This window comes from Salminus brasiliensis, chromosome 5 (genome assembly GCF_030463535.1).
Source record: "Salminus brasiliensis chromosome 5, fSalBra1.hap2, whole genome shotgun sequence".
NCBI lineage: Eukaryota > Metazoa > Chordata > Actinopteri > Characiformes > Bryconidae > Salminus > Salminus brasiliensis.
Window position 1 is genome coordinate 3,786,879 of NC_132882.1, and position 144,179 is coordinate 3,931,057.

The 144,179-nt window shown below is 43.0% G+C and overlaps 3 protein-coding genes across 5 annotated transcripts in view; 1 reads left to right on the plus strand and 2 right to left on the minus strand.

The window, feature by feature from the left end:
* Positions 1-14,606: 14,606 nt before the first annotated feature.
* On the plus strand, positions 14,607-37,432 carry tecrl2a (trans-2,3-enoyl-CoA reductase-like 2a). Its single transcript, XM_072679145.1, has 13 exons — positions 14,607-14,708; positions 20,331-20,381; positions 22,463-22,514; positions 22,632-22,676; positions 25,827-25,930; positions 27,799-27,914; positions 30,030-30,135; positions 32,714-32,786; positions 33,812-33,855; positions 33,956-34,013; positions 35,658-35,746; positions 36,627-36,672; positions 37,305-37,432. The coding sequence occupies exons 1-13, from the start codon at positions 14,607-14,609 to the stop codon at positions 37,430-37,432; spliced, it is 1,014 nt and encodes a 337-aa protein (XP_072535246.1).
* Positions 37,433-41,123: 3,691 nt separating this feature from the next.
* abca4a (ATP-binding cassette, sub-family A (ABC1), member 4a) lies at positions 41,124-119,993 on the minus strand. The gene is made up of 50 exons (XM_072678677.1): positions 119,916-119,993; positions 118,483-118,576; positions 117,342-117,483; positions 116,888-117,027; positions 112,364-112,491; positions 108,426-108,623; positions 106,375-106,464; positions 103,715-103,955; positions 103,459-103,598; positions 94,963-95,079; positions 94,650-94,847; positions 90,393-90,598; positions 90,109-90,285; positions 89,304-89,526; positions 87,296-87,517; positions 86,194-86,398; positions 85,402-85,482; positions 84,192-84,413; positions 80,136-80,313; positions 79,647-79,778; positions 78,306-78,445; positions 76,400-76,537; positions 74,967-75,157; positions 74,116-74,221; positions 72,715-72,920; positions 71,477-71,531; positions 70,773-70,853; positions 67,854-68,026; positions 67,642-67,766; positions 67,451-67,549; positions 65,117-65,306; positions 63,196-63,290; positions 63,049-63,081; positions 62,819-62,924; positions 60,049-60,123; positions 59,781-59,950; positions 58,333-58,510; positions 56,603-56,718; positions 54,403-54,550; positions 54,016-54,139; positions 50,147-50,276; positions 49,901-50,021; positions 48,474-48,536; positions 48,284-48,390; positions 47,890-48,031; positions 46,362-46,496; positions 45,928-46,031; positions 44,817-44,909; positions 43,014-43,263; positions 41,124-41,237 (listed from the first exon to the last, which is right to left on the minus strand). The coding sequence occupies exons 1-50, from the start codon at positions 119,979-119,981 to the stop codon at positions 41,124-41,126; spliced, it is 7,008 nt and encodes a 2,335-aa protein (XP_072534778.1). The 5' UTR covers positions 119,982-119,993.
* A 7,120-nt stretch (positions 119,994-127,113) lies between these two features.
* Positions 127,114-144,179, minus strand: part of arhgap29a (Rho GTPase activating protein 29a) — an 87,035-nt gene continuing 69,969 nt past the window's right edge. For 2 of the 3 annotated variants that reach the window (XM_072679263.1, XM_072679265.1), the window contains 10 exons: positions 142,839-142,996; positions 138,874-139,002; positions 134,473-134,571; positions 133,013-133,176; positions 132,720-132,908; positions 131,370-131,507; positions 130,326-130,558; positions 129,895-130,210; positions 129,265-129,379; positions 127,114-129,179 (listed from right to left, as the gene is read on the minus strand). In XM_072679263.1, coding sequence (XP_072535364.1) covers positions 128,209-129,179; positions 129,265-129,379; positions 129,895-130,210; positions 130,326-130,558; positions 131,370-131,507; positions 132,720-132,908; positions 133,013-133,176; positions 134,473-134,571; positions 138,874-139,002; positions 142,839-142,996 — 2,512 coding nt within the window. In that variant the 3' untranslated portion in view covers positions 127,114-128,208. The remainder of the gene's footprint in view (positions 129,180-129,264; positions 129,380-129,894; positions 130,211-130,325; positions 130,559-131,369; positions 131,508-132,719; positions 132,909-133,012; positions 133,177-134,472; positions 134,572-138,873; positions 139,003-142,838; positions 142,997-144,179) is intronic. The other variant, XM_072679264.1, reaches the window with a different exon arrangement.

A 144,179-nucleotide genomic window follows, 5' to 3' on the forward strand; every position in this document is an offset into this window, starting at 1 on the left:
GCTGTAGATTAAAATGTCATGCTGGGCAATGGGCATGTGGAAATAAAAAAAATGTCAAAACATATTATATGAAACAATTAGAAGCTAAGTAAAGAACACTACCCTGCAATATTTAGCACTTGAGAAAATACAGAGCCATAAGGGACAGCGCTGAAACAGCGTGGAGGCAAGAAAAAAATATTCATTCTGGAAAGAAACATATGAAATTTTTATAATTATTCATTAAATTATTACAAATATTTTTATTGTATTATTATTAATTATTATATATTTATTATCATTTTAAATTTATTTGATTAAAATGTCATGCTGGTCAATACGGGCATGTGGAAATAAAAAAATGTCAAAAAAATATTATATAAAAATAAACAATTATTACAAATACCATGTTTCCCTTTAAGAAATAGCATTTTTTCATATGTCATGTTTAAAGGAACGCTTGAACTAATAGCTTTAAGCTTTGGCTTAAATACTTAAATAAATAAAATAACTCAGCTCTAGTCCAGTCTGAGCTTTGACCGCATCTCTCCGCAACTTGGCCACAGCAGCTGTTTGAGGAGAATGCTGATAGTCCTGTGTTTCCACATCACACAGATCTGAGACGTCAGTCCAATCAGAGGGCAGCTGGAAAAGCAGAGCAGTTGCCACATCACAACGACGAGGTGAAAAAAACAGCACCAACAGCACACAGAGGCACCAGACGGCCCCATCTGAGAGCACCACTGCAATAACTACAACACATCCCATCATAAACAATAATGTCCAGCCAGACGTTACAGCAGCCAACTGTCAGCAGCAATCACTCACGCCTGTGGTCCCTTCACTCAGCCATTCAGCCTGCGTCTCAATCATGTGACTTGTAGTGCCCTACGCAGGGAGGAACAGCCAGCCGCTCGTGTCATATTTCGTGCACTAGGTAGGGAGTAGGGAGCTTCCCTGTGCTGCAAACCTTTCCTTAATAAACCACTGATGAGTAGTTTATAAAAATATATAAATATAAAAAATATATAAAAAAAACACTGCCATAATATTAGTACCACCTCACCTCCTTCTTCATGCACTCTTAGTCCATCCTATACTATAGCTCGGTTAGCAATTATGCAAATTATTTGGACACATTTTGGAACAATTATGCTTATTATTTGGATAATAATTCAAAAGAAAGCATCCTGGTGGATAAAGTATCCTGTATCCTGATTGGATGAAGATCGGATCTGTACTGACCAGTCCCTCCAGTTACACATTTGCAATATTCTCACCAGGGCCTTGTCAAGGCCGGGTTTAGAACCCACAACCTTGTCATCAATAGTTCTGTGATCTAACCTCTGGGCCACCACTTACTTTGGGTTCTACTTGTGAGTCTTGGTTCCTCTCAAGGTTCTTCCTCTCGTTCTGAGGGAGTTTTCCTTGCCCCTGTCGCCTCTGGCTTGCTCGAAAGAGGCTCAGACCTGGATCAGGTGGAAATCCACCACGTCCTAGAACCCCAACAGTTCCTCTAAACTGTTGAGGACCTCCCGAGCTGTAAATCTAGACTGTGTGATGGTCTGGGCTGAAGGTGATTTTCATGCAAAGTCCATGACGGTGAATTCCACCTTTTGATGACCCACATCTTTCAATCTGCTGGAGTGAAGCGAAACGGGCAAAAAGCAATCCACACCCGCTCCACATGCGAGCCTGCACTTCACACGGTTTCAATCCACAGCAGGTTAAGAGGTGACAAATCTCACGACGCAGACTATCACAAGCTTCTGAGTGGAGCACAATTACGTCACCCCCCCCCTCAACTTTACTGCTCTAACTTTACTGTTGAAGGTTTGATGAGCGTCTTGGGTAGTCCTAGCAGTAGTACGCTATATGGACAAAAGTATTTGGACACCTGCTCATTCATTGTTTCTTCTGACATCGAGGATTGAGCATCAAGATGTTGGAGTAACTGTCTTGACTAGCTTTCTACTACTTTGGAAGGGCATTGCTGTGAGGATTTGATTGCAATCAACATTAGTGAGGTCAGAATGATGGGATGTTAGATGATCACCCACCCTCCTTATCTTCTTCCCAAACGTTTTAGATGGAGCTCCACCATCCATCATTCCAGAGAACACAGTTCTTCCACTGCTCCACAGCTCCTTAATGCTGCTGGGGGCTTTATAACCCTCTATAGCCCACGCCTGGCTTCATTAGGCAGCATGATGCCATGTATATCTGCTCCTGCAGAGAATCCTATTCTATTGGCAGTACTTCTCTACAAGGATTAGACAAGTGTCAGTGTCAAAAGGTGCAGCTCAAAGTAGCCAAATGCTTTCATTAGAAGGGGTGTCCACAAACATTTGGACACATAGTGGATTTGTATCGCATGACTTTTTACAACTTGCAGGTGTTTACTTTTATGGCTTGTGTTGTTACGGGCCAGTCTAAGGACATGGTCAGAACAGAAAATGAGAGTGGGCTCCCTCCCTGGACCCTCTGACGGACCAAACGACGGACACTGCATAACTGCATATGAACCAGTATTCATTTTTAATCAGTGGAGGAAACACTGCTTCAGGGGTGAGCAAATACAGCAAACTCAGCTGACTCAACCTGAAATGAAGACCCTGAAATACACAAAAACACCATAACTCCATAATAAACACCATAACACCAAGGGTAAGAAGCTAACGAGCTAACAGTGCTTAAGTGTGGAGTCCCAGAATGGTCTGAACTGGTTACGGGGTGGTTTGTGACAGGGTGGTAAATATCCTAGGACCCATGTCTGTCAATTGCCTGATTTCCCTCTTTATTTTGTGTGACGGGGTGGTTGGGCTGAGTTTGCAGACCCCATCTAACTAAAGTAACTAATTTAAAAAATATATATATATTTTCTGTTCCTGGCTGTTCCAAGGTCTCGAATGATGTCACTTCCTCTTATGTGATGTCATTTAAAGCAGATTTACATTATTTATAGACAAAGCAAGTTTGCGTGACGGGGTGGTTGAGCTGAGCTTGACAGACCCCACCTCACAGAAAAACAACAACAAAAAATTTTTTAATGTAAAATAACTAAAATAACTTAAGTTTTTTTGTTTGTGTTCCTGGTCGTTCCAAATTCTCAAATGATGTCACTTCCTCTTTGTGATGTTATTTAAAAAGGCAACAGTGCATTATTTATAGATGAAACAATTAAGTGTGACGGGGTGGTACGTCAAGCTCATGAGCAAACAGAGCTAAAGTGTGTGAGTGCTGTAAGGGGCTCAACAAGATGCTCTTCCCTAAACGTCCCGCTCCTGAGCCATGCTTTTTCAGGGTAATTCTAACTGAGAGCGCCTCCCTGGTGGCAACTCACAGGATTACACACTGCAACACAGACATCCGAAAACACAGAAAAGCACAGGAGTATTATGAGGGAGGTTGAACGATGCTAGACATATTTTGCTTAGCTTTGCTGACACCAGACCAAGTGTAGGCAGGAAAGTGTGTGCAACGCCCTTGAAAGTTGAAACGGGTGAGAGAAGGCTGGCAGCAGCCTTGCAAAGCCATTTTCCCCCTGAAGTGTCCAGATTGCCTTCAGCGAAAGACAGGATCACTTCATCTGAATTCCGCCCCTCCGCTCTTACTGGACGACTCTGAGGTGTTGTAAGGACTTGACTCGCGTGGCGCAAAGCCGACGGATCTTTTCAGTGGCAGCCTCAGAGCAACGAGGGATGATTCCATCTGATAGGAAAGTCGATAGAAACTCTTCTGACCTTGAGGGAACTCTCCCGGCTGTCTCCATGAGTCAGACACCGGATTGTCTCAGAGAGCTCTTTCATGAGGGAAGTCAGTGGAGAAGAAATATGATTGATCCTGCAGGACTGATGTTATTCAAATGCAAATGCAGAGGTTTTGTGTGTTAATCAGTTCCTCTCCAGCTCTTTCAGTTTGGATGAAAAGAGTTTCAGCCAGCTGTGGTTCACCCAGGTGTGACCTCACTGTCCTCCGGCTAGCAGCATGAGTGGCTGGATGTTTAGATACACTCATCATGGACATGGATTCATTTAATGGATTTGGGCTTTCAATGATTTCTCTGAACTGATCGTTTCTGAGGCAGAATGACTGACAACACATTTAATAACACTTTAATAGAACAAAACCTACTAGACCTAAACCTAATTCTAACCTTAATCTAACTTAACCTAACCTTACCCTAACCTAAACTCTACCTAAACCTAATTCTAACCTTAATCTAACTTAACCTAACCTTACCCTAACCTAACCTTACCCTAACCTAAACTCAACCTAAACCTAATTTTAACCTTAATCTAACTTAACCTAACATTACCTTAACCTAAACTCAACATAAACCTAATTCTAACCTTAATCTAACTTAACCTAACATTACCCTAACTTAAACTAGACCTAAACCTAATTTTAACCTTAATCTAACTTAACCTAACATTACCCTAACTTAACCTAACCTTACCCTAACCTAACCTTACCCTAACCTAACCTAACCTTACCCTAACTGAAACTAGACCTAAACCTAATTCTTACCTTAACCTAACTTCACCTAACCTTAACCTAACCTAAACTCAACCTAAACCTAATTCTAACCTTAATCTAACTTAACCTAACCTTACCCTAACCTAAACTCAACCTAAACCTAATTCTAACCTTAACCTAACCTAAACTCAACCTAAACCTAATTCTAACCTTAACCTAACCTAACCTTACCCTAACCTAAACTCAATCTAAACCTAATTCTAACCTTAACCTAACCTAAACTCAACCTAAACCTAATTCTAACCTTAATCTAACTTAACCTAACCTTACCCTAACCTAAACTCAATCTAAACCTAATTCTAACCTTAACCTGACCTAACCTAACCTTACCCTAACCTAACCTTACCCTAACTTAAACTCAATCTAAACCTAATTATAACCTTAATCTAACTTAACCTAACCTTACCCTAACCTAAACTCAACCTAAACCTAATTCTAACCTTAACCTAACCTAACCTTACCCTAACCTTACCTTACCCTAACCTAAACTCAATCTAAACCTAGCCTACTACATCTAAACCTAATTCTAAATGTAACCTAACCTAAACATAACCTAACCCAAATTTCAACCTAAACCTAACATATTACACCTAAACCTAAACTTAATGATCTACACTTAAAAGTATTTTTTCTTACCATAACCTAAACGTAACCTAGTACACCTAAACCTAATTCTAATATAAAAAGAACATAAACTTAACCTAACCCACACCTCAGCCTAATCATAAATGTAACCTAACCTAAACTTTACCTACTACATCTAAACCTAATTCTAACATAACCTAACCTAATTGTAACTTAACCTACTACACCTAAACCTAATTATAACCTTACCCTAACCAACACCTCAACCTAAACCTAACCTACTACATCTAAACCTAAATCTAAATTCTAACCAAAACATAACATAAATTTAACCTAATCTACACCGCAACCTAATCCTAAACCTAACCTAACATCACCAAACATCACGTAGCCTAAACTTTACCTGCTATACCTAAACCTAAACATAATGATCTTAAAACAAATTCTTACCTAAACCTAACCTACTACACCTAAACCTAATTCTAACCTAAAAATAACATAAACTTAACCTCAACCTGAACCTAAACCTAACCTTAACTTTACCTACTACATCTAAACCTAAACTTTACCTACAACATCTAAACTTAAAATTAACCTACTACACCTAAACCTAATTCTAACATTAACTTTAACCCAAAACAGCACCACCAGTGGACGAGAGCTCCTTTTGTGAATATGTACAAAAAATCTTTGTGAAAATGTATTGGGTTACATTTATAGTCATAAATGTACAGACTTTATGAGATCCTGCTAATCCAGTTATTGGGATGTTTAGTACCTTTGCGGTTGGCGTGACGCATCGGATAACACCAGTACTGGCCAGGGAGTTACCACACCATGTGGGAGACTGGGGTTGGATTTCCAAACTGGGTGACTATCCTGTGCTACACCAATTAGTGCCAACACTACACTGGCCCACCTCTGTAATACGAGCAACCTTGTAAGTCACTTTGGATAAGAAGGAGACCCAAACAGCTAGCTCTGATGGTCAAGAACAACAGAAAAAGCACCAAGACGCAAGCCTGCCATGAAGTGGACGCTGCTGGAACACCAGTCCCACTGTCTGCAGTCAAGCCAGTTTTACATCACCCTGGACTCAACGTCACACAGGGCCTGGACCTCAAATCTGATTTACTGTCAATTTCGTATGCGGCCCTAGATCAGATACATATCTGATACTTGGGCATGTGACATGAATGTGAACATTCATATATAACCTTACCCTAAACTCAACCTAAACCTAATTCTAGCCTTAACCTAACCTAACCTTAACCTAACCTAAACTCAACCTAAACCTACTTCTAACCTTAACCTAACTTAACCTAACCTTAACCTAACCTAAACTCAACCTAAACCTACTTCTAACCTTAACCTAACTTAACCTAACCTTAACCTAACCTAAACTCAACCTAAACCTAATTCTAACCTTAACCTAACCTAAACCCAACCTAAACCTAATTCTAACCTTAACCTAACCTAACCTTAACCTAACCTAAACTCAATCTAAACCTAATTCTAACCTTAACCTAACCTAAACTCAACCTAAACCTAATTCTAACCTTAACCTAACCTAAACCCAACCTAAACCTAATTCTAACCTTAACCTAACCTAACCTTACCCTAACCTAAACTCAATCTAAACCTAATTCTAACCTTAACCTAACTTAACCTAACCTTAACCTAACCTAAACTCAACCTAAACCTAATTCTAACCTTACCCTAACCTAAACTCAACCTAAACCTAATTATAACCTTAACCTAACCTATCCGATACTTGGGCATGTGACATGAATGTGAACATTCATATATATATATATATATACAGTATGGAGGCCATAGTCTTTATAGGAAAGTCTGTTTGCTTTCCAGTATATATGCACTTAGTTGGTGATGCTGGTGATGGAGGCCAGAGTCCTTCTAGGAAAGTTTGTTTACTTGGTGGCCATCTTTGCCACCAAAGCCACCAGGTAGTTGGTTAAGTGCACCTAAACTCTTGAATAAGCTTTGTTTTCTTTAGACCAGCTCACAAGATCTCACTACTTTCTTTCTTCAGAATGAGAAGCTCCTATTTATTTAGTTTCTCCTTTTTACTGGATTTATGTTCACCTGTTTTATTTGTTCTGAGGAGATCTGGAGCTTCTACTGTAAAACTTCCCTCACTGCTGAGAGGCAGGATTTAGGATAATAAGATTAAAACCTAAAACCTCTGTACAGTACTCTCTCTCTCTCTCTCTCTCTCTCTATATATATATATATATATAGTATGTGTGCACTTAGTGCTGCTGGTGATGGAGGCCATAGTCTTTATAGGAAAGTCTGTTTGCTTGGTGGTCATCTTTGCAAGGCCACCAGGCAGTTTTTTCTAGTCACACGAGACCAGGCCCTGATCTCTATAAATAGTGAGAGACCATAAGGTCAACTTATCATTATAAACAGCTTTTACATCACTGATAACATCTGATAAAAATGCACATCTGGCTAATGTTCTTGCTAAGATCTTCACATATAAGGAGGGCTTCCCTACAAGAACATCGACCAACAAGGGCTTTACTCATAACAGACATCATCTTGAGCATTACCAGAACTCCATATTTAATACCCCCCCATCCCCAGGTGAATAATTTCACTATATAGCCTGGGTCAGCTAGTCCAAATATACAATGTTCAGTCATCCCAATGAGTCGCAGTGCCAAATAGGTCTCTGTAAAACTCGTTAGCACTATTAGCTGTAGTGTGCTACTCTGGGCAGGGCTAATGATATGATGATATGTGGGTACTGTGGAATGGTCAGCTCTCCAGACGGCCCACCAGTTCTGCAGCTGCTACCCCAGCTCCTCTGCGGCCTCAACGCCGGGTTAGTCTGGGTCCTGCTAATATGATATGTGGGCACTTGAGAATGCTGCCACTCGTCGGAAGGCCCGCCACACTCTCTGCACTCGCTGGACTGAGACGAAGTGCCTCTCTTGTCCTCCCCTTTGCAGTGTATACGAATAAACAAGGGGCAGAGCCCGGCTCGTGTTCACAGTTCAGTCGCTCAAGGAGGCGATAAGCACCAGTGGCTTCAAAAAGGACAAAGAGAAGAGGCTCTTGTCCATACTGTGAGAAGAGCTCTCCGCAGTTTCTCTCACCGGTTACGCTCTTACACACGCATTCAGAGTGCTGGATAGCGCAGCAGACAGAGCACACTCTGAAGCACTGTTTGAATGGGATTAGTTGTACATGTGTGGGCAGGGTAATGTAACTGTTATCAGAGGCCTATCCAAATCCACCATGTCTGATTGTTGTTTTGTGGACTGTGTTTTCCCTCTACAAGGGATGGCTTCTACAAGATAACACAGCTTCGAAATCCACAGGAACAACCTGAAGAGACACAAACTGAGGCTTTTGGATGGCCCTCAGAGCCCCCAACCTAAGCATTATTGAACATTCGTGAATGGGCTTTAAACAAGCTGTGCAGCAAGATGACCGAAGAACATCTCAGAACTAGAGGCCCACACTCTTGCTTTGAGCGATGCCTTAGAAGAACCACTTCTAGTTTCATGAGGAACCTTTTGTGAGATCTGACAGACACGGTTCCTCATAAACATAAAAGTGGTTCTTATCTCCGAGTAAATGGCCACCCAGCCCGACCGGACTCGTGGCTGTCTGCCACTATTACTATCACCACTATTAACTTTCTAATGTATCTGGTTTGGTCATTTTTTTATCATTAATGTTTAAATAGTTCTGATCAGAGGAGGACGGGTCGGTCCCCCTTGTGAGTCTTGGTTCCTCCCAAGGTTTCTTCCTCCAGCTCTGAGGGAGTTTTTCCTTGCCACTGTTGCCGTTGGCTTGCTCACAGGGGGTCTTTGATCCTTCATGTTATTTCTTCTTTCTTCTCTGTCTCGGTCCTTTATTAAGTACTAATTATGTAAAGCTGCTTTGGGACAATAACAGTTGTAAAAAGCTATACAAATAAATCAGACTTGACTTGACTTGACTTCTTCTATGGCATCACTCAAAGAACCCTTTGTAGCACCTTTATGTTTTAGAGTGTAAAGGAAGAACCCCACTACAACAACTGAAAGACTTCTACATCCAAGAGTCCTGATTCTGTGAGGTCTCCTGACCTTTGCACGGTCACAAGCTGTGCTATTTGGTCAAGTGCGCCCAAACTGTTGCATAAGCTGTGTTCTTCAGACTAGCTCACAAGATCTCACCTACTTTCTTCAGGATGTAGAATAATGCTATTAGGTGCCTAAACCTCTGTACAGTACTATATATATATATATATATAAGCTCACTGAGCAAAGAATGAATCGCCTTACATGTTTAAGGTGGTAGTAACTTCAGGCTCCTGCAGATGGCGCTGCACAAGGATGATAGAGCTATAAATACCAGCAGGGATTCCAACAGTAAAAAAAGGCTTGTTTTGACAGTGTATATATATATATATATATATATATATATATATATATATATATATGATACACAGTGATAAACAGTGTAGTATTATGTTAGTATGTTAGTATTTCATATTTTGCTGTGCCCAAACTCTTCTGCAGTACCCTGTCAGCAAGTGATTCACAACACATTCCTGAGCAGCAGAGTGGACTTCTATTTATACACCTCCGGACAGCAGAGGGCTTCCCCAGGACAGAGAGAGAGAGAGACAGAGAGAGAGAAAGAGGGAGAGAGAGAGAGAGAGAGAGAGAGAGAGAGAGAGAGAGATGGGGAATGATCAGTAACACTGTATAAAGAAAAGCAGGAGACTGTAGAGGAGGAGAGAAGAGAAAATCATCTTCAACATGAGCAGAACTTCATTTTTTGAGGTAAGATATTCTGTTCATTCTAATCAAACAGCGAAGTGCTTTCCAGTTTCCATGGGTTCAGTTTCAGAAGTTAAAAGCAGCAGGAAGTTCAGAGATTGATATTAGCTCTGCTCTCTAAAGGAGGCTTTTTTCAATGTGCTCTTTTAATCATGAACTGTCCTAAAATTCAGACCTGCATACTGCTTAAGCCCTAACTGCTTAAGCCCTAACTGCAGCATTAACCAGTTCTTACCCTTAAAACACAGTATTCAGCACTATTCATAATTCAGCATCTAGTGTGTATTATTTAGTACTTACATGTAATTATTCAGTATCTACTATAAATTATTCTATAAATACTATGAAATATTTAGTATCTACTATGAATGATTCAGTATCCACTATGAATGATTCAGTATCTACTATGAATGATTCAGTATCCATTATGAATTATTCAGAATCCACTATGAATGATTCACTGTCCACTATGATTTATTCAGTATCTACTATGAACTATTCAGTATCTACTATGAATTATTTAGTATCCACTATGAATGATTCTGTATCCAGTATGAATTATTCAGTATCCACTATGAATGATTCACTGTCCACTATGATTTATTCAGTATCTACTATGAATGATTCCGTATCCATTATGAATTATTCAGTATCCACTGTGAATGATTCACTGTCCACTATGATTTATTCAGTATCTACTATGAATGATTCAGTATCCACTATGAATGATTCAGTATCTACTATGAATGATTCAGTATCCATTATGAATTATTCAGTATCCACTATGAATGATTCACTGTCCACTATGATTTATTCAGTATCTATTATGATTTATTCAGTATCTACTATGAATGATTCAGTATCCATTATGAATGATTCAGTATCTACTATGAATGATTCAGTATCCATTATGAATTATTCAGTATCCACTATGAATGATTCACTGTCCACTATGATTTATTCAGTATCTATTATGATTTATTCAGTATCTACTATGAATAATTCAGTATCCACTATGAATGATTCAGTATCTACTATGAATGATTCAGTATCCATTATGAATTATTCAGAATCCACTATGAATGATTCACTGTCCACTATGATTTATTCAGCATCTACTATGAATGATTCAGTATCTACTATGAATTATTTAGTACCCACTATGAATTATTCATTATCTACTATGAATTATTCAGTATCCACTATGAATGATTCTGTATCCATTATGAATTATTCAGAATCCACTATGAATGATTCACTGTCCACTATGATTTATTCAGCATCTACTATGAATGATTCAGTATCTACTATGAATTATTTAGTACCCACTATGAATTATTCATTATCTACTATGAATTATTTAGTATCCACTATGAATTATTAAGTATCTACTATGAATTATTTAGTATCTACTATGAATGATTCCGTATCCACTATGAATGATTCAGTATCTACTATGAACGATTCAGTCTCTATTATGAATGATTCAGTATCTGTTATTAAGTATTCAGTATCTACTATGAATTATTATATCAGCAGCTGTGTGTAGAATAGAGGGAGGACTGTTGGAGATGCTGTTCTGATGTGTTGAGGTAAATGCTATGGATCAGGTCAGTGGGAGTGTTACTGGCAGGATCTCAGGTCACATCCGTCAGAGAAATGAAGAAGAGCCAGCTAAAATAAACCAGTCTCTCCTCCTGAGCAGGGATATACTGCAGTATCTCGCACGGCTTTGCTGGTGTAAAACACTGCAGCACAGGGAGTACAGGGAAATAACGGCGGGTCATGCTGTCACAGTAAAGTGAGGCCTGCGCCGGTACCACAGGAGAAGTTGCCTTTGCTAAACGTTTCAGTATTATTTATGAAATGCTGTGACTTCCTTCTCAGCAGAAGCGCTGTTGGCTTTACGCACTGAACTTTCACGCCTAAATCAGCACACCCTCTCCTTAAACCATGTGGAGGTGTTCAGTAATCTGTAATAGTGGTGATAATGTGGTTCCTGACACTGTGTAGCTCACTGCTATCTACAAACATGGGCTAATACACAGCTGAGGATTTCTGCTGCCGCTGTTATCCATGTTTACCAACAGACAGATGAACAGGTTACAGGCCTTTAATTACTGATTCATTTATTAAAGTATTTCATCATTTATAGTATATTTATAGTATTATTTATAGTATTTAGGTATTTAGGCTGGGCCCTAATGCATCAAACCAATCAGCGTGTCTCTCGCCATTCCGTTTAAGAGCCTGGTGCGGTCTGACTTTGGCGGGTTGCTATTTCAGTGGTGTAAAGCGGGGGGGGGGGTTTGGGGGTTTGGGAGACAGAGGTACTGTTAAACATGGTGGTGGTAGTGTGATAGTGGCCTGGAGGACTTACCATAATTGACAATATCATGAAGGCTGCTCTTTCTCTCTCTCTCTCTCTCTCTTTCTATATAAATATTGATATATGTTATATAAATAGTCTGGTGGGTGGGCAGCTGGTCTGACGTGGGTAGCAGGAGATCCCGACGGTCAGTCTGGCAGTCTGGTTGGTGGGCAGCTGGTCGGACATGGGTAGCAGGAGAGCCCGATGGTCAGTCTGGTTGGTGGGAAGCTGGTCTGACGTGGGTAGCAGGAGAGTGGGTAGCAGTCAGTCTGGTTGGTGGGAAGCTGGTCGGACATGGGTAGCAGGAGAGCCCAACGGTCAGTCTGGTGGGTGGGCAGCTGGTCTGACGTGGGTAACAGGAAAGCTTGACTATCAGTCTGGTTGGTGGGCAGCTGGTCTGACGTGGGTAGCAGGAGAGCCTGACGGTCAGTTTGGTGGGTGGGCAGCTGGTCGGACATGGGTAGCAGGAGAGCCCGACGGTCAGTCTGGTGGGTGGCCAGCTGGTCTGACGTGAGTAGCAGGAGAGCCTGACGGTCAGTCTGGTGGGTGGGCAGCTGGTCGGACATGGGTAGCAGGAGAGCCCGACGGTCAGTCTGGTTGGTGGGCAGCTGGTCTGATGTGGGTAGCAGGAGAGCCCAATGGTCAGTCTGGTGGGTGGGCAGCTGGTCGGACATGGGTAGCAGGAGAGCCCAGCTGTCAGTCTGGTTGGTGGGCAGCTGGTCTGACGTGGGTAGCAGGAGATCCCGGCGGTCAGTCTGGTTGGTGGGCAGCTGGTCTGGTGTGGGTAGCAGAGGAGCCTGATGGTCAGTCTGGTTGGTGGTTATTATATAATTATTGATTACATATATCAGTATAATCTGTGTATATTACAGAGCTATAGGGACTTTGGTGTCCCAGTATTTATGTAGGATATTGCCATGTGTTATCTTTACTATCCATAAACCAGAAGATTAACGTCTGGATCCCACTTTATATGAAGTGTCTCTAATAACGATGTAATTCAACATTAACAATGCATGCAGTAAATCTTTCTCCTATGGTCTTCTTTAGAATTATTATTATTATTATAAACTGAGCCTTAAAGGAATAAATGTTTTTTTGGTTGAATATAATGTTTACATTCATTTACATGAAAAGAAATTGTCTTTCTTTTAAAAATAAATAAATAAATGAGTAAGGTGGAGCTCTTTTCAATTATTTTGTTTCCGGCCAATGATTATTATCATTTCAGCAGATTAATAAATTAGTTTCATTAATTTTCTCAATTAATTGATTGTTTTTGTCTCTGAAAATAGCAAAGAATTAGTGGGATTCTTGGTTTGGCTGCACTTATTTAATACTGGTATTAAGCAATATTCAACTTATGATAACCAGCAGTTAAATCATTACTGCAACCACTGCAACCCTGTTAGACATGTAATATGAAGCGCAACCAAAGTGAGAAATGCCAGCTTAAACCAGCTGATAAACATACATTGTCATGTAGTGCAAAAAATCTAAAGGTAATTTTACATAACTTTGTAACTAAATCTGCAAAATTCCATTTCAATAATCATGCAATCAAATGAACTGCAAATCTACAATAACAGCTCCAGACCTCTAAGAGTGAAGCGTATCCCCCATCAGAAGCCGAACAGGCGTTTACGACAGAGCTAATAAACTTTACTTTATTGGAGGAAAATTTATGGCCAGTGGAAATACGGCCCGCTGTGCGCTGGGGGGAGGGATCTGGATGCTGGCAGCATTCCCACAAAGCCGGACGCTGGTGACGGCTCCATTCCTGCTCATTACTCCTGCGCGCACTCAGCCGGAGGGAAGACAGGACAGATTTAGCACCGCGCTCCAAAATCAGCACCGAGCTTTCATCGATTACTCTGCCTGATTGAAAATCGGGCCCGTTTTACAGCCCAGGGCCTTAGTGTGGATGTATGTGTGTGTGTGTGTGTGTGTGTGTGGAGGCTTTTGATAGATGTCAGGTCAGGTGACTGTTGAATTCTGTGTCTGAAAAAATGTCTCCATTTATGGGGACTGTTGCTTTTGATTTGTGAGCAGAAACAAGAGCATGGACATGTTCCTCTTCCTGGGGACGTCTCCACTCGTGCAGACCTTTACGACCCCCCTCGATCTTCAAAATTAGAGTTTGTAGGTCTACATTTGAGATGAGTTATATTTCACGGCACATGGACAAACGTATATTTCAATATTAGCAATTATAAGCAGCTGGATTTGATAAATGATCGATTTGACTGACCTGCAAAACAACTGGCCGTGCTCTCTCTGGTTGGGTAGATGGCGCTTACTTTCTTCATCACTCTCAAGCGATGATGGCCGACACAGGTGTCTGTTATCTGGTGCAGTGGAGCCGGGGACCCGTCAATCTCCTTAAAGTGTGTCAGCTGTCCGGCAATAATGCTGCACCGCCAGCAGTTTGAAAAGAGACAACCCTCCTTGTGTCGTTAGCCAGCATTGCTAATGCTAGGGGTTTAGCTTAATTTAGAAGTGTGGCTAGTTTCTTGAAATGGGACCACAACCAAAACAAACCAGTGGAGCCTCTCTCAAAAGCCACCGGATGCTATCAAGAAAGCTTTTGGGTAGAAAGATGCCTTGAGTGGAGTGGAGTGACAGTCTAACTGCCTGCTTGTGAGGAGACTCAGGATCCCATCAAAACCACCAGCAGCCCTCCATGGTCAGGAGCCTGAGAATAGGAAGGCCTCCCCTCATGTGGTAGAGGGGGGTTCTAACCTGTGGATGGGATTGTGTCCGACAGTCAGTCTCCGTCAGTTTGACCAATGGCTGCATGTAGAGACATGTCCATGTAGACCAGCTACGTTGGCGAGAAGGCAGGGCTCAATGAGACTGTGTGGTGACCGTAGGAACAAACGCTGACGTGAAAACACAGGTTTTAGAAATCCTCACAGTCCAGGATGAGGACATGTCCAGCAAAAAGAGGACATATGGTCGCCCATGTAATATAAGCATGTGGAAGCTTGAAGGACGTATAATAAAGATCCTTGAGGGATCTGTTATCATCTTCTCTCCCTGACATGCTCAGCAGGACCCCGTGTCTCCCAATGAGTGGCGTCTACATCTCTGTTGATTAGACCTCAGAAGCCTCTGTACAAGGACAGAGTGGCCACTGTAGGCAGAGTGACAGCTATGATGGCAGCCGGCAGCATGCCTTTTTCCTTGAAGCAGCGTGTGTAAGCAAAACACTCCCCTGTGAAATGTGTGTAAGCAGAAACGACTTGGTGGCTTGGTGCTGCAAATTCCAGAGAGGACTGACGTGGTTCAGGGCAGCCTGGAGTTGAGGTCACCCTGAGCTCGCAGAAAGCCGGTGTGTTCAGCAGTGAAGGATCACAGCACTGCACTGACACACTGCACTAAGGCAGTATATCTTAATCCTGCCCCTAAAGACCCGCTGCCCTGCAGCCCTGTGGCCCTGCAGCCCTGTGGCCCGGTGGCACCGGCAATGACATTTCATGGTATGTTACCTATAGGCCAACAGGCCTGGAAAACAACAGCAGCCAGCTAAACAATAGGCTGCAGTGCACTTAATAAGTATTGCATACTGTACTAAATATATGGCAGTATGTGCAGTACAGATCAGCAAAGCTAACCGCAGACTCCCTCATTTAGTGGCATCCCCGTAAGAACAGTTAGACTGATGGGTCATGCTGCTTGCCATCAGCAGTCAGAGTCATAGAGAGCACAACTGGCCTCGCTCTCTCAGAGGTGGGTTGATGGCACTTCCTCCCCACATCACTCCCAATGTGATATTGGTCAGCGCAGACGTCTGTTAGCTGTTGTATCAGAGTTTGAGGAGCCGAGCTTTACTCTGAGCACGCTAGGCTACCTAGCAATGCTGCATTAGCGGCAGTTCAAAAATGTGTCCGAGGAGACATGCTAGACATGCTTCACCCTACTAGTGTTGGGGGCCTTGCTAGTGATAGGGGGTGTTCACATTAATGGGGACTGGGTAGTTGAAAATACATTTGAAAATAAGTAGTAGCAGTATAAGCAGTAGTAGCACTAGCAGTATATTATTAATAGTAGTATATGCAGTAACAGTAGTAGTAAGAGCAGTAGTAGTAGCACTAGCAGTATTAGCAGTTGTACTAGCAGTAGTAACATTAGTAATGGATGAGTAGCAGTAATCAATAGTAGCAATAGCAGTAATAGTATGTGTAGTAGTTGTAATAGTGGTACTGGTAGCAGCAATAGTAGTAGCAGTAGAAGTAGTAATAGTACATACAAGTACAAGTAAGTGTATGGGTGGTAGTAGTAGTAATAGTAGGAATAGTGGTAGAAGTAGTAGTTAGTAGTAGCAGAAATAGAGTGGGTAGCAGCTGCAATAGTAATATGAGTAGTAGCTGTAGTAGTAGTGCTGGTAGTAGTAGTAGTAGTAGTAGCAGTAGTAGTGCTGGTAGTAGTAGTAGTAGTAGCTGTAGTAGTAGTAGTAGTAGTAGTAGTGCTGGTAGTAGTAGTAGTACCAGTAATTGTATGGGTGGTAGTAGTAGTAATAGTAGGAGTAGTAGTAGGAGTAGTAGTAGTAGTGATAGTAGTAGTAGCTGTAGTAGTAGTAGCAGCAGTAGTAGTAGTAGCTGTAGTAGTAGTAGTATTAGTAGTAGTAGCAGCAGTAATAGTAGTAGCTGTAGTAGTAGTAGCAGTAATAGTAGTAGCAGTAATAGTAGTAGTAGCTGTAGTAGTAGCAGTAGTAGTAGCAGCAGTAGTATTAGTAGTAGTAGCAGCAGTAATAGTAGTAGCTGTAGTAGTAGTAGCAGTAATAGTAGTAGCAGTAATAGTAGTAGTAGCTGTAGTAGTAGCTGTAGTAGTAGCAGTAGTAGTATTAGTAGTAGTAGTAGCAGTAATAGTAGTAGTAGCTGTAGTAGTAGTGCTGGTAGTAGTAGTAGTAGTAGTAGCAATAGTATGAGTAGTGGTAGCAGTAGTTGTACAGTAAGGAGTAGTTATAGTAGTAATAGTATACAATTATTAACACATCAGTGATTTACCTTTAGATAAAATAATTACACTACTAGTACTACTACTACTACTAATAATAATAATAATAATAATTGTAAACAGGGTGTGAAATCACATTCAGAAAAGCAGTCTGATTCTTTCTACAGTCTGAACACAGCCTTTCAAACATGATTTGAGCAATCCAGGCAGAAAGTAAACACAGGGATTGAGAACTGAGTTTTGTTGAGACTGATTATCCAGTCAGTGAAGAGCCGGATGTGTTATAGGAGGCTAAACACTTGTCTGTCGGGACTCTTGTGCTGTAGCCCTCTGAAACGAGTCCTGAGAGGCCTGGCCTCCCACCACGTTCTGTGTCTCCTTATCTCAGCTGTGCATTCAGCAGATCTTGAGGTATCCATTAGAAGGTTATTACACCATCCAGTGAACGGGCGGTTCAGAGTTTGACAGTTGTGCTGATGTCCAGGCCTGCGGTGCTTTCAGGGCAGATTACTCCTGCCGTCCGCCCCGGTGCATACAACCGTACATCAACCCCTGACACCCCCTAATTAAGATTAAAAACATCCGCATCGCACGCCAGAGGCATCGCTGGGCCAGAGAGCCCCCGTTGGCCTGGAGCGTTGCGAGAGCTGCGTTTTTTTGTCTGCAGGAGATTTATAGGCGTGATAACCATGCAGGCCCTAATCCAGGAGGAGCCGAGTGCAAATGATCAATATTAGCTTAAAGTGCGGTTGCTAACGTCTGACTGGTGATGTCCTCATTAAGGCTAAACGGGACGCCGTGTGCTCCTGAGGCACTGCGCGAGAGCGTAGAGAGCTTCTAGCTGTCAGTGCTGAGCTTCACACATCAGGACACATCAGTTCCGTGAGATTCCTTCTCCGGGCCGGAATGAAACAGGTAGGCTTTAATATATTCACCCGGCTGCTCGTGCCGGCAGGGCTGCTCTTCATTAGCTCGTGGCTATGCTCAGGTCTGATATTTGCTCTTTTTGATTTGATTGTTCTGCTCACGGTTTTGTGTGTGGGGGAGAGTGGTGGGAACCTGGTGGTGAGTGAGTCCTCGACTTCTTTGTTTGTGCACTAAAAGGACAAAAGTATTGGGACACCTGCTTATTCATTCAACCAAAGGGAATTAAAAAGAGCTTCTCCTGCTTCTGTTGGAGTAACTGTAATCTCTACTGTCCAGGGAAGAAGGCTTTCTACTAGAATTTGGAGCAGAGCATTGCTGTGAGGATTTGATTGCACTCAGCGCTAAGAGCATTAGTGAGGTCAGGATGTTGGATGATGATGATGACCACCACCACCACCACCTCATCATCCCCAAATCCCCAACTCATCCCAAAAGTATTAGATGGAGCACCATCGTCATGCTCTCTCATCAGGGCAAGACTACAGTTTGCCAGAGAACACCAGGACAAAGACCTGGACTTCTGGAACACTGAAGGACCTTCAGTCTTGTCCTGATGTTTATTTTTTTGGCAGAGAGAAAGTTTCCTTCTTGCTCACCTTCCATGAATATCAGACCTGCCTGGACGCTTTCTGACGGTAGATGCTGTACTATTACATCAGCTGTGGTGAGAGAGAGCTACCTGCCACCAGGATGACACTTCAGGATTGTTAGAGATGTCTTTACTTATCCTGTGGTTCTGCTTTGCTCTTGGGCTGAACTGGCCATTGAATATTCTCCACTTGTGAATGAACTCATTCTATCAGCTCCTCTGACCACATAGCAGCACTGTGGAGGTCTATAACTCCAGCCTGTCTCCATCTGCTTCTCTGCAGACTCTGTTATCAGCCTCCTCCTCTTACCCTGTTTGTTCTTCAAAGCTCAGGACCCCACAGGACGGACCACCACAGAGCAGGTAGGTAGTATTTTTCGGGTGGTGGGTCAGCATTCTCAGCACTGCAGTGACTCTGACTGACCTGGTGGTGGCGAGTGTGTGTGTTAGTAGTGTGTGTTGTGCTGCTGCTGGAGGTACGAGTAGTTGATCAGACGCAGCAGTGCTGCTGGAGTGCTTAAACACTGTGTCTGTCCAATCACTGTCCACTCTCTATTATTAGACACTCCTACCTAGCTGGTCCAGCTTGTAGATGAAGGTAAATTTAGAGACAGAAGCTCTCTGATCTGCTGCTGCACAGTTTGTTGGTGTCGGTCGTCCTCCAGTCCTTCATCAGTGCTCACAGGACGTGTGGTTGGTGTGGCGCAACAGATAACACCACTACCTGCCACTGAGCTACCACACCATGTGGGAGACTGGGGTTCGATTCCCGGTCAGGGTCACTATGCTGTGATACACCAATAAGAGTCCTTGGGCAAGACTCCTAACACTACGCTGGCCCTCCTCTGTAATACGATTAACCTTGTAAGTCGCTCTGGATAAGAGCGTCAGCTAAATGCCATAAATGTAAATGTAAATGTAGGACGCTGCTGCCCACAGGACGCTGCTGCCCACGGGATGCAGTCGGCTGGATATTTCTGATTAGTGGACTGTTCTCAGTCCAGCAGCTCTGCTGTGTCTGATCCACTTGTACCACCAGCAATGACCCACCACCCAAATACTACCTACCTGCCCTGTGGTGGTCATTCCTGTGGGGTCCTGAGCATTGAAGAACCTGATAAAAGGAGGCTCATAACAGACTATGCAGCGAAACAGATGGACTATTGAATTAGAACCAAACTTTTGAACTATGGTGTGCAAACCAGCAGCTCAAGCCTTCATCTCAAGCCTGCTCTGACTAATAATGGTCCATGGTCCAGTTCTTCCATCAGTGCTGCGATCCCGACACAGTCGTCTGTTCCAGCCCGTTCACGTACCGCCATCACGATGTTCTCTAACAGACGTAATTGTCTCTACCAGGACCTTTAACCCAGCTGGGCCACACACAGCAGTACGGTGCCCTCTCTAATACGTGAGGTCAGCGCTGTCTGGCTCAGAGACTGATGGGATGGGCTGAGTGACCTCACCCTGAGGCCAAGCACTCGCTAATTCAGTCCCATTTATGCAGATGGAATTAATGAGATACACAGTGTGTCCATTCTGATCTGACATTATGTGTCCCGGTTTCCCTCAGGTGGAGATTCTGGACACCAGAACCAAAGAACAGTTGTGTTTTCTGGACAAGGTGAGCAGAACCAGCATCGGTAACGTAGGGAACATGGACAGAAAATGAAATATTGTGCATTTTGTTGCATAATGTTGTGCAGTTTATCCTCAGTGACCCTATTTTGGCATTATTTTCTGTTCCAGCACACCCAGTTTGAGCAACCAGTTCAAAAATGGCTTATGGATTAGGTACTGGATTGAAGTTCTAATCAATATATGGCCTGGCTAACAAAATAAGGTGATTTTAAAGGGTTACTAGAAAGTGTTATTATGAACTTCCATTAGTAAAGAATAGCCCCACCAGTTTGTACAGAAGTCCCTGTCATTACTGAGTAATACCCCTCAGTGGGTGATAAGCCTTGGGGTGCTAAGGGGTTCATTTGAAAGACAATTCAGATTCTGACCCCTCCAAGGACTTTTATTACACAATCCTAATTCCAAAATCCCAAAATGTACACACACCCAACCCACTGGCAAAAGAATTCCATGGCTAAATGCAACAAGTAATGTGAGCAAGTGAGTGCTAGGCTAAAAGCTAACCCTACCAGATCCTACAATAGTCACTTTAGCTAGCTAGCTAGCACTAAGAGGACTGCAACACTATCCAGTGGGACAGAAATAATTGCAATGCTAAAAACAAGGGTAGGCTATGCGGCTCTTGTAAGCTGCTGCAGGGCCAAAAACCAGCAAATCAGATCAGGGTTATTAAGTTCTTCATAAATGAAAAATCTGTTTGTTTCATTTGGAGGTAAAATAATATCATCTCAGTTTTTTCACCCCAACCAAAGTCTCACACTCACTATTCACACACACTAAACATACACCTAAAGATATATATATATATATATATATATATATATATATATATATATATATATATAGATAGATAGATAGATAGACAGATAGACAGACAGACAGATAGATAGATAGATATACAGACAGACAGACAGACAGATAGATAGATAGATAGATAGATAGACGGACAGACAGACAGACAGATAAATAGACAGACAGACAGATAGATAGATAGATAGATAGATAGATAGACAGACAGGTAGATAGATAGATAGATAGATAGATAGATAGATAGATAGACAGACAGACAGACAGATAAATAGACAGACAGATAGACAGACAGGTAGATAGATAGATATACAGACAGACAGACAGACAGACAGATAGATAGATAGATAGATAGATAGATAGACAGACAGACAGACAGACAGACAGATAGATAGATAGATAGACAGACAGACAGACAGACAGATAAATAGACAGACAGACAGACAGACAGATAAATAAATATACAGATAGATAGATAGATAGATAGATAGAAATAAAGACAGACAGATATACAGACAGACAGACAGATAGAGCTGGCTGGGCCGTTTCTTGCTGTAAGCTTTATAAGCAGTTGTTGTAAAATATAACAATGAAACTATGCAAGTGCAGCCAAATCTTCACAATAAAATAAGCATTTTAATAATCACAGTATTTTAGTTTTCACTTTTTAACAGAATACATATGTATTTAAATGGAAGTAGATAATGTCTCATTTGCATATCCATGCTTAACAATGACAAAGATTCGTTTTGACATATTAATTTTTTAATTGTAGTTTTTCACCTTGAAGTTCATAAAGTCCTAGATTGGAAACCTGTTTCGGTGGTCAATATCAGTTCTTTATGGAAACATTTTATAATAACAGACCCCAACAATAAACAGAAGCTTGAAGCAGCCGTAGAATGGAGATCTGGGTTTATCTTGGTATGGCTGAATAAGGAGAGTTCAGTACATGGAAGAGACAAAGTGTGAAACTCAAACTCTGCTGTTTCTTAATTTAAAAGAAGATTCAGATTCACTTTTCCTTCACAATCTTAATTCAAGCCGCAAAATTAGTACTATTTCTCCACGCAATTAATTCAGCGCAGGCTGGGCCGTTGTTGTAGGCCCTCAAACCCTGAGAAAATATTTTGTTGCAAATAAGAACATGATTCTCACCCCCATAGGTAGGATGCAGCTAATGGCCCTGCAGCTCTTCTGAAATGACCTGAAATGACTGAGCACCGGAACAGCTGTATGTTTTTCTTTTGTTTGCAGGTTGAACCTCATTCAACTATCAGTGATATTAAAGGACTCTTCCACAAGTCGTGTAAGTTCCTGCTTGCTTTTACTGGTTGATTTCCCACAAAAGAAAGTTGATTTTACTTTAATTCAACATATTTACATGACTTACAAGGTTGTATGTGGTGATATTTATGTGTTTTAGATCCACAGTGGTATCCAGCCAGACAGGCTCTCAAACTGCATCCCAGTGAGTAAAACATTTACACACCTTAAAGTGGAATTCCACTGACTTCAGCCTAATTAAATGGCCAAGATCTAAAATCCTAAGGCCTTCAGAGTGGATTTAGTGTGACACTCTGTTCTAGAGAAACTTGCAGAGTCAGAATTGTTTACAGTGGTGGTGAATGGATCTGCTTAACAGCCTCTAAAAGCTCCCTATGTACAGCAAAACGAGTCCCCCCCCATCTGTAGAAGTGAACACACACACATACCTAGAGCGGTGGGCAGCCAACTCCAGCACCCAGGGGAGCAGAGAGGGTGACAGGCCTTGCGCAACAGTCTAGTGTCTGTAGAGAAGTACTGCCAATAGAATAGGACTCTCTCCAGGAGCAGACATACGTACATGAACCTATTGGCTCCATGCTGCCTAATAATGCCAGGCGTGGGCTAGTAGAGGGGTATAAAGCCCCCCAGCATTGAGGAGCTGTGGAGCAGTGGAAGAACTGTGTTCTCTGGAATGATGGTGGTGGAGCTCCATCCAGTACTTTTGAGATGAGTTGAGTGGGTAGTTGGGGATGATGAAGTGGGATGGTGATCATCTATCCAACATCCTGACCTCACTAACACTATATTCGCTGAATGCAATAAAATCCTCACAGCAATGCTCTACTCCACAATCTAGTAGAAATCCTTCCTCTCTGGACAGTAGAGACAGTTACTCCAACAAAAGCAAGATCAACTCTTTTAAATCCCTGTGATTTCATTAGAAACAATGAACGAGTAGGTGTCCCAAAACTTTTGTCCATATGCTGTCAGTTGCTACGCAATGCTGTCTTTTAACTCACGACTTCTCCTAAACGTGTTTCTCACCTTTCGTTCGTTTTGGGTCATCAGCACAAACAGTGGCATGAATCCAAGTCTCCTAGGTAACGCGAGACATGCTTGTTTTGTGGCGGGTCCGGTTCGGTCCAGCAACTGGTTCCTAGTCGTTTAGTGTGTGATGGACATTTTTATAAAAATCAGCCAAACTGTGGAGACATGTGAGATCTTCTAAACCCAGTCGTTTATAATCTGCTACCCCTTTAAAGTCCTGTGCTAAACCCAAGGCTACCACCCTGCTGCCGTGTTTCAGGTGGGGTCCAGCGGATGGTCCGGCGGATGGTCTGGTGGTGTCACTTTGATTAGAAGATCGCTGGTTCAAATCCTGGTCATGCTGCAAGCCATCAGCAGCCGACGGCCCGAGAGAGCACAATTGGCCCTAGTTAGGGCCCTAGTCCTAACCTTAACCTCAATCTGAAACCTAATCCTAACCCTCATCCTGGCCTTAATTCTAACCTTAACATTAATTCACAATCAGATACTAACACTAACCATAGTCCCAACTTTAAACTCAGCCCAAAATCTAACCCTAACCCTCATCCTGGCCCTAATTCTAACTTTAAACTCAATCCCGAACCTGACCCTAATACTAGCCCTACTTCTGAGGTCCGCTGTGAAGTCAACGTTACTCTTAGTGTTATCAACAAGCAGTGGCAAACTCCACTCACTCACTGCCCAGCCTCCAGCTCCACAGGGGGCATGTGCTAGTCCCTCTCACTGGAGTCTGGGACGACCCAAATTGGGTGAAAATCAGATAAAACGAAAATAAAGGGGCAGTGGTGCTCAGTGGTTAGAGCTCCGGGCTATCAATGACAGGGTTGTGGGTTTGATACCCAGGCTCAGCAAGCTACCACTGTCGGGCCCTTGAGTAAGACCCTTCACCCTCTCTGCTCCCCAGGCACTGGAGTTGGCTGCCCACCGCTCCGGGTGTGTGTGTGCTCACTGCCCCTAGTTCACTAGTGTGTGTGTTCACTACCATGGGCAAATGCAGAGGACACATTTCGCTGTACCTGAGAACGGTATCTTCATAATTATAGCCAGTCTGATTATGTGTTCAGCAGCATGTTGTACAGTGTACACACTGTCTCAATTTGGCATCGGTTATATGGGTTAAGATCGTCCCTCGAGACGTCTAAAAATGTCTTTAATTATTCTTTCATGGCGTCTATAAAGCGGGTTAAAAAAGGTCAACTGGAGATCTGTGGACGGCGAGACGCTATAAAACGAATGGCTTTGTTCCAGTAGAGACGATCCAGTTCTTTGAGGGCCGCTTTGAAGAGTTTCTCTTTTAAGCGTTCTTGTCTAACGTCGGCGCAGACCTTAATTCATCATAGCGTATATTAAAACCAAACCACTACACTCGCTATCGGCCCATGTCAGGAGACGAGCGCAGCGTCCCCAGCTCTCGAGGAGCCTTCAGACTGCTCTGAGACGATGATCCGTCTTGAAAATGTGAAAAACGTCTTCAAACATCAACCCTGCCGTCTGATTCCTCCCACGGTTCCTCAGACTGGAGCCGAGTCCAATTTCAGCCTTACCAGAGTGTTAGCTCCACCTACCTAGTGGCCATTTTATCAGAAACACCTGCCTGCAACAGGGGGCAGTTTGTATGTGTAGACCTTCTGACTGGGGCTCATCTGTTGCAACTGCACAGTTAATCAGCCTCCCCCTTCCCAATTCCTCAACTGAAAGACCACCATGGGACCACTGACCAGATGTTATTGGAGTGGTGGTCCGTTCTCAGCACAGCAGTGACAGCAGGGTCATAATGACAGGAGTGTATACGGCACAGTGGGGGCACTGCTAGGAGCTTGAGAGTGGCTCTGTGATCAGAAACTGACCACTGAAGAAGGCACAGCAGAGCAGGGGTGGTCCTGCAGGACCAGAATTGCCCACCCCTGGTCCAGAGGCTGTGGCTAAGACAAACTGTATGATAGGACGATTGTAAGGGTCTGTGGTTGTGGCAGAGTTGTTAGAGCATTGGGGACCAGTGTAATATCTTTTCACGAGGCCTGAAATCCCTGGCAGCGCCCCTCCTCGCTACAAGACAGGGGTTCCTAATAAAGTGGGGAAGAGGGGGGCTAGTAAATGGTGCAGCAACAGATGAGCTGCAGTTTGTAATTGCACACCTCTAGTGCCTCTAAATGCCAGCTGTTTCCACTATAATGGCCAATGAATGTGGGCCAGAAACGCTATTATTACCCAGTTAGGATGGGATTGATAACTGAAGTTTTTGGACCAGTATGTTTGAGACCCAGACTGAGAAAAGCTGCCGTGTTTGTGTTTTTTTGTTTTTTAGAAGGAAACATGCTTAAAGACGATGAGGTGTTGCAGAACCTTCCAGGTGGGACCACAGCCAAGCTCTATTTCAGAGATCTCGGCCCACAGTTAGGCTGGACGATGGTAAGACCAGTGATCACTTTCATGCACAGTAAGTTTAATTACCGAATCACTGAAGGTTGGACTAGTAGCACTTTATTTGGAGTGGTCCTCCTCTGGGTGATTAATGAACTCTTAACAGAGTACCAGTAGCACATCAACAGCAGATCAGTGCAGCATAAGAAGCAGCAGTAAAGCATCTGAACACACTGAAGATGTTCTGTTGATGCTTTGCTGACATTCAGTAGATTTACTGTTCATCTGATACATCAAGTAGACTTAATATCCTAACCCAGCCTTACCCACAACCTAAACCTAACCCTGGCCCTAATCCTAACCCCAACCACCATCCAAGGCTTTAATCTTAACCATAACCTCAACCCAGAACCTAACCTTAATGTAGAACTTAATCTTAACCTAATCCTATCCCTCATCCTGGCCGTAGTTCTAACCTTAACCTTAATTCACAACCAGATACTAAACCTAACCATAGTTCTAACCTTAAACTCAGCCCAAAACCTAATCCTATCCCTCATCTTGGCCCTAGTCCTAACCTTAACATTAATGTAGAAATTAATCCTAACCCTGGCCCTAATTCTAACCTTAAACTCAATCCAATACCTAACACTAACCCTGGCTCTTTTTCTAACCTTAACCCAAAACTTAGAATTAGTGCCAGGGTTAACGTCAGGTTTTGGGTTGAGTTTAAGGTTAGGACTAGGGCCATGGTTGGGGTTAAGTTTTGGGTAATGTTGGGTTAGATTTTAGGTTAAGGTTAGGACTAGGGCCAGGGTTGGGGTTAGGTTTTGGGTAATGTTGGGTTAGATTTTAGGTTGAGGTTAGGACTAGGGACAGGATAAGGAATAGGGTTAGGTTTTGGGTTGAGTTTAAGGTTAGGACTAGGGCCAGGATGAGGGATAGGATTAGGTTTTTGGTTGAGTTTAAGATTAGAACTAGGGCCAGGGTTTTGCTTAACTTTAAACTCAACCCAAAACCTAACCCTAACCCTGGCCCTAGTCCTAACCTTAACCTCAACCCGAACCTAATCCTAACCCTCACCCTGGCCCTAAACCTAACCTTAACCTTAATTCACAACCAGATACTAACCCTAACCATAGTCCTAGCTTTAAACTCAGCCCAAAACCTAATCCTAATCCTAATCCTGGTCCTAATTCTAACCTTAAACTCAACCCCAAACCTGACCCTAATACTAGCCCTAATTCTGAGGTCCGCTGTAAAGTATCATCGTTATTCTTAACGTTATCATAAGAGATTATAAGAAATTTCCTCCTTTCATCACAGCCGTGCTGCTGTTTCTCAATATCACACGATCTCGAGAGTTCTGTTGCTTTTATACAACAGTATTGAGCTGCTCTCCTCACTGGTTTTACAGATGAAGCTCTTGTTTGTAGCGGGTCGAGTCAGGTCTGCTCAGCTCTCTCTCTCTCTCTCTCTTTTGGGCGAGTTTGTTTAGAGAGTAAACTGAAGGCTCGTGAAGGTTCATGAACTCTGTCTTCTACAGTTCTGTCCTTCTACTACAGCCAGAGAAACTGAGACAGGCCTTCAGTCTGAGCATCTGAACTAATATAAACACTGATACCCAAACTTTTGACTGCTTTCTGTAAGAACTACAGAACACAGTACTGTACTTTTACTTTCAGTACGTAAGTAGTACAGTTTAGAATACTAAACTACCTGCAGTACTTAAGTACAGAAGTGTTGATACTTTAGTACTTCCACTTAAGTACGAGCTTAAAGACACTTCTACTTCTACTCAAGTCACTTTTCTGATAGACCACCTGTACTTTTACTCAAGTCGGGGTCTCTAGTACTTTATACTGATAACGCTACATTCTGATCCCAGCTTTTCCATGTTTTCCTCTCATCTGCAGGTGTTTTTGTCGGAGTATGTGGGACCCCTCTTGATCTACCTCCTCTTTTACTTCCGAGTTCCCTACATCTACACCCCTAAATACACCTTCACCAGCAGCCCCCATCCTGTAGTCAGGTAGGCTCAGAAGGCTTACGTTAACATCTGTGCCAAGCTACAGCAGTCTACTACTTACAGTCTATTAAAACACATGGCTGTAGCATAGCTGACGATTAGCCTGCATTATATCGACCCACAATCTGACAATCTGACAGTCTGAGATCTGAGGTTTGGTCAGAACTGTCACTGATAGGGGTGTGGACGCTCTTATGCATGATGCGCTTAAACAGGTTCAAGAAGAACATGCTTGTGGTCATCTTCCTACGATGAATTCTGACGAAAGTATTGGGACACCTGCTGACCTGATTCTAAAAATCAAGGGTATTAAAAAGAGGTTAGTGAGGTCAGGATGTTGGATGATGATGATCACCACCCCACCTCACCCTAAACTCCCCAACTCATCCCAAAAGTACTGGATGGAGCTCCACCGTCCATCATTCCAGAGAACACTGTTCTTCCACTGCTCCACAGCTCAATGCTTGGGGGCTTTATACCCCCCTCTAGCCCACGCCTGGCTTTATTAGGCAGCATGGTGCCAATAGGTTCTTTTGGCAGAACATTTGGACCAGGATTGGACCAGCTGTCTCAGCAATGGAAGCAACCTTTTTCTTTATCAATTTAATGGTCAGAACGGTTCTTTAAGTGGTTCAGAAGGGGTTCGCCCTCCCCCGGGGCGATTCTGAGCCGCCGCCCACAGGCCCAAATAAGGACTTCCGCCTCGTTTGTGTTCATGAGTGAGTCGATTCATGTTCATTTGGTTCATGTGTTTCACCTGGGACTGGGGGGGTACTTAAGGAGCCTCGACACTGCCATTCGGTGCCGAGAATTTAACCGATTGGAGCCTTCAGGACGCCCTGTGGTTCCTCTTTGGTCTCAGGGGTGTCTAGGTCAGCTCATGCAATTCACCCTCGTTCAGGAGGAGGTTTTCCCGGCTACTCATGCATCAAGCGAGGCTCGCTCACTCACTTCAGGTCTGGATACTCAGGTCACCCACGCCCAAGCAAGGCGACCCACCCTCGCAGCAGAGCGCTGCTGTTTCAGGTCTGGTCGGCCTTGCTGTTAGGTCTTGCGTCTGGTTCCCCAGCTTCCCTCGTGTTGTTATTGAGCACTGCTCATAGTTACGTTTACTTTATACCCCTCTAACGCCCAGGCGCTGCCTGTAGGGTTGTGTTCTAGTCCCCTTTCGGTTTCTCCCCGGTCAGTCTCCCCTTTACCCCCGCTCTGCTCACGACTCCTCCCAGTCCCAGGTTTGTTGTTCGCCATTTGTGCCGTCACGTTCACGGTTTTCCCCTCGTACTGCTGCTCATGTTTTTCGTACTCTTGGTGTTTATGTTCGTTTTGTTGAATAAACCCTCTTGCTTTGATACCATCTCTGCGAGTGTTCGTCCCATCTTGGTCTGGCCTAACACGCCATAACAGATGTTTCCTTGGCTGGAGTTGAGTACTGGCCTTCTTCCTGAGTAGTGGTTCTTCCTTCCCGGTGGCTTCAGTTTTCCATCTGCCCGAGCTTCATTCGATGCCCCCCTTTGCTCTTCTTGGAGGGACAGACTGGAAATGTTCAAGCTGTTCCAGAGCAGAGGCTCGGCATGGGTTTAAAAGTGAGTCTGGTGCTTCACTTTTCCTCAGTGGGTTCAGCTCTACAACATTTCTACTGGAAAACAGAACTGTGAGAATAGGAAGCCCCCCCCAGGTGGCGCTCTAACCTGCAGATGGGAATAAACAGTAAACAGATTGAGGGGGCGGAGCCACAGACTGAACATCTAACACAGTATTGAATCAGTTTCAGCTGCAGATCAGATTTATTGGTGATTTTGGGGCTCAGCTCAGTACGGATTGTTGACCAAACTGAGATGCAGAATTTTAAAATGTGAGTTTGGAGAATTTTAGACTCAACTAAGTTGAGTTAACTCAGAAAATGCTCTGTAATCAGACACAGCATCATATTTTAGTGTTTATCTGTTTGGTTTGATTGTAAGATATAAATATATATAATTATTTAACCTGTTGTTCTAGTACAGTTATCCTATTTGTCTTGTTTAAAGAACTAAAGCTCATGTTCTTCTCTTGTGTTTTGACCGATCAGCTTCTACTCACCTGTTTCCTCCTTTATTTGTCTCTGTCTGGTGTGTCCAGCCTGGCCTGTGCCTGCCACTCCTTCCACTACATTAAGAGGCTGGTGGAGACCATATTTGTGCACCGCTTCTCCCACGGCACCATGCCTCTCAGGGCTATGGTGAGGGTGAGTACTGAGACACGCTCTGGGGAGGTCTTCAACGTTCAGCTGTGGTGCAGATCACCAGTCTTCTCTTCAGCTATGGGCTTAAACTACAACACTGGGATCGACCACTCAAGCATTTTCAACCTAAATGTAGATCACCCCCACACTGAAACCAAACAGCGTGGTCAAGCTGGTTATGTCGGTTAACCAGCTTAGCTTTTGACCAGTATAGGGTATGCTTGAGTTTGATGGTTTACCAAGCTAGTCAACCAGCTAGTCCAAGCCGGTGCACCAGTATGATCAGCTTGACCATTATGGTCATGCTGGAAGACCAGCTAGCCAATCAAACTCAAACAACAACACACATACACTAAGCTAGTCAAGCTTGTCTATGCACTGACCAACCAGCTTTATCTCCAGTATGGAGTATTGTATGGTTTTTACTTGTGTGGGGCTCACATGGGCTAGGTACTTTCCAGGTCAGCATGGACTCTGAGTGGGTTTGTACATACAGTACGTTTATACTGGGACCCAGTTGGGCTTCCGAAATGGGCCCTTTCATTACAGTCACCTTAATCTCATGTGGGTGCCATCTAGGCCTCATATGCAGTGTTAAAAACCCAGATGGGGCTCAAATTTAACCCATCCTGAGCCTGGTGGGCATCCATATGTGTGGCCAATATGGGACCCAAAGACAAAATGTTCTGATTCCCAGTTAGGCATCCCATACAGGTCCCATATGGACATGTCAGCTGGATTAGTCCATCTACCAGTGAAACCAGCTACCAGCAAAAGCTGGATTTTGTAGTCAGTAGTTTAACTGCACTGAGATGCCATTTTTGTAGTTTTGGGCTGAAAGTGATGAAATAGGTTGAAAATAAGTTTCTGTTGTTCCTCAATGAGTGGAAGGGGAACTAGATGACAGCAGTGAGGGAGGTAGTTGGGGTGATGTCTCAGTGGTCTTCAACCACTGTTGTTTAAACAGCAGCGCTGCTTGTGAATATCTCTACGCTGATGGGTGCGGTGGTCTTGAAATGAGGGGTGTTCAGGTCAGTTTCTGGAGTATTGCTGTGCATCTCAGCAGCGGAAAACACAGCAGGAGCTCCACTGACTGAAAACAGCCCAGACAGACGTTCGTTCGTCAACAGTCAGACGTTCGTTGCTATCTTGGCAGTGAATTGTCAACACAGGCGCGTGCAGCTCAACGCTTGTACGCCCCCCCCACGCTTTACACCACTGAAATAGCAACCCGCCAAGGTCAGTCTGACCGCACCTGGCTCTTAAAGGGGACGGCAGCGAGAGACACGCTGATTGGTTTATTACTGCACGTTACGCCTAAAACAAAACACACCCATGATTAAGTAAGAGACTCAGTACATGACTTTTGAGCGATTCGAGCCAAGCATGGCAAACTTTTCCCGTCGTTACCATAGCAAAGATACACCGACACGCCCCCTAAAATTAAGGTGCACAGTGTACGGTTGACGGCTCGCCTGAGGATCACTACAATAGGGTTGGGTTCATGGTCTTGTATGGCCATATTCTCCTAATTACAGTCAGGGGAGCATCACTATGAGCCTAAAGCTGAGGGTTTAAGGTAAATCTGAAACATAACGTTGCTAAATCTCTTAAACAGCATCTATCAATATGCTCAATCTCAGAATACAGCAAAACAGCAAGCTAAAGCAAAGCCCCTCCCAGCTCAGGCTACCTTGTTATTATACTTGGCATGCAAATTGATTTTAAATGGCTTGTCTAATGTTCCTCTTAGACACAGTGAAATGGTTCTGCACAGTCTGTATCTTTTTTACTGTGGATCTACTGCCACTCAAACTGTTTCAGTGCACCTGCACTAACGAGCACAACAACATCAAAACAAAAAAAAACAACAACCTAAAAATCACTATTTAAAATTTTTATTGATTTTAACTTTACACATCTGTAAAGTTCTTGACTCAGACACTTTGTTAAATCTACTGCTTCCGTCATTTCAACAAAAAACTGAGCCACAGTTTTGGAAGTCATCAAAAAAAACAATGAAAACTAAATGTCCAAATATTTGTGGACACCCCATCTAATGAAAGCATTCAGATGCTAGGTTGCACCCATTGCTGACACAGATGCAAATGCATAGATGTACACAGATAGTTTAGTCCCTGTAGAGAAGCACTGCCAATATAATAGGTAAACATGAATCTATTGGCACCATGCTGCCCAATAATGCCAGGCGTGGGCTATAGAGGGGTATAAAGCCCCCCAGCATTGAGGAGCTGTGGAGCAGTGGAAGAACTGTGTTCTCTGGAATGATGCTTTTGGGACGCTCTTGTCTCTGAATGCAATCAAATCCTCACAGCAATTCTACTCCCTTCCTTGGACAGTAGAGACAGGATATACTCTTTTTAATACCCTTGATCACAAAAGAAATGCTGAATGAGCAGGTGTCCCAATACTTTTGTCAATTTAGTGTAGTAGAATTCACTGCCTGGAGCATTGTGTTGGATTGGACTGGTGGATCTGGGGCATGAGGAACATGTGGGCGTGTGATGTTTTTTTTTTCTTTAGCTCTGACTGAAGTACTCCTGTTTTGCTGATTTCACAGAACTGCGCTTATTACTGGGGCTTTGCTGCCTGGCTGGCGTACTACATCAACCACCCCCTCTACACTCCTCCATGTAAGAGCCTGAACATTCAAAAAGTTTGAAAATAGGAACATGCAAAAGTTTGGGCACGCCTTTCAAGACAACTGTTATTATTTTATAACTTCTTCCAAGGTCTCAGACCTCATTTAGCTTAGTTGGGGCAATAACTTCATAATCATCGTTATGAAAGACCGGCAGATTCAGATTTCAGAGTCTGATAAATACTCTGACTCCTCAAACCCTGTCCCAACAATCAGCAGCCGTGGGCTCCTCTAAGCAGCTGCCGAGTACTCCGAACATTAGCATAACTGACACCCACAGAGCAGGAGAACCCAGTAAGAAGACAGCAGAGCGTTTATTAGGGGCCGTTTCATCTGTTCCTAATGTAATGGCACATTACAGGAACGGTGGAAGTCAAGCTGAGGTCTGGAGAACCTAGAAAGCTCTCAGAGAGAGCAGATCAGAATCCTCGTTTAACTGCAACAGGCCTTTAGGTGGTGTGAGGACGTTTTCAGGACTTTACTGTATATATACTGTAACTGTATCAATCAGCCATTACATTAGTACCACCTTAGTGCCTCAGGAGGTGCAGCAACTCCACAATGCCACCATTCGAGGCATGGACTCCACAAGACCGCTTGAGGTGGCCTGTGGTATCTGGCACCAAGGCTAACGTCTAAAGCAGTAGATCCTTTAAGTGCTGTAAGTTGTGAGGTGGGTGGGGCCTCCTTGAGCATCAATGAGCCATGGGTGTCCATGCCCATGATGGAGCAATTTTGCCAGGTACTGACCACTGCATACCGGAAACACTCCACAAGATCTGCCTGATGTTTCGGAGATGTCCTGATGACCCAGTCATCGTCTAGAACCTCACAGTTTGGTATCTCAGATTCTTACGCTGCTTCAGGACCTCCATCACCTTCAAGACCTGACTGTTAACTCGCCCCCATGCTTTGACAGGAGCCACTGTAGATCGCCGGTCAGTGGTACTAATGTTATGGCTGGTTGGTGTGTATATACACATATGCATGTATTCACACATGTATTCCTGGTTGCAGCCTATGGAGAAACACAGGTCAACTATGCACTTCTTATCTTTGTGGTATGTATGACTGTTCCTTCAGCATCCTCAGTATCTTCTCTATGATCATCATGTCCCCCATATCAACAGCGTGTCCCGTTTGTGCTTGTTTCTGTTCCAGTTATGTGAGGCGGGGAACTTCTCCATTCATTGCTCACTAAACAGCTCACTAGGAGAAGGTAAGGTCAGCACACAAAACAATGGCTCATCAGTTAGCACTCAACTGCATTCGAAAACACACTATCTTACACTCTGTGCAAGGCTCGCTACGATGCTCGTGGCTATCTTCCACCCCTCCAACAGTCTATTTTCACGCCTTCAACCACCGTCTTTTAAACAGCAGTGCTGCTTGTGAATATCTCTACACTGATGGGAGCGGTGGTCTCGAAATGAAGGGTGTTCAGGTCAGTTTCTGGAGTATTGCTGTGCATCTCGGCAGAGGAAAACACAGCAGGAGCTCCACTGACTGAAAACTTAGACAGACGTTCGTCAACAGTCAGACGGTCGTTGCTATCTCGGCAGTGAATTGTCAACACAGGCGCGTGCAGCCTGACGCTCGTACACCCCCCCCCCATGCTTTACACCACTGAAATAGCAATCCACCAAGGTCAGTCTGACCGCACCTGGCTCTTAAAGGGGGCGGTGAGCGACACGCTGATTGGTTTATTACTGCACATTACGCCCAAAAAAAAAACACACCCATGATTAATTAAGAGGCTCAGTACATGACGTTTGAGCCGAGCAAGGCAAACTTTTCCTGTCATTACCATAGCAAAGACACATCGACACGCCCCCTAAATCAAGCTGCAAGGTGCACGGTTGACGGCTATCCTGAAGATCGCTACAATAGGGCCCATAGTGTTGTTTGAAGGGCAAATCTCCTATATCCTGCACATATCGGCTCCCGGCACTTTACCACTGTATCAACTGTACAGTCCAGTCATACTGCACTCCAACGACTCTCACTGCTGTCCAATGAAAACCACGTATCTCCACTTTTTGTCTGTTTTTAGTTTTCTCCTTGGTTTGAACCCTGTAGCTGCGTCTGTACACTGTGTAAATCAATCATTCTGGATGAAGTGACCAATAGAAATACTCTAAATTTTACACTGACTTCCATTCAAAGCTAAGACCATTTTTGCCTTCTCCTGTAAAGTCAACATAAAGTAAAGTGTGTATATATATTTATATATATATATATATACTTTGATGAACTTTGATATATACTAGTAGTGTCCCTCACAAATAATATATATATATATATGTGTAAAAATATATATTTTTTATACATAAGGGACAAGTTCAAAAGTTGTTTACTCACCTATGCACCTGAATTCATGTGTATCCATGACAATAAACTGGAATTAATTTGATTTGATATCCTTCCTTTCTTCCTTGATGTCCACTAATAATATGGGTGTGGGTTTATGCACCAAAAACAGTCATTCTTCATTTCTACACAACCATTTTCCACCCTCTCCATATCTCTCACAATTACACAGCCTGTGTCTGTTACTGTGCCTTTAAGACTGATAATAATAAATGTAAATAAATGTAATAAGTAAATGTGTTGATCTTCATGGCAATATATTCAAATCAGGCTGTTTAGGAGGCCTTTTGTTTCTCTATATAGACTGCAGGGAGTGGAGTGGACAGGCCTGTATGGTTTTAAACCAACCACTGTCTATCTTCTCTTACCTCTTCTCTTATCCTATCCATGTGATGTGATCAGTTATAGCCGCTGCAGTTGCATTATATTCAGGATTAATAAAGTTCTTATTGATCTGTGAATCAATCCATGCTCTCTTCTGTTTGGTTCACAGGCCCCAAGTGTCGGCGGTTCCCTCATCCATCTAAAAACCCCTTCACCTGGCTGTTCTACTTCGTGTCATGCCCTAACTACACATACGAGGTCAGAGGAACATCCTCATATCCCCATACACACCAACACCAAACCCCAGCAAAACAAACAACTGTCACCCTGTGTGTTTAAGGTGTAGTAGTAACTTCATGCTCCTGCAGATGGCGCTGCACAAGGATGATAGGGCTATAAATCCCTGTGTGTGGGGTGACGGGATTCATAGACTGAGAAGAGGTGGTACAGTGCAGTGAAGGTCTTGTTGGATGTGTGGAAAACGGGTTGCAAAGCAGATGCGGTTAATGATTGGCTAAAAGGAGTGGCTGCAATTGGGCGTGGCCAAAGACCACCAAAGTCCACAGTGTGAAGGAAGCAGCTGAATCTGCAGGTGTGTGGAAGCTTACGGTTATACGGGTCTACCAGCAGTGGCAGAAATCCCAGCCTACAGAGATTCTCCTCATTCCTGAGCAGAAGTGAGCGAAGGCCTCTTGTGAGCCACTTTGCTCCATATGTTGATGGTCTGCTGCTCCCTGTGGAGTGGTCTTTCAGACCTGGTGGTGGTAAAGGACCTGCACTGACCTCTAGAAGCAGTTCCTGTCTGGAAGCGAAGTAAAAATTTCATTCACAAGCTAGGAAACAGGCTAGTGGTCCCTAAGTCCGTCAGTTTCATCTTTTAGGCCACAATTTTGAGAAGAACTTCCTGTAGACTGGGGCAGTTGCCACTGCTGGTAGACCCGTATGACCGTATGTATGTTCATGAGCGTATCAGTATAATCACCCTCACCATCAAATTCAAATGGGTACATAGTCAATGCTGGTCAAACGCTATACTGGTTTGATGGTTAAACCACCTTAACCCCGCCTATTAGCATATTAGCACAGCCTAGCCTGACTCTATCCAGTCCATTCTTTACATTCTTCTTCTATATTGCAGGTAGGAGTTTGGGTGAGCTTCTCCATTATGACCCAGTGTGTTCCAGGTGAGCTATCAGCATCACAAAACTACACTACACCATAACAACACTATCAGCCATAACATTAAACCCCACCCCCACTGTTGAGTAGGTCCTCCTTGTTTTGAGGCATGGATACCTCTGAAGGTATCATGTAATATCAGGACACTCTCAGACATTAGCAGCAAAGTCCTGTTGGAGTTGGAGTTGGAGGGTGGGACCTTGACCATGAGCCCCAATGAGCCTTAAGCACCCATCACCCTGTCCCTGGTTCACCCTCCTTGGAGCACGTTTGGTAGGTACTGATCACTGGGACATACTGGGAACGTCCCACAAGACCTGCCTGATGTTCCGCAGATGTTCTGACCCAGTTTGGTTCAGTGTCTCAGATTCTTGCCTTGCTTAAACACCTGATATAATTCTCACCTCTTGACTGGAGCCACTGGAACCAGATCATCAATGTTATTCATGTTATTGATCTGGTACTAATGTTATGGCTGATTGATGTAACGGCACCAAAACGGACCTTTCTGAGGTCCTATATCTCCTAAAATATTAATTTTCATTAATGTTAAAGACTATTTTTGGACATTTTTGAATGGCTTTATCTTCTCAATGGCTACAAGTCAAGACAGTCATATGGATTGGTTCTTTTGCAGTTGCTCTCTTCACGCTGTTAGGATTTGTGCAGATGACGATCTGGGCTAAGGGGAAGCACAGAGCCTACACCAGAGAATTTAAGGACTACCCAACTCTCCGTATGCCTATTCTTCCATTTATCCCCTGACAGTGAAGACTAATGAGTCTTCTGGATGCCTATTGTTTCACTCCCTTCTGAGTTTGAAAGACTACACAGAGCTCATTATGGATATTTTACCATTCATCATGGGTTTGACGCCCACCTGAACTCATGGATACCCGTTTTCTTACTCCTCCTCGCCTCTCTCGTGAAGAACACTATCTCCAAGCTCCAATCTCAGGTGTTTTGATTGTTGGGGATGGATGAGGAAAGGAGACAGGAGTGGTTTATTGGTATTAAGGTTGAACACACACAGCAGTGGTGTATTTTTGGAGGCAGTGGTCTGGTGATGAGGTACCAGCTCAGTGATTTCACATTCATTGGAGGGTTTTATGAAGTATGAGTAATTTGGGTGTCACCGCAAAGAGGGAAATGAGGCCGGTGCAGTTGCAGACAGTTTTATTAACACAAGCGCAGTCTCCACAAAACGAGGTCAAGGACCAGAAAACGGTCAAGGAACAGGCTGTTAGGGACACTGTCAGAGACATAAAAACAGGATGCAAAGGGGACAAGTAGATACACACGGCTCAGAGCTTAGAAACACAAGCCTCAGGCTGAATCCCAATCCCAATTGCGCAATAATTACTAATGCTAACTAGCGAAGTATGTAGTATAGACATTGGCTAGAGCAGACCACGCCCTGAGATGTATGAATGGGAGGGTGCTTTGTGCATGAAGCTGGACCCCTGTCGGTGTGGTGAGTGGTGGATGAAAGGGAGGAGATAGGATGGAGGTGGGTGCGACCTTTGGTTGACAGAGTTGAACTGAGAAGAGGTTCGAGGGCCAGGAGGAGGAGGTCCCAAAATTTAGTATGCTAATGCAGACCACGCCCTAAAATGGAACAGGAGGGCGGACTCTGAGAATCTTACAGGCTTGGAGTCCAGAGCTGCCTTCCTGGGGTCCGTGTGTGAAGCGGGAAGTGGGGGTATGTATAAGGGGCTTGAGGGTCAGGAGGATGAATTAGGGGCGTGGTCATTCTTCCAAAATGTTATTATAGCCCCCAGCAGACTAAGCCACTGTCACTATGATCAGAGTATCGCTGGTTCGAATCCCAGTCATGCTGCTAGACATCGGCCCCAAGAGAGCACAATTGGCATGCTCTCTCCAGGGTGGGTAGATGGCGCTCTTCCCCCACATCGCTTTGCTGTAGTGCTGGCCGTCACTGGCGTCTATGGGCTGGTGCATCGAAGCCGGGTATACGGCGCTTCCCTCAATGGGTATTGGTTGGTTGCCTGGTGATGTTGCATCGGCAGCAGGTTGAAAAATGAGAGGCTTGATTGTGCCCATGCCGGAGGGGCGTGTGTTGGTCCACCCTTACTAGTGTCGGGGCATTGTGTGCGAATGGGGGGGGGGGTAATTGGTGGTAGCAGTGTGAAAAGGAAAGGGAGGAGCTACTAGCTTCTACAATAATTAGAGAAAATGACTGATAATGACACAACTGCAGCAAAAAAATTATGGCTGGAGAACTAGCCGTGATGTATGTTGTTATAGCAACGCTTCATCACTTCCAGGCTGGTATGTTAATGCATTGCACTAATCTGCCAAACTCACCAGACTAGGACTAGTCTACAGTCTACACCTCATAGCATTAGTGTGTAGTACGCAACTGGGACACAGCCTAAGACTTCAGACACCGCCTCACTCCTCTGGGCCTTCTGAGTGAGCAGGGGAGGAGCCGGGGGAGGAGTCAGAACTCCAGCAACGCAGAGCGCCGTAGAGCTCGAGAGGGCGTGGTCGGAGGGCTGACATTGAGCTGGGGTGTTTTGCATTCAGTATTTTTCAGATTTTCCAAAATCCCACTTTAGACTTTTCAAAAATAAATATTTAAACTATGCAAATTACAGAGAGCTTAAAAATGTCACCGAAACCTTTGCAGTCTTTGCAGATTCAGTTGCGGCATCTACGGAAACACTGAGAGGTAGATTTCATTTGAGTGCTGAATTCTGTGGTTTTGCTTCATGTGAGAAAACAACACTAACACTTGTAGCTGGGCTTCACTGTCGTCCGACCGTTATTTGACAGATTCTGAGCTGTTAAGAGGAAATTGCACGGATTTTCTGCTTTTCTGTGAATCAGTTTACTGTAGAGAAACTTCCCAGCTTCCTTCTTTACAGTGGTGGTTTACTGAGCCTGGTGTCACCATTGACTAAAACACATACAATACAACTATAGCCACGTTATTTACTAAAAACCCAAACCCACCAGTGAAGCTACACGAGTCTTCTGAGCTCTATATGGAATGTTGATTATGGGATAGCAGTGGCGAATCTGACTATTTTCCTCACTACACCCTGATTGTCCCATCCCCTGTAAATGCTATAGGGTTCATGCCACTGAGCTTCGGCTTTCTGATTGTGTGGATTGGGGCTTGGAACAGGACAGAGTTGGAAGCTTTTCTTTGCTAGTTCGGACCATGTCTTCCTTCAGTTTATGATGATTTGAGAGAAGACTGTGAGAGATGGTGGGTGGGGACTCCCACAGAGGAGTTTTGGGCTGGGGTTCGGGTGGCTTCTGCTTTGTGGTAGCTGAATATGTGGAGCAAGGAATGATGGAGGACAAGTTTGAAGGGGAGGTCATAGACACATGTGGTGGCTCAGTGGTTAGAGCTCCGGGCTGTTGATGACAAGGTTGTGGGTTCGATACCCGGGCTTGGCAAGCTGCCACTGTTGGGCCCTTGAGCAAGGCCAGGTTGCCCAACGCTCTGGGCACATGTGTAAAGGTAAAGATGCAGGTATTTGTCACTGTACTATGAGCAGAGTGGGTGAAGGGTTGCTTCACCCAGCTTGTCGAGCCAGGGTATCGAACCCTGAACAATCCTGTCATCAATAGCCCAGAGCTCTAACCACTGAGCCACCACTGCCCAGATGCACAGATGGGTTAGAGGCCAAATTCCATCTGTGTCCAACACTAATGGTGAAGATGGTCGTCTTGTCCTAATAACTGGGGGAGCTTTTAGAGGCTTGGGCATCTGATGCCCTTCACCAGCACTGTGAACAGTTCTGACTGGGTACGTTTCTCTACAGCGGAGCACTCTACAGCAAACCCACCAAACCACCCACTCTCAATGACCGTTTTTGACCTTAACCATTGAATGCAGAAATCTAGCAGAGAATTGACATGTGTACAATTTGTGTTATTGATTAATGTTCACAGCCATGAAATTTTAACGGCTGTGTTTTCAGCCAGTTTATCCAGTCAAGGTACTCTTTACTTTTGCGCTGATCTTATCGAAACCCTTCCTCCTTCTCCAGTTTTAGAATATTTGTAAATATGAAAAGTTATACGTTATTTCTACATACAAAACCTGATGATCAGGACCTATATTTTCAGCATTCAGTCATTCAGAGGTAATGAGAGGTAATGCAGCAGATTAGAAAACTAAGCGTTCTTCTAATCTACATTGGCAGAAAATGAAACATTCATCAGTGGTTTGCAAAATGCCACTTAATGCAATATGCATTTCATAACCGCTGGAGCATTTGCAATAATCTATTGCACTGTTTGATATAAAAATATATTGGTAAAAAAAAAAAAAAAAATCGGTCCAATAAAGTGCTGCTATATTTGGCAGGCTACCTTGTATCTTGTACGTCTATTCAGCTGCAGCTCAGGTTGCATCACTACGGAAGGCCAAGCAAGATAAGTTTTCAGCAAATGCAGCATGAAGCCTCAGGACTTCTCAGGTGGTCACTTTCTCAGGCATGACTCGGTTCCATCTGGCCCCCGCAGCTCTTGGGTGAAGCACTATGGCATCTTCTTCTCCAGACTGCTGCTTGGCAAAGTTCACAAATACCTGGAGACAAGACAAAACACAAGACAGTGAAGCCGGCTGAACGGCAGGATTTCACACAATGACGGGGGAAACCGAACCTTTCAGGAAACGCAATCAAAGCCTTCAAAAAAGACAACATGGAAACAAATTGCTGTGAGGGGAGGATGCTCCCTGGTGGGCTATCACTTCTGTGAGATGCATTATTGATGTGTATAAATGTTATTAAGTCAACTAAGCTGCAGTGTCTTAAAACCTGTTCACGACTGAAAGCATTTCTGGTGTGCTCTTCAGTCGTCCACAGATACTCCTCCACTGTAATCAATGTCCAGGACCTCAAGAGGCACTTCTTACAGTCATCAATAGATGACCCCTTCTACAGCATTATATATATATATATATATATATATATATATATGTGTGTGTGTGTGTGTGTGTGTGTGTGTGTGTATTCATGACAATAAACTGGATTTTTTTTATTTAATATCCTTAATATTAGAGTGGGTTTATGCTTTTAAATAGACTGACACACACACACATATATATATATATATATATATATATATATATATATATATATATATATATATATATATATAGCATGAACCCACAATAATATTAAGGATATCAAATCAAATTTATTCCAGATTATTGTCATAGATACACATTAATGTACCTCACGGATATATATATATATATATATATATATATATATGATCAAAGCATTTTAATACATTGACACCAATCATATATGTATATATAGATAGATAGATAGATAGATAGATATATGATTGGTGTCAATCTATTAAAATATTTAATGGCGTTAATCACATGAAGTGATAATTCTGATTAATCATGGGTTAAAATATTAGCTGCACCTCCTTGAATTTTTGGGCTGGAGAATAAATGTGTGGTGTGCCTAATAAACTGTCTAGAGGTTTCGGTTCTTTTACTTATGGTATCTCAGTGGTGTATATATATATATATATATATATATATTACATATATTTATATGTATTAGGCACTCGCTGTATATAAATAAATATATATAATATATATTTTTGAATTGATTGAGTTGGGAGGATTAGATAGATCATTACCTTTTATAAGCTAAATTATATCAGGATTGGGGGAAAAACTATTGGTCACCAGGAAAATGTAATAAAATTTGGCTTTAATTTAGTTTGAATGTTTTGTGTTGTTTTGTTCAGCAGGTTAACAGACAAGTATCAGAACTCCATTCTCTTTATATCTGTATATACACAGATCAGCCATAACATTAGCACCACTACCCTATTTCTGAGTAGGTCCCCCATGTGAGGCATGGACTCTAAAGGCGTCCTGTGGTCTCTGGCACCAAGACCAAAGCGTCAGCAGCAGATCCTTTAAGTCCTGTGGGTTGTGAGGTGGGTGGGGCTTCCATGAGCATCAATGAGCCTCAAGTGCCCATGACCCTGTCGCCAGATTACTACAGACTTCTGGTAGGTACTGACTACTGCATATCAGGAACATCCCACAAGACCTGATGCCTGATGTTTTGGAGATGTTCTGACCCAGTCTGACTCGTCTAGAACATCACAGTTTGGTTCTTGGCGCTCGCTGCCTAATACATCCAGCTCTTGACAGAAGCCAGTGTAGATGAAGAGAGGTCAGCTGGTATTAATGTTATGGCTGAAATGCTCGTTCCTAAAATACACCAAGCATTTTTGGTAAAAGCCGGACGTTAACTGCAGTCTCTACAGAGAGATGTCAGAGACAGAGCCCAGAGTAGTTTAGGGTCAGAGGGGTTAGTTGACCCACCTGGTCCAGGGTGGTCTGTGTGACCGAGTAATCCTCGATGTTGAGTTTCTCCTTGTTGGTCAGGACTAGCTGGAAAATGCGGGCGAGAGAGGAGGAGGCCACTTCGTACTGCAGGGTGTTGTAGTGTTTCTCCCGCTGGACGCAGCCCGGGAACGTGTTCTCCATAAAGGCCTCGGCCGGGTTCAGGTCTGGCACCGTGCCTGCTTTAGCCGGCCTGATCTTCATGGTGACCACGTAGCCATCACCAAATCTAAACCCACAGGAATACACAATGCACAGTCCACTCTACACAACACAACAGAGCCTATACACAATCCCATAGGTTACACACTACGTGTCCAAAAGTATTGAGACACTTGATCACCCAATAATGCTCCCCAAAGGTACTGATAAGGCAGCAATTCACTGCAGGCAGAATCAGCCTATACTCCTCTGGGAAGGCTGTGCACTAGACCGTGGAACATTGCTCCTGGAATTTGATAGATATCAGCCACAAAAGCATTAAAAATGTCAATCAGAGTGGATTTAGTGGATTTGGTGGGTTTGGTGGGTTTTGGCCTGCCCGTTCAGTCAGTATGTTTCTCTACAGTGAACAAAGGTGTCGAAAGTATTGACATCCATTCCTCAGGTAGAATTGAGTGGAGATACGAGGGTTTAAAAGACTTCTATAGGAGCTGAAGTATCAACTGAAGCTTTTTACTCCAGTAAAAGTGTAAAAGTACTGGTTTCAGAACCACTTCAAGTAGAAAAGTAAAAGTAATGGAAGGAAAACAAAGGCCGAAAGCTTAGGCCGCGCCACAGGGGTCTATAGTGCCCTACCCCCCCCCCTCCCCAAAACCCCATTTCTCTAAAAGCCATAATGAGGAGAATGATCTATTAAAATGTTGCTGTTAAAAATGTTGGGCTGCACTAGGCTCCTGTTTCAGCTGCAGATCTGCCCATTGAAAATGAAGCATTTCAGTAATATCAGCTCTATTAAAGGAGCGTCTCTGTGCTCTACTGAGCATCAACATGAGCTTCATGGAGGAAAATATGAGGAGTCGTTGTCTAGAAGTTCTGTAAAGCTGCAGAAAGTCAGACTTCAGAGGCGTGTGATCAATAAGCTTTATTGGAATGTAAATGTGGGGCTCAGTCGGGACGTTTCACTGCAGCTCTCTTGAGTCTCTGCCACGGACACAGTCTTCATACTAGACTACAGACGTCTGCTGTGAGCTGCTGGAGAGGGACGGGACGTGTGCAGGTGTGATGGATCTCTTATAAACCAATAGGGAGTCAGAATGGTGTCTGTTTATACTTCTCATCCAATCAGGATCAGACTCTCACTTTCCGGATGGAGAGATTTATCTGGAGAGGGTTTTTATTGATGACGAGCCGGAATGAAAACAAAGGGAGATGAAATAGGAGGAACGAGGCTGTTTTTAACATGTAAGGAGGAGAAAGTTCAGATAATTGGGGGAAATATGAAGTATTTGTACTTCATAACTTGACACCTCTGACTGTTTACCGGCCATCCTGTGCGAACATCCCCTTTAACTCACCTTAAATCTCAATGCAGGGGTCCATTACACCCCTCAAGGTGGGATTTTTTTTCCAACCACAGACATCATGTATGCAACTGCTCTGAAGCATCCCACTCTAAAGCACACTGCCACAGCTGAATACATACGTCCTGTATATTCTGACCGTACTGGAAGCGTCACTACACTGATCACGTCACATTTAAGCAGGACGTCCTGACCCGGAATAGCCTTCCTTCACACGTGTTCTGCCTGTGTGGTAAATGAGGAAAGAGTGCATGCATACTTGTATTTGAGGTGCTGAATCGTCCCCAGACACTTGAAGATCCCATTCACCATAATGGCCAAGCGTGTGCAGAGGGCCTCGCATTCTTCCATACTGTCCCAATAAAACAGAGAGGAGAGATGTCCAGCTTTAGACCCAAAAGTCTGATAATAAATACATCCATTTACAGGAACAGTTCAGTTAGCTATTTACTCAAAATTCAGAGAAGGAGAGAGAGAGATAGAGGGTAAGAGAGAGAGAGAGGGAGAGAGATAGAGGGTAAGAGAGAGAGAGGGAGAGAGGGAGATAGAGGGTAAGAGAGAGAGAGAGAGAGATAGAGGGAGAGAGAGAGAGAGAGAGAGAGAGAGAGAGAGGGAGAGAGAGAGAGAGATGGAGGGTAAGAAAGAGAAAGAGGGAGAGGTAGGAAGAGAGAGAGATAGAGGGTAAGAAAGAGAAAGAGAGAGAGAGAGAGAGAGAGAGAAAGAGAGAGAGAGAGAGAGAGAGAGAGAGAGAGAGAGAGAGAAAGAGAGATAGAAAGAGAGAGGAAAAAGATGCAAGAGAGAAGGATAGAGATAGAGGGTAAGAGAGAGGGAGAGAGGGGGGAGAAGAAGAGGGAGAGAGAGAGAGAGAGAGAGGCAGAGAGAGAGATAGAGGGTAAGAGAAAGAGAGAGAGAAAGAAGAAGATTGAGAGAGAGAGGGAGAGAAGGAGAGAGAAGGAGAGAGAAGGAGAGAGAAGGAGATGGAGAGAAGGAGATGGAGAGGGAGAGAGAGAGAGGCAGAGAGAGAGAGAGAGGGAGAGAAGGAGAAAGAGAGAGAGAGAGGGAGAGAAGGAGAGAGAGAGAGAGAGAGAGAGGGGAGAGAGAGAGAGGGAGAGAAGGAGAGAGAAGGAGAGAGAAGGAGATGGAGAGAAGGAGAGAGAAGGAGAGAGAAGGAGAGAGAGAGGGAGAGAAGGAGAGAGAGAGAGAGAGAGAGAGAGGGAGAGAAGGAGAGAGAGGGGAGAGAGAGAGAGAGGGATGTGGTGTCTGAGATTTGTATGGTTTCAGGGCTTCACAGTGTCGAGTCGCTGCTTTCACTGACCAGTCAAGTGGAGTTTAACTGTACTGGTAAAGCTGAAGCTCGGATGAGAGCGTACCTGTGAGACGTGAGAACCACAGCCCTCCCATCCTGAATCACACTCATTATAGACTTCCACAGGAAGCGCCGGGAGTGGGGGTCCATTCCAGTGGTGGGCTCGTCCTGCTCATAGATACACACACAAATACAGAAACGCACACAGAGACAATAGCAATAGGTGTGAATGGAAACACAACATCAGAGTACTGTGATGCTTCAACAGTCGACAGATCTCAGCTGGAATCAGAGCAGAATCTGAGCCTCCAGAATGTCTGATTATAGAAACTGATTGATCAGATTGATCAACCCATTGATCAGCAGCTCGTCTGATCTAAACTGTGGAGCTGGGTGGCAAACATCTGCATCTACCTCAACATGAGGGCCCTGGCATTAGAAGATCTGGGAACCCCGGTCATAACCCCCCTGTTTGGAGGAGAGGAGAAGGTCACTGACCAGCAGTACGAGAGCAGGGCAGCCGATCATGGCGATTGCAGTGGAGAGCTTGCGTTTGTTCCCCCCGCTGTAGGTTCCAGCCCCATAACCTGCATACTGAGACAGACCCAGCTTCTGGATCCCCCACTCGGCCACCTACTCCAGCACAGAGAAGAGAGACAGCCGGCAAAGAGAAAGAGATAGGTCAAAGGCAGCCAGGGATTGAAACTGTGAGAGAGGTGAATAGTGTGTATGGATTATTTATAAACTATATGGACAAAAGTATTGGGACACCTGCTCATTCATTTTTTCTTATAAAATCAAGGATATGAAAAGGAGTGTGTCCTGCTTCTGTTGGAGTAACTGTCTCTACTGTCCAGGGAAGAAGGCTTTCTACTAGATTTTGGAAGTCAGGGTGTTGGATAGGTGATCACCACCCCACCTCACCATCCCCAACTTCTCAACTCGTCCCAAACGTTCCATTCCAGAGCACACCGTCATTTTTAGTCTCACCCGTTCGTAACACTACCTAAACTCTGGTCACTAGGCGGCTAGAGACTGAACCCACAGTGATGGGTCCGTAGCTGAGCCACACCAGCAAATAGATGCCTGAGCCGGCCCACATTGCTTTAGAGTGATGAGGTGGGAGAGCGCCATCTACCCACCCGGAGAAAGCACGGCCAATTGTGCTCTCTCCGACTCCGTCTGCTTATGGCAAAGCAAAGGGATTCAAACTCACGACCCCCAGACCACAGTGGTAGTGCATTTGACCACTGAACCACTCCCATATTCACATTTTGTCAAAAAGTGAAAAAAAGAAGAGATACATGTTTTTTGCAGGACAGCGATGATATATGATGTACACACTTAGTGTAGCCAGAGGAGAGAGAGAGGGGGGGGGGGGGGGGGGGAGAGAGAGAGGGAGAGAGAGAGAGAGAGAGAGAGAGAGAGAGAGAGCGAGAAAGAGGGGGGGAGAGAGAGAAAGAGAGAGAGAGAGAGAGAGAGAGAGAGAGAGAGGAAAAGAGAGAGATAGAGAGAGATAGAGGGTAAGAGAGAAAAAGAGGGAGAGAGTGAGAAGGAGAGAGAGGGCGAGAGCGTTAGAGAGAGAGAGAGGGAGAGAGGGTGTGAGAGAGAGAGAGAGAGAGAAAGGGGGGAGAGAGAAAGAGAGAGAGAGAGAGAGGGAGGGAGAGAGAGAGGGAGAAAGAGAGGGAGAGAGAGGGAGAAAGATGGAGGGTAAGAAAGAGAAAGAGGGAGAGAGAGAGCGAGAAGGAGAAGGAGAGAGAGAGGGCGAGAGAGGGAGAAAAGGAGTGAGAGAGGGAGAGAGAGAGAGAGAAAGAGGGAGAGAGAAAGGAAGAGAGAATAAGAGGGAGAGAGAGAGAGAAAGAGGGAGAGAGAAAGGAAGAGAGAATAAGAGGGAGAGAGATGGAGATGGAGAGCAAGAAGGAGAAGGAGAGAGAAAGAGAGAGAGAGAGAGAGAGAGAGAGAAAGAGAGAGAGAGAGAGAGAGAGAGAGAGAGAGCAGTCACTACTGATGAGAGAGTGTGTGTCACCCTGCTGATCTCAGACTCCGGGACTCCTCTGAGTCGTGCATAGAGATGAAGGTGTTCTCTGCCAGTCAGCAGATCATCTATGGCATCAAACTGGGGGCAGTAACCCATGTTCTGATACACATCCAGGATATTTGTCAGGATACTGGAGGAGACACACAGACAGAGTACATCAGTAGTGTGTGGGCTGGTATAACCCCATATCTCTCGCTATATAAAATCCATCTCTACATACAGCACTATACTCCCCACCTCCTCTGTAAATATTGACCATCATGACTCATGAATAATTCATTAAGATTAGTTCACAATTAACAGCATTGCCTTTTCTTCTCAAATTTGATCCTAAAAAAGCTCAAATCATTTAAAGCAGTTCATTTTCTACACATGATGGTACCTATAGCCAGTGATAGCTGCCTCCCCGGAGCTCACATCGATGTCCCCTGTGAGCATCTTGAACGTGGTTGTTTTCCCAGCGCCGTTTACACCCAGAAGCCCGAAGCACTAGCAGAGAAACACGCCTCAGTTAGGGCTGCAAGACATCCTGCACCTCTGATAGCAGGTAGAGGAACACTGCTCCACTTTACCTCTCCTGGAGACACTCCCACACAGATCCTGTCCACCGCCGGCTTCGTGCCCCCAGTGTACGTCTGAGAAGAGAGGAACTGCGTGAATCCTGTGGTATTACTCTACCGCCTCAGTCCACATGCTTCTCTACCCTCTGTTGCTGCTGCTGTGTACAGCAGCTGTCCATGAGGGGGCGCTCAAAGAGTGATTTGCATTTACAGCGTGGAGTAAAAGCGAATTACACTACACAACTGTAGGAGGAGCCCAGGAGCAGAAGAATACCAAGTCTTGAATACTGCTGCTTTAAAAGGTGAGGAGCTGGTGGCAGATACAAGCTTATTAAAGATTCAATCTGCAAGTTTGCATTTTTTTTTATGAAGCTACAAAATAAAGAAGCTCCGAGTCGCTCAGCAGTCTAATGCACTGGTCTGGGGGTCGCAAGGTCGAATCCCGAGCTGTGGCGCAGCCGAAATTGGAGAGAGAACAGCAGTGTTGTGCTCCCTCTGATTTCGGCTGCCGATGGCAAAGCAGTATGGCTCAGGTTGGCAGGTGGCCTTACTTAATTTATTCAAATTATTCAAATTTATTCTATTCGTATTTTAAATTTTCCCAATTTCCTACCAGTTACCCATTCCCGTTCATGTGAACTCTCTCTATCCCTAGCAATGCCCACAACACAGCTGGCGTCCTCCCCAGCTCCGATACGACAGCTAACAGAGGCCTGTGCTGACCAACATCACCCTAAAGTCAGTTAGCTGGTGCAGTGGAGCCGGGGACCCGGCGCTGTCCTCCGAGCGTGCCGGCTGCCTGGCGGTCGGAGGCTGTGGGTGGCTTTGCATGTATTAGAGGAGACATGCGTTAAGTCCTTACCGTCCTAGTGCCGGGAGCATTGCTAGTGCTGGGGGGGGGCTACGAATGGGGGGGTAAATCGGCAACCTTTTAACCTTTTTGGGATTTTGAGATGTTAGCTATGAGAGGGTCTCCAGAAGTCTCCAGATTGGGGCTCATACTGCAATGCCGACATAGCTGCATATGGTTTTAGCAGCAGTCACTGCAGCTCTTCAATCATAGAACCAGCTGTGACCGATGCCAAAAAGCCCTGTCCAGTTTATATATCATCGAGGATCATCAAGATACCAATTAATCGTATTTCAAGTGACCTTTCCCAATTTTTTGTCTTGTGCTGTTGCTTCCTGCCTCCTTTGGCAAGTTTGTATGTATATCGAAGACCCCTTTTTTTGGGTGGGGGCAGCAGTTAGCGCTCCGGGCTGTTAATGACAGGGTTATGGGTTCGATACCCAGGCTCAGCTGTTAAGGCCAAGGCCCTGGAAGGCGCTGGAGTTGGCTGCCCACCACATTGGGTGTGTGTGTGTGTGTGTTTGCTCACCGCCCCTAGTTCACTAATGTGTGTGTGTGTGTTGGGGGGGGGGGCTGGGCTGTGCTGCACCTTGGATAAGTCTCTGATGTGCAGGATGTCACCGCTGCTCCCTCCTCTGTAGATTCTCTCCCTCTCTTTGGCCACATCCAGATCCTCGTCCACAACCAGCGGCTTCTTGCTTTCTGGCATCCTGCTCACCATGTGCACAAACAGGGACGATATTCATATTCACCTCAAAGCGTTCCTATTACACACTGGTTATGTTATTAATGATGATTAATATGATGATGACTAATGATGGTGAATAACTCTCACCAGTGCTCCAGGAAGAATCGGTACTGGATGAGGATGTTCAGGATAAAGTAGATGAATCCCTCTGCAGCCATGAATGCCACGTTCTTCCCCACGAATTCCCAGCTAAAGGGATCCAGACTGTAATCCTCACCTACAACAGCACAGTGGATGATCAGCGAGCAGGCAGACGGACAAGTCCACAGAAACAGTGAGCGCAGGAACCGGAGACCGCTTGGTCAATCGTGGCTGAATGGGGCTGCTCCCTACCAACGCACAGCCTTTCACCTCCGCAGGATTCTCGGTAGGCTAGGCATGAGATATTTCACTAGGTTGAGATCTGGGGACTGCTTAATCCATGCTATACAGTGGCATGTAAAAGTTTTATGAATTGACAAAAGTATTGGGACACCTGCTCTTTCACTGTTTCAGTTTCTGTTTCCCCTTGAAGTCAAGGGGATTAAAACGAGCTGATCCTGCTTTTGTTGGAGTAACTGTCTCTACTGTCCAGGGAAGAAGGCTTTCTACTGGAGTTGGGAGGAGGAGCATTGCTGCGAGGATTTGATTGCACTCAGTGAGATCAGGATGCTGGATGATCACCACCACACATCACCCCAGCATCATTCCAGAGAACACAGTTCTTCCACTGCTCCACAGCTCAATGCTGGGGGGCTTTATACCCCTCTATACCCCCACGCCTGGCATTATTAGGAAGCATGGAGCCAATAGGTTTATGTTCATCTGCTCCTGCAGAGAGTCCTATTCTACTGGCAATACTTCTGTACAGGGTCTAGATAAGCTGTCTCAGCAATGGGTGCAATTCGTTAGAAGATGATTTTTAGGTCAGAGGACTGTGACGACCATGGCTGCTAAGGCCCTTCCTAATGACCACTGCATACAAACCAATAGCCCTAACAAGCTAATTAAAGTCTGAAACCTTTAAGAAGTCTATTTGTCGCTGAATGCAATCAAATCCTTACAGCAATGCTCTAAAATCTGGCAGAAGGCCTTCTTCCTTGGACAGTAGAGACAGTTACTCCATCAAAAGCAGGATCAGCTTTCTCTGAAGAAACTGTGAATTTGTGAATGAGCAGGCGTCCCAATACTTTTGTCAATTAAGTTTTTACACTTTCACATCATTTTTATGCTAATTAAACCATACTGTGACCCCTCTTTTTTTGCCCTGCCCAGTGGATGGGGCGCTGTCATCACCACAGAGATATTACATTCCAGGATAAAGGTGATCGGTCAGATAAGGGGGTAAGTGGACCCACACCATGCCAGAAAAACGCCCTGAAAAACAGACACTGACCATCTTCACGGTAGAGGGCAAACATATTACACAAATATTATTAATATTTATTCTCAGCCCCTCATCATAAAAACCAGACACACTGCCACTGCCATTCTGAGCAACCCGCATGCCCACGGGCCTCTGGAATAAATGCCACAAACACACACAGGTCCCTAATTAACCGCCACAGGCTTTGCGTGGTCTTATCGGAAGGAGCTCCAGAAGTTATTTAGGAACAGCTAGAGCCTCAAAAGCACTGTCTAGTGAGGACATAGGCCTGTCCACTGTTTCCTTCCCTGAGGCAGAGAAGGCCTGAAGCTGGGGGACACGTCCGAGATGCCCGGGGGTCCTGCCAGGGGCTGGGCTGGGGTTGCTAGCGGCAGCCGTACACCAGCCAGGGGCGATGAGGGGGAAAGAGGAGGTATGCAGTAGTTCAAAAGGTGGGAATCAATGTTTAAAGTTTGGAATCCATCGTTACAGTAATGTAAAAGCCATTTGGCTGCAGATAAATGTATTGAATAATTATAATATGCTAATGTGAAGTTTCCATGAATGGACAAAAGTATTGGGACACCAGCTTCTCGTTCATTGTTTCCTTTGAAATCAAAGCTATTAAAAAGAGCTGATTCTGCTTTTGTTAGAGTAAGAAGGGAAGAAAAAGGCATTCTATTGGATTTTGGAGGAGGTGGAGCTTTGCTGTGAGGATTTGATTGCACTCAGCAATCAGAGCATAAGTGAGGCCAGGATGTTGGATGATCACCGCCTCACCGCTGCGGGGCTTTATACCCTTCTAGCCCACACCTGGTATTAGTCGGCATGGTGCCAATGGCAAAATGCATTAGGGTTCATAAGTATTTGGACAGTGACAAATTGATTGTGCAATTGTTTAGGAATTACAGCCATTTTTTTTTTTTACATGAAAGGTTCTCAGAAGTAATTAGGCAACTGACTGATGGGCAGTTCGATGGCCAAGTGAGCCCAGTTTCCTTGTTATTTCAGGATTAATGAAGGAGATAAAAGGTCTGGAGTTGATTCCAAGTGCTGAATGTGCATTTGGCAGCTGTGCATGGGACCTCTTAATATGTGGTCCAAAAAGGTTTTAGATGCAAGTGATGGAGGCCATCATTAGACTGAAAACACAAAACCAACCAATCAGAGTAAGAGCAGGAACTTCAGAAGTGCTTAGACGAACAATCTGGTGCCTTCTCCAGAAGAAGGAGTACACTGGTGAGATCAGCAGCACCATCACACCTGGAAAACCACTGAGAACAAGTAAAATAGATGATGGCAGAAACAAGGAGCCAGGAGAATCACTGTCAACATCCATAATCAAGAGATGTTAGAGGAAATGAACACTGATCAGACTCCCAGTAACATCTCAACATCTCAGTGATGGAGCAGCAGATCAGCAGATCATCAAGAGACTTTTACTGAAGACGTCTACTGAACTTCTTCACTGTATCTGAGAGTCCAGGTTCGGGTCTGAAGACGTTCACCTGCTCTAATACTGACCATCTCACCGTCCTCAACCAGCTGCTGCTGTAGACCTGCTGCTGATACCAGTCTGGAACTGGAGACTATCTGGATTAGGCTGAGATTATGGGGCTAGGTTTAGGATTAGGTTTGGGGTTGAGTATAAGATTAGGATTACGGCCAGGATGAGGGTTAGGGTTGAGTATAAGATTAGGATTAGGGCCAGGGTTAAGTTTTGGGTTGAGCATAAGATTAGGATTAGGGCCAGGGTTAAGTTTTGGGTTGAGCATAAGATTAGGATTAGGGCCAGGGTTAAGTTTTGGGTTGAGTATAAGATTAGGATTAGGGCCAGGGTTAGGTTTTGGTTGAGTATAAGGTTAGGATTATGGCTAGAGTTAGGTTTTGGATTGAGCATAAGATTAGGATTAGGGCCAGGGTTAAGTTTTGGGTTGAGTATAAAATTAGGATTAGGGCCAGGGTTAAGTTTTGGGTTGAGTATAAGATTAGGATTATGGCTAAAGTTAGGTTTTGGGTTGAGTTTAAGTTTAGCATTACAGCCAGGGTTAATTTTTGGATTGAGGTTAAGATTAGGATTAGGGCCAGGATGAGGATGAGGTTGACCTCATCCATAAATGAGATGCTTTTCACTTACTGAAGACAAATCTGAATCAGAAAGAGCCATGAACAAGGCGGCTCCAGTAAAGGCCTGGCAAAGGCCATATCAAGGGAGGAGATTCACCATTTAGTGATATCCATGGGTTCCAGATTTTGTCCATGAGTTATTCTGTCCAATTACTTTTTGATTTTATGAAACCTGAAACTCCTAAATGACTAATGCAATGAGATGGAACGGGAGGGCCGACTCTAAAGAATCCTTTTGGCGTCGATTTTCCTCTGATCTAAGCATGAAACAAACATCACACCCACCTCCACCCACTCCACCCAGGAATTGGGGCGTTGTCCTTCTTCCAAAATGTGGTTATGAAGCTGAAAGTCTGAACTTCTTGCAGTGTATATGGAGGAAACATCACATACACTGTCCAAAGTGTCAATGTCCAAATACTTATGGGTCTAACTGTATATTCATTCAACAAGCGATCCAACAGGTCGTGTAGTAGCGACTCACCAAAGCGTGCATAGACGTCCATCACAGCCTGGTTTATGGCCATGTCGATCAGCCCTCGGCCCAGACAGAAGTGAGGGAAGATCAGAAGGACTTTCTTCAGCACCTGATTAAACATATAGAGAGTCTGGGAGGAGGCGGGGGGGGAGCACAAAAGTGGTGGACAGACAGACAGATAGACACAGAGAGAGAGAGTGAGTATGCACTGATTACGCTTCCTGCATTGCCTTTTGCCTTTAACAAGTGGAAGGCAGGTTTGCCAGGCACAGATTAAGCCTAGCCGTACTCTAAAAGGATTTCCAACAGAGAAGCCCTGCTGGCGCTGAGATTTAGCCCAGCGCTGGCTCTTAGCCTGCATGCTGAAAACCCAAAGGTGAAGTATCCTCTCACAGTTGTGCTGTCGAACAGGTCCAGAATGAAGGTGATAGCGCTGCTGTTGATCCCAATAAACAGATTGAGGCAGGACAGAGACACGTAGGCCGTGCTGGGGACGCTGAACACATAAGACATGGGATACATCATCGGCGTGACGGACCAGCTGCGGGGAGGAGACGAAGAGAAAAGCTGAGCATGTTTGATGCACAGTCCAGATCTGTATAGAGATGGTTCAGTAATAATGCAGTTTGTGGGTTTGACTGGGTAACTGGATTTAGAGGTCATGGCCTACATCAGGGGTTGCCAAGACCCACGCGTAGACATAGCCTTGTCAGTATGTCCTATAGGAGGTACTTATAAGTTAACCCATAGAGTCATATTAGTGTAAAATCCTGTAGTGTTACTCTATCGCCTCAGCCCACATGCTTCTCTACCTTCAGATCAAGCCTCTGGAGCTTCTCTCAGCTTGTCCAGAAATGCATGTGTACAGCTAGCTGTCCATGAGGGTGCGCTTAATGCAGGATTTGGATTTACAGCAGTGGAGTGAAAGTCAATGACACTCCAAAAACTGTAGGGGGAGCCCAGGAGCAAAAAAATACCAATTCTCACATAAAGCTACTTTAAAGTTGAGCTTTAAAGGTACTTATAAGGTAATACTGTACTTAGGAGGTAACACTGCGTAACCCATAGAGTTACATATTAGTGTAAAATCCTGTAGTATTACTCTACCGCCTCAGTCCACATGCTTCTCTACCTTCAGATCAAGCTTCTGGAGCTTATCTCAGGTACAGAAACAGGTAAAAAAGTATAAATATATGGAGGAAAAAAGGAAAAGGTTAAACATTTAGAAGAAAGGGGAAAAAGTCAAAAACCTTTTCAAAAAATCTTTTTTAGCTAAAAATCTGCAGGGAAAACAGATAAAAAAAAACACATAATTGCATGTCAGCTTGTCCAGAAATGCATGTGTACAGGTAGGTGTCCATGTAAGATCATAAGAATTGCGAGCAAAAAAGAAATAAATAAAAAACAAGTAAACAAAAAAAAGGCAAAAACTTTTTAAAAATTAGACAAGTTAAGGGAAAAGAAATGTACAGGTAAAAAATGGTAAGAAAACAAGACAACAAAAATATAGCTAAAATCTGCAGGGAAACAGATAAAAACAGTTCCAGGTAAAAAAACAAACAAACACATAATTGCATGTCAGCTTGTCCAGAAATGCATGTGTACAGGTAGGTGTCCATGTACTGTAGCTTGCAGATAAAAATCTGCAACTGAAAAAACAGGTAAAGAAGTAAAAAATATAAGGAAAAATGGAAAGGGTAAACATTTAAAAGAAAGGGGAAAAAGTCAAAAACCTTTTCAGATAAGTAAATGTTTAAGGTAAATACAAATCTCATAAGAATTGGAAGCAAAAAAGAAATAAATATATAACGTTTAAAAAATCAGGTAAAAACAATTTAAAAATGAGACAATTTTAGGTAAAAGAAATTTACAAGTAAAAAATGGCAAGAAAAAAAGACTGCAAGGGAAAACAGGTAAAAGAAATGTTCCAGGTAAAAACACACATAATTGCATGTCAGCTTGTCCAGAAATGCATGTGTACAGCTAGCTGTCCATGAGGGTGCGCTCAATGCAGGATTTGGATTTACAGCAGTGGAGTGAAAGTGAATTACACTCCAAAAATACAGAGGTTTATCCAAATTTACTGTACTCCCTTTTTTCCCTTTTCTCTAGAAGTGTCTCTCAAACAACCCCCCCCCCCACACACACCCTCCCCTCCCGCCCCCTTCCACATTTCTATTTTCTGACAGCACTCCACAGTAACAAGTTTAGCTTCAGTGGAGAAAGCCAGGTGATTTGAGAGCACAGCCGCTGCTACCACACCTTTACGCCTCCTGTTCTGAGCTGATGGGATTTGGGGAGGTCAAAGAGGAGGATGAAGGGGGGACAGGGGGAGGTGTGTGTGTGTGTGTGTGGGGGGGGGGGGGGTTGTGTCTGCTTTGGAGAAAAAAAAACACCCAGTCTAAAGCAGACACTGACAAATCACTCCCTGCCCAGCCAGACCTTCCACTGTGTTCCGCTCCAAGCTATTCATCTTTCTCCAAGAGCCGCAAAGACCTCCCGTGACATGCCTAAACAAACTCGGGAAGGCTATTTAGAGTGGGATGCATAAGCAGACTGTTCAGACAGGAAGCTCCGCAATGGCTCTCCTTACCCGTACAGCATCAGCAGAGCTATCAGTGCATGCAGGTTGGCAGGGGAGGTGTAGCACTTCTTATCAAAGTTGATAAAAATCTCCACGACCAGGGCGGCGCTGATGGAGTAGCTGATCTGACAGGAGAGGGTATATGAAAGGTACAAAGTAAGCATGATTATCAGCTAGATAACAAAAAAGGGGGGGGAATCGGAAGCAAAAGTTTGGGTACCCTGCATGATCAGGGCAATTACACCCCCTTTAGTAAGTATCACAGCTTGTAGACACTTTTTTTGTAGCAGCAAAGAGTCTTTCAGCCCATTTTGCCTTCAGAAGGCCTCCAGTTCTATGAGATTATTGGGTCTTTCAATAATGCTTAAGTCAAGAGATGGTGGGGGTCGTGACAAAAGCTTCAGTTTGAGGTGTGTTTAGAACCGTTTATCAGCTTTTTTTTTTTTTTTTTTTTTTTTAACAGATGGTGAGATGTTTGATGTTTGCTTCCAGAATTTGCTGGTACTTAATTGAATTGAATCCCTCTAGCAGTGAAATGTTCCTTGTCCACTGGCTGCAACACAATCCCAAAATACCATCGATCTGGCCTATGTAATCAATGATTGATCCAGCCCATGTAAAAAAAAAGTTCCATGTAAAAAAAAAACACACAATTGCATGTAAAAAAAACTCTGCCACTGGCTGCAACACAATCCCAAAGCATGATCGATCCAGCCCAGTGTTTAACAGTTGGAGAGGACTTCTTTTCATGAACTTGCTCTCTTTTTCTTCTCAAACATATCTTTGCTTTCATTTAAAAGAAAGGGAAAAAAGTCAAAAACCTTTTCAGAAAAGTAAATGTTTCAGGCAAATACAAATCTTATAAGAACTGCAAGCAAAAAACAAAAAAAGAATTGTAAAAAGACAAACAAATTACAGCTAAAAATCTGCAGGAAAAACAGGTAAAAAAAACACATGTAATTGCATGTTAAAAAAAAATCTGCCACTGGCTGCAACACAATCTTGTAGGACTTGTAGGAAAGTAATGCATTTTAAAAATGATTTAAAATGCAGGTAAAAATAATATTATAAATATATAATAAATAGAAATACAGGCCAAATGTAGCTAAAAATGCAGATAGAAATCCACAGCTAAAGAAACATGGAAAAGAAGAATAAAAATATGAAAATGGAAAGGGTTAAACATTTAAAAGAAAGGTAAACAAATCAAAACAGTTGTAAGTAAAAGTAAAAATCAATAAAAAAAGAAACATAAATATTCAGGTAAAAACAACAAAAAATGACACAATTTGAGGTAAAAAAAATTACAAGTAAAAAAATGGCAAGAAAAAAAAAACAAACAAAAAATGATACGTTAAACTGCAGGGAAAACAGGTTAAAAAAAAAGCTCCAGGTAAAAAAAATACATGTAAAAATTCCTAGGTAAAAAACACTGGCACTGCCACTGGCTGCAACACAATCCCAAAGCATGATTGATGTTTGATTGTTGGAGAGGACTTCTTTTCATGAACTTTGCTCTCTTTGTTCTCAAACATATCGTTGCTCACTGCAGCCAAAACGTTCTAATGAACTTTCTTCGGTTTGCAGAGTTTAGTGTAAGTGCACAGGCACAGCAGGGAAGTGACATTTGCTAAAGGCAGCCGTTTCTAATAAAGTGGCCAGTGAGTGGAAGTGCAGAGGTCGGGTGGTGAAGAACACAGAACTTGTGTAAAAATACAGGTTTTGGATTATATACTGACCATGTCCCAGAGGAAGTTGGCAGTCCAGTAGATCAGGGGACTGACCCCACTCACAAACTGCAGGTGCTTGGCCTGAGTCACCCTCTCCTGGATCAGGTAGAGCACAAAGCTGGCTGGCACGAAGGACATGGCAAAGATCACACACATGGCCACCACTGCATCCACTGAGGTGGTCAGACTGAGAACACAACAGAAAACAACAATACAGCTTTAGTTCATTAATAACTCAAAGGGGAGTGTCTACAGTAAGAGTGATATATATAAGATTTTATTTTTACAAAGAATTTAAAATGCAGATAAAAATGCGGTAAAAGGTCAAATTTAGCTTAAATTCAGTTAAAACAGCGAGAAGGAGAAACAGGAGAAAATGGCTAAACATTTAAAATAAAGGTAAAAAACAACTAAATACATTTGCAGACAAATAAAGTTATACGATATTAGAAAATAATTCTCATAAGAATTGCTAGTTAAAATAAATTTTGTAACAAAATATACCGGTATAAAAAAAAAAATATATATATATATATATATATATATATATATATATATATATATATATATATATATATTATTTAGGTCAAATAAATGTACAGGTAAAAATGGCAAGAAAAATAACAGGCGAAAAAATACATTCAAAAAATAAAATAAAAAAAGTTCCAAGTAAAAAAAGTTCTGAAAGTAAAAGTAAAAAATTGCTAGTTCAAAAAATGTTATTAAATAATTCTGTTAGAAAATATTCAAAAGGTAAAAGAAATGTACAGGTACAAATGGCAAGAAAAATAAAGGGCAAAATAAAGAATAAAGAATAAAGAAAGAGGCAAAATATTATGTTAAAAAAGTAAAAAAAAAAAAAAAAAGTCCCAGGTAAAAAAACTGTAGTTAAAAATTGCTAGTTACAAAATTCAATAAAATAATTCTGTTAAAAATATTCAGGTAAAAACAAGTAAAAATATATATATTCTTATGTAAAAGAAATGTACAGGTAAAAAGAAAAATATCATTAAAAAAAAAAAAAGTATCAAAAAAATAAATAAATAAAATTACAGGTAAAAGATTGCAGGTCGACATTGTTTTTAAGTTTTAAAAATGTGCAGGTAGGAAAGTCTAATGTATACCACACATGTATTAGGATCTGCAATAGGCCTTCTACAAATCCAGGTGTTCAGGGCCACAGCTTGCCTCAGTGTTCTCTCTCCTCTAAACTCCTGCTTTGACTCATGGTAATTTGGCTAGTTAGCCGATGAGCCGAATCAGGTCGTCCCAGGCGGGGAAACAGCGGACTCATCAGCACTGCACTGCGGCCCTCCAGGACTGTCGTTTCAGATTCGAGCCCAGAGTTAAAGCGTGCTTCAACACACATCAGCAAGCTCATGAACACCCTATCAATCATCACGCCGCACACTGTGCCCAGAGCTGCTCTGGGAAAAACTCAGGTTTAAGGCACATACACGGTGACCTCGGATAGCTGCTCTTTGGTAAGGTTGAGCGGGTGATTGATCACAGTGACGCCGTACTCGCTGGGGTTGGCATGAGCGGGGAGGTAGGCCCTGAGGATGGCGTTGTTGGCCACGTTCAGGAAGGCCGGCATGGCGTGCCAGCCTTTATTGTTATACCAAACCTTTAAAGAGAAATAAATGAGTTTATTAATAATACATCTAACATAAACACACATCAAAGTGAGGACAGGGTATTGCTCATTTACATATCAAAAATTACCTTAACATTAAATTCAGTTTCCATGTATCTTAGAAATGTGCCAACATCCCTCAGAGCAAGTTTTAGGTGTTTTCCCTACAAACAAACACAAAAAAGTAGAGGGACAAAAGTATTGGGACACCTGCTTCTTCTGAAATCAAGGGTATTAAAAATAGCTGATTCGGCTGATTTTGTTGGAGTAACTGTCTCTACTGTCCAGGGCAGCATTGGTGGAGCATTGCTGTGAGGATTTGATTGCATTCAGAGACATTAGTGCATTAGTGAGGGCAGGACGGTGGATGATGATGATCACCACTCCCCAACTCATCCCATCCAAAAGTACTGGATGGAGCTCCACTACCATCATTCCAGAGAACACAGTTCCCCCACAGCTCAATGCTGCTGGGGGGGCTTTATATACACCCCTCTATAGCCCAAGCCTGGCATTAGGAGACATGGTGCCAATAGGTTTATGATGTTTATCTGCTCCTGCAGAGAGTCCTATTCTATTGGCAGTACTTCTACTAGGCGTTCATTAGTAGGAGGGGTGTCTACAAACATTTGGACACACTAACAGAGCAAATGATCTCCTGATAAAGGATCAATAGTAATTTGTATGTAATAGTAATGTAAATGAACAGTGTTAATGTCTACTTTCATGCTACAGTGGCATGCAAAAGTTTGGGTACCCCTGGAAAAAAAAAACGTGATTTCCAAAAGGGAAGAAAGCAAAACAGGAAAAGGCCCAAAGCAAAAGTTTAGATGCCCTGCATAGTATCACAGCCAGTATGTTCTCGTTTGGGACCTCTAAGGACCACCTACACGGTCAGGGGGACTGAGAGGGCTGTGGCAAAGCCTTCAGCTAGATCCTCTTCGGGACGTCCGTTGCGGATTCGTCATCCTGCTGTAGAAGCTCCTCCTCTTTTTATCTTCAGTGTTTCATTTGCTCTGCTCTTCTGAGCTCTATCCACACATTCTCAATGATTTGCAGGTCGGGAGAATTGGAAAATTGCTAGCTTGCGACTCTTCTGATGACTTTTTTAGTAGAACAGCGCACCACTACTTCTTCTTATTATTGAAAATGTGCACCCTACTGTTGTCCTGAAGTGTAAAGGTGGTCTTTTTTACTCACTAGATGATTGTTGTTATTATCAGGGCTGCTGAAGTTAATAACGAATTTACATAATCTCAATTTAACGCGATTTTTTAAAAAATAGTGCCGTTAACGTTGAGGCTTTACACAACAAGCACAGCATCTCTCATCACGGGTTCAGGAGAAGGTGGGTGATGGAGAAAGGCTCACTTGATTAAAACTAAGACTGTGTGCAGTTACTGTCCAGCCTGAAAAACCACATGGGTCAACTATCGTCAACAGGATTCATCAGCTACCTGAAACGGAGGGGGCAAAACTAGCTCAGGGTCTTCAATGTTCCTAAGTTCAGCCATGTTCAGCTCCTCCTCTGCTGATGTGTTCTCTCATCACTTTAGCTTCCTGTAGCTGCTGCCCAGGTCATCAGATTCAGACCCCTGACTCTGGCCTACAAAGCCAAGACTGGACCAGCCAGCCCCTCCGTACTTGATGGCGATGGTCAAAAGCCGATCTGCATCAAGAGCCCTTCCAGCTTCAAGTACGGCTCGGCTCGACCCGCCATCCTTTAAGATCCACGGAAGACGAGCGTCCAGACTTTTTACTGTCCTGCACCGAAGTGGTGGACAAACTTCCCCTGGGTGTCCGAACAGCAGAGTCCAACACTCGCTGTCTTCAGACCCAGACTGAAGACCCTCCTCTTCTGAGAGTCCTCAGGCGAAGAGAAGAGTATTATGGTCTCCATATTGACTTGTGTTTAGTAGAGTCTAAGATTAGAGGATCTTTGAATTTTAGCCTTTTCAAACTAGCTGAGGTTCTTCTTAAGTAAATAGCAAAGCACTTCTGTAAGTCTCTCTGGATAAGAGCGTCTGCTAAATGCTGTAAATGTTTGGAACACAGCCGCTATTATTGCTCTTACGGGTGATTATTGGACGTCACTGGGTAACGACAGCTGTCTCTTTTAGAGTTACAGCTCATTATACCTGAGGAACAGTGGCGACTTCCTTCACATGCTTTAACGCTCATGACCTGTGTCAAACAATTTATGGACGTGGCGAAGCGGTGGAACATCGAAAGTACAGGGAACATCCTAAGCTCAGTTCAAGGTAAAAAAAAAAAAAAAGAACAGTATCAATTTTGTAATTGCTAGTTACAAAATAAATATATAATTCTATATACATATATAATATAAAAATGTAATAATTCTGTTTAAAATATTCAGGTAAAAACAAGTATTTTTTTTTAGGTTAAAAAAATTACAGGTAAAAAATGGCAAGAAAAATAAATTTAAAAATGTTAAAAAAAATTTTAAACAATTACGGACAAGATTAAAAGGGAATTAAGTGAATAGAACTAAATACAGTTTTTCTCCAGCAGTTTTTAACACATTCACCATTTTTAATTGTAACATTTCTCTTAAAAATCCTTATTTTCTATAACATATACACCAATTTAAAAAAAAATGTGATTAATTGTGATTAACTTAATACAATTCTGCGATTAGTCCCTACTTATTACATGAACTTACTTTTAAAACATTAAAAATAATAAAAATATCTAAAGTTAAAGTCTGCTGTGTTGACCTGGTCTATATTCCACTGCTGTATAAACATGTACAAATGTTCGTACCCCGACACACTCCTGACCTTATCTGTGACCATGTCCACTCGAAACCCCATTCTGAAACACAAAGCAGACACTGACCCCTGTGATATTAAGTAGTCGTCCTAATTGGTCTGCAGTGTCCTGAATCGTTTTGGGACTCACACCCACGACGGGCAGCCGGCCGCCTACAGAAATGCCTCCGTACCTGTAACAGAAACACAGCGGTCAGCGAGACCCTCATCGCCCACCCTCACTGCATACAGTTCTGACCACTAGAGGGAGACACTGTAGCATTTATAGATGTCTGAGGATATAGAAGATGAGAATACCTCTGTTCATTCACCCAGTATTTACTCTTTAAACTGAAAAAAACAACAACACAAGAACAAATCAGTCAAATGAGTCAGGAGTCATGAGTCAGGAACGATTCACTCAGGACATGGTGTGTATTGTGTGTTAGAGGACAGAGCGGTTACCTCGTTCTGATGAGGGTAGGGTAGGTCTTCACCAAATAGTCAGAAATGTTCCTCCCAGTCAAATCTATCACAACATCACCAGTAGACTGAATCCTCTGCATAATAACACACACACACACACACACACACACACACATACATATTACATAAGGATATGTAACAAATGGACAAATGGACACACAAACACTGTCATGCAAAAGTTTGGGCAACCTAGGTCAGCATTTCTGTAAGTGATCTTCAAAATGTCTTTCTAGAACTTTTTAAGCACAATTTTAAAGAAATCAAAAGGAAAGGAGCACAGTGCAAAAGTTTAGGCACCCTATGAGATTTGAGAGAAGCTGTGACCTGCATTTTCACAGTTCTCGTTAGGAAAGGCCAGATGATCATAAAAAACTCTGACTCCTCAAACTGTGTCCCCACAATTCAGCAGCACACATGGGCCACAAAGCAGGAGAAGGCAGAGCACTTTCAGGTAGAGTTAATGAAAAATGTCCGTTATCAGGAACAGTGGAGGCCAAGAAGACTTTCCAAGAGAACTGCTCACAGAAGCTCTAGAAAGCTCTAGAAATCTAAACAAGCCTGATGCAATCTGGAACTGACGTTAAAGTAAAATAGAATTTTTCGGCCAGAGTGAGCAAAGGTATGTTTGGAGAAAAAAGGGTGTAACTTTTCCCCCCGAATCCCCTCAAAACAGAACTGAAAGGAATCTTACTCCCGATGCTCGTTGCTATCTTACACCCCTCCAACAGTCTATTTTCACGGCTTCGTCCTGCGTCGTTTAAACAGCAGCGCTGCTTGTGAATATCTCTACGCTGATGGGCGTGGTGGTCTCGAAATGAGGGGTGTTCAGGTCAGTTTCTGGAGTATTGCTGTGCATCTCGGCAGCGGAAAACACATCAGGAGCTCCACTGACTGAAAACAGCCCAGACAGACGTTCCTCAACAGTCTCGGCAGTGAATTGTCAACACAGGCGCGTGCAGCCCGGTGCTCAAACACCCCGCCCCCCATGCTTTACACCACTGAAATAGCAACCCGCCAAGGTCAGTCTGACCGCACCTGGCTCTTAAAGGTAACGGCAGTGAGAGACACGCTGATTGGTTTATTACTGCACGTTACGGCCAAAACAAAACACACCCATGATTCATGGATGAGACTCAGTACATGATTTTTGAGCAATTTGAGCCAAGCAAGGCGAACTTCTCCCGTCGTTACCATAGCAAAGACACACTGACACACCCACTAAAATTAAGCTGCATGATATTATTTTATGGCGCCTGAAGATGGCTAAAATAATAGGGCCCAATGACTCTTCTGAGCAGCTACAAAAGAAGGTTTACAAGCTGTGATGCTCGCCAAAGAGGGTGTTACTAAACTTTTGCTTTGAGTCTAATTTATTTCCTGTTATTTAAAAACTGTCAAAGATTAAAATATAAAAATTAATCATCTTTATGCCTTCTGCAGATCTTCAAGATCTTTAAGGTGTCGAAACAGCCAGCCAGACTCCTCACACTGTACATGGGGAGGAGAGCAGTAAGTCTGCCAGCCTTGCCCTGCAAGAACTAATGTTCAGCGGATGCACTAAGCTGATAGTCCCTTTCTGAGACATACACATAAATGGTGTGATGCACTGCCTCCTTGTGTCATCTAAACACATTACACCCCCCTTTCATCTGAGAACACCTCAATTAGTGAATCAGCTAATTGCCGTTTAGACACATGAAAAGCCAATTATTATTATTATTATTATAATTATTATAATTATTATTATTATTATTATTAGTAGTAGTAGTAGTAGTATTTAAGCTGTTATTTATCACTCCTTTCCTCTCTAGTTCACTTAAAAACTCAGCTCCAGGTCAGCAGGCCGGCAGGGGTAGACTTCACACAGCATGCTAGTGAACAGAAATTCTCTTATTATAACCTGTGGAGGGGGCAGCCCCCCTGCTCCTTCAGGACAAACGGGCAGCATGGTGAGTTTGCCTGGGGTGCTGCACTGACAGTCTGGAGACGGCCTGAGCTCTGTCCACTGCGGATCGGCCAGCACGTCGATGAGAGCCGGGTTCACCAGAGGTTTTTCCCACTCTGTGGTGATGTTGTTGCATGGGTATTCCCTGGGAAGAGGGCAGAACACTCAGGTGACTGGCGACACCGGACCATATAAACACATGTGTATGTTCCATACAAGAATATAGCAGACACACACACACACACACACACACACACGTATACATATACATATATATATATATATGAAGAGACCACCCTGCATTTGAATAGTAATTTGCATTTAAATTATTATAATCATTTATCTGCATTATTTAAGCAGCTGTTTTGGAGCAGTTGTCATTTCTGCAAATAAATTAATGCTCTTAATTGCAAATATTTGTATTTGGAATTTGGGGGAAATGTGGTCCATGGTTTATGAAATATAAGAGATGCAAATTTAAGAATTAAGTGTCTCTTAATGTTTTCCAGATATATATATATATATATATATATATATATATATATATATATATATATATATATATATATATATATAGATAGATAGATAGGTAGATATTGATATATATAGATAGGTATAGATATATACATATATACTATATAGGTAATTTATTTATAAACTTTTATCTCCATTTATGCCATTTTTTTCAGTGTATTTTAGGGAAATGAACATTGGCATTGTATTTCATAAACCATGGAGAATATTTCTCTTAAACTCCAAATAATTTTTTTTGCCATTTAGAGCATTAATTTATTTGCAGAAATGACAACTGCTCCAAAACAGCTGCTTAAATAATGCAGATAAATGATTATAATAATTAAAATGTAAAGAAGTTATTATTCAGATTTAAACACAGTGCTAATATCTGAACTCTGAGAGCATTCAGAAATCACTATGGTGGAAAAATTTCAGCTGACCAATCACAGCTCTCATGTCTCGGCCGGCTCTCCACTAGTCTTTCACACTGCTGTTGGGACTTTATGTCGTTCATAGTCTGCAGATTCAGCAAACTCAGCTCTGATTGATGAAACGCCTGGAATATATATATATAAATCTCCATTTTTCTCCATTTTTCATTTTTTTTATAATTTAAATCTGCCATTTGTTTGGGAATGTGGGTCTACGCATCGTATCAAGAGTTTCATGATAAATGGACCAATAGAAATGCTCTAAAGTGACTTTTTACATTGACTTCCATTATAAGTTAAGAAGGTTTTCCCTTCTCCTGTCAATTTACCATTTTGGAGATCCTAGGTTTTGCATGACAATAAAGGCTATTCCTCCTGCTCATGTATTGACAAAAGTATTGGGACACCTGCTCATTCATTGTTTCTTCTGAAGTCAAGGGGATTAAAAAGAGTTGATCCTGCTTCTGTTGGAGTAACTGTGTCTACTGTCCAGAGAAGAAGACTTTCTACTAGATTGCTGTGAGGCACATTACAAGAGCATTAGTGAGGTCAGCCCACGCCTGGCACTAGGTTCATGTTAACCTGCTCCAGACAGTCCTATTCTATTGGCAATACCTCTCTACCAGGACCAGGGTACATCACTGCTGCACATCTGTGTCAGTGGGCACATCTTAAAGGTTAAGGTGCACATATTTTTCACTGCACTATGTACAGCAGTGGTAGTGAACACACACACACACACACACCCAGAGCAATGGCCAGCCAACTCCAGCACCCGGGGGGCAGAGCAGAGAGGGTGAAGGGCCTTGCTCAAGGGCCCAACAGTGGCAGCTTGCCGAGCCCGGGTATCGAACCCACAACCCTGTCATCAATAGCTCAGGGCTCTAACCACTGAGAGACCACCACTGCCCCCATATTAGCTATTATTAGTGCTGGCATAGGCATGGTCCCTGTACCGGGTATCGAACCAGTGGTCCTCCGATCATAGTGACAGCGCTCAACACTCAGGTTAAAGCAGCTTAATGAGATAACTAGAAGGGGTGTCCACAAACATTTGGACAAAGTATGTATATGGTGATACTGCACAACTTGACGACGTGCATCACGGTGTAGCTTATCCTCCTCAAGGTTGGAGGTGGTGGTGTTGGCTCTGAGGGGCAGAGGGGTTAGCTGAGCTACTGTCGCCTTTCTGTCAGGTGTTTCCAGCTGCAAAACCGAAGAACTGCAGAACTGCAGAACCACAGAACCACAGAACTGCTCACACTGGATGTCTTTCCTTCATTCCAGCAGCTCAATAAATGCTGGCTTTGCTTACATATGCAGGACACACGCATGCACTTACTCCAGGGGTTCGTCCACCATGCAGCGTGTCCCAAATCCAGGCCTGTTTAAGAGCACATCAGCAAAGTACTTCATCTCCACCATGTCCGGCTGCTCGTTACTGGAGGGGAAGATATCAGAAAATGACAGCATCACAACTGCACTCACTGATTGGAGGTCCAACTCCTGCAATCTGCTGTACTGCAGACTCACCTGAAGAAAGTAAACTGCCGGCCGTACGTCCAGGGGCTCAGGGTCAGGCTGGGATATTCTCCAAATGGGGGGACGACGAGGGTGAACATCAGAGAGACCAGCACAAAACTGGCAGGCAGCACAATCTGGAAAAGGGCAAAAACCCAGTACTTAAACTCCCTCTAATGAAGCGAGGGCAGCATTTATGCTTAAGAGTGGGTGGGTAATCTGACCTGGGCAAAGAAATCTTTGCCGGAGCGCGTGGTGTGGTGGAACCGCTTGATGAGCAGAGCTAGGAACTGTTTCACCACCAGAGACACACCTTTCACCTGCCTGGAGCCATTCCCCTCCTCTCTGGGCAAGCCATCGGCCGCCGTCTGGCCGTTAGCATACGCCTTCTTGTCTGCTTGTGCAACACAGAGAGCTTTCAGACACGACTGATCAGTCCCGAAGAGAACAAAGTAATCAGTAGGGAAATATTCAGCATTGCTGATATGAAACACCAACTAGAATATATGGACAAAAGTATTGGGACACCTGCTCTTTCACTGTTTTTCTGAAGTCATGGGTATTAAAAAAGAGTTGATCCTGCTTGTGTTGGATTAACTGTATCTACTGTCCAGGAAAGAAGATTTTCTGCCAGATTTTGGAGAAGGAGGAGCATTGCTGTGAGGATTTGATTGGATTCAAGAGAATTAGTGAGGTCAGGATGTGGTATGATCCTCACATCCCAGACTCACATGGGTGGAACGTTGGCTAAGTGCGTTCCAGGTGGGTTTGTACAATGTGTTGTTACTGGGACCCAGTTGGGCTTCCCAAACTTAGGTACTTAATCTCACATGGGCCCCATTTAGGCCTTAATGTGCAGATTGCAAACCAGATGAGGCTCATGTTTAACCCCTCCTGGCCCCATCATTGACCCGGATGGGGCCAACATTGGACACATGGACAAAACTTGGCGATAATTGGGTTCCCAGTTGGGCTAACCATCTTTCCCACCATTGCTATGCTAATGACACTCCTCCTTCTGACACACAGGTCTCGGCCTGCATCTCGACATGTCTAACCGACGTCCCATCATGGATGGCAGACTGTCACCTAAAGCTCAACCCAAGCAAGACAGAACTGCCCTACATTTCAGGAGCTCCGAGTCTGCACAGTGATCTAAAGGTAAAGGTAAAGGTGCAAAGGTGCACGTATTTGTCACTGTACAGTGTGGACTGTACAGTAAAATGTGTCCTCTGCATTTAACCCATCTGGTAGTGAACACACACTCACACACACACATGTGTTAGGGGCAGTGAGTACACACACACACCCAGAGCGGTGGGCAGCCAACTCCAGCGCCCGGGGAGCAGAGAGGGTAAAGGGCCTTGCTCAAGGGCCCAACAGTGGCAGCTTGCCGAGCCCGGGAATCGAACCCACAACCTTGTTATCAATATCCCGGCGCTCTAACCGCTGAGCCACCACTGCCCCCATGAACCTAGGGAGGCCATGGATCTAGGGAGGCCACCCAGCTGCTTGCCACTTCCTTGCTGGGTACCCCTTCACTGGCTTCCTGTAGCAGCCCTACCTGATAGCAATGGTCAAAACCCAAGCATGGCTCGACTTGACCCACCATCTCTCAGGACGCCTCTAGATTAATCTCTGGCACCAAAGTGGTGGAACAAACTCATCCTGAGGGTCCGAACAACAGAATCGCTATTCTCAAACGTCAACATGACAACCCATGGATGAAGCAGAGAGTACAGTTCTTCCACTGCTCCACAGCTTCATGCTGGGGGGGGGGCTTCATACCCCTCTAGCCCATGCCTGGCATTACTAGGCAACAATAGGTTCATGTTGATCTGCTCCTGAGTCCTATTCTATTGGCAGTACTTCTCTACAGGGACTAAACAAGCTGTGTGTGTGCAATTACCCATCTGTGCCAGTGACTGGTGCAACTTAAAGCAGCTGAATGCATTTGTAACAAAGGTGTCCACAAATATTTGGACATATAGCGTATTTTCCATTAGCGTTGGTTGGGGTTCGTGAAAGCATCTCAGCTCAGCACAGGCATTCTTAAATGGCCAAGTAAGCATCCCACTGATCTACCAGAGTCTACCAGATAAGATGTTCATAACACTACATAGGGAATACATAGGGAAACTCAGCCGTTAGCAGTATTAGCATTTACTAGGAGTGTAACGATACATTTTTGTATGAATAAATTCGGCAATGTACATTCAACAGGGGGCAGTAATACACTGGTTTTTAATGCTGGTCATATTCAAGTAGTGGCTGGTGTGGTGCATCAGATAACACCACTAACACACCATGTGGGAGACTGGGGTTCGATTCCTGGTCTGGGTGACTGTGCTGCGCTACACCAATAAGATGGGTGGAATGTTGGCTAGGTGCATTCCAGGTGGGCAAGCGCTCTGAGTGGGTTTGTACAGTGTGTTGTTACTGGGACCCAGTTGGGCTTCCCAAACTTAGGTACAGCCCAACCTAAGCCCAACCTTTAGGCCTTAATGTGCAGAGTGCAAACCAGATGAGGCCCATGTTTAACCCCTCCTGGCCCCATCATTGAGCCTGGTGGGGCCAACATGGGACACATGGACAAAACGTGGTGATAATGGGGTTCCAAGTTGGGCTTGTAAGTCGCTCTGGATAAGAGCGTCGGCTAAATGCTGATAATGTAGTCTAAGTCGAGTCCACTAGAAGGACAGACCAGCTCTAAATTAAGAGCATGGAGGAAAAGCATGCTCCTCATATATTAGCTCAGGGCTACAATGTTAGCTTGTGGATAATAATAAGGTCTTACTTTGCTAAATCTAAAATCCACTGTCCTGAGACGCTACTGTACCATATAATCATTACACCCCCAGCATTTTAAGCTCCTTATCAACTACTGCAGTACTGCGGTGTTCTTCTCTAGTCAAAGACCAAGCTTTGCTGGTAGTGCTGGTTGAGCATGCTGTCTACTGCAAAAAGCATGGGCCAAATAAAATCTCATCATTTAACATTCAGACCTACTAAACAATGTTTATTCCGCAGCACTGCGTGCAGCAACGTAGCAACAGCATGTCACTGAGTAGCCTAGGGCTGTAGCTGAAAGCTGGTTAGCGCCATGCTATGCTAGCTCGTTCCCTAGCAGGACTTCTCATCACCTTCTGGATCCTCAATATTCACAGTCACTGTGGTGTTTTGAAAGACACTGGAGCGAGATTTCTGCTGCAGCTCTCTCAAGTCTAAGAAGTTCAACAGGTCACAAAACATGTCAGAAGAAACACACAACACTGCAGCAAGCATAACACACATGCATGACACACAACATCAGATGCAAACGGGACAAAGGCCAGAGCACCCCGGCCCAAAGAATATGGCTGTTGGGTCGGCGAGACACGACTTGCGCTTGTCCAGAAATGTTCAGTGGAATTTGATGTGCTGAATTTTTATGTGTGTGAAAAATGTTTATGTTTTATGAAAAGGGAAAGTATTGCCTTGCCTGAAAGTATATGTGCCCTCAGAGATTAAATACAGCGAGCAGCAGCGGCTGAAACCCTTTTTTTCATCAACATCAGGAGACGACAAAGGAGAATGCAGACATGGTCGACCCAGACGGGAAAAAACTCTCAGAGGAGCCCCCTGTGATGAAGAGAATTACCCCAGGACCACATGTAATCTAATAATGTTCTAATAATGAAGATCAGCTGTTGTGTTGGGTGGTATTTGACTGGTGTGCCATGGACAGTCACCTAAAACAACTGCCATTTGACTGTTGGGCTTGTCTTGGAATGTTTGGTCGGGGTGCTCTGGCCTTAAGGGAGATCATCATAGAGAAGTACAGAGTGAGGTGAAAGATCCCCCTTACCAGTTACTGATTTTCCAAGAGCTGTTTCACCATCAGCTGTGACTTTCAGAAAGATCTACCAAGTAGTAAGAAAAGAGTAAATGTAGTCAATGGCAAAAACAGTAAACTTACTGTCCAAATACTTATGGACACTTGTGTTCTTATGGAGTGGACATGAAAGTCATGGATTTTCCTGAACAGTTCTTTTGACTGAGTTACATCATGCATCTTTACTATGGGTCAATGGGTCAAAAGTATACAGACAGGGTCAACAATATACATGCACCCACTTAGATATTAATTCAGTGGTGCTGAAAGTTTCAAAATGTCAACTTGCCAAAGCCAAGATGTCTCCAGAGTCAAAGCCAAGACCTAACTTCCTGTTAGTGATCATGATGGACTACATTTGATAGCTTCCTTGTAGCTCCTGCAGCTTAAAAGGGTTTGTTTGGCCATCCTTATTGATTGACTAACTCCCAGTACAATGAGAAAGTCCAGTGAGCTCAGTGTAGGTCTCAGAAGGATGATCATGGATTCACACAATCAGGAATGTCTCTTGGAGCCATTTCTAAGCAACTGCAGATTCCAAGATCATCAGTTCAATCTACTGTACTGAAGTCCATGTTATTGGTAAGGGGAAGAAACATCAAGGTCTGGTAGAAAGAGCTTAGAGCAAACTGGTTCGGATGGTCAGGAACAACCAAAGAACCACCAAAGTTGCTGGAACACCAGCATGACTAGCGTTTACAGCATGGACTGAGATGCTGCCTAGACTAAAGTTTGCAGATGACAAGATGATTAGACAAAGATTGGGATCTTGGTATGTTGGATGAGTAAAGGTGAGGCCTTCAACTCTGAGAGCACTGCAAGTGCTGTCAAGCATGGTGGTGGTAGCATCATGCCCTGTGCTGATTTGCTGTCAGTAGAACCAGTACACTGCACAAAGTGGATCAAATAATGAAGAAGGAGGATTGCCTCTTAATTCTTCAGCATAACCCCAAACCATCAGTTAACGTGAAGCTTTAGGAAAGGTCTTCACAAAGTTCTGACCTCAAACCAATATGATAATTCCAACCAGAGGCTGCCAGAAGCTTGTGGATGGCTACCAACGGCATCTGGTCAAGGTGCAACTTGCTAAGAGGCACTAACCCTCCTGAGACCATGAGATCCTGCCATGACATGACGTCCAGGAGACGTACATTTCCAATCACATCTGTATGTGCTACATCAGCTCTGTGTGTGTTGTGGGACAGACAAACCTCCTCCAGTGAGGTGTCGGACACTCCGAAGCTGCTAAGGCCAATATCCGCAAGAGTTTCCTCCAGCTCCCTGAAGAGACTGGCATAAGCCCGGTGTTTAAAGCCCCGGCTGGGCAACAGGAAGGTCAGCTCCTGCCCTACAGCCTCCACCAGCCTGGCCTCAGGCACATGGTGGTGCACCAGATTTGTGATGGTGTCCACATCCCCTGCACACACACACACACACACACTCACTTATGTGTATACTCTGGGATTCAGCAGTGCGTTGTGGAAGTACCATGATATATTGAGTATAATATGTGTGTTGATGCATTTTAAAGGGTCAATATGGAAAAATTAAGCTGCAAAACAATGATTTTATGTCAAAATTATGAAAGTGTGAAAAACGGAATAATTAAATGTCGTGCTGTTCCTGGCAAATGGTCATTAATAAGCCTTCCATTGGATTTCCTCAACTGAACGGTGCGACTACAGGCTGGTACTGAACATTTGGGTAACCCGAGTCATTTTATCTAAAACCTTGCAATACTACTCTATCATGATGGTTCTGTATCTCTCAGCTTGTCCAGAAATGCTGTGTAAAGCGTGTCCTTTAGTGCTGGCCCAAATGGCTCAAATTCCACTTCCCGACAGTAGAGGGAGCCCATGAGCGAGAAATACCAAATTCTTACATAATGCTGCTTTAAATGTTTTGGTACTTAAAAGCATGATCCCTTTAAACCAGAGCAGCAGCAGTTATCCGAACCAATGACTTTAATAATATGATAACATACTGCTTTCCACTGTTAGAGACCTATTCGAACCGCCAACATTAACTCTCTCAATCATGTGTTTTTTGTTTTGGGCGTAACGTGCAGTAATAAACCAATCAGCATGTCTTTGCCGCCCCCTTTAAGAGCCAGGTGCGGTCAGACTGACCTTGGCGGGTTGCTATTTCAGTGGTGTGAAGCGCGGGGGGTGTACAAGCGTCGGGCTGCACGCGCCTGTGTTGACAATTCACTGTCAAGATAGTAACGAATGTCTGACTGTTGAGGAACGTCTGTCTAGGCTGTTTTCAGTCAGTGGAGCTCCTGCTGTGTTTTCCGCTGCCGAGAAACACAGCAATACTCCAGAAACTGATCTGAACACCCTTCATTTCAAGACCACCGCACCCATCAGTGTAGATATATTCACAAGCAGTGCTGCTGTTTAAACGACAGAGGTGGAAGGCGCCAATATATACTGTTGGCAGCAGATAGCAATGCACAGAGGGTAAGATAGGGCCCCTAGTCACATTTTTAGCCATTTTTGATCAAATTTTTCTTGTTTATATAAATTCCCAGACGCTGCCGTACCCCCTTCTCTGATAGTTCAGGTAAACAGCTCGTATTAGCTGTGGTCATATTCCTACACAAGTCTCACCATCCATCTGTCGGCCGGCGGCTTTGGATTGGCTGCACATGCTCTCTTTATATTCCGTGCAGATGGAGCACTTACAGGAACAGTCATCCTTACAGTCACACTGACCCTGTACACAAACACAGAGAAATGGAGTGAACAGTGATACTCAACCGAGGGTTGGTAGTCAAACAACATGCACACACAGATGCACACTGCTGGTGGTCAGAGCCCCTCACCTACAGGCACACACAGCTACTCCAGGCTCATGATGTTCAAATATTATGGTGCACTACATGTCCGAATGTTTATGGACACCCCTTCTAATGAATGCATTCAGCTACTTTAGGCTGCAGACAGAGATCGACAGAGATCTGACAGAGATGTGCAAATGCCCATACAACCACACACACAGCTGGTCTAGTCCCAGTAGAGTCCCTGTATTTCCAAAAGAATAGGACTATCTACAGGAGCAGTCCAACATAATTAACCTATTGGCTCCATGCTGCCTAATAATGCTAGGCGTGGGCTAGTAGAGGGGTATTAAGCCCCCAAGCATTGAGCTGTTGAGCAGTAGTAGAACTGTGTTCTCTGGAATGATGGATGGTGGAGCTCCATCCAGTACTTCTGGGAGTTGGAGATGAGTGAGGCTGCTCTCACAAACACTCTTGTCACTGAATGCAATCAAATCCTCATAGCAATGCACCTAACATCTTAAATCTAGTACAAAGCCTTCTTCACTGGACAGTAGAGACAGTTACTCTTTTTGATACTCTTGATTTGATTATGACAGAAGACATAATGAATAAAGCAAGCGTCCCAATACTTTTGTCACTACTGTGTATGTTTTAGTCCATTATAAGCAGGGGACTGGCCTCTTTCCTGGTGGGCAGTGTGTCGTCCTTCATGCGGCGGACGAGCGTGAGGTAGAATCCCGCCCCGAGCATGCTCTTGAGGAACAGTGGAGAGCCGCAGCAGTGCAGGCGGCCCTGAGAGATTATAGCCACGCGGTCACTCAGCAGGTCAGCCTCGTCCATGTGGTGCGTAGAGAGGATCACTGTGCGGCCTGGAAACACGCATTGTTGTTAGTTATATTACAGATAGTCTCTTCAGATATCATCACTGTTACGTAAAACCCTCCAAAACCCGCCCACCTCCCGACGGCCAGCTTTACAGGAGAAGACTTTCAATGGAAGTCAATTTGGAGCATTTCTATTGGTCCATTCATTCTTAAATTCTGATACAATGTAAAGAACTACACCCAGATTTACATTATGTTAAAAAATTTAAATTTGATAAAATGGAGAGTCATGTTTTTGGAGCAACACCATAGATGTTCATGTATATATTTATATTTATTTTTTGTTATTATTTATTATTGGACAGTTAAGATAAGATAATCCTTTATTAGTCCCACAGTGGGGAAATTCTCAGAGTCACAGCAGAAAGGGATAGCAAGATACTCAGTTACAAAAAAATTAGATCAATAATTTACACTATTTACACAATATAAATAAGAATTAACAAGCAATAACAATATTATTTACAGGTAATTGCACATGTGATGGGGGGTATTGCACATAGTATTTCTACATTTAGGGATGCTGCATGTAGAAAGATTTCATAACTATAACTATAATAATATTACATTCTATAACATGGAGTTGTATTGACCTCTGATTGGTCAACAGATGTCTCTGTGGTGCAATGCTTTAAACGTGTCGGTGTGTCTTTGCTATGGTAACGACGGAAAAAGTTCGCCTTGCTCGACTCGAAACGCTCAAAAGTCATGTACTGAGTCTCTTAATTAATCATGGGTGTGTTTTTTTTTTGCGTAACGTGCAGTAATAAACCAATCAGCGTGTCTCTCGCCATCCCTTTAAGAGCCAGGTGCGGTCAGATTGACCTTGGCGGGTTGCGATTTCAGTGGTGTAAAGCGCGGGGGGTGTACAAGCGTCAGGCTGCACGCGCCTGTGTTGACAATTTACTGCCAAGATAGCAACGACCGTCTGACTGTTGAGGAACGTCTGTCTAGGCTGTTTTCAGTCAGTGGAGCTCCTGCTGTGTTTTCCGCTGCAGAAATACACAGCAATACTCCAGAAACTGACCTGAACACCCCTCATTTCGGGACCACCACGCCCATCAGCGTAGAGATATTCACAAGCAGCTCTGCTGTTTAAACAACGGAGGTGGAAGTCGTGAAAATAGGCTGCTGGTGGGTGTACGATGGCAACGCACCTTGCGCAGGGTTTAAGAGAGCCTCTAGAGTTAATGTATCCTCTGAGTGAACATGAATGTGTGTGTTTACCTGGACGGTACTTCAGCAGCAGGTCCCAAATGGAACGTCTGGAGTATGGGTCCACTCCTGATGTCGGCTCATCCAGGAAAACCACTTTAGCTCCACCCACAAACGCCATGGCAACAGATAACTTCCTCTGCAGCCCCCCTGTAAGTGTCACATATGTGAACAAAGATTACAGGAACCGCACAGTGGAAACTCCCTGTGGCCTCCAAATCATGCTGAATCTGTCTCAAAAACTGTAGCACCTCAGCCCCGGACCAAAGGTCACAGTGTGTCGTGTCCCTATGAGTCTAACTAAAGGTGGGGACCTCCATATAGGAGAACCTCCACAAAATACCACACAAGAGTTCATACATGTAAAGCCTGGCTGTTTGAGGATGTTCAATGAGGAAATTATTTATTGGAAACGCTTCATTAAGAACAAAAGGAAGAGCCAATAGGAAGAGCTATGTGACTGCAGGCATCACTCCCATTCAATAATGCAAACCAGTTGGTTGGAGCGCCCGAGCCCAGCGGATATTAAATGACTTTTAAATCAGTTTAAGTCATATAATATAGGGTGAAGTCCAGGACAGCCAGACTGACGAACAGTTTCTATCCACAAGCCATCAGGCTTCTGAATACCTCCTCCTCACTTCCGCTGTGAACTGAAAAAACAGCTCTGATTCGTTGATGCATGGACTCTACAAGACCTCAGAAGGTTTCCAGTGTCTGGTTGCATTAAACACTTAAAAGTGAAAATTTTCCTTTAGATTGCGCTTAAACATCCCTTATCAGATTAAATTAAAGTATTAAAAAAATGTCTTCTAAAGACTTTTCTTAAGGGAAATCGTCATAAAACCCTTCCACTGGTTGCCTGTTTGTTTTTGTAATAAACTTTTATTAGTTTATAAAGCACTACATGCTCTTGCACCAGACCCCCTCACTGAAATGCTTTCAGCTTATGAACCAGGAAGGTCCCTCAGATCCTCCAGATCTTCTCTTCAACCTTTATTGATGCCAGTACACTCCAAAATGCTGGAACAATCTTCCAATCTTTAAGTGTAAACTATATATATATTCTTAGTCTTAATATCCATACTTATATACCTTGATTTGTATTTGATCTGTTTTTTATTATTGTCTACTATTTTATTTTATTATTCATTATCAATCTTGTTTGATTGTTTAACTTTTGATTGATTATTCAACTTTTATCCTTTCAACTTTTATTGTTATATTATTTAGTATATAAATATCATTATAATAGTATTCTTTCTCTTTATCCGACACTTTCATCAATCACCTGTAAAGCACCTTACATTTAAATTTTAATTGAACTTTTTTTTTATTTTAACTTTTTTTATAAGGGAAATTGTCTGGAATGTCCCTTAAATAAACCCTTAAAAACCATTAAATGCTGCATAAAGTTCCTTAGAGAACTCATTCTCATTTCCTTAGAATTATCGAAGTGACGCAAAACCTCACCTTAACACTGCGAAGACAGAGAACACTGTTTTTTTTAAAAGGTTTTTGGAGGTGACCGTGGACCTAGGCGAGTTTTTTGAGATTTTTCTCTAGAAAATCCTCTAGACCACCTGAGTGACCTACAGATATTTACAGAGTATAGATTTGACCACCGTTTCTTTTATGAATTCAGGAGCGAGCTAGAAGACAAGGTACTATATGATAGAACCATCACTCTTTAAACGTGCAGCTGGTGTGTGATCACCTCTGCAAAATCACAAATATGGGGACAGACTAATGTAACAGACTTATCTTGATCACGACTGTCTGATGAAATCCCTTATTTGGACCTTATTTGAACTGAGTTTGAACTAATAAACTAAGTTAAGAGGTCAAGCTGCTGTGACCTCTTAACGTCCATCTGATTTTTCGTACAGTCGCCATGTGCGATGCTGTGTTTTCAGACCTGAGAGCTTCTGCGTCTGCTCGTTTCTCTTGTGGGGTAAGCCAAAGTCTTCCAGCATGTTCTCTACTTCCTGCTGGGCCTCAGCTAGCGGCCGTCCCTTCAGCAGCGAGTAGAACAGGATGTGCTCGGCCACCGTCATGCTGCATAAGGGAAGAACACAAGCAGATACAGCACAGGTAGAGCAGAGGGCATCATTAGATACAGGTACAGAGGTACAGTAAATCCCCACTGTGATCGATGATGCCTACATTTACAGAATTGATCCCAATAGGAGAATGCAGGACTCTTATTGGTGTAGTGTAGGCCTGAACCCTAGTCTGCCACTGGGACGACCCACTGGTGTGTTTTTACCCACTGCACCATTACAAAACTCTACATATCCACAAATGACATTTTCATTTACAAGTATTATTTTATATATAACTTCAGTTATTAATTAATTGTATCATTTGGAAGATGTTTTTAACACTGTGTGAGAAACCCATGCTGAATGGACCAATAGAAATGCTCCAACATGATAACCATTGAAAGTTAAGAAGGCTTTTTCCTTCTCCTGTAAAATTGCCATTTTGGAGATACAAGGTTTTGTTGTGACAGCGACTACGTATATACACTATACGGACAAAAGTATTGAGACACCTGCTCTTTCTATTGCTTCTTCTAAAATCCAGGGCATTTTAAATAAGAGTCTCTACTGTCCAGGGAAGAGGAAGGCTTTCTACTAGATTTCGGAGGAGGAGGAGATTTCGTTGCTGTGAGGATTTGATTGCATTCAGCGACATGAGAGTTTAAGAGTGAGGTCAGGATGCTGGATGATGGTGATCACCAACCCACCTCATCATCCCCAACTCCTCAACTCATCCCAAAAGTACTGGATGGAGCTCCACCATCCATCATTCCAGAGGACAGGGCAGTGGTGGCTCAGCGGTTAGAGCTCCGGGCTAGTGATGATGACAGGGTTGTGGGTTCGATACCCGGACTCAGCAAACTGCCACTGTTGGGCCCTTGAGCAAGGCCCTTTACCCTCTCTGGAGTTGGCTGCCCACCGCTCTGGGTGTGGGTGTGTGTGTGTGTGTGTGTGTGTGTGCTCACTGCCCCAATCTCAGTAGTGTGTGTGTGTGTGTGTGTGTGTGTGTTGCTGTACATAGTGCATTGACAGATACATGCACCTTTACCTTTTTACACAGTTCCATGCATAGCTGAAAGAGTTCATTAGAATAGGGTGTCCACATACATTTGGACATATTGGATGGATCTTGAATGGTATGCTACTGTAGATGTTACCATAGATGCACAGAGCTTTAATTAAATGCATGAATCCAACATAAGGGTTTTACATACTGGTGGAAGATGATGTTGTGCTGAGGGCACATGCCCAGAGACTGGCGGATAGTGTCCATTTCCGTGCGAATGTCCTTGCCGTAGATGTAGGCCGTGCCCGACGTGGGAGGGAACAATCCGGTAAGAATAGACCTATGAAGTGGAAACAACTGACGTTATGCAGAAAGGGCGAGGAGCATGTGTCGTACTCTACCCCCACCCTCGAAACTGCCTCCAAATCTGCCTCAGACAAGTCAACTCCACAAATATGGGTACTCGACATTAAACAAGAACCCTATGCATGTTTGAGAATCACTAATTACACATTTTTAGATGTTTTTTTCAAAGAAATGTATCTTAAGGTGCTTTGAAGAACCTCTAAGAAAGGTGTTTAGAAGAAAAGGGTTCCTTAAAGGTTCCTCAAAGCACTTTAAGATGTTCCTCCACGGTTTCAAACTGTGAAGAACCTCCGAAAGCATATCAAGGATCTACAGTGTAGAAGGCACCTACATGGTGGTGGTCTTCCCTGCTCCATTGTGGCCAAGGAAAGCAGTGATTTGGCCTTCATAGAAGGTGATGCTAAGGCCGTCCACAGCGGGGGCGGAGCTGCCGCTAAACACTTTGACCAGGTTCTCCACGTGGACCCCCACGACCAGGCCACTCGGCTCTGCCTCGAAGAACACCTTCTCTGTGGGACGAGAGGTCACAAGAATATATAGTGATCCCACAAAAGACTCAACATTACATCATCACTATCAGCCATAACATTAGTACCACCGACAGGTGATGTGGTTCCAGTGGCTCCTGACCGGCAGCAAGTCAGTTTTTGAAGGTGAAGGAGGTGTTGGAGCAGGAAAAACGGTTGAGTTTCGCAAAAACCAAAGATATTTGATGTTCTAGACATTTGGGTCAGTCTAGGCCACAAGTATGAAGTAGTCAGTACCTACTAAAAGCGCTCCAAGGGTCATGATCGCCCAAAGCTCACTGATGTCCATGAAGAGCAAAGGCTTCCAGACACTACACCCCCTTCCAGACACTACACCCCTTCCAGATACTACACCCCTTCCAGATACTACGCTCCCTTCTAGATACTAAGCCCCCTTCCAAATATTACGCTCGCTTCTAGATACTACGCCCCCTTCCAGACACTATACCCCTTCTAGACACTAGGCCCCCTTCCAGACACTAGGCCCCCTTCTAGACACTAGGCCCCCTTCCAGACACTAGGCCCCCTTCTAGACACTAGGCCCCCTTCCAGACACTAGGCCCCCTTCCAGATACTACGCTCCCTTCCAAATATTACGCTCCCTTCTAGATACTACGCCCCCTTCCAGACACTACACCCCTTCCAGACACTACGCCCCCTTCCAGATACTACACCCCCTTCCAGATACTACACCCCCTTCCAGACACTAGTCCCCCTTCCAGACACTAGGCCCCCTTCCAGACACTACACCCATTCCAGACACTATGCTCCCTTCCAGATACTACGCCCCCTTCCAGACACTATGCTCCCTTCCAGATACTACACCCCCTTCCAGACACTAGGCCCCCTTCCAGACACTAGGCCCCCTTCCAGATACTACGCTCCCTTCCAGATACTACGCTCCCTTCCAAATATTACGCTCCCTTCTAGATACTACGTCCCCTTCCAGACACTACACCCCTTCCAGACACTAGGCCCCCTTCCAGATACTACACCCCCTTCCAGATACTACACCCCCTTCCAGACACTAGGCCCCCTTCCAGACACTAGGCCCCCTTCCAGACACTACACCCATTCCAGACACTACGCTCCCTTTCAGACACTACACCCCCTTCCAGACACTACACCCCCTTCCAGATACTACGCTCCCTTCCAGATACTACGCTCCCTTCCAGATACTACGCTCCCTTCCAAAAACTACACCCCCTTCCAGACACTACACCCCCTTCCAGATACTACACCCCCTTCCAGATACTACGCTCCCTTCCAGATAATACACCCCCTTCCAGACACTACACCCCTTCCAGAAACTATGCACCCTTCCAGATACTACACCCCCTTCCAGACACTAGGCCCCTTTCCAGATACTACGCCCCCTTCCAGACACTACACCCCTTCCAGAAACTATGCACCCTTCCAGATACTACACCCCCTTCCAGACACTAGGCCCCCTTCCAGATAATACACCCCCTTCCAGACACTACACCCCTTCCAGACACTAGGCCCCCTTCCAGATACTACACCCCTTCCAGATACTACGCTCCCTTCCAAATATTACACTCCCTTCTAGATACTACGCCCCCTTCCAGACACTACACCCCTTCCAGACACTACACCCCCTTCCAGATACTACACCCCCTTCCAGATACTACACCCCTTCCAGATACTACACCCCCTTCCAGATACTACACCCCTTCCAGATACTACGCCCCCTTCCAGATACTACGCCCCCTTCCAGACACTACACCCCTTCCAGACACTACGCCCCCTTCCAGATACTACACCCCCTTCCAGATACTACGCTCCCTTCCAAATATTACACTCCCTTCTAGATACTATGCCCCCTTCCAGACACTACACCCCTTCCAGACACTACGCCCCTTCCAGATACTACGCCCCTTCCAGATACTACGCCCCCTTCCAGACACTACACCCCTTCCAGACACTACGCCCCCTTCCAGATACTACGCCCCCTTCCAGACACTAGGCCCCCTTCCAGATACTACGCTCTCTTCCAGATACTACGCTCCCTTCCAGACACTAGGCCCCCTTCCAGACACTATGCCCCCTTCCAGATACTACTCCCCCTTCCAGACACTACACCCCCTTCCAGATACTACACCCCCTTCCAGACACTTGCTCAAATGCAAGTAGACTGCAAGTTCAGCTACTGAAGTGGCGTACCAACCAAAGGGAAATGCAACTGCCATTAATAAACATAGCATTCTCTGAGAGCTGATTACACAGTACACACACAGCCTTTACCTGAAACTGCAAAGCCAGAAGGCAAACAGGGCTGTTAGTGAATGGTGTGATATCAGAGGGAAGGAATTCGGCTCACTGTGGTACAAACACTTCCAACACACATTAACTATTGCTCAGAGAATCAACATTACAGCCACAGGGAACACAAGGTCACCAGCTTCTCGCCGTGGTCTGGGAAAGGGCATGTGTGTAAACTGTACAGTGTGTACACCGTCTATCAAAGCTTTAGGTACACGGCACTGTTTTCACTGATACTTCTCATTAACATGCATCTGCTAAGTGATCACCGAGCAGCTGTGTGCTAATCCTTTGAGTACACTTTGTCCTCAACACTCAGGCCTGAGTCATTATGGTGTTTAACCTCAGTAAAACTATCGTTAAGAGCACAGATTGAGCCTTTTAGCTGAGCCACTGATGAGGGACATCACAACAATGGATGGGAATGAATCCCAAGGTAGCACTACATTTGTATCACCACCTGTGATATTATTTAAGCCTTGAATAGGAAATGTGAAGAAATCAGGCTACCCCATGAAACCCCCCCCCACACACACACACACACACACACATTTATTACTACCTTGAATCAACCCTGAATCCTAAGCCTAACCTTAAATATAATCATGAAAGGTTGGGGTTAGGGTTAGGGTTAGGTGTAGGGGTTAGGGTTAGGTTTAGGGTTAGGGTTAGGTGTAGGGGTTAAGATTAGTGTTAGATGTAGGGGTTAGGGTTATGTGTAGAGTGTTAGATTAGGGTTAGGTCTAAGGGCTTGGGGGTTAGGGGTAGGGGTAGAGGTAGGGCTAGGGGTAGGTTTAGGGGTTAGGGTTACGGTTAGGTGTAGGGGTTGGGTTAGGTGTAGGGGATAGGGTTAGGTGCAGGGGTTAGGGTTATGGCTTAGAGTTAGGGTTAGGTGTAGGGGTTAGGGTTAGGGTTATGTCTTAGAGTTAGGGTTAGGTGTAGGGGTTAGGGTTAGGGGTTAGAGTTAGGGTTAGGTGTAGGGGTTAGGGTTAGGGGTTAGAGTTAGGGTTAGGTGTAGGGGTTAGGGTTAGGGGTTAGAGTTAGGGTTAGGTGTAGGGGTTAGGGTTAGGTGTAGGGGTTAGGTGTAGGTGTGGGGGTTAGGGTTAGGGGTTAGAGTTAGAGTTAGGCTTAAGGTTAGGTGTAGAGGTTAGGGTTAGGGGTTAGAGTTAGAGTTAGGGTTAAGGTTAGGTGTAGGGGTTAGGGTTAGGTGTAGGGGTTAGGGTCAGAGTTAGGGTTATGGCTTAGAGTTAGGGTTAGGTGTAGGGGTTAGGTGTAGGTGTAGGGGTTAGGGTTAGGGTTAGGAGTTAGAGTTAGAGTTAGAGTTAGAGTTAGAGTTAGAGTTAGGGTTAAGGTTAGGTGTAGGGGTTAGGGTTAGGGTTAGGGTTAGGTGTAGGTGTAGGTGTAGGTGTTAGGTGTAGGGGTTAGGGTTAGGTGTAGGGGTCAGGGTTAGTAAACTGAAAACCAGCTTATTAACAGTAATGTTCCTAATTTTTCTGCCGCTGAACTTCAAAAACCTTCAACACACATCCTGAATGTTACTGAGTTCTGAGTTCTGGTGGGCTGTGTTTAGAGCATACCTCCAGACAGAGCGCTCTGGTTCTGGAAACTGGATTCCTCCTCATCAAGCTTTTTCTGCACCTCCAACTTCTCCCGTAGGTCTCCATGTTTGCAGGTTCCTGGTGCTTCTGGAAGTTGGCTCTTCTGCTCCTCCACAGGTTGGGTGAGGTTATTAGCATTCTCCTCAGCTTTCTGAGCTGCGTTGTCAATTGAGGGTCTCTTCACCTGTGGTTTCTCAGGAACTACAAGAAAGAAAATATTCAAACATTCAAACTGCACTAAATCGCTTACATTACCACCTCAGCTATCAACTAACATCTATCAGCCATCAAATCCTCACAGCAATGTTCCAAATTCCTGTGCAAGTACTTTGCAGAAGAGTAGAGGCTGTTACTGTAACCCCTTGATTTCAAAGGTAACTCTGGAAGAGTCTACAATAAGGATGGCCTGATCCGCTCCAGTGGATCCGGGTGTCTTGTAATGGATCGGGTACTGGCTATTTTAACCAGTATCCAGTCTTTGCTTGAACATCTGGTGTCCTCAAGGCACCATTAACGGTCATTATCCCCAGCCGGCGGCTGCTGCAGCGGTGCGGACGTTCTCAGAAGGTGAATAAAGGAGTTGAGGTTCTGAGTGTGGAGATATTTTACAGTGGAACCTGAAAACAGACCATAATATCTGACCCTTTATGAAACTCTCAATGAAACACTCTGACCGTTTTACCAGCGGGAGAACCGCAGAACCGCTCGCTCACCTTTCTCTGTTCTTAAACCAGCACTAAAAAACCTGTTCAGAACCAAGTGGAGGCTAACGCTAATGCTAACACACACACACACATATGCTATAGAAACCCCAATCACACACACAGCACATTCACCCACTATAAACCAGCTATTACACACCAGTAGACCATCTACAGATACCAACTACAGATATCAGTCCAGAGTGTGTACCACTACACACACTCATACACACACAGGAAGTGATTAGACTGCAGTGCTGTAAAGCTGATTGGTCAGCTGGTAGCTGATTGGTCAGATCAGTCAGACCAGAATGTCTGATTATAGAAACTGATACTGAAAATAAAGGGATTTCACTGAGCTGATTGATCAGCAGCTCGTCTGATCTAAACTGTGGAGCTGGATTATTATTTATACACACTCAGAGATCAGATCCAGCTCGATAAGGAACGTCCCTTGTCCACAAACTTTTGCACCTTTGCACACTCACCTGGTTTTGGAGGATCCGTGAGGTTCAGCCAGTAGGATGGCTGAATGGGGAAATAAAAAGGCCTGCCAATGCCGTACTGCCCTGGAAATACACACACGGGAGAAACACGCTATATATATATATACATATATACATATATATATAGAAACCACCTAATCAAGAGATTTCTCCACAAATCAGCACACCCAGCCCGACCTGCTGGAAGATTGCCCGCTGAGGTCCCCTCTACCTGCGTCAGACCAGCTGCCACCTACCAGTCCGACCATCAGGCCACCCACCCACCACCACCCATGCCAGACCAGCGGCACACCCTGCTACCACTGCTACCTGTTTAATGACCATGTTAAACCTAAATGGACTCGTAACTATCTGCACTATTAATATTAATATCACCACTATTAACTATCTGCACTATTAATATCATCACTATTAACTATCTGCTGTATCTGGTTTGGTCATTTTTATCAATAATTTATAAATAGTTCTGATCAGAGGAGGACGGGTCGGGTCCCCCTTGTGAGTCTTGGTTCCTCCCAAGGTTTCTTCCTCCAGCTCTGAGGGAGGTTCTCCTTGCCACTGTCGGCGTTGGGGCTCACTGGGGGTCTTTGATCCTTCATGTCTTACGTTATTTCTTTTTTTTCTGTGTTTTACTAATTACTAATTATATAAATCTGCTTTGTGACGACAACATTTGTAAAAAGCTGTACAAATAAATCTGACTAGACTTGACTTGATATGGGTCTCCATTGCTAATTAGCTTGTTAGCATGCAGCATGTGAGCCGTTCCTGTACCTGGGAAAACACTATCGAGGTACCACGCGAGAGCAGCGTACAGCGCGGTGTCCAGCAGCATCATGATGATGGAGGTGTGGAAGGAAAACTCGTCGCCTTCTAGCGGACTGGTGTGAATGTTGTCCCACTGTAGCCCCAGGCCCTGTTCTTCGTAGCGGGACAGATACTCTGTCCCGAAACCAAACGCCACCTGGGACATCAGGCTCTAACAGACACAGATCACAGAGAGACATTCATTTTACGACCTGACGGGTCAATTAGTGGTTGGCTATGTGTAAGGGCACTGTGTCCGTACTATGTACTGTGTGTAGGGCAGTAAACAGGAACGGTGGAGGTCAGCTGGAGGTAGGTAGGATTGCTAGAAAGGGCTATTTGATTGCAGAAGACCTTCAGGAAGGTCATGCAGATTCTGCAGTGATGGTGCACTGTTCTACTGTGCAGCGATACCTGCACTAATATATAAATAACTACCTTTGCATGGGCCTAGAACTCAGTACCTTCCCAATTTGACACCCTACACCCGGGATGTCCACTCTTATCCACAAAAGGGCTGGCATGGCTGCAAGTTTTCCTTCTAAACAGCCAGTAACACACCTGATTCCACCTGTCTGATCAATTGGTCAGTCTTCCAACATTGCATCACATGTGCTTCTGATTGGCTGGAATAAAAAAAACTGCAGCCACACGGGTCCTTTACGGATAAGACCGGGTGTCTAAATTAAGAAGGCACTGATGTAAGAAATCTAGGCCTATGCAGATATCTGATAAGGAAGGTGAGGTTTCCTGGTTGGACGGAAAGGTCTTGTGATTCTTCCATGAAGGTCAAGGTCAAGGTCAAGGTCTTTTACAGTCACACAGGGCTTTTTCTTTGCCTTCCAAAGTCCTGTGGGTCAGCCAGACCTCAATTTGTTGCCAGACCTCCACCCAGAGTGCTAGGCAGCTGCTTAGAGGAGCCCAAATTAGATACTCTTTATTAGACCTAATTAGATGCTCCTATTTACAAGCTGATGGCAGGTCTCCCACAGGTTTGCCATAGCCATTTACCATACTCCAATCAGATTCCAATCGGAAAGCACTTTTTCATTCCTGCCATATGACGTACCGCCATGATCTTCATGTCCTTGGTGATGCGGTCCTGCCAAGTGAAGCAGGCGAGGTGGGGCAGATAGAGGCTGAAGTAGAGAATCCCGCTGCAGGCTGCTGCCAAGTTGGCCCTGTTGAAGAACACGGTCATCAGGAAGCACTGCATAATGGTGGCTGTGGTGAAGGTGAGGAGGAAGAGGAAGAGGATGATGGGGTTGCTGTAGTTCAGCACCTTCCCTCCCTTAAAGCAAAAAAAAAAAAGTAGCACAGTATTAGGAATTATTCACATGGATGGCCACAAGAGGTCAGTGTGGTACACAAGAAATCCAACCAACCAGAAGACTACCCACCAGTAAAGATGATTCTTCAACATTTAACAGACCTTTAGTACTATCTGCAGACAGCGCTGTCTGTACCAGCGCCCTTCATCTGTCACCTTCAGGAACTCTCAGGTTATAGACATATGTGGACACTCCAGCAAAAGTCACAAACAGCGGTTTACTGTATTTCATATTGCTGGGATGTTACCGATGTCATGAATAAAGGATACTATACATTTCTTTCAGAATTAATCACAACTTTTTAGGTGTTTCTTCAAAACTGCAGTTCAAACGGCATCCAGTAGGAGGCACTGATGTATTAATGATATTGGTGAGACTTTCTTTGGCGTGGTCCCTTTTAGCTCAAATACACACTCTCAGACTCCCATCTCAACATTTACATTTACATTTAAGGCATTTAGCAGATACTCTTCTCCAGAGCGACTTACAAAAGAGCTTCACTGTTCACTCAAGAAGAACCTCAGCTAGTTTAAAAAGACTAGAATTTAAAGCTCTAAACCTCTAATCTTAGACTCTACTAAACACAAGTCAATATGGAGACCATAATACTCTTCTCTTCGCCTGAGTACTCTCAGAAGAGGAGGGTCTTCAGTCTGGGTTTGAGGACAGCGAGCGTTGGACTCTGCTGTTCGGACACCCAGGGGAAGTTCGCTCCACCACTTCGGTGCAGGACAGTAAGAAGTCTGGACGCTCGTCTTCTGTGGATCTTAAAGGATGGTGGGTCGAGCCGAGCCGTGCTTAAAGCTGGAAGGGCTCTTGGTGCAGATCGGCTTTTGACCATCGCCATCAAGTAGGGAGGGGCTGGCTGGTCCAGTCTTGGCTTTGTAGGCCAGAGTCAGACTTCTGAATCTGATGCGGGCAGCAGCTACAGGATCTGGAGATGTTCATCTGAGAAATCACTGATCATCTAACAGGTCGAAGGCAGGCCGCTTCACCATCCTGAACCACCTGCTGCTACAGAGCTGCTGCTGTGCACTTGCACACTAAAGATGACCAGTCATGTCTCCGTGGGATACCAACCCCTTTAATTAGAGTTATGTTAAGGCTTTTCCAGATTTTTAACTCTGCATCTCTGCTCTGAGGTGATGAGGTGATTCCTTAAAATACGTTTTCCATATATTTACCGTGAGGTTTCCATCTAAGGGTGTTTGTCTGGCGAGGTGTAGTGTAGTGTATTGCTACCATTGAATGCCCCACCATATCCTGTGCACCCTCAGGGTCACCCTCTGCTGAAGGCTAGCACCATGACGGACACGCGCCTCCTCCGACATGCTGTCACCACGCTCCCAAACCGGCCAACATGCTCAGTGTACCCGCCTCTGCCGCATCAGCCAGCAGACGCCAGTGGCAGCCAACACTGCACTGCCAGCTATCCACCCTGGAGAGAGCAAGGCCAGTTGCGCTCTCAGGGGGTCCAAGGTGCCAGTGCCTAGCAGCATGTCTGGGATTTGAAATAGCGACCCTCCGGTTATAATAGCCACGTTGAGATAGGCTCAGTTTATCAGTAGTCAGCATCATATCTCAAAGGAATCAGCAGTCCCGTTTCCCTAGTTACTGCTCGTTCTCTCAGCTCCTCCAGCTCCTTTTATGGTTTTTCCAGAGGGTGAGGAGCAAAAGTTTCTGGACTCACCCTAAAAGTAGATCTATGTTCAGCTATGTCCTTCCCAGACAATCCCAGCCACTCACCATGATGATGGCAGTGAGTAAGGCAGTGCTGGCAGCCATCACAAGGAAGCTGTCGATGAACCAGGCGCACCAGAGAACCTCGTTAGTGACGCCCATGGCCTTCAGCGTCTCCTTCAGCCTCATCTCCTTCTCCAGCACTATGCTCTTCACCATCATTGAGACCGAATACACCCACGCCAGCACAATGAAGATGGGGAAACAGCGGCTCAGGGTCAGCATGAACCTTGAATATACAGAACACACACACACACACACACACACTCTTAGACTGTGTAAAACTACAATGGCTTTTCCTAGAACCACACATCCCACTTAAAGAACCATTAAGGAACGTTCATTGTTCAGTCAGTGATGGTAAGGAACACATACACTATATGTCCAAAAGTTTGTGGACAAACACCCCTTCTAATGAATGTGTTAAAGCTACTTTCATTTGCAACCATTGCTAACACAGATGTGCAAATTCACACACACAGCTTGTCTAGTCCTGGTAGAGAAGTACTGCCAATAGAATAGGACAACATGAACCTATCGGCACCATGCTGCCTAATAATGCCAGGCGTGGGCTAGCAGAGGGGTATAAAGCCCCCCAGCATTCAGTGATGGTTCTCCATCCAAACCTGTGTGATCATACAACATCCTGACCTTACTTACACTTACAATCAAATGCTCACAGCAAGGCTTGTTCCAAAATCTACTATCTCCTCAAGCCTGGACAGTAGAGACAGGTTAGACTCTTTTCTAATACCCTTGATTTCAGAAGCAAAGAAATGAACAGGTGTCCAAATACTTTTGCAGGACTTACAGGTCATCCACATAGCATGGGTATGGCATCTGCTGCAGATAGACTCCTAGAGGCCACTCTTTCCCTGTGTGGGTCTTGATCACTGCATGCTCCACCATATCCTGCAGGTAGGCAAATCCTCCCCACACATAGCGGAGGTCATCCATGGGGTCAGCTCGAGGACCTGGGTCCCAGTACCTGATCACAAATAGAAGGACCAATCAGAGCGTGAGTGAGAAATGAATGAATGAACTCAAGTCCAGGATGTTAACGATGGGCTTCAGGTTCGTGACAAAGGCTCTGACCTGTCTTTGATCTTGTTGGTTCGCTCCACAGCGTCGATGTCCATGCGGATCTTGAACTTGACATGTGGAGGGATTTTGGTGGTCCAGGAGTACATGTCCACAAAGACCAGGCCGGCCCAAAACTTATTCTCGGCGATCAGGTCGAGGGCCCGTTGGGTCAGCTGGGCCTCATCCGACAGACCCATGAACTTATCTAAAACCAAACACTGGAAAATAAATAAATAAATAAATAAATAAGTCAAATATATAGATATTCACACTAATAATACTGTAGTCATGAAGGGACGCACCACCTCACCACCTTCACCCCCATTCACACCACCTCCACCAGCCTGGGCTGTTTACCCAGCAAGCTGGATTGCTCATGCTGTTGGCACCAAATCCTGACCCAATCATCAAAAAACCAGCGTCATCAGGCCAGGCTACATTTCTCCAGTGCTGGTGAGCCTGTGCTGAGCCACTGCAGCCTCAGCTTTCTGTTCTTGGCTGATAGAACTGCAACCATGCCTGGCTGATTAGATCGTCGCATTTGCCATCAGTGGCCTGAGTCAGAGAGAGCACGATTGGCTGTGCTCTCTCAAGGTGGGCGGATTGCCCTCTCTCCTCTGATCACTGATTAGCTGGTGTGGTGGAGATGGGGACCCGGCGCTTTTCTCAGAGTGTGCCGACTGCCTGCCAATGCTACATCAGTGGCAGTTTGAAAAGAGGCGTGTCTGTCTGGGTTCAGATGAATTGGAGGAGACATGTGTTAAGTGCTTAGACCTCCTAGTGCTCCTAGTGCTCCTAGTGCTAGGGGTGGTTGTAAACAGGTGGGCTAGTCGGCAGTAGCAAATTGGGAGAGAAATGGAGCAAAATAATAAAATAATATATAATATGATGACAAAACGATCCGGTTACAGTACACACCTGCAGTAATTTAGACTAGTAGAATGTTATTTTAGGAGATGTGTCTAATATTAGAAAAGTAATGTTGTGCACACAATTAATATACGCAAAAACCTTGTATTTCCGTTTTTCACTTTTCTTCATAATGTGAAGCCGGCAGCTGTTTTTTACACTGTATCAGAATTTCATGATAAACGGACCAATACAAACGCAACAAAATGACCTGAAATAAAATATTTTAAAATTTACTTCCATTCACTGTAAAGCTGCTGTTTTAGAGATACAAGGTTTTTATGTGACAGCGAGGATGTTGTTAGAAACACAGCAAATAAGTCATAATTTATCACTTTTCATAATATTATTACAATGTTTAACCACTTTATTGCATTTTAGGTTCATGTCGTGTAGCCCTAGTGTGTACACTGGAATGGAAGACTGCTAAAATCATAAGAAAATATTTTACATTGATTTTTTTAAAGCGACAGTTTGTAGATTTTGGGATTGTGGGGATTTAGAGACCTCTCTGGTGAGAATGTGTAATTGCCTGTGGAAGAGTACTTAAAATGTGCATTGTGGTGCAGTCAGTCAGTCTTCTTTTAGAATATATATATATATATATATATATATATATATATATATATAATAGAAACACCGCACATTTACATTTACTCTGGTTGGACGGTGGGACCACATTCTCCACATTCATATTAGCTGCTCTTGCGGTAGTCATTCTATTTGTATCAGCACCATTAGCAGCGCCGTGGTTGCTCAGATAGCCAGCAACCAGTGCAGGATCCTCTTTCAGAGGCTGCGTATGTGGCGTAAGTATGCAAAAGCCTACCAGACCACTCTGTCTGTTTTTAGAATAATTATATTAGGCTTTTGCAGGAACGGCAATTTATTACACATTTTTGCCCCTCCCCACTCAGAAAGACAACTGCTTGTAATGGCAATTGAAAATATTAAGTACTGCTGCTTTAAACTGTTTTTTATTTCACTCATTTAATTTATTTACAATTTCCCCCCATTTTTCTACCCAATCTAAAAGGCCGATTACCCAATCCCTGTTCATCTGAACTCCCTCTATCACTAGCAATGCCCCCAACACTAGGACACAGGAGGCCTCCTCCGACACATGTAAAGCTAGCCACCGCCTCTTTTCCAAATGCCACTGATGCAGCATCGCTAGGTAGCCTAGCCCAGCTCTGATTCAGCAGCTAACAGACGCCTGTGTGACCAACATCACACTAGGAGTGATGTGAGGTAGAAGTGCCATCAACCCACCCCTCCCCAGGCCACCCAAGGCCAGTTGTGCTCTCTCTGATTTTGGCTGCTGATGGCAAGCAGCGATTTTCGCCATTTATTTTGTATCAAAGTGTATTAATTAATGCTCCTAATGAGAATTCCTAACAAAAAATGAAGGAAATCAAACGAAATATGGCTGAACTGAACAGAACTGAGCCCTAAAACGAAGGAGCCACACTTGGCCAGCCTCCCCAAAAAATGCCCTTCCACAGAGCTCATTGTATCAGTGCATCTCAGTGCTGCACTCGGGGACCTCACAAAGCCTGAGCCAAAGTTCACATTCTCTCCTTCTCCGTCTGACAGCTCAATGCTGGACTCCCTTTACGGCCCAACCGTGTCGGATTGAGCAATGCCACCAGGGAAACCTGCACTTCAGTACTTGGGCCCTCGCGCTGACATCCACAATGTGTCTACTGCCCACACAGCCTAATGTCAGCTTAATTGAACTGTTGTGCGTTAATTTGTGTGGAGCTGGCCTGTGATAGCAGATGCCCACTGCGGTCCTGGGTGCCTACAGGGCCTGTCTCTTTGTAGGTGGCTGAAAGGAGGGCCGAGTGGACTGACAGCTGTACCTAATTGGGCTCAAACGATGGGGTTTGTCACCCCCAAGTGTCGCTGGCTGGAGCAGAGACAAAGACTGAGAGGGTCTGAGACTTTTACAATTAGACAGCAGCGGTGTTGCTTTCTCTGCCCCACACTGTGGGGGCCTCACTCTGATTAGGCTGAAGGGTGCTGGGCTTTGAGCCCCAATGCTGAAGGACCCTCCAGGGCACTGCTATGCTCTCAGGGAGAAATCAGCGCCTTTTCTGAACGCTACTACAGATCAGCCGAGCACAAAAGGGCTGAGAGTCTGGCCTTTCTGGTGCATTCTCCTTTGTAGGATTTTCCATATCCAAGAGTACAGACAGACTGGAGAGGAGAGGGGAATGATGAACACCCACCCACAGCAAGAGCACAGTTGTCAGGTCATTTCAAAGTCTCTAGAAGGTGCTTTTCTAGTGCAATTACAGGTAGAAAATGATCAATGGAGTATATGAAATTACACCATTTTTAGAGGAGGAACATGCCTGAAGCCCATCCTCCCAATCTAACATCCTATAAGTACCATCTCTTCCTCATTCACAGGTCTAAGACAGTCTTCACAATCCATCTCCTCCCTTTTAACTCACCTCATAAGCTTCCCCGACCAAAAATTGAGTAACCTTGCGTGTTTAAGGTGGTAGTGACTTCAGGCTCCTGCAGATGGCGCTGCATGAGGATGATCAGGCTATAAATCCCTGTGGGGTGTGTGATGGGATTCATAGATTGAGAGGAGGTGGTACAGGCAAAATTGCAGGTCACAAAGCAGATATAGGTAAAAGGAGTGGTGGCATTTGGGCGTGGCCAAAGACCACAGTGTGAAGGAAGGAGCTGAATCTGCAGGTGTGTGGAAGCTTACGGTCATACGGGTCTACCAGCAGTGGCAGAAAAGGAACTTCTCATTATTCCTTAATTGTGGATGAAAGACAAAACTGATGGACATGCAGGGACAGTTTTAAAGCTTGTAATTGCTTTACTTCCAGGCAGGAACTGCTTCTAGAGGTCAGTGCAGGTCCTTTACCACCACCAGGTCTGAAAGACCACTCCACAGGGAGCTGCAGACCATCAACATAAGGAGCAGAGTGGCTCACAAGAGGCCTTCGCTCACTTCTGCTCAGGAATGAGGAGAATCTCCTGTAGGCTGGGATTTCTGCCACTGCTGGTAGACCCGTATGACCATAAGCTTCAATCCAACACCTGCAGATTCAGCTGCTTCCTTCACACTGTGGTCTTTGGTGGTCTTTGGCCATGCCCAAATGCAGCCACTCCTTTTAGCCAATCATTAACTGCATCTGCTTTGCTACCTGTTTCCCCACATCCAGACCCCCACTGCACTGTACCTCCTCTTCTCAATCTATGAATCCCATCACCCCACACACAGGGATTTATAGCTCTATCATCTTCGTGCAGTGCCATCTGCAGGACCCTGAGGTTGCTTCTCAGAAGTAAAAGCAAAAGGCCGTCTCTCTCTCTCTGTCTCTCCCTCACCTCTCCATACTGGCTGATCATCCGGAGCGTCCTGTCAGTTAGGTTGAAGATGTTCCTCCAGTCAAACTGCACCATGCCTTCCTCCCGCTCCTCTTCTGGGCCGCTGTGAAGGAAGTTGAGGATGTGTCTGACAGTCAGGTCAGTGTTCTTCAAGCCCCGGTCCATGTAGTCCATCACAGAGGGGTTCCTCATGATGTCCTGAAAGAGGAACATAAGTAAGACCTGACCTGAAGGTCATGAATTATTACCGATGCAAAAATCGGAGGGTGTCACTCATACACTTGGACCTCCTCTCTGCATCTCTCTCGCTCACCCGTAGCATGTCCATCTGGATGTTGTCCTGGAAGAAGTCCCACAGCTGCGGTCCTACCTCCTCCCATGACTTGATGATGTTCCTCAATCTCTCCAGCTCCTCGAATGTTGAGTTGGCCTGGAGACACACAAACATACCATGTATACACACACACACACACACACACACTCACACACAAACATATACACACATACACACCTATACACACCCAGACATACTGTATCCTTCCACATAGGACATACATACATACATATTGATGAACAAAAAAAACAACCAAAAAAAAAACACACTTCAACAAGAAGAGCCAATCAACTTGCTGGTTACAGATAAAGTCCCGCCCTTCAACAAAAAAAGCCAATCAGCTTACTGGTTACAGATAAAGCCCCACCCTTCAACAAAAAGAGCCAATCAGTGTACTGGTTAAGCTCCGCCCTTCAACAAAAAGGCCAATCAGTGTACTGGTTACAAATAAACCCTTAAACAAAAAGAGCCAATCAACATGCTGGTTACAGATTAAGTCCCACCCTTAAGTCTCGCCCTTCAACAAAAAGAGCCAATCAGCTTACTGGTTACAGATAAAGTCCCACCCTTTAACAAAAAGAGCCAATCAACATGCTGGTTACAGATTAAGTCCCACCCTTAAGTCTCGCCCTTCAACAAAAAGAGCCAATTAGTGTACTGGTTAAGTCCCACCCCTCAACAAAAAGAACTAATCCGCTTGCTGGTCACCTCACAAGAAGGGGCGGGTTGATGGAATCATGGTTCCTGGCCAGACCGTGTCAAAACAAAAGTCACTAATAGAAACGAAGCAGGAACACAAAATATTGAAGCTAAAATTCAAATCAGAAAATGATGAAAAAACTGGTTTAATTTTGTCAGAATTTATTTTGCACATCCTTGTTTTAAAATTCTGACAAGAAGAAGATATTGCAGCTTAATTGATCTTTAAAATGAGCAGGAAAGCTTATTAAAACAGTGAATTTCTGAGCAAGTTATTCATCCTCAGTCTTCATTGTTTTTTTTTTTGTTTTTTTTTAGAAAATGCTAAATGTAAACGCTGAAAGCCACATAAGAGTCATTTGGTAATTTATTGATTTATAATCCAAACAATCAATTAATAATCAACAGATTATTCGTCCAGCAAATTAGTAACCTGTTGCAGCTCTATTATCATTCAGTAATTTAGGAACCTCACCAGTCAGGTTCACTTGGTTCAATCTGAACTTTTTTTAATCAAACCAAGATGGCAAATCCAAGCCCACCCAAAGTCCCACTTCTCAAATATTTAATGGGACAAGCTCAAAACAGAATGAGAAGAATAGCAGGTCAGCGGCAGACTGACTGATTTCCCCCAGGACAGAGCTGCTACAGTCTCACTGATAGGCCAGCTTGGCACACTCAGACACTGGAGCATGCTCAGGCCTACAGGGATTACAGATGTGGCCCGAAGCCCAGAACCAGTGCTATTACACCTAACCTGCTCAACACAGGGATGGTTCCTTCAGATATACTCCTTATATTTCTTTTAAAACTCTTAATGTGCTTTAAAGAACCTTTAAGAAACCCCTTTCTTCTAAAAACCTCTGAAGACCTTCTAAAAGACCTTAAAAGACCTTAGAGGTTCTTGGGTTTGAAACGGTAGATGAATCTCTTAAGGTTGCTTTAAGGAAACTTTAATAACCCCTTTCTTTTAAAAAACACTTTTCTTGAAGATTCCTCAAAGTCCATCTACAGTTTCAAACCCAAGAACCTCCAAGAGTTCCTCAAGGATGTTAAACACTGTTAAACATATAAGATCCTTGAGGAACCCTTGGAGGTTCTTGGATTTGAAATGGTAGAGGAACCTCTTAAGGTGCTTTGAGAAACCGTCAAGGAACCTTTTTCTTCTAAAAACCTTTCTTCAAGGTTCTTCAAAGCAATTTAAGAGGTTCCGGCATTGTCCCAAACTAAAGAAGCTCCAAAAGTTCTTTAAGGATCGTATACACTGTTACACGTTTAAGATCCTTAAGAAACCTCTGGAGGTTCTTGAGTTTGAAACTGTATGTGCTTTAAAGAACCTTTAAGGAACCCTTTTCTTCTAAAAACCTTTAACTGAAGGTTCCTCAAAACACCTTAAGATGTTCCTCTGCAGTTTTAAATTGAAGACCCTCAAAAAATTTCCCTTGGAGGTTCTTGGGTTTGAAACTGTGGACGAATCTTTTAAGATGCTTTAAGGGACCTTCAAGGAACCCTTTTCTTTTAAAAACCTTTTCTTAAAGGTTCCGCAAAGCAATTTAAGAGGTTCCCGCATTGTCTCAAACTAAAGAACCTCCAAAAGTTCCTCAAGAATCGTATACATTGTTAAACATTTAAGATCCTTAAAGACCCTTTTGAAGTTCTGGGTTTGAAACTGTAGGTGCTTTAAAAAACCTTTAAGGAACCCTTTTTATCTAAAAACCTTTTCTTGAAGGTTCCTCAAAGCAACCTTAAGAGGTTAATCTACAGTTTCAAACCCAATAACCTCCAAGAGTTCCTCAAGGATCTCATACGTTTAACAGTGTTTAGGATTCTTGAGGAACCCTTGGAGGTGATTGGGTTTGAAACCTCCAAAAGTTCCTCACATTTTTAAACATTTAAGATCCTTAAGGAACTTTTGAAGGTTCTTGAGTTTGAAACTGTAGATGAACCTCTTAAGGTTGCTTTGAGGAACCTTCAAGGAACCTTTTTCTTCTAAAAACCTTTTCTTGAAGGTTCTTCAAAGCAACTTAAGATGTTCCTCTACAGTTTCCAACTGAAAACTCTCTAAATGTTCTTCAAGGATCTTAAACACTGTTCTTTTTCTTCTAAAAACCTTTTTTGAAGGTTCCTCAAAGATGTTCCTTTATAGTCTCAAACTGAAGAACCCTCAAAGTTCCTCAGTGATCTTATACTTTTAACAGTGTAGTTTGTTGAATGTATTGTTCAGTGTAGAGTTAGGGGGAGTTAGGGGGACCCCTCTTGCCCAGGGACCCCTCTTGGTGTAGTGTGGTGGGCTAGCCTGGCTGTAGAAGAGAATGGAGAAGACAGTGTTGTGATCCAATCCACTACACTAACCACACACACTATTTACCTCTACTGTTACAGTCCTAATAAATAATAATATACAGCACTTCTCTATTGACATTATTGTTTGGTAAGGATTTAATGAAAGAGTATTAATAATCTGAGTATATTCTTTTTTATAATAACATCATTAACCTTATATTATACAGCCCTCTCAGTCATTATAGAATAAATAAATAATACAAAAACATCAAATTTGTTTATTTTTTTCATGTCCAGTCTCATACTAATTTTTTAAAACCCTTGACACTGAAAAATATATACTTTTAAGCCATCAATTACTTTTTATATTAATAATACCATCAGTTCCTAATATTAATGATTATCTTCACATTTACACACAGGGTGTGAAATGAAAGGACTTAGGCAAGCCGGGTCAGTCAGCCTGGAGGAAAGACGCCCGGCTGGTGTTTTGGTATCACTCTGTGATTGCTTATCGCTGACCCTTCTTTCAAGGCTCAGATTCCCATTAAGAAGGCAGTACAGAAGAAAGAGGGCCTCAGGGCCCACAGAGGGGAAGTGTGTTTGAGCAGCATTCAGCCGTGCAAAGCCTCAGGCCCACTTACATAACAGCCAGAAGGAATAGACGGCCAGGTTTGCCTGCAGTGCTGTTGATACTTCCTTATGCAAAAACGCAAATAACAGAAACCTTATATAGTCATAAGCCCATTACCTAAAATGATTAAAGTAGCTGCAGAACTGCAGAAACAGCTACAGAAACAGGTACAGGGTTCGAAAAGCTAGCCCAGCTACCATCTCTTCAGCTAGATAACCATGTACTGCACCAAGAAGATACTGAGAGGACACTGAGAGGACACTGAGAGGACAGCAACAGTATCCGGTATAGAAATAATCATAAAAAACAATTACAAAACACAACTATGCTATGCCATGCTATGTAGCTCCTGAAAGCTTTTACAGTGCTGTAAACCAGCCAATCAAAACACACTCATCATTTTTTTCTCTTTACTAGCCCTCCATAAAAGGAAAATAAGCATATTTAATTCTGAGGTAAAATTACAGGGTGGGTAATAGCCCTGTTAAACGGCATCTGAGCATTTTTCACCTCAAACTAAGTCAAATACTTACTATTTATTAGTGGTGTGATGGATCACAAAACTTAGGATTCGGATCGCATTTGTTTTTGGATCAATGAAGACAAAAGTAAGATGCTAATTTTAGCTTTAAGTTTGAAAGCATTTCTGTTCACTCATTTGTATTAGTGACTCTAATACAACACAGTCCATTTGTTTGTTTGTATCAGTGACTCTTAATTTGACAGGGTCTGATTGTTCATTAGTATTAGTGACTCTTAATTTGACAGGATCTGACTGTTCATTAGTATTTGTGACTCTTAATTTGACAGGGTCTGATTGTTCATTAGTATTAGTGACTCTTAATTTGACAGGGTCTGATTGTTCATTAGTATTAGTGACTCTTAATTTGACAGGGTCTGTTTGTTCATTAGTATTAGTGACTCTTAATTTGACAGGGTCTGTTTGTTCATTAGTATTAGTGACTCTTAATTTGACAGGGTCTGTTTGTTCATTAGTATTAGTGACTCTTAATTTGACAGGGTCTGTTTGTTCATTAGTATTAGTGACTCTTAATTTGACAGGGTCTGTTTGTTCATTAGTATTAGTGACTCTTAATTTGACAGGGTCTGTTTGTTCATTAGTATTAGTGACTCTTAATTTGACAGGGTCTGTTTGTTCATTAGTATTAGTGACTCTTAATTTGACAGGGTCTGATTGTTCATTAGTATTAGTGACTCTTAATTTGATCTGTTTGTTTGTTTTAGTGACTCTTAATTTGACATAGCCCGTGTGTTCGTTTGTTTTAGTGACTCTTAATTTGACATAGCCCGTGTGTTCGTTAGTATTAGTGACTCTTAATTTGACACAGCCCGTTTGTTCGTTTGTATTAGTGACTCTTAATTTGACACAGCCTGTCTGTTTGTTTGTTTTAGTGACTCTTAATTTGACATAGCCCGTTTGTTCGTTTGTTTTAGTGACTCTTATTTTGACACGGCCCATTTGTTCGTTTGTATCAGTGACTCTTAATTTGACAGGGTCTGTTTGTTTGTTAGTATTTGTGACTCTTAATTTGACTGGGTCTGATTGTTCATTAGTATTAGTGACTCTTAATTTGACAGGGTCTGACTGTTCATTAGTATTAGTGACTCTTAATTTGACAGGGTCTGATTGTTCATTAGTATTAGTGACTCTTAATTTGACAGGGTCTGATTGTTCATTAGTAATAGTGACTCTTAATTTGACAGGGTCTGTTTGTTCATTAGTATTAGTGACTCTTAATTTGACAGGGTCTGATTGTTCATTAGTAATAGTGACTCTTAATTTGACAGGGTCTGACTGTTCATTAGTATTAGTGACTCTTAATTTGACTGGGTCTGACTGTTCATTAGTATTAGTGACTCTTAATTTGACAGGGTCTGACTGTTCATTAGTATTAGTGACTCTTAATTTGACACAGCCTGTCTGTTTGTTTGTTTTAGTGACTCTTAATTTGACATAGCCCGTGTGTTCGTTTGTTTTAGTGACTCTTAATTTGACATAGCCCGTGTGTTCGTTAGTATTAGTGACTCTTAATTTGACACAGCCCGTTTGTTCGTTTGTATTAGTGACTCTTAATTTGACACAGCCTGTCTGTTTGTTTGTTTTAGTGACTCTTAATTTGACACAGCCCGTTTGTTCGTTTGTTTTAGTGACTCTTATTTTGACACGGCCCATTTGTTCGTTTGTATTAGTGACTCTTAATTTGACACAGCTTGTTTGTTCGTTTGTATTAGTGACTCTTAATTTGACACAGCCTGTTTGTTCGTTTGTATTAGTGACTCTTAATTTGACACAGCCTGTCTGTTTGTTTGTTTTAGTGACTCTTAATTTGACATAGCCCATTTGTTCGTTAGTATTAGTGACTCTTAATTTGACACAGCCCGTTTGTTCGTTTGTTTTAGTGACTCTTATTTTGACACAGCCCATTTGTTTGTTAGTATTAGTGACTCTTAATTTGACATAGCCCATTTGTTCGTTTGTTTTAGTTACTCTTAATTTGACACAGCCCGTTTGTTTGTTTGTTTTAGTGACTCTTAATTTGACACAGCCCATTTGTTTGTTAGTATTAGTGACTCTTAATTTGACACAGCCCGTTTGTTCGTTTGTTTTAGTGACTCTTAATTTGACACAGCCTGTCTGTTTGTTTGTTTTAGTGACTCTTAATTTGACACAGCCCATTTGTTTGTTAGTATTAGTGACTCTTAATTTGACACAGCCCGTTTGTTCGTTTGTTTTAGTGACTCTTAATTTGACACAGCCCGTTTGTTCGTTTGTTTTAGTTACTCTTAATTTGACATAGCCTGTCTGTTTGTTTGTTTTAGTGACTCTTAATTTGACACAGCCCATTTGTTTGTTAGTATTAGTGACTCTTAATTTGACACAGCCCGTTTGTTCGTTTGTTTTAGTGACTCTTAATTTGACACAGCCCGTTTGTTCGTTTGTTTTAGTGACTCTTATTTTGAGACGGCCCATTTGTTCGTTAGTACTTGTGACTCTTAATTTGACACAGCCCGTTTGTTCGTTTGTTTTAGTGACTCTTAATTTGACATAGCCCATTTGTTCGTTTGTTTTAGTGACTCTTAATTTGACATAGCCCATTTGTTCGTTAGTATTAGTGACTCTTAATTTGACACAGCCCGTTTGTTCGTTTGTTTTAGTGACTCTTATTTTGACATGGCCCATTTGTTCGTTAGTATTAGTGACTCTTAATTTGACACAGCCCGTTTGTTCGTTTGTTTTAGTGACTCTTAATTTGACACAGCCTGTCTGTTTGTTTGTTTTAGTGACTCTTAATTTGACACAGCCCGTTTGTTCGTTTGTTTTAGTGACTCTTAATTTGACACAGCCCGTTTGTTCGTTTGTTTTAGTGACTCTTATTTTGACACGGCCCATTTGTTCGTTAGTACTTGTGACTCTTAATTTGACACAGCCCGTTTGTTCGTTTGTTTTAGTGACTCTTAATTTGACACAGCCCGTTTGTTCGTTTGTTTTAGTGACTCTTATTTTGACACGGCCCATTTGTTCGTTAGTACTTGTGACTCTTAATTTGACACAGCCCGTTTGTTCGTTAGTACTTGTGACTCTTAATTTGACACAGCCCGTTTGTTCGTTTGTTTTAGTGACTCTTATTTTGACATAGCCCATTTGTTCGTTAGTACTTGTGACTCTTAATTTGACACAGCCCGTTTGTTCGTTTGTTTTAGTGACTCTTATTTTGACATAGCCCATTTGTTCGTTAGTATTAGTGACTCTTAATTTGACACAGCCCGTTTGTTCATTTGTTTTAGTGACTCTTATTTTGACATGGCCCATTTGTTCGTTAGTATTAGTGACTCTTAATTTGACACAGCCCGTTTGTTCGTTTGTTTTAGTTACTCTTAATTTGACATAGCCCATTTGTTTGTTTGTTTTAGTGACTCTTAATTTGACAGGGTCTGTTTGTTCGTTTGTTTTAGTGACTCTTAATTTGACAGAGCCCATTTGTTTGTTTGTTTTAGTGACTCTTAATTTGACAGGGTCTGTTTGTTTGTTTGTTTTAGTGACTCTTAATTTGACACAGCCCGTTTGTTCGTTTGTATTAGTGACTCTTAATTTGACACAGCCCGTTTGTTCGTTTGTTTTAGTGACTCTTAATTTGACACAGCCCGTTTGTTCGTTTGTATTAGTAACTCTTAATTTGACACAGCCCGTTTGTTCGTTTGTTTTAGTGACTCTTAATTTGACAGGGTCTGTTTGTTCGTTTGTTTTAGTGACTCTTAATTTGACAGGGTCTGTTTGTTCGTTTGTTTTAGTGACTCTTAATTTGACACAGCCCGTTTGTTCGTTTGTATTAGTGACTCTTAATTTGACACAGCCCGTTTGTTCGTTTGTTTTAGTGACTCTTAATTTGACACAGCCTGTCTGTTTGTTTGTTTTAGTGACTCTTAATTTGACACAGCCCGTTTGTTCGTTTGTTTTAGTGACTCTTAATTTGACACGGCCTGTCTGTTTGTTTGTATTAGTGACTCTTATTTTGACACGGCCCATTTGTTCGTTAGTATTAGTGACTCTTAATTTGACACAGCCAGTTTGTTTGTTTGTATTAGTGACTCTTAATTTGACATAGCCCGTGTGTTCGTTTGTTTTAGTGACTCTTAATTTGACAGGGTCTGTTTGTTTGTTTGTTTTAGTGACTCTTAATTTGACAGCCCGTTTGTTCGTTTGTTTTAGTGACTCTTAATTTGACACAGCCAGTTTGTTCGTTTGTTTTAGTGACTCTTAATTTGACAGGTTCTGTGTGTGATATAGTGGTTGAGGGATCGCCTCTTTCTCGCCTATGGAGGTCATTTAAGCCCCTCACGTTCTTGACGAGCTGTCGGGTGGCGGGCGAATCCGGCGCGTACAGGATCTTCCCCATCAGGAACGGCTTCAGCGTGTTCCACACGAGCCTCGTAGCCGGACTGGACTCCAGATCCTTCATCAGGTCATTACAGAACGCAGCTGAAACAGAGAAGCAGTGTAAGGCTGTGAGGCTGCAGGTGGTTCCTCGGTTCTGGGTGGGACAGGTGCTCCTAACTCCCTCTGGATCTGAGACCAACCACTACAGGTTCACTCACTAGTGGAGGAGTCGTAGGGGTGCTCTGCCTGGGCCCGGGTGCTGTTGATCCCCAGGAAGGCCTTGTAGTTGTTGTCCTCGTACCAGTTGAAGGAGGTCACCCTGGAGAACGCTCCCTCGGTGTAGCCACAGACCAGCCTGGAGGCGGCTGCCATTAGCTGGCTGAAGGAGGGGCTCCTCGGGGACTGGAACAGGGGCCACAGCACCTGAACAAGCTCTTTGAAACTGCTCCTCTCGAACAGCTGCACAGGAAACAGGGCCAGCAGAGAGCGTATTTCTACAGTGCAGTCTTATGCAAAAGTTTGGACACCCCCCGTTCAAAGTGTAAACAAATGAATCTACAGGAAACAGGCAAGTGCTTTCTGAAACGAACAGCACAATTTCTAAATTAGCTGAATTTAACATATTGAAAATATGTCTATATTTATATAAACATCTATATTTATATCTATATATTTATATTCAATATGCATTACATTTACTTAAAAGCATTTTTATTATAATTAATTAATTAATTAATAAATATTATATAAAATATATAAATAAATATAGAATAAAAGAATAATATATACATAAAATACAACAAAATTTGTGCTAAATTGCTTTCTCTGCAAAAGATGTCTTTATTTACTTATTTAGAGGTTTTCTTAGAACATTAGAACACCTAGAACATCAACATAATATATTATTTTTAATTATTTAAGCCATAAATTAATTAATTAATTAATAAGTATACAACATAAAAATGTGCTAAATTGTTTTCTCTGCTAAAGATGTCCTTATTTACTTATTTTGAGTTTCTTTTAGAACATTAGAACGCTTAGAACATCAACATAACATATTGTTTTTAATTATTTAAGCCAAAAATAAATAAATAAATAAGTATCTAACAAACAAATGTGCTAAATTGCTTTCTCTGCATAGGCTGTCCTTATTTACTTATTTTTTAAGAACATTAGAACACTTAGAACATCAACATAACATCTTTTTATTATTATTTAAGCCAAAAATAAATAAGTTAAAAAATTAAAAACAAATGTGCTAAATTGCTTTCTCTGCATAGGCTGTCCTTATTTACTTATTTAGACTTTTAGAACATTTAGAACATCAACATAACATCTACAGGTTGTAGTTTGGCTGGGGTACCCAAACTTTTGCATAGGACTGTAATTGTTATTTACTTCAGCAGGTTTTAATGTTATGGCTGGTAATGAACGTAGTTTCTTTATATGTGTGCTGATTATAGTTTTATTCAAATATGAATATGATTTGTTGATAATTTGTCGACTCATTTACGTTATTTTTGTAGGTGTCAGATGGTGGTTACAGAGAATCATCATCCCATGAAAAATTTATCAAATTAATATTTAAAGTATTTAAAAATGTTAAATGAACTGAATGTGTGGAGAAGACGTGACAGTGGGCAAACACTCAGTTCAGGCAGATCAGTGTGTTAAACAGGCCGAATGAAGGAGTATAACTGAGTGATTTTAGTAAACAGACTGTCTGGTGTCTGTCTCTTTGTCCCGGCTAATGGAAAAGTGACCAAAACAAAGTGAGTGGCGTCTTTGTCTTGGAGGACCAGGAGGCAGGCAGGAGGACGCCACATTTCCTACCCCTCACCACCGCTCTTCACTCAGTGATCAAACTGATCAAACAGATCTGTCTGTCTGTCTGTCTATCTATCTATCTATCTATCTATCTGTCTATCTATCTGTCTGTCTGCCTGTCTGTCTGTCTGCCTGTCTGTCTGTCTGTCTGTCTGTCTGTCTGTCTCTCTATCTATCTGTCTGTCTGTCTGTCTGTCTATCTATCTATCTATCTATCTATCTGTCTGTCTGTCTGTCTGTCTGTCTGTCTGCCTGTCTGTCTGTCTGTCTGTCTGTCTGTCTCTCTATCTATCTGTCTGTCTGTCTGTCTGTCTGTCTATCTATCTATCTATCTGTCTGTCTGTATGTCTATCTATCTATCTATCTGTCTATTTATCTGTCTGTCTGCCTGTCTGTCTATCTATCTATCTGTCTGTCTGTCCGTACGTCCGTCCGTCCGTCCGTCCGTCCGCCCGTCCGTCCGTCCGTCTCTCTATCTGTCTGTCTGTCTGTCTGTCTGTCTGTCTGTCTATCTGTCTTTCTGTCTATCTGTCTGTCTGTCTGTCTGTCTGTCTGTCTATCTATCTATCTATCTATCTATCTGTCTTTCTGTCTATCTGTCTGTCTGTCTGTCTGTCTATCTATCTATCTATCTGTCTTTCTGCCTTTCTGTCTATCTGTCTGTCTGTCTGTCTGTCTATCTAGCTATCTATCTATCTATCTATCTATCTATCTGTCTGTCTTTCTGTCTATCTGTCTGTCCGTCTGTCTCCGGTTGAGCCGCCTCCCTTCAACAGCATGTAATCAGTCTGGTCCAGGTTTAGACTGAACTCCTGCTTTAGCCAACACTCACAGCCTCACAGCCTGAGCTTTATAAACAGCCAAGCCGCTCAGAGCATCTGAAGGGCACCAGACACATTTAGCCTTCCGCAAACGCACGGCTGATATCTCTGCTGCTGTGTGCTGGCGTAAAACGCAGCGGTCAGAGGAAACCATGATTTCCTGCCTACTAAAAATACTCCACTATCTGGACCTTTTGGAAGAGTGACCAGTGGAACACACTCATACGTACCACTCTGAGCTTTCCGGAGACAGCAGACAGTGCACGAGCCCAGAAGTGCAGGTCAATGCCACTGGAGTATTCGTCCAGAAGACGTGGGAGCTGGGGTGGATTTGAGGGGGAGAGGAAGAGATATAGATGGTAGATAGTTATACACCACATATTCACTGGTCCATGACCCGTCTGCTGAGCTGGATTTAACTGGACCACATTACTGGATCACAAACTCCACCAAATAACACCTGTTTATGTTCACACCCTTTAAATTAAGCTGCAACCTTGTAGGAACATTTCTGTTAAAAATGATGGGGCGTCCACAAACATTTGGACATATAGTGTATATAAAAACCTTTAGCTACTTCTCATTGAAGGTGATTTGAATTGGGCTGCTGGCAGCAGATTGTGGCAGATGCTTCATTTTTAGGTGTTTAGAAGTGAAGTGTACATAGATTACGGAAGTGCACTCAGTGAGCACTTTATTAGGTACACCATGTACCGCTCTCAAAGCAGCCTCACTTCATTGTACCATGGATTCCTGCAGATTTGAAACTGCCACTGAAAACGACTGCTTCTGCAGCCTCGTAGGATCATTTTAATAGACTAATTTGGTGGTCCGGGTGGTCCGGGTGTGTTCTCGTAGGATCCTTTTTGATCCATGGACGAATGCTAGGCTGTCTGGGTGCACTTTTGCAGCTTTGCAGCTTACGTTTGGGACACGGCCTTTGTGAAAATGCTGAGCACACTTCTAGGAAATGTGTCTAGGTTGACATCCTGGATGCTGAACGATGCCGCTTCCAGAACTGCGCTGTCCTCCCCTGCCCTCGCAGTGCCTGGAAGCCTTTCAGCTGACTCAGAATACAATGGGGTGTTTAGGAAACGAGCTCCAGAATAAGACATCCTTCCTTTCGGACATGCCGGACTGTCGTCTCAGACTGGACAGTCCAGCGAGGCAGAGGAAAGAGCTGTAATTTATGGACTGTGGTTTGGGGTGGAAGAGTGGACAGAAGGAAAAAAATATATATATACATATATATATATATACACACAATACGGACAAAAGTATTGGGACACCTGCTCATTCATCATTTCAAGGGGATTAAAAAGAGCCTCTCCTGCTTCTGTTGGAGTAACTGTCTCTGGCTGTAACTGGCTGCTGAAGCTCCTCCTCAAGGTTGGAGATGGTGGTGTCCATTCTGAGGTGCTTTCCTGCTCTCCACAGCTATACAGAGGGGTTATCTGAGCTACTGTAGCCTTTCTGTCAGCTCCAACCAGTCTGACCATTCTCTGCCGACCTCTTCTCTGCTGACCTCTTACCTGAAGCTGCTAGCTCTTATCTGCACTATCTCGACTAACCTTCGCAACATCTAATAAAGACGGACGAAGGAAACGTTGGACAATCTACAGGAAATGGGCACACGTAGGTATCCTCCGACTACAGTGGGAGGTGTATCCTCTCTCTGTTATTACACAAAGCCTTTATACGGCTAAGCCTTCCACAGCGGTATAAGGGCTTGACTCTAATCCCGTTACTGAAATGGGTCAAGTCTGCTGTGCTGATCAGCCCTCATCCTCTCCTACACCTATGCAGCCAGACAAAGCTCTGAAAGAGAAAGGAGCTCAGTGAGCTGCTGGCAGACGCTACCACTACTGTAACCCATGCTGATAGTTCAGTCTCTTAAGAGAGTAAAGGTCACATGCCAAGCCAAAGCAGCAGTGATACGATGAGTCCACAGAGCCCTTTCTGTTGTACCTTGAGGAAACTTTGGAGGAGGCTCCTGAGGTGCTTTGAGGAACCTTCAAGAAAAGTTTTTTTTTTTCAAGGGGTTCTTGGAGGTTCCTCAAAGCACCTCAAGAGGTTCCTCTACGGTTTCAAACCTAAGAACCCTTAAAAGTACCTCAGGAGCTTATATTTGAACAGTGTACCGTGCTTCATCCACTCCACCAGCATCACGCCCTGATCTACTTGAATGAAACCAACACAAGGCAGCAGAACGCCCAACTTCAAGGTCTATCAAAACTTAGACTAGAGTTTCATGAGACGGCTCCAGCGCCTTCCTACTCACCAGGCGCAACAGTTTGAACAGGTCCACGTCGGCATAAAACTTCTCCTCGATGCTCTCCAGCTGCCGTGGTTTGAGGGGACACAAGGCATTGAAGACAGTGTAGACCCCCCGGCGGCTCGGGAAGATCAAGAAACGCTCCAGAAGACTCGCGCTGCAGGAGATATCCCTCAGCCGGAGGTCTGGAACTCCATACGCAAACTGAGAATGAGAGAGATTCAATGATTAAAGGAGACTTGGGGTGGAATGAAACTCAACTGAGATCTTAAGGTCCCAGTTACACCTGAATAGCAATTTGAATAAATAAAATAATAATAATAATAAAAATCTAGAATATAAGAAGGGAAGACATACATAGGACAAAGTGAGAAAGCATGGAAATACAGGAGCATCCGTGCGGTCACTGCAGGGTTCTGTAATAGCTTTGTCCCACAAGCAGTCAGACTTCTGAACTCACAGAGACTCACAGAATCACAGCATGTTAAATTTCTATGCACCTTATAGACCTGTTATACCTCTACTTTCAGTTTAACATAGTCACCTACCCTGCACCAGAGGTGTCAAGTTATGAAGTATAAATACTTTGTTACTTTACTACAGTAGAAATGTTGGTTATCTAAACTTTACTGCAGTAATTATTAATTTTTCAGACTTTTTACTTCTACTTCTTACATTTTCCCCCAATTATCTGAACTTTCTCCTCCTTACATTTTAAAATCAGCCTCGTTCCTCCTATTTCATCTCCCTTTGTTTTCATTCCGGCTCGTCATCAATAAAAACCCTCTCCAGATAAATCTCTCCATCCGAAAAGTGTGAGTCTGATCCTGATTGGATGAGAAGTATAAACAGACACCATTCTGACTCCCTATTGGTTTATAAGAGATCCATCACACCTGCACACGTCCCGTCACTCTCCAGCGAGCTCACAGCAGACGTCTGTAGTCTAGTATGAAGACTGTGTCCGTGGCAGAGACTCAAGAGAGCTGCAGTGAAACGTCCCGACTGAGCCCCACATTTACATTCCAATAAAGCTTATTGATCACACGCCTCTGAAGTCTGACTTTCTGCAGCTTCACAAAACTTCTAGACAACGACTCTTCATATTTTCCTCCATGAAGCTCATGTTAATGCTCAGTAGAGCACAGAGACGCTCCTTTAATAGAGCTGATATTACTAAAATGCTTCATTTTCAATGGGCAGATCTGCAGCTGAAACAGGAGCCTAGTGCAGCCCAACATTTTTAACATAAACATTTTAATAGATCATTCTCCTCATTATGACTTTTAGAGAAATGAGTTTTTGGGGAGGGGGGGCGGTAGTGCACTATAGACCCCTGTGGTGCGGCCTAAGCTTTCAGCCTTTGTTTTCCTTCCATTACTTTTACTTTTCTACTTGAAGTCGTTCTGAAACCAGTACTTTTACACTTTTACTGGAGTAAAAAGCTTCAGATACTTCAGCTTCTATAGAAGTCTTTTAAAACCTCGTATCTCCACTTAGTTCTGTCTGAGGAATGGATGTCAATACTTTTCACACCTTGCGTCTGCACATTGCACTTTCTGCAGTCTGTCCTGTACTGTATTGTTTTGTTCTCGTTTTGTTCTCAGTTGACCTTGCGCACATGGATTTTTATTATAAGTCACAAACACGCAAAAACATGAAAGGAAAACTGATAAAAACATAAATGAAAAGGACTGCAGTGCAGTTTAAAAGGACCTAGCAGGCCGTTGGGCCGCCCTCGCCATCCTATCAGTGATGTTCAGGCCTATTCCTCGACCAGAGTGTCTCTGGCTGCAAAGCCGTATAGACACCACTCACTTTTCCCTTAGCTTAGACTCTCTCCACTGTTAACGAAGTCACCTCTATTAGAAGGGTAGCCCCGCCCCTGCTACTTAATTAGGCCATACCACTCAGGCTAACTCGGGCCTACCTAGGACAAACGATTGATTGCATTCGGCGACAAGAGCTAAATATGATATGTTGGATGATGATCACCACCCCATCTCATCATCCTCCTCAACTCCCCAACTCATCCCAAAAGTACTGGATGGAGCTCCACCGTCCATCATTCCAGAGAACACAGTTCTTCCACTGATCCACAGCTCAATGCTGGGGGGCTTTATACCCCTCTACTAGCCCACGCCTGGCATTATTAGGCAGCATGGTGCCAATAGCTTCCTGATGTTCCTGAGTCCTATTCTATTGGCAGTACTTCTTCTTTACAAGGACTAGACAATCTATGTGCATTTGCACATTTGTGTCAGCAATGGGTGCAACGTCATATCAGTGTACAATCCTACCGCCTCAGTCCACGTGCTTCTCTACCTTGTTCTCTCTCAGCTTGTCCAGAAATGCATGTATACAGTGACGTATAATCCGGAGTCCCCTTCCCGACTGTAGGGGGAGCCCAGGAGCAAGAAATACCAATTCTCACATAAAGCTGCTTTACAGTTACAGTCACACAACATGAAAGTAATGCTTTTACAGTTAACAGACCAAACACACACACACACACACACACACATCTGATGAGTGGTAGCTAAGAGTGCAGTGTGTAAACTACTAGCCTAATGGAAACAGCCCAATGGTTACACACCACACATGCATGCAATACACAGCCAGCCTGTAGCAGGGTGGGCCACTCAATCCATCTACCCACATTCCACAAGCCCTATTATACGCAACCCCCTGTGTGTGTGTGTGTGTATTCGTGTATGTGTGTGTATGTGTATGTGTTAGCGTCACACCTCACGACATCTCTTTATACCTCATAATATCGATAATACCAAGCCATATGGTGACCGCCTCCACAGGTGGGTCTTATCCATGTTGGTGGATGTAGGTGACGTGTGGGTGAGTCACACATGTGAGAAACCTGTCACCCCACTGACAGATGTCCCACTGCATCCCTCCCTGTCTCTCTCTCTCTCTCTCTCTCTCTCTCTCTCTCTCTCTGCCCATCTGATTAGTTGCTAGGGGCTTATCCAGCCAGCACTTTCCCCCCGTGTTGGGCCTGAATTAGGCGGCCCTGAGAAAGGCTGGAGAAAAGAGAAAGCCCTGCGTTCCTCCACCCCACCAAATTTCCATATGAAAACCAATAAAGAGCCTTTCTAACACTAATGTCATTCCTGGGGTCCAAGGCTTTGTCCCCATGGCCCCCCCCGCCCTTCAAACTGGGTGTCTTGTACCGCACGACAGGACCACAGGACCAAAACAGAGGGGAACGCGCTCCAGTATGTGAATCTCCACCAGAGATGCATTCACACACAGATAACACACAGACAGCAGCACAAAAGGGATGGTGATGGGAAGGGGGAGAGATGGACAGCCACTAGGGGTCCTCCTGAATACAAACACAGTTTTACATATTCAGACCGGAGCTGCATGAAGTATCGAACCTTCAGCATCTGCTGAGTAAATCACTGATATTAGAATAAACACTAATAATAACACTCCTACAGAAAGTGGTGGTGGAGGTTCTCCATCACTGTGTTCATCATTAGAACATCTCCAAAGTTCTCCTCTCTCATGGGTCTAGTATTATTTAGAGTTCTCCTCAGATCAACACCTGGTTTGGTGGTAAATCAGGGCTTAATGATGGTAAATCAGGTGAGCTGCTGCTGCTGCTGCTGCTGCTGCTGATGGAGTTGAACACATCCTCCACGCTGTGCTGGCTGGACTGGGGGGCGTCCAGGAGAAACCTGGAGGAACCGAGCTCTGTTCTTTAGACTAGCTCACCGACAAGATCTCACTACTTTCTTCAGAATGAGCAGAATGAGAATGAGAACTGCTGCTAATTTTACCACAGGACACCCTCAGAGGTCTTGAGGAGGCTATACCTCATGACGACTGCAGCATGGAAGTGGGGGGCGGGTGGAGAGGTCCTACACAATATCAGGAAGGTGGTTTTAATGTTACGGCTGATTGGTGACAGCATGGATTACCTGTTCTGGTCTGATCTTGGCTTTAACCAGCTGATGGACCACCGATTCCGAGAGAGGAACGTCTCGCAGCAGATATGAGGTGAGCATTTCGTCGTCCTTCAGAATGTCCTCCACTGTGACGCCCAAACCTGTGCAGCAACCGGCCATCCAAGCAGCAAAGAGACAGAATCAGAATCACATCACTGACTATGTAAGAACACCTACATACATATACAGCCATCGCCAAAAACACTGGCTCCCCACACTTCTTCCAGAAGATGTGGACAAAAGTATTTGGACTCTGAACTTGATATGTGGTTACAAACCAACCAACCTCTCTGGAGGCGATCATGGAGGCGAGAACCAGCAGACTGAGGGACAGCTCGGTCCACCAGGCAGTCAGGATGCTCAGCTCTCTCCCTGCCCTGCCTCCCCTTCCCCTTTCACCCCCTTAACATACAAACTTTGGATCCTGCACACCAGTAACACACAAACTTCTACTTTATTTAAATGTCTCTGGGTGCCTTGTACCATACGACAGGACCACCAGAGTGACTCCACACACAGACAGCAACACAAAAGGGCTGGTGATGGACAGGAGGACAGACAGCCAGCCACTAGGGGTCCTCCTGAATACAAACACAGTTTTACATATTCAGACTGGAGCTGCATGAAGTATCGAACGTTCAGCATCTGCTCAGTAAATCACTGATATTAGAATAAACACTAATAATAACACTCCTACAGAAAGTAGAGGTGGAGGTTCTCCATCACTGTGTTCATCATTAAAACATCTCCAAAGTTCTCCTCTCTCATGGAGTCTAGTATTATTTAGAGTTCTTCTCAGATCAACACCTGGTTTGGTGGTAAATCAGGGCTTAATGATGGTAAATCAGGTGAGCTGCTGCTGCTGCTGCTGCTGCTGAGGAAGTTGAACACATCCTCCACGCTGTGCTGGCTGGACTGGGACCAGGAACCATTGTGTTATTTAATGTTTAATCTATGTCATTTCAATCCTTTGATGTTTGACAATAAGAAAGGTGTTCTTCTCTTTGAAGGCCTCGTTTTATGTTCTGTAACCAAGAAGCTCTATTTTGGTCTCATCCGTCCACAGCAGGGACGTCTCGATCAAAGATGCTTACCCCCTGATCCAACCCGAGTCTCTTAATGCTGACTGTCGTCCGATTCCGACACCCCCACAACTTGAGTAAGCTTGGGGGCTGAAGGGTCAGGTGGGTCAGTCAGACTGGACTGTAAGATATTAAACACTATAGAGTTTAAAATAGTCGTTTAAAAAGATTGGAATTTAGTCTGATTTTAGAAATTAGTAAACTCAATTCTAATCTGATCTACTTTGTATGGAGCAACTTTTTAAACGACTGGTTTAATATCTTACAGTCCAGTCTGACTGACCCACCCTGACCCTTCAGCTCACAGCATCTTTAGCAACACCTCTGCAGTCTGATTACTTAGTGTCTGTGTGTGCATTAGCATTAGCATTAGCATTAGCATCCTCCTTGGTTCTCCTAAATGTGCCATTCAGAGCTGGTTTAGAAAATCTAGATAAAGGAGCGGTGGTTCTCTCGCTGGTAGAGCGAGCAGGTAGTCACTCAGAGCTAACTCTAAGCTAAAGTTTAAGTCTTTTTACCCGAACTTTCCGCTCCACCTTAAATAACGCAGCAGTTATGCTCTGCTGTGGAAATGGACACACTGTAACTGCATTAGAAACAACATTAGTTTTGGTTTTGTCTGCTAACTGGTGACGCCGCCACTCTGCTTCATTTTCCTCACTGAAATAACGTCACAGATGAACTCTGGTTACGGTTTTCCTACAAATGAGACGTTTGTCTGCAGCTGATGAGGTTCATGTCTAGTAATGGGGCCTAGAGGACACCAGAGGACACCCTGCTATAGCTGAAGTGGATCAGCACCTTCAAAAAGCCAATACATGATCTATTAAAAAAACCCTAATCCTGGGCCAATGGATCGGTTTGGGACCTCCCTAGTCCACAGGACGTTCTTCCAGAGGGATGTTGGCTCCAGTCTGTTTCTGTGTCAACAGTGGGAACTGAATTTCACCATTCGAACATTTGAATCCTGCTATAATTATCCATCATTTTTCTCTTTTGTCCACTTCCAGGGAGGTTAGCTATAGTGACATGGGCTGTAAACCTCTTAAAGACATTGCACACAAATGAAAAAAGCATCACATGGTTGAAATCTGATAATTTTTTACAATTTTAAGAAGGTGCCGGTAATTTAGTCCAGTCCTTTGATACCAGATTGGACTTTTTCCTCTCTGCTTTCTTGTGTTGTTCCAACGCTAACAAAAGAAATAAGCCTGTGAATTACTAAATGTCCCGAAAGACGTTCAGGGGGGCCAATATTTGGAATTTAGTGGACCTGGTGTGCATACACGCAGTAGATGGACAATACAGAAACAAACAGCAAAATCCTTGAGCAGCTCATTAGCATGAGGAACACACGGCAATATTGTCTCAAGGAATGTGGCACATCAACACCTTCAGAGCATTCCTCCTGGGACTCTGAGTGGACTCTGTAAGAGCGGTGCAGACAGGACTGAGAGGGCGATGGAGAGGGAGAAAATGCAGAGGAATGCAGAGGAATGTGAGACATCCTGACCCCGTCTCCAATGAACACTTCAGAAACGTCCATCTAGCTTAAGTGCGAGAGGTTAAGTGGGAAACTTAATTAAACGGCATTCTCCACACTGCAGCCCAGGCCGACTGCGCCGAGAGCACCGCGGACGCACGAGGCGAATCTGGAGGTCTACAATGGCGTAGGAGTGGGCAGCGCTCCTTGTAGCTGTTGCTGGGTACACATTCATTTGTCCTGAAAACAAATCTCATGAAAACACGCCTGTCGAAAACGTCAGTGTGAATGTCCCAACCAGACCCAGACGATCCCTGTTTGTGCGTCCAGGGGTAAACAAATAGAAAGTGCTCTCTAAAAATACTCGGGAGAGGAGGGGTAAGCTGATTAGGCCTCCTCCAGGCAAACCAGGTGCTGGATCTTAAGGGAACTGGACTCACTTCTTTTCGAGAGAACCTGAAAGGGCACCGGCCCCAGCTGACCTCAGGGCTTTCTGACCAACGAGTTCTATCTGGTCCTCTCAAGCGCTGCTGAAATCTCTGACCACCTTCTGTTTAAACCGCAACTCCTTCAGAGCTCAGACCCCACCTGCCACAGGTAGTGTTGCTCAGGTTCATCCTGTCATTCATAACAGATGTGCTATATTTGCTGTGCCAGGCTGACGGCCTTGATGATGGTGGCTCAATAGGGGGCAGTGCTGGGTTATTGATCACAGGGTTGACTAAGCTACCACTGTTGGGCCCTTGAGCAAGGGTCTTAACCCTCTCTGTTCCAGGGGTGCAGACATCTGGTTATGTCTTTCTTTGTCTTGGAAACAAATTTCAGTTCTGAGTCCAGATTGGAGGGGCAGGCTTGGGATCCCAGCAATGATGTCGTATGGACATTGTGGTGGGCTGTCCGTGGGCCAGCTGATAACAATGGTCACCTGGTTTGAGAGATGCTGAACTAGGGACTGGTTAGCGTCCCTTTTTTGTCCCATAAAGCCTTGTTTTGGGTGTTGGTGACGTTTGGTGGCGTTTCAGGGTTTGCATTGAGTTCATCTGTGGCTGACTACCAGGCTGCAGAACTCTTTTTTCCCTTGGGGAAAATCTGGTTGGCTCATAAAGATACGTTGAAAATTGGGCTGTATTTGATTTGGTCCAAAATAAGCCATCTAAGGACATCTTTTTGGACCTAATATCGCCATGAGAATGATTTGATGAAAGCATTGCCTACCACCACCACCCGATGCTGCAGGAGCACAGGTAACGCAGCAGAATGGGGTGGGTAGGGGTGGGAAGCAACCTAAAAACGATGGCTTTTCAACTTAGCAAACTTTACAATCAATTTTAGATGTAGAGGGATGTCTTTTTCTACGATCTGAAAAGCCCCTAGGCGACTTTTTTTGCTGGGTGAGTCGAGAGCGAAGGAACATCACGATTCCCCATGCACATCTGAGGTGCCCCTAAGCCAGTCACTTTAACCCCAATTGCTCCCTGGGTGCTGAGGTGACTACCCAGTGCTTCAGGAGGGTGTTTTCTCGCTGTACCAGTTCCCCAGTTTGTGTGTTCCCTGCTCTGGATAGAGTTGTCCACCCCATCAGCTCCAGCTCCGTACCAGTCCAGGGGATTGAACCAACAACCTTCTAGTCCCAAAACCCCACTATATGAAGGACATTGAAAAGTCATCAGTCCTGGAGTAAAAGCATCCAAGTCAAAGTCAAACCTCTCAGGTAGGAGAACATTACCCCTGGAGCCTCCTTGCTTTGGGCTCGTGCACTCACCTTCAGAGCCGGCCCAAGGCATACTCGAATTACGCGGCTGCTCAGGGCCCCAACACCACCAGGGGGCCCCCAAGAGCACCAAGATACCATGATACCCTATAAAATGATGAAGGTGGTGGTATAGGGGGGCAAATAAATAAATGGGGGGGGCTTGGGTCAGCCCTGCTCACCTTCGATCCATTCGGGATGTGTACGGATCGCTCTAATGAACTTGCTCATGGTGGTCAGCTCTCTCCACACTCTCCCTAAATGCAGGAATTCTGTGTCATTTAGAAGAAGTTCCTGTGTGTCGGCCCAAAGACGAGTCAGTCTGTAGAGAAACAACCACACACACAGTAGGGTCATGATGTTGATCTGCTCCTGCAGGGGTCCTATTCTATTGGCAGTGCTTCTCTCCAGGGACTAGACCTATATCTCTGTCAGCAGTGGGTGCATCTTAAAGTAGAGGAATGCATTCATTGAAATGGGTGTCCACAAACATTTGGACAGGTAGATAAAGAGACACACTTCAGACATCAAATATGTGCTGGCTGATCCTCTTCGTTAGGGAGTAAGAGGGGGGAAATTCTTTCTTACACTCAATCGGTTCACACTGACCAATCACAACAGCCGTGGGTGACTCACATGGAGCTGTTGTAGTTGGACACAAGGCCGGGAGACTCCCCGCGAGTTGGGTGCTGGAAGCAGGGGTTGTTGGCATTGCAAAAGATGCCCTGGATCCATGGGAGGACACCAGCAGAGGGCATGGCTTTGTTTGGGAAATGACCTAAAGTGGTAAGAAACAGTTTGGTTGATTGAAAACAGCCCTTTAAGGCTCTTATTTGATAGATATGATACTCCTACACACCGGAGAGCCATAGTCCAAAGACCAAAAGTCCAACAGTGGTTTAAAACTGATCCCAATACTGGTTCCCAACCCTGGTCATGCAGTGGGGGTTCTCCAGGACCAGGGTTGGGAACCAGTGGTCTACAGCGATACTGGTGTTGCTCATCAATACAGACTTTCAGTTGTGAGACATGTATAAGAGTATAACTCATACAACAGGTATAGTGCTTTTAAAATACACTATTTGGACAAAAGTATTGGGACACCTGCTCATTCACTGTTTCTTCTGACATCAATGCTACTAAAAAGAGCTGATCCTGCTTTTGTTGGAGTAACTGTCTCTACTGTCCAGGGAGGAAGGCTTTCTACTAGATTTTGGAGGAGGAGCATTGCTGTGAGGATTTGATTGCACTCAGCGACAAGAGCATTAATGAGGTCAGGATGATGTTGGATGATGATCACCACCCCACCTCATCATCCCCAACTCCAAGAGTGCTGGATGGAGCTCCACCTCCATCCATCATTCCAGAGAACACCGCTCTTCCACTGCTTCACAGCTCAATGCTGCTGGGGGGCTTTATACCCCTCTATAGCCCACACCTGGCAATATTAGGCAGCATGGTGCCAATAGGCTCAATTGTCCATAGTCCTATTTTATTGGCAGTACTTCTCTAAAGGAACTAGAGAAGCAATGGGTGCAAGTTAAAGTAGCTGAATTGCATCATTAAGAATTTGGGTGTCCACAAACATTTCCAATTTAATAATGTCTGAGAAGCTCTCAAAGAAATATGAAGTAGCGATGCTCTACAGAATTTATAAGAGGTGAGGACAGGACTCTTCTCTCAGAGAAGGGAATTACAGACAGTCATAAATGAGGAACGGGAGTAAAGACCTTCAAACTGGGTAAAATTCAAGTAAGCCAATGGCCTCTTTACTCACATTCATGCTGACGGTAGAGTGGATTAGCCTTCCTTAACCAGACGAGCCCGATGAACAGCATGACCGGCCACATGATCTCCATGAAGAACCGCATCTGAAAGAGACAGACATTTGGCTGCTGAGGGCTCTGAGGGGCTCAGCAGTCTAATGCACTTCTACTATGTCCCAGGAGGTCGTGAGTTCAAACCCTGAGCCACGCCGCCTCTTTGCCATCAACAGCCAGAGTCCATGAGAGCACAATTGGCTGTGCTCGCTCCAGGTGGGTTGATGGCACTCCCTCCCCTCATCACTCTTAAAGTGTCTGTTGGCTGGTGTGGTGGAGCTGGGGTCCTGGTGCTTGCCCCTAGTGCTTTCCTCTGAGTATGCGGTCGAACGCCACATTGGCGGCAGTTCTAACAGAGGTGGTGTCGAGCTTCGCGTGTATCGGAGGAGACGTGTTAAGTTCTCATCCTCCTAGTGTTGGGAGGTAGCGAGCTCGTCTAGCAATGTGGTGGCCTGGATATGAACCCTGTCCCAACTCTTAATTGGGACAGTGGTGGCTCAGCAGTTATTGATGACGGGGTTGTGGGTTCGATACCCGGGCTCGACAAGCTACCGCTGTTGGACCCTTGAGCAAGGCCCGGACACCACAGTGATGGTTGCCCACTTCTCTGTGCACGGATGTGTCTGTGTCCAACACAAATGTTCTAGGGGTAGCGACCCATGATGAGGTGGGTTCACGGGCAGTATCAAATTGGGAGAAAAATAAGAAGAAATTGACAAATTATGAAGAATATTTCATAAAAATGTGATTTTTTTTTATATGTGATACTCCAGGTAATGTCGTCAGGAAATATGGGATCAGTGTTTTAAACTATGCTGATGATATTTTCATATTTCCACTCCTTTAAAATTTCAATTAAATAAAAATGGTTTATTAATTAACGCTAATTAATTAGTCTAAGACCTAGTCACAGCCTGGGGCAGTGGTGCTACAGCGGTTAGAGCACCAGGCTACTGGTGACAGGGTTGTGGGCCCGATACTCGAGCCCTTGAGCAAGGCCCTTCACCCTCTCTGCTCCCTGGGCGCCGTACTGTTCACAAGGTTGTGAGTTCAAGACCCATGTCTGCTAAACCACTAAACTTAAGCAAGGCCCTTAACTCTGTCTGCTCTAAGGGTGCTGCAGCCTGGTCGACTCTGGTGATCTGACCCAGGATCTCTAAGCTGGGAAGAATTTCTTTGTACTGTACAAATATAATGACAATGATGAAGACAAGGTCCCTTCATTAATTAATGATGTATTTCTACCATGCAGAAGTCATGGCAACGCTTCCCAGTAAAAAGTCCTCCACCAGAATGAAGCCAGAAACTGAGGGGTTACGTCCAGTTAAGTTATGTTAGCTGGTTAAACCAAGAAATCTGTCTGTGTGCAAGCAGGAGCTGATGCACATACCTTCTGCCTCTTTCGGACTGTCCAGTTCTTCCACAGCAGGAGCCGGACCTGGCTGATTGTCCCCATGTCTCCACTCCTAAGCCCCTCAGGGCTTCGCTACAGGTGACCTATAAAAATGAGTAAACATAATAATAATAATAATAATAATAATAATAATAGCTGTAATGTGAAGTTTTCCAATGTTTTTTATAATTTTTTTTATTAACCATATAATAATAATAGTAATAATACTCCTAATAATAATATATATATATAAATTGTTTTTCCTATTATAAAAATTTGAATAAGTGAATAAATCATCTACAGGAATCAAACGTAAATATGACTTTTTTTTTATTTTAGACACACTTTTAACAATAATATTTAATTACTATTATAATAATGTTGATAATAACAACAATACTACAATATATATATATATATATATATATATATATATGTATATTGCACCCCTTGTTTGTAACCTGAGGATAAATAAAATAAAAAATAAATAAAAATAAATAAACATTTTCTAAATTACTCTACATTAATGCTATTAGGATAAACGATAAACGAACATTATTTATTAGATGATAAATGTTAGCTCAAGTATACTGCAGCCACCCAACAAATTCACAAATAATGAAGTTACATTAAATTAATTAGGCCCCACTAAAGAGCAGCTCTGCACTGCCTGTTCAAAAATAAGGCCCGGGGAGGTGTGCTGCGCATGCGCACCTCAAAGCAGTGCAGAGCTGAGTGCTATACAGTCTCAGATTACTGTTATTGTTACTGTTACTTTATTTTTTGGGGCAGTAATTAATAAAAGTTTGATAGTCTGCACTTGCTGTGTGTACTGTGTATTTTTTTTCATAATAAATTACAGCCTATGTTGAAATAATAATTGTGATAAACATAATTTTGAGAAAGTGTGTATAATATAAATATAATTTTTTAACATATGTCACGATTATGAGGACATTATGAGGTCATTATTTCACCACAAGTAAACATTAATTTCAACACCAATATAAATATATCAATTATAATAATTATTTTTGTCACAATAAAGTACTGCCTATATTGAAATAATAATTCTGATAAACATAATTTTGAAAAAGTATATATATATATATATATATATATACCAATATAAATATATCAATTTATTTATTTATTTGTTTGTTTGTTTGTTTATTTTTGCTTTTTTTCATTATTTTGAGAAAATAGTTCATTATTTTACTGAGCCAAATATGTGTGTGAACTCAGACTGACTGCAGGAGTGTTATACAGTCTAGAAAATTGAATTTATAATAATTATTTTTTGTCATAATAAATTACTGCCTATATTGAAATAATAATTTTGATGAACATAATTTTTTTAAAGTATATAAATGTATAATATATATATATATATAATTTTCGCGATTATGAGGAAATTATGAGGTCATTATTTCACCACAAATAAACAATAAGTTCAACACCAGTATAAATATATCAATTTATTTATTTATTTTTGCTTTTTTGTCATTATTTTGAGAAAATAGTTCATTATTATACTGAGAAACATATCTGATATCTATACGGACAGAAACGGTTTGCTTACAGTATTGATCTAATTATTTTGATGATTGATCTAATGCTTTTAATGATAAAGCGAGCGCGTGCTTGCTTCTGTCTACTCCCACACACACACACACACACACACACACACACACACACACATAAACAAACAGACACATAAACGCGCTCGCGTGGCCTGAGGGGGTAGATGTGGACCCTGTCTGAGGAGCAGGACTGGTTGGGTGGTGATCAGTGAGAAGGGGGGGGGGGGGGGTTGGGGGGTTGGGGTTGGGGGGTGAAGGTACAACAGGTGAACGTGCAGCTTCGGTCACACACAGACACAGGCCAGAGCCTGTCACGTAGCACACACACACACACACACACACTCTCTCTCTCTCTCTGGAGGATCTCCCGGTTTCGTTATGTGACCGATACGAGCGCAGAGCTGACCAGCGAACAGTCCGCCTGTCTGATCGCACCTCTGATTGGTCTGTTAGTTTCACCCGCGCTCAAACACACTGCACCTCTCCACAGTCTGGAGCACTTCTCACATTAATCACCACCCAGCAGTGAAGACCTCACACCTCTCACCAGCTGTTCTCTGAACTCTTCTCTGAACTCTTCTCTATATTACATATCAGTGCTCATTCCCCCAGTCCCTACATGAGGAATACATAATATAATAAATAATAAATCTTCTACAGGAATACAAACAGAAATATGACTTTAGACACATTTCTATTTATTTACTGAGTTTATTATTAAGAATATAATACAGTTTTTAATGTGCCATTACTTTTGCACATTTAGTTTTTAAGTGCTTTGCAAACAATAACAATAACAATACTACTACTGCTAATAATAATAATAATAATAATTATAATAATAATGAAATACTACTACTACTACTACTACTACTAATAATAATAATAATAATAATAATAATAATGAAATACTACTACTACTACTACTACTAATAATAATAATAATAATAATTATAATAATAATGAAATACTACTACTACTACTACTACTAATAATAATAATAATAATAATAATAATAATAATGAAATACTACTACTACTACTACTACTAATAATAATAATAATAATAATAATGAAATACTACTACTGCTAATAATAATAATAATAATAATAATAATAATAATAATAATAATAATGAAATACTACTACTACTACTACTAATAATAATAATAATAATAATAATAATGAAATACTACTACTGCTAATAATAATAATAATAATAATAATGAAATACTACTACTGCTAATAATAATAATAATAATAATAATAATGAAATACTACTACAGCTAATAATAATAATAATAATAATAATAATAATGAAATACTACTACAGCTAATAATAATAATAATAATAATAATAATGAAATACTACTACTGCTAATAATAATAATAATAATAATAATAATGAAATACTACTACTGCTAATAATAATAATAATAATAATAATAATAATAATAATAATGAAATACTACTACTACTACTACTAATAATAATAATGAAATACTACTACTACTACTACTGCTAATAATAATAATACTACTACTAATAATAATAATAATACTGCTACTACTACTACTTATGATAATAATAATAATAATGAAATACTACTACTGCTAATAATAATAACAATAATAATAATAATAATAATGAAATATTACTACTGCTAATAATAATAATAATACTGCTACTACTACTACTTATGATAATAATAATAATAATGAAATACTACTACTGCTAATAATAATAACAATAATAATAATAATAATAATGAAATATTACTACTGCTAATAATAATAATAATAATAATAATAATAATGATAATAATAATACTGCTACTACTACTACTACTAATAATAATAATACTACTACTAATAATAATAATAATACTGCTACTACTACTACTTATGATAATAATAATAATAATGAAATACTACTACTGCTAATAATAATAACAATAATAATAATAATAATAATGAAATATTACTACTGCTAATAATAATAATAATAATAATAATAATAATGATAATAATAATACTGCTACTACTACTACTACTAATAATAATACAAATGAAATACTACTAATAATAATAAGAAGAATAATGAAATACTACTACTACTAATAATAATAATAATGAAATACTACTACTAATAATAATGACAATAATAATAATGAAATACTACTACTACTAATAATAATAATAATAAAACAATAATAATAATTATTATTTAATAACAATGATAATAATAAACACTTATAATAATAATATTAATAATAATGTTGCTTTTCCTATTCCAAAAAAATAGAATAAGTGAATAAATCATCTACAGGAATCAAACATAAATATAACATTTGTTTGCAGATTTTAGACACGTTTCTAACAATAACATTTGTTTACTATTATAATAATGCTAATAATAACCATACTACTACTACTACTAATAATAATGTTACTACTATTACTGCTACTACTAATGATGATCATGATAATAATTATTATAATTATAATGATAATAAAACAATAATATAATAGATAATAGTATAAATAATGTTGCAGATTTTAGACAGTTTCTATGAATATAATATAACATAATATAGTTTTTAATTTTCAAAACACATTTAAGTGTTTTGCAAACAACAGCAATACTACTACTACAGCTACTACTACTAATAATAATCATCATCATAATAAATAATCTTGTATTGTTATTATAATCATGCTAATAATAATAATAATAATGTTACTACTACTACTATGACAACTAATAATAATAATAACAACAACAATAGTAATAATACTATATATACTATGTAATGTTACTACTACAACTTTTACTACTACTACTACTACTAATAATAATAATAATAATAATAATAATAATAATAATGATAATAATGTTACTACTACTTCTATGACAACTAATAATAATAATAACAACAACAATAATAATAATACTATATATACTATGTAATGTTACTACTACAACTTTTACTACTACTACTACTACTACTACTACTACTACTAATAATAATAATAATAATAATAATAATAATAATAATGCTTCTCACATTTTCTAAATTATAATAAGTGAATAAATTCTCTACATGAAACCAAACATAAAGATAGTGACTAGAACTGCATACTGGATAACAGATATCAGTGTCATCAGACGTTATTAGACGAGTCCAACACACACTTGCCTTCCTGCTGCTGAGAGCTGCTGAGAGCTGCTGAGAGCTACTGAGAGCTGCTGAGAGCTGCTGGATGGACTGAGATGATGTTCCACTGCAGTTCTGTAGAGGAACGCAGCACTCCAGCAGCTTCAGCCTTGTCTAGTTTCATTTCTACCACCCCGGACAACCCTGTCCCCTGACCTCAGCGCAGCTCTATCAGTGCTGCATGTGGCCTAGCTCTCCTCCTCCTCGAACCGAGCAGGCTGAAGCATCCACTGCAACCCCACTGCTGACCTCCCATCAGTGGACAAACATGTGACCCAACACTGAAGGCACTGAAAACTCACCTCAGGTGGAAGACGGGGTTCTGAGGCTACACGGGATGAAGACCATGGCTTTGCTCAGGCCACCACTTCTCAGTGCAAAAGCTGGACATGGTTCCACCTGAGACTCAGGCAGAGCCTCTAATCAGCTTGGTTTAATCCGTCTCCTCCATGGCTGGTATGGGAAGCGAGGCAGTCCAGAAATAAACGGGCCGCTGGAGTTGAGCTTCATTAGCACATAACTGGAGCTCTGTCAGACGAGCAGCTCTAATAACTGCATAGTTATGCGTAATAATGCACAGTAAACACTGTTACCACCCTGTTACGCAGTCTGTAATTAGTGATGGGTGGAATTTAGAACGCCTGAACTCTTCATTATACAACCTGCAGCTGGACAGATGTTAGCTTACCCCTTTTTAAACAACCAGAACCGTGATAATCAGGTTCTGATATAACAGAGGTTCAGCTTTTACAGCCCAAATATCATCAACAGAGACTGTCGAATCAACACATTGCAAATTAACTCATTAAGCAATTCTACGTAATGCTAATTCATGCTCAATAATCTGCATAACAGGGTGGTAACAAAGTGTTTATGGTTCAGTTTCTCCGTGTTTTTGTTGTTAAAGTGGGCTAAACTAACATCTGTCCAGCTGCAGGTTGAGTAATTGGAGAGCTCAGGCGCTGTAGGATCCATTCATCACTAGTTAGAGACTAAGCAGCACTGAATAAGCTGCATAACAGGGTGGTAAAAAGGTGTTTATTGTGTATTATTAATTACAATGAATTATGCTTTAATTAGTTGTTGTAATCAGTTGATCAATTGAGTTTGGTTAAACTAACATCTGTCCAGCTGCTGGTCGACTAATGTGACAATTCTGCTGCTGTAAGTTCTACTCATCTGTAATTACTGATGGAATAATCTGCGTAACAGGGTGGTAAGAATGTGCTAATTGGGCATTATCACAAATAATAATGTGACCATTACTGATTTTTATGTAACAGAGCTCAAGTTCTGTACTGAAAGGGTTAAGGTTATTAATTAGGCTTAATGCAGAGTGAATAAATAATTTAGAAATGTCAAATAATAAACAGGTTTTTGCCATTTTTTACTTGTTGATATAATCTGAGCCTGGCGGGTGTTTTTGTTTACATTGTATGAATGGCCCAATAGAAATGCTCCAAAATCACCTGACAACATTATTATTATTATTATTATTATTATTATTATTAATAATAATAATAATAATACTTTTACTACTACTACTTATACCGTATTTTAATTATAATTATTATGTAATAATTGTAATTAGAATAAAACAATCATAATAAAAGAATGATAATGATATGATCATATAATAATGTTGATTTTCCTATTTAAATTAGAATTTTAATTAGAATTAGAATAAGTGAATAAGTCATCTACAGGACTCAAACATAAATATGACACAATTTCAATTAATTTACTGAATTTATCGTTAAGAACATGTTTTTTTTTAATTTGCCATAAAGTTTGCACATTTTCAGTGCTTTGCAAACAAAAGCAATAATAATAATACAAATTACACTACTACTAATAATAATGTTACTGCTACTACTACTACTTATGTAGTACTTTAATTATAATTATTACATCATAATTTTAATTATAATAATAAATAATAATATAAGAATGATATGATAATATAATATTGTTGATTTTCCTATTTAAATTAGTTTAATTAGTGAATACGTGAATAAATCATCTACAGGAATCAAACATACATTTTTTCTGCAGATATTAGACACAATTTCTATTAACTGACAGAATTTATCATTAAGAATATAATGTTTTAATTAGCACATTTTCAGTGCTTTGCAAACAACAGAAATAATATATATATATATATATATATATATATATATATATATATATATATATATATATATATATATTTTTTTTTTTTACATTAATGTCCACTAAAAGCAAAGAAGGTTTTTTCTACTCCTGTGAAGCTGCTTTTTCATAAATACGGGATATTCCTGTATCAGATATAGAAGATATCTGCAGACTAGAAGGCGCTAGCCTGCAGTTCTGTTTTTCTGAGCATTTCTAACAAGAAGAAATGAATAACACTCTCATGTTGTCCACTTTTTTTTAATAAGTTACAAAAGTGTATTCCCACACTGCAGGCTAGCTGTTTCGTACACTGAATACAATAGAAAACATCTCGAAAATGTGACTTGAAAGACTTGTAAGACTCGTGGTTGGTGGGTGTCTTAAAAAAGAAGAGAAAAGCACAGACTGATGCACATTAAAGTCTCATTAAAACAAGCACTTATTTTGGCTGAGTGTCTCGTTCTGCGCCACTGAGCATCTCGGTGCTTGTTCGTGACGTAACAGTTCAGTATAAAAAATAATACAAATAAAATCCTTTGGGAAAAATCTGATTTGAGAAGTTCTGAGAAGTCCAGTCTGAGAGGTCGGAATATGGATAGTTCGGAGCCCCAAATGGAGCAGGAAGATGCTAGAAACATAAAACCAGCACATGTGCAGTGTGTGTGTGTGTGTGAGAGTGTGTGTGTGAGAGAGTGTGTGTGTGTGTTCGGATAATACAGGTAATAAAAATCAAACCCTGTGAAACGACGGGAACACCCTTTAAACTTTGGCAGGTACTAAAACCCAGTCCTTGAGTGAAATACTGCGTCACATCCCACTGAGTGAACTGAAATGCTGAGACTGAGGAACCGTCCTCTGGAAGCATGATCTGCTGTGGGGAAGCGGGGGAACATGACCGGCTTGTTTTTTTGGTGTGATAAGATAAGAGATATTTATACTATATGCATATATTCAAAGTGTAGTACAATGCGAATTATACACCATTAGGAGGGTTCTGGTGGTAAACCAGTGGTGGACGTCGTCTCCTGACCACAGTTCAGTTTGTTCAGATGCCAGTGAGGCCTACAGCACAGGTCCTTTACTTTTGCTCTCTAAGACAACGAGACAACGTGACAAGGCTAAGTGCATCCTGTATTAATACTGGTCCATGGGCTTGTTTGAGCATCACAAGCTGCCATCTCCAAATGAATAATAGAATATATTAATATATATATATATAAAGCCTATATAATTCTGTATAGAAAACAGTTCACAGTAATGGAAGCTCTCCATATTTTTACACATGCTCACCCCGTCCTTTACATGAGGCACAGGTGCTTGGCTCTGGTGTCCGATTATACAAAGTGAGCCTCCCTGTTCTCAAAGTCCTGCATGCGCCGGGCCCTGAACCTCTGGTACACTGGCTTGGCCTGGTTTGGGTTGAGCTCCTCTGGACTGGAGCTGGGCGAATGAGGAGGAGAGAGGGGGCTGCCCTGCTGGGCCTCAGGTTCAGGTTCAGGTTCAGGTTCATCCACTGATACCTCCAAGCCAAACTCCTCCTCCTCTTCGTCCTCCTCCTCTTCGTCCTCCTCTTCATCTTCATCCTCCTCATCCTCATCCTCCTCCACGCTGATGCTTCGTGCTTTTGTCCCGGCCTCCACTAGTGCTAATGTTTTGGCCTGGCTCCCTGGAGGTTTGTAGAAGGTCCCAGGTGGAGGCCTCAGGGTCCGTGGTGGTCTAAAAGCAGTGGGAACTGGGCTGCCCTCCGTGCCCTCGGGCCGGACGCTCTGGGCCGGCCGCACGGATAAGGCGTAGGCCTTGTTGGCGTTGGCGTAAACGGAGCTGGAGGTTTTGTGCTCCAGGAAGTAGGAGTCGGGAGACGGTGCGGACGTAGAGAGAGACACGCTCTCGCTGGCCTCGGCGTCGGCCGGCAGCTTAGCCACGATCATGGCAGTCCGAGGAGTGATGTCGTAATGTTTGTACTGCTTATCCCAAGTCCGGCGAAGCGTGTGTGTGTCGATGTAGGTGTTCCTGTAGTGGTTCCTGGGCCTGGGCTTGGGCTTCTCCTCCTCGGACACCTCCTCGATGGCAGGGTCGCGCTCTCTCATCTCTGACTGGTCAGCGGAGTTCCGGGCATTGCGTTCGTCCACCCGGTTCAGGAGGCGCTCGGCCGGCATGCTGACGGGTCGGGAGCTGAGTTTGGGACGTGGCGGGCGGAGCTGCACCCTGCTGACGTGGTTCCGTCTGCTCAGTCCTGGAGAGATCGGCACCTCCGTGAGGCTCGAGGACAGCGTCCCGTTCACGTTTTCCGAGTCGGCGTCTACGACTAAGGGAAAATGACACGGATTAGCTCAGCTGATGGAAAGAAAAGCTGTCCTGCCACTCCTTTAATGTCTACTGTTGATACTGACCAGCAGCAAAGTCCTTCTCATCAGACCTTCCTTTCACCTCCTTCACCTCCTCCAGCAGGTGGGTGGAGGGGATCACGGAAGAGTGGCGCTTATACGTCTTAGCACTCTGGTGCTGCTGCAAGGACAACAGAGGACCAGACACAGTCAACAACAGTGGTGAAGAGCACGATGCAGTCTTTCTAGAACCCGGGTTCATCTTTCTAGAACCCGAGGAGCATCTTACCGCTAAGATAATTGATTTTTTAAGGGTCGAGAGACATTCACACTGAATACACTCTCTCTCTCTCTTTTCTAAGATGATATTGGTGGGTCAACCGGACCTGATGCGTTTAGCCATGGAGGGAGAACACTGAGATTGTAATCTACCGTTATTTGCCCCTCAATTTCCTTGACGTCATGCAAAAAGCTTGCATCTCCATTTTGTCGTTTTTCACTTTTCGACATTATGTGAAGCTGACGGTTGTTCTTCACATTGTGTTAAAATCTTATAATGAACAGACCAATAGAAATGCTCCGAAATGGCTTAGACATTTTTAATTTTACATTGACTTCCATTGAAAGCGAAGAAGGTTTTTTCCTTCTCCTGTAAAGTTGCGTTTTAGAGATAACCAGGAGTCAAAAGCAACTGACCTCTTTTATGTCCACCAGGGACCTGGAGTGGCGGCTCAGCCGCTGCTCTTTCTCCCGAGGGGTGAAGCGAGACTTTATGGGCCGGGGGGAGCTCTCCCCTACGATGCAGGCGGCCGGAAGGGGGCTGAGAGGGGTGTCGAAGATCATCTCGTAATGTCTGATGAGCAGCTCCACGATCAGAGCCTGGTAGGGGTAGTCCACCAGCGAGGAGAGCGAGACGTCGGCGTCAGCCTGCCGCGGTTTGATCAGCGTGGGGCCGAAGATGATGCCGAGGTTGCTGGCGGTCATCTTGTTCTCCTCGGCCTTCTCCGTCACTCTGGAATTAAAGAAAAAAAAAGAGCATAAAGGTTCGATTTCAGCAGAGAAATGTGGGACAGCGTCTTTTCACTGCGGTCTGGTCTCGGTCAGCTGAGGACCGAGCCATTCTTTACCTGTGTAGATGGCGAATGAGCAGCTGCAGGGTTTTGTAGTGCGTGAGCGGAAGCTGCCGCAGCAAGTCTTTGATCTTGAAGAGGACCCGGTTGAGCTCCACACTGACCTGCGGCGCGTCGGAGGCCGGGCTGCCCCCGGACGTCTCCGCCTCATCAACTATGATGCTCTGACACTCTTTGGCGAGGCCGATGAAGTCGTTATAGTAACGGAAGAGGATGAGTGGTTCTGGAAGCTGTGGGGAGACGAGCAGCTGATGAGTTTACCTTCATTACTATTTCTTTTTTAAAACCTTGTATCTCCATTTTTGACGTTTTTCACTTTGACATAATGGCAGTCTGCCAGTTCTGCTGTATTGAAAGCTAAGGTTTTTTCCTTCTCCTGTAAATAAAGCTTTTTTATAATTAAATTAGTTAAGTTAAGTTAAGTTAAGTTAAATTAGATTAAATTAAATTAAAAGTTAAGTTACTATTTTTACTCCATTTTAATCCATTTTTTATGTTTTTTTGTTTTTTTTTATGTTTTTTTGTTTTTTTTTATGTTTTATGTTAAATTAAATTAAATTAAATTAAAAGTGAAATTAAATTAAATTAAATTAAATGTTAAGTTAAAAGTTAAGTTACTATTTCTTTTTCAAAACCTTGTCTCTCCATTTTTTATGTTTTTCACTTTGACATAATGTCAATCTGCCAGTTCTGCTGTATTGAAAGCTAAGGTTTTTATCCTTCTCCAGTAAATGAAGCTTTTTTTTATAATTAAATTAAGTTAAGCTAAGTTAAATTAAAAGCTAAATTAAATTAAATTAAATTAAATTAAAAGTTAAGTTACGTTCAGTTAAGTTAAATTAAACTCAATTCAAAGTTAAGTTAAATTAAAAGTTAAATTAAATTAAATTAAATTAAATTAAATTAAATTAAAAGTTAAGTTTAGTTAAATTGAATTAACAAAGTAATTAAACTTGGCCACCAAAGTCATTAATCAACCATAAAGATAAATAATAAAGTGAGTTATATATCATATAACCCATGTTATGTACGGAGGCGTACCTGGCGCAGGTAGAGTTTCAGGACGTTGCTGATGTCATGAGGGTAGAGGTCGGAGAGCTCCACTAAGTCTTTGCCGTTCTCGAAGGCTTGGCACAGCTTCTCCACTCTGGATTTGGCCCCGTTTACCCTGTAGATTCCCTGCAAACCCAACCAGAACTGAAGGTGAGTGACGGTGAAAATCAGCTATTAGTTAATATGCAGGTTCTACAGTTACACTACAGAATCCATCTAGAAACTACTGAGCAACCACATAGCAACACCACAGCTACTAAACAACTCAACAGCTACACCATATCAACCACCACAGCCATGCACTATACAAATCAGTTCTAACCACCTAGCTAATACTTAACAACACTGCAGACATTACCTGGGATTCCAATAGCAACAGCCTGGGATATCATAGTAACCACCTAGCAACACTATAGAGTCCATCTAAAAACCACTGAGCAACCACATAGCAACACCACAGCTACTAAACTACTAACCAGCAACACCATATCAACCACCTAGCAACACTATAGAATAGAAACCACAGCAACCATTTAGCAACACCACAGCCACTACTAAACAACTCCACAGCTACACCATATCAACCACCACAGCCATTCACTATACAAATCAGTACTGACTACCGAGATAATACCTAACAACACTATAGACATTACCTGGGATTCCATAGCAACCACCCGGCAACACTATAGAATCCATCTAGAAACCACCTCGCAACACCATATCAACCACCTCGCAACACTATAGAATAGAAACCACTTAGCAACCATCTAGAAACCACTTAGCAACCACGTAGCAACTATTTAGCAACACCACATCAACCACCACAGCCATGCACTACACAAATCAGTACTGACCACCTAGCTAATACTTAACAATACTATAGACATTACCTGGGATTCCATAGCAACCACCTAGCAACACTATAGAATCCATCTAGAAACCCCATAGCAACACCACAGCAACTAAACTACTAAACAACTCAACAGCAACACCAACAGCCTGGGGTATCATAGGGTAACCACCTAGCAACATCACATCAACTACAGTGCAGCAAAATAGCAACCATCTAACAACCATATGGCAACATCGTAGCAACTATTCAGCAACACCCTAGCAAAAACATAGGCATAGCAACAGCCTAGCAACTGCCTGGAATAAAAACCTAAAAATCCTAGAGATGCTGAGAGCTGTGATTTCCTCAGAAACTGCATCCATAAGCCTTTACTATCACAATAACACACAGTCCCACCGTATCACCGCACACCTCTAAGCAGGTAGATCTCCATGGTTACAGTGCGCTCCGTACAGGTGAGCAGGTGTAGAACAGTATATTACCTTAATGTTGAGCGCCCTGTTCTCGATCTCGGAGGTGCACTTCTTGATGATGAAGGGAATTCCATCCGGACTGTTCCTGGCTGCCTGAGCGAAGTCCACGGCGAACAGATGCAGCTTACCCTGCAGCTTCTTATGACCACACTGGATGGCCAGCGTCTCCAGACACTTCTTATGGCAGGCCAGAGAACACTGAGGGAGACAGACAGACCGTTTCAGGCCTCATTCGCCGACAAAAACCAAGCCAAAAGACGTAAAGCAGGACCGTCCTCACGTATGCAGCTGGAAGCGCTTACCTCCTCGCACTCTGCACCATGAAACACCACCAGACTGTCACACTCCCTGCACTTCGACGGCGCCCGCAGCTTCCTCAGCTTGTGCGTCTGCGCCGCCTTCGACATCTGCGTGTTCCTGAACGGTCCGGGGGAGCTGGCCGTCTCCGACACCATCTCGCTCAGCCCTGAGGAACACAGGCCAACACAGGACTTAAAGGAATGATCAGCGCTACAGCCCGTCCTCCACACACCAGACATGCAGCCTGGTCCTAGCGGCCGGCCCACATGCTTAGGATTCTACACATTCTGTGACACAACAGCCTTACGGACCCTCTCCACTTCAGCACTTCAGATAATAACGTCGCTGTCATTCAAAAAAAAAACTTGTATCTCCATGTTCCTAACGTTGCAATCATTTTGGAGCATTTCTATTGGTCCGCTCATCCTGAGATCCTGATACTGTATAAGGAACAGCTGTCAGATTCAACGGCAGCTAAGAGCACAAGCAATTGCTCCTGCTTATGTCTTTTATGTCTTTATAATAACTGTGTAATTACACCGTAATAATCGCCAGGCAACAGACGTGTTACTGCTGGTGGATTACAGAACTGTGTAACAGTGTTAGTTAGTGCAATTACATGTGTTATTAAGTGTGTATCCTCTCTTTAATGTGCTTATTACATGTGTAATAAGCTTAATTACAGTTATATGACTTGCTGCTGCCTTTCCTGTGACAGCTAATTAGATCCCTGTGTCTATTCACCTTTATACTCATGTTATTACACTAGCTGTACTACTGTAATCCAGCTGTATACATTGTGAATAGATACGTAATTACACTGTAATTACATTCTCATTACATAGATAGGTAACGTGTAATTAAACAGTTGTTAGAGGCACAATATAAAGTGGAACTGAGAGATTGAAAAGAAAGGCAAATGGAAATAAACAATTGATATTTTAATAAATCAAATACATCAAATTAAATTTAATTGAAATACATTTAAAAATAAAAAAAATAAAAAAATAAAATATTAATAATTTTAATTAATTTAATTTAATTTAATTTTCGTTTTATTATGATATATCATTGACCAGAAAGTAGAAATTATAAATAAAAAATAAAAAAAAGTGTAAACAAAGTTATAAGTATAAGTATAAATAATAAGCTAATATAATTACATTACATATTACAAATATATAATTATATACATATATTACAAGTAAAAATACACTGGTTTCTATGTAGTATATATATATATATAATTATATATATATTATATATATTATATATATATATAATTATAATATAATTACATTACATATTACAAATATATAATTATATACATATATTACAAGTAAAAATACACTGGTTTCTATGTAGTATATATATATATATATATATATATATATATATATATATATATATATATATATAATGAAACTGGTGTTTTTTACTTTTAGCATTTATAAAATCTCACCATTATCAGAAGGCGAAGGGGGCTCTCTCTCGTCCAGGTCATCTGCCGAGGACATGGTCCCCGTGGACGGGGTCCGTGGAAGCCTCCTCTTGAAGTCCCCTAGATAAGGGCACAAAATTCCTGCTATGAGCCTCATCACTGCCACACAGCACCAGTCTGCTCTGAGCCAAAGCTAATGTGTTCTGTCTACATACAAGTGTGTTCTGAGCTGAGAGGTGAAGACCCCTGCCTTTAAAGTGCTTCCTCAGCGGGGGGCGCATGTCAGGGATCATGACCTGCACGGGGTCCCACCCGAGAGCCGTTCACACTTCTGATCGCTAATCAGTCTCTGCCATGATTCTCCTAACACTGCGTCTAATGAGCGCATCTTTACCCCAAACAGCTAAACCATGGCTCTTTAGTTTTGTACTGGAGCTACGAAGCTAATGCAGCTAACTCAGTAATGAAAAGCTTATGTACACCAATTAGCATTGCGCAAACTGACTTTAGACCATGTTAACAGATAACACTTCAGGGTACAGTACCAGAAACCACATAATCCCGTCTATTAGAGGGTTTGAAAAGAATGTGTGATAATTTAGCCCTGTGGTTAGCATCATGCTAATTGGTGGGGTGGTGTTATTATACACAGCGCTCCTGTAGAGCAATAGTTTAGCCAGAATACCCGATATTTAACCCAAATGTAGTCTGTCAGCTAAACCCTATGTCCTTACTACTGGAGCTATGAGGCTAATGCAGCTAACTCAGTAATGAAAAGCTTATGTACACCAATTAGCATTGCGCAAACTGACTTTAGACCATGTTAACAGATAACAGTTTGGGGTACAGTCTCAGAAACCACATAACCACGTCTATAAGAGACTGTAGCGTGTGTGATGATTTAGACATGCAGTTAGCATCATGCTAATCGGTGGGGTGGTATTATTACACACAGCAAATTTGATTTCCAGATCTTATCCTAAATTTAGTCTATCAGCAACCATAGGTTGGGTATGCAGTTAGCATCATGCTAATTGGTGGGGTGCAAGTTTTATTACTAGCTAGCCACATGGTTAGCCACATGGTTAGCCACATAGTTATTCACATGGTTAGCCACATAGTTAGCCACATGGTTAGCCACATAGTTAGCCACATGGTTAGCTACATAGTTAGCCATATGGTTAGCCACATGGTTAGCCACATAGTTAGCCACATGGTTAGCCACATAGTTAGCCACATGGTTAACCACTTTGTTAGCCACATGGTTAGCCACATAGTTAGCCACATGGTTAGCCACATAGTTAGCCACATGGTTAACCACTTTGTTAGCCACATGGTTAGCCATATGGTTGGGTATGGGTTGGGTATGCAGTTAGCATCATGCTACTGGTGGGGTGCAAGTTTGTATTACTAGCTAGCCACATGGTTAGCCACATAGTTAGCCACATGGTTAGCCACATGGTTAGCCATATAGTTAGCCACATGGTTAGCCACATAGTTAGCCACATGGTTAGCCACATAGTTAGCCACATGGTTAGCCACAGGGTTAGCCACATAGTTAGCCACATGGTTAGCCACATAGTTAGCCACATGGTTAGCCACAGGGTTAGCCACATAGTTAGCCACAGGGTTAGCCACATAGTTAGCCACAGGGTTAGCCACATAGTTAGCCACAGGGTTAGCCACATAGTTAGCCACAGGGTTAGCCACAGGGTTAGCCACATAGTTAGCCACAGGGTTAGCCACAGGGTTAGCCACAGGGTTAGCCTTGCAGCCAGACTTCAGACTCTGAACATGCCCCGGCTGATCGGCTGCTTTTTGGATAAGGGGGATATCATGTAAATGTGATTCCAGGCTGAACCGACACTTTGAGAGAGGGGAGTGTTGTGGATGCTGGCCGTCACAGCTGGTCGATTTGATCAGTGTGAAACGGCAAATCTGACATCTTAAAGGATTAAAATATTTCTGCTCACTTCAAAGTGAAATGGGAATATTAACGGCTGAGCACTTAGCGCCTAATCATCAGCACCAAAGGGTGTAAAACGGCCCGACTTCAAATCTCACTGAGATTTAATACGAGTTTCACAAACAATAGGGCTGATTTCCTAAACTCAGATGAAGCCTCCCTCTGCAGGTCCATCTGTCCGAAGCACAGCGTTCCAGTAGCCCTGCCCCTTTGTCCTGGTGTCCCCTGGTGGACTGTCTCCTTGCTCACCTCCCATCAGGACTCTGGTTTCTGATGTGCTGAGATCTACCTGCTTCGGGATTGTCTTGGGGTCTGACCTTGGGCTGAACTGGCCATGCTGGTCAGTAGTTTTACTTACTACATACATACGTACATACATACATATATTATTTAATGTTATTATTTTATATTATTTCTATCTAATTATCTCTGTATATATATATAATAAAATGACAAAAGTATTGGGACACCTGTTCATTCACTGTTTCTTCTGAAATCAATGGGATTAAAAATGGAGGGAAAAAAAAGTTTATTTTGCTTTTGTTGGAGTAACTGTCTCTACTGTCCATCTGTCCGAAGCACAGTGTTCCAGAAGCCCTGAACTTTTGTCCTGGTGTCCTCTGGTGGACTGTCTCCTTGCTCACCTCCCATCAGGACTCTGGTTTCTGATGTGCTGATATCTACCTGCTTCGGGATTGTCTTGGGGTCTGATCTTGGGCTAATCTGGCCATGCTGGTCAGTTGTTTTACTTACATTTAGTACATTATTTAATGTTATTATTTGATATTATTTATATCTAGTTATCTCTGTATATATATAATGAAATGACAAAAGTATTGGGACACCTGTTCATTCACTGTTTCTTGAAATCAATGGGATTAAAAATAGAGGAAAAAAAGTTTATCTTGCTTTTGTGGAAGTAGCTATCTCAACTGTCCAGGGAAGAAAGTTTTGGAGGAGAATTGCTGTGAGGATTTGATTGCATTCAGCAACAAGAGTGTTAGTGAGGTCAGGATGTTGAATGATGATCACCATCCCAACTCATTATCCCAACTCTAAATGGGGCTCCACCACCATCCATCATTCCAGAGAACACAGCTCTTCCACTGATCCACAGCTCCTCAATGCTGGGGGGCTTTATACCCCTCTAGCCCACGCCTGGGATTATTAGGCAGCATGGAGCCAATAGGTTCATGATGCTGAGAGTCCTATTCTATTGGCAGTACTTCTCTACAGGGACTAGACATTCTGTGTGTGTGTGTGTGTATGAGCGTGTATGGGACTAATAAGAGGAAATTAGAGGACCAGGAGGAAACTGCAGCTTAAACAGAAGTAAAATTCTTAGAAAGAGACATTTTTTCTTTCTCAGAATTTTATTTGCACATTCCGAGCATTCCTACAGACCGCACTGAGGCTGCCAGAGGGCTTTACGGGAAGGTATGAGTTGTGTTCGAGTGATTACTGTCACTAGGCTGTCAACAGCCCCGACAAGCTTTCCTCAGCTGATTAGAGGGGTGTTAGAGGTGTGGAAGTACAGCTGTGTGTGTACGTGTGTTCGAGCATAGGTGTGTTAGTGACAGAGCGAGCATGTGAGAGACGAGCGAGTGCTAAAAAAAAAAAAAAAACAGTATATCTATCCGTACATACATACCTACATGTGTACGTAACAGGGCTGCAGTGGTATACCAGTGGTATGAAGACTGATGGTCATCACACTGTGTTTGTTTGCTTAATATGGTATTTTATCAAAGGCAACAGAACAAAGAATCCCACCAATTTCCTGCAATTTTAGCATTTTGTAATTTAAACAGTCAACCTATCAATGAAGAAAATAATCAGCAGATTGATCTATAATGAAAATAATCCTTAGCTTGATACAAAATAGTCTAAAAAGGTTCCACCTCATGTTAGCTTTCATATTTATTTATTTATTCATTTATTTATCTATCAAAACTTATAAACAAGACTTTTTACATATACTTTCATTATAAGATGGAAATATTGAAATGTTTTATCTATAGTAGGTTTTTAAGTTTTTTAAACCTGTTTTCATTCCTTGAAGAGTAATTGTACATAAAAAATAAAATAATAATATTAATAATAATATTAATAATAATAATAATAATTTATTTATTTATTGCACTTTAAATGAGCTGGATTCATTACTCATTTAGATGGGCTGTCTGGATTCTGTATATGCCATGTTCTAATCTTACAGGGGAAATTATTATTACTTTATTATTATTATTATTATTATTACAATTATTTTTACTTATTAATTATTATTTGAATTTAATAATGAAGATATAAACAGACTCATCCATGACGGTTTAGGTCGGAATTTTGTGTATTGTATGTTATCTGGGTCCACAAGGTGAGACTTCCTTTGTGTGTATGTGTATGTATGCGTGTGTGTATGTATGCGTGTGTGTGTGTGTGTGTGTTGTGTGCTGTACCTGGGCTGGCAGTAGGCGAGTCCATAGAACGAGACTCACTGCTGCCCCCTGCGCTCTCAGAGTCACTGCACATCCCCCCACCCTGACTACCCGCAGACCAAGGTTTAAATGAAGCCTGGATCCGCAGAGCTGAAACACACACACACACACACACACACACACACACACACACACGCACACACAGATTTAAAAAATCAGTTTAGTACAGTTAAGTTAAATGAAGTGAAAGTAATTAATGAAGCTACTTAGATAGATAAATAAATGGGTGGACAGACGAATGAGGGGGTGGGTGGATGGATGGATGAGTAAATAGATAGATGGACGTATGGGTGGATGGACGGGTGGGTTGGTGGATAGATAGACGGATAGATCGGTGGATGGACGGATGGGTGGATAGATGGATGGGTGAATGGATGGATGGATGAATGGATGGATGGATGGATGGATGGATGAATGGTCGGGTGGGTGGGTGGATAGATGGACGGATAGATCGGTGGATGGATGTATGGGTGGATGGATGGATGAATGGGTGGGTGGATGGATGGATGGGTGGGTGGGTGGATAGATGGACGGATAGATCGGTGGATGGATGGATGGGTGTGCGGATGGACGGATAGGTGGATAGATGGATGTATGGGTGGATGGATGGATGAATGGGTGGGTGGATGGATGAATGGGTGGGTGGATGGATGGATGCATGGATGTGTGTTTGGATGGACGGGTGGACTGATGGCTGGATGAATAGATGTATAGCTGGACAGGTGGATGAGTGGGTGGATGGATGCATGCATGGATGGGTGGATGGACGGATGAGTGGATGGATGGTAGGGTGGATAGATGGGTGGGTGGATAGATGGATCGGTGGATGGATGGATGGATGGATGGATGGATGGATGGATAGATGGACGGATAGATCGGTGGATGGATGGATGGGTGTGTGGATGTACGGATAGGTGGATAGATGGATGTATGGGTGGATGGATGGATGAATGGGTGGGTGGATGGATGGATGGATGGATGGTTGGGTGGATGAATGGATGTATGGATGGGTGTGTGGCTGGACGAATGGGTGGGTGGATGGATGGGTGGGTGCATAGGTGGGTGGATGGATGGGTGGGTTGACGGGTGCACACATAGATAATGCATTTTACAGTCCATACAGTAAATACACACAATGCCAATATCAGAGAAGAGCCAACTGGGACATTCTTCAAGCTGCCCACATCACCAGAAGCAGAAGGCCACACCCCTAAAGCCCTTCTCCACCCTTCCCCTATCTACATCCAGTTCACACTCTCTCACGGCCTCCAATGTCCGTCCTGAAGGCGCTAACGGAGCCGTTTCATCTCTACCCTAAACACGTTTATCAGGAACAGGGCAGCAGATAGGATCTGAAGTCATTAGTGGAGGGACGGCTCGGGGTCAGCAGATCGAGGGCTGCACCGAGGGCCTGATTCACTTACAGCATTCCACAGGAAGTGAGCCAAGCCCTGCTTTTGTCATGCAATCTGCACTGATCTTGTTGCTTGGCTTTTTGAGGCTGGGGATGATCAGCGATGTGTGATCATGTGGCCCCTTAATACGGCTTTTAATTACATTACATTTGAGAGGTGAGGAGAACCTATGTATATTCCACCGGGAGAACCTGAGAGGACGAAAGCTGGTTTCTTCTGAGCTGTTAAACCAATTTCCTCTCAGCTGGGTCCACTTTGTGGGGTGTGATGCTGTAGGAGCCCAGCCAGGCTTGCACCTCTCTTACATGCTGAATGCTTATTGCGTCCTTATTAATACGCCTGCATCAACCTGTTAATGTGCAGCGTGTACTAAATTAGTGAGTACTGAATAACGTAGTACTTATTAAATAACGAGTAGTTACTGAAAAGTAGTGTGTACTGAATTAGTACGTACTGAATAAGTAGTGTGTACTGAATTAGTACGTACTGAATAAGTGGCATGTACTAAATTAGTAGGTACTGAATAAGTATCACTTATTAAATAACAAGTAGTTACTGAAAAGTAGTGTGTACTGAATTAGTACGTACTGAATAAGTAGTGTGTACTGAATAAGTGGCATGTACTAAATTAGTAGGTACTGAATAAGTATCACTTATTAAATAACAAGTAGTTACTGAAAAGTAGTGTGTACTGAATTAGTGAGTGCTGAATAAGTAGTGTGTACTGAATAAGTAGTGTGTACTGATTAAGTAGTGTGTACTGATTAAGTAGCGCTTCTTAAATAACGAGTAGTTACTGAATAAGCAGCGCATACTAAATTAGTAGGTACTAAATAAGTAGTGTGTACTAAATTAGTAGGTATTCAACAAGTAGCGCATTCTAAATTAGTAGGTACTGAATAAGTAGTGTGTACTAAATTAGTAGGTATTCAACAAGTAGAGTGTACTAAATTAGTAAGTGCTGAATAAGTAGTGTGTATTAAATTAGTAGGTATTCAACAAGTAGCGCATTCTAAATTAGTAGGTACTGAATAAGTAGTGTGTACTTAATTAGTAAGTACTGAATAAGTAGTCTGTACAGAGTTAGTAGGTACTGATTAAGTAGCGCGTCTTAAATAACGAGTAGTTACTGAATAAGTAGCGCATACTAAATTAGTAGGTACTGAATAAGTAGCGTGTACTAATTTAGTAGGTATTTAACAAGTAGAGTGTACTAAATTAGTAAGTGCTGAATAAGTAGTGTGTATTAAATTAGTAGGTATTCAACAAGTAGCGTGTACTAAATTAGTAAGTACTGAATAAGTAGCGTGTACTAAATTAAATAAGTAGCGTGTACTAAATTAGTAGGTGCTGATTAAGTAGCATGTACTAAATTAGTAGGTATTCAACAAGTAGCATATACTAAATTAGTAAGTACTGAATAAGTAGCGTGTACTAAATTAAATAAGTAGCGTGTACTAAATTAGTAGGTGCTGATTAAGTAGCATGTACTAAATTAGTAGGTATTCAACAAGTAGCGTATACTAAATTAGTAGGTACTGAATAAGTAGTGTGTACTAAATTAAATAAGTAGCGTGTACTAAATTAGTAGGTGCTGATTAAGTAGCATGTACTAAATTAGTAGGTATTCAACAAGTAGCGTATACTAAATTAGTAAGTACTGAATAAGTAGTGTGTACTAAATTAGTAAGTACTGAATAAGTAGTCTGTACAGAGTTAGTAGGTACTGATTAAGTAGCGCTTCTTAGATAACGAGTAGTTACTGAATAAGTAGCGCATACTAAATTAGTAGGTACTGAATAAGTAGCGTGTACTAATTTAGTAGGTATTCAACAAGTAGAGTGTACTAAATTAGTAAGTGCTGAATAAGTAGTGTGTATTAAATTAGTAGGTATTCAACAAGTAGCGTGTACTAAATTAGTAAGTACTGAATAAGTAGCGTGTACTAAATTAAATAAGTAGCGTGTACTAAATAAGTAGGTGCTGATTAAGTAGCATGTACTAAATTAGTAGGTATTCAACAAGTAGTAGTAGTAAGTACTGAATAAGTAACGTGTACTAAATTAGTAGGTACTGATGAAGTAGCACTTCTTAAATAACGAGTAGTTACTGAATAAGTAACGCCTACTAAATTAGTAGGTACTGAATAAGTAGTACGTATTAAAATATAAGTACAAACTGGATAAGCAATGTGTACTAAATTAGTAGGTATTAAATAAATAGTACTAAATAATTAGTAGAGTAATTAGTATGTAATGAACAGTATGTAGCTTTTATCCGACAGGCGGGTGAGGTAGTGTCTAAACAGTTAAAAGTCCAGAAACCAGAAAGCTCATGTTTCCAGCAGATTAGCCCCGCCCATTTATGCTGAAGTAACAGATATTTCAGCTCAGATTGCAATTGGAAAGAGGCACAGAATAGGACAACCAATCAGGACACAGCTCATTTACATCAGCTGGTCTTCCTAAGAACATCCTCTCTTACAGTGTTGGCTCAGCGTGCAGGTCGTACCTTGAATGTCCGTGCTGCTGTGGGAGCGTCGCTCGGCTATCTTCCCAGTGCGGGAGCTCACCGGACCCTCCACCTCGTCTGAGCTCAGAAAGTCTCCAGACGCCACGGACACCTGCGACGAGAGGCTGGTGCTGGCGGACCTCTTAGTGAGAGGGGATCTGCAGGAAAGAGCCACAAGACAAGGCCTCTGATAATCTGAACCCGGAGGGAAAGGCGGTCTCCTCGAACTCTTCGTCAGGGGAATGTTTCGGACCCCTTTCTGGTGATGTAATCAGGAACAGCCGAAACAGCTAGAGGTCGAGAGGTTGGCGGTGGGTGTTGCCACCTAGTCTTCACTTAGGGGCGGGGTTCTCGAGAACTTGCCTCCCAAAGCAAGGCAAGGTCTTACAAGAAGGTCCTCGCCCTCACATACACCCACACTGGAGACGTTCTGGACACCTACAGAGGTCAGTCTGTGGACTGTGGATCTTCTATAGCAGGTTTTTTAGAGGGAGGGGCTTAAACACAGACATCCCACCCCGCCAAATCTCATTTTCAGGGAGGTAGCACCAACCCAAAGTCCAAGTTGAACTAAGCATGTGTGGAAACATCATCTAGCCTAGCTTCAATATACCACAATGTTCATAAGGATGCTAATGCTAAATTAGCATTACTGCTCCTACTGGAGCAGATTTGCCAGCACCTTTCATCAGCGGGTGGAATTGACGAGATTAAAACTGCCCACATATCAGCATCACATCACACTGCTGCCCACCCACCTACCCATCCCCCTGGGGGGCTCTTTTTGATCCACAAACAGTGCAGGGAGGAGGAGGAGGAGGAAGTTGGCCTTTCTCTGGTCCACAGTATCCGTGTCTGCCTCTGAATTGCACTGCTGACTTTACAAGGCCCCGCCACAAAAGGGATTTCCAGTGAATATGTTAACGGCCCGGTTTACGGGCCGAGGGCCCCCGGCCAGCGCTGGAAACTCTGCGGATCAGCTGACTCTCTGAGCGTTGGAGGGGTTAGTGAGTTAACTGGAGGTTAGCTGCTTTGATTGGGGCTGCCAGAGAATGGGCGAGGGTGCCAACAGTTTAACAAAAACACAGCTGTCCCTTCCTCTGTCCTTGTTCCCTCTCTCTCCTCGACTCCTCGCCTACCTGAAGGGGTCCTTTATGTATCCATATGTGTCCAAATGTTTGTGGACACCCCTTCTAATGAATGCATTCAGCTACTTTAAGCTGCACCCATCGCTGACACAGATGTGCAAATGCACACACACAGCCGGTCTAGTCCTCTAATGACTTCATGAGTCTATTGGCACCATGCTGCCTAATGCCAGGCATTGGCCAGAGGGGTATT

Excerpts from the sequence above, each read along its gene's own strand:
- tecrl2a (XM_072679145.1), top strand. The coding sequence starts at position 14,607 with ATGGCCGACACAGGTGTCTGTTATCTGGTGCAGTGGAGCCGGGGACCC. Across the intron at positions 14,709-20,330 it reads ATAATGCTGCACCGCCAGCA|GTGGAGATTCTGGACACCAG; the intron begins GTTTGAAAAGAG and ends GGTTTCCCTCAG. Across the intron at positions 33,856-33,955 it reads ATGCACTTCTTATCTTTGTG|TTATGTGAGGCGGGGAACTT; the intron begins GTATGTATGACT and ends TTTCTGTTCCAG.
- abca4a (XM_072678677.1), bottom strand. The coding sequence starts at position 119,981 with ATGGGGACAATCAGCCAGGTCCGGCTCCTGCTGTGGAAGAACTGGACA. Across the intron at positions 72,921-74,115 it reads CGCCGGCCGACAGATGGATG|GGGATGTGGACACCATCACA; the intron begins GTGAGACTTGTG and ends GTGTGTGTGCAG. Across the intron at positions 46,497-47,889 it reads CGGAGTCTGAGATCAGCAGG|GTGGCCGAGTGGGGGATCCA; the intron begins GTGACACACACT and ends GTGCTGGAGTAG.